The sequence below is a fragment of the Melospiza georgiana genome, chromosome Z, assembly GCF_028018845.1.
Source record: "Melospiza georgiana isolate bMelGeo1 chromosome Z, bMelGeo1.pri, whole genome shotgun sequence".
Lineage (NCBI taxonomy): Eukaryota > Metazoa > Chordata > Aves > Passeriformes > Passerellidae > Melospiza > Melospiza georgiana.
Genome location: NC_080465.1, coordinates 21,444,358 through 21,566,253, shown reverse-complemented (window position 1 = coordinate 21,566,253; position 121,896 = coordinate 21,444,358). Strand labels below are relative to the sequence as shown.

General features: G+C 42.0%; 6 protein-coding genes across 8 annotated transcripts in view; 2 read left to right on the top strand and 4 right to left on the bottom strand.

Moving 5' to 3' along the window:
• Positions 1-20,275: 20,275 nt before the first annotated feature.
• Positions 20,276-66,168, top strand: IDUA (alpha-L-iduronidase). The gene is made up of 14 exons (XM_058043595.1): positions 20,276-20,433; positions 23,552-23,692; positions 52,458-52,540; positions 53,136-53,243; positions 53,883-53,978; positions 54,535-54,737; positions 55,157-55,336; positions 56,981-57,197; positions 57,794-58,009; positions 58,613-58,734; positions 59,973-60,098; positions 60,691-60,767; positions 61,561-61,661; positions 63,230-66,168. Exons 1-14 carry the CDS (start codon positions 20,309-20,311, stop codon positions 63,328-63,330), a joined length of 1,896 nt encoding a protein of 631 aa, XP_057899578.1. The 5' UTR covers positions 20,276-20,308; the 3' UTR covers positions 63,331-66,168.
• On the bottom strand, positions 29,078-45,796 carry SLC26A1 (solute carrier family 26 member 1). Of its 2 annotated transcripts, XM_058043593.1 has the most exons (5): positions 45,602-45,796; positions 42,741-42,821; positions 39,525-39,604; positions 32,153-32,804; positions 29,078-30,815 (listed from the first exon to the last, which is right to left on the bottom strand). In XM_058043593.1, the coding sequence occupies exons 4-5, from the start codon at positions 32,771-32,773 to the stop codon at positions 29,295-29,297; spliced, it is 2,142 nt and encodes a 713-aa protein (XP_057899576.1). In that variant the 5' UTR covers positions 32,774-32,804; positions 39,525-39,604; positions 42,741-42,821; positions 45,602-45,796; the 3' UTR covers positions 29,078-29,294. The 2 variants fall into 2 exon arrangements, with proteins under 2 accessions (XP_057899576.1, XP_057899577.1); XM_058043594.1 differs by lacking the exon at positions 39,525-39,604.
• Positions 66,169-66,447: 279 nt separating the features above from the next.
• Positions 66,448-75,688, bottom strand: LOC131096281 (purpurin). 2 transcript variants are annotated; one of them, XM_058044605.1, is made up of 6 exons: positions 75,379-75,684; positions 74,343-74,460; positions 72,761-72,897; positions 71,286-71,398; positions 70,021-70,233; positions 66,448-68,866 (listed from the first exon to the last, which is right to left on the bottom strand). In XM_058044605.1, exons 2-6 carry the CDS (start codon positions 74,457-74,459, stop codon positions 68,856-68,858), a joined length of 591 nt encoding a protein of 196 aa, XP_057900588.1. In that variant the 5' UTR covers position 74,460; positions 75,379-75,684; the 3' UTR covers positions 66,448-68,855. The 2 variants fall into 2 exon arrangements, with proteins under 2 accessions (XP_057900588.1, XP_057900587.1); XM_058044604.1 differs by lacking the exon at positions 66,448-68,866 and having other exon boundaries at positions 70,007-70,233; positions 75,379-75,688.
• Positions 75,689-87,830: 12,142 nt separating this feature from the next.
• PDE6B (phosphodiesterase 6B) lies at positions 87,831-109,560 on the top strand. The gene is made up of 22 exons (XM_058043899.1): positions 87,831-88,572; positions 90,476-90,628; positions 90,962-91,051; positions 93,308-93,448; positions 94,600-94,674; positions 94,764-94,828; positions 95,793-95,859; positions 96,001-96,048; positions 96,277-96,426; positions 97,419-97,562; positions 98,125-98,190; positions 98,717-98,863; positions 100,363-100,470; positions 101,305-101,414; positions 102,444-102,531; positions 103,099-103,199; positions 104,606-104,713; positions 106,042-106,105; positions 106,861-106,935; positions 107,748-107,831; positions 108,112-108,268; positions 109,403-109,560. Exons 1-22 carry the CDS (start codon positions 88,162-88,164, stop codon positions 109,459-109,461), a joined length of 2,511 nt encoding a protein of 836 aa, XP_057899882.1. The 5' UTR covers positions 87,831-88,161; the 3' UTR covers positions 109,462-109,560.
• A 5,789-nt stretch (positions 109,561-115,349) lies between these two features.
• ATP5ME (ATP synthase membrane subunit e) lies at positions 115,350-117,678 on the bottom strand. Its single transcript, XM_058043857.1, has 4 exons — positions 117,567-117,678; positions 117,361-117,415; positions 116,993-117,091; positions 115,350-115,487 (listed from the first exon to the last, which is right to left on the bottom strand). Exons 1-4 carry the CDS (start codon positions 117,600-117,602, stop codon positions 115,462-115,464), a joined length of 216 nt encoding a protein of 71 aa, XP_057899840.1. The 5' UTR covers positions 117,603-117,678; the 3' UTR covers positions 115,350-115,461.
• A 1,296-nt stretch (positions 117,679-118,974) lies between these two features.
• Positions 118,975-121,896, bottom strand: part of TMEM175 (transmembrane protein 175) — a 12,888-nt gene continuing 9,966 nt past the window's right edge. Inside the window, exons 9-10 of the mRNA XM_058044242.1 lie at positions 121,849-121,896; positions 118,975-121,321 (exon numbers count right to left, since the gene is read on the bottom strand). The exon at positions 121,849-121,896 is cut by the window's right edge and continues 94 nt beyond it. Of these exons, the coding sequence (XP_057900225.1) occupies positions 120,658-121,321; positions 121,849-121,896 (712 nt within the window). The 3' untranslated portion in view covers positions 118,975-120,657. The remainder of the gene's footprint in view (positions 121,322-121,848) is intronic.

Genomic DNA, 121,896 nt, shown 5'->3' with positions numbered 1-121,896 from the left:
AGTCTGCAACTTACCGCTTTCACAAGCAGACAGCTTTTGGGGACTCAACCAACTCCTCTAGGGTTTGGTCCTCTTTGCATATTCACATACAGTGCTTCCTTGGGCATGGGACACCTACTGCTAGCAAAAAGGGATGCCAGCAGAAGGAAACTCTTATGGAAAAATGAAAGAATCAGTCAAGTCCTGCCATCTGACAGACAGTTCTGTAATCAGCCTTGGATATCTTATGCATTAGCTAAATTAAGGTAAATGGGAAACTCACTAAAGCTCACAGAGGGGAGATTTCTGAGAAAGGGAGGTACTTAAATTGAGCAGGCAATTGAAGGACTATCTCTAAAGGCTGGAACATGAAGCTTCTTAGGTTCTGAGTGATGAAGGAATTGTTTAGCCTGAAAAGTTTATATGGACTAGTGTTTTTTCCATGTCTGTACTGCATAGGCAATTCATCAGCATGTGAACACTGATATTTTACCTTAAAATGCTCTTTACCTTAAAATGTTGTGGCATTTGGATACCATGAAGAGGTATTTCCAGATCTTTTAAGACAGTTGACTATAGAAATAAAGCAGACTTTTCAACCATTCAAGGCTTTGCAGACATTAGGCAGGGAGGCAGAGGCCACCTGTGACAATACTCTGAGGAAAGTATTTGATCTCAGCAAGCACTGGGGTCAAAGTAGGACTCCCCATGAGACATTTTTCACAAGTACTTTGGCAAAAAGGATCACAAAGATTTACACCTGCTGGAGGGAAAACCAGAATTCTATTCTTTTGTGTTGTCAGACTTATCCTTCACTAATAAGCGTGCATCTATTACTAAGCCAGAGAAAATCATTGCTCTATCTATTCTCCCATCTGACATCACTCAGACACTTTCTCAGCTGTTTTTCTTGGTTACTCCTGCTCTATTTCTGAAATGCATTCTCCCAGCCCTATCCCTTCTACCCCACTTCAATAGACAATTGATTGTCTGGTGGGCTCTTGGTCTGTGTTCCACCTCTCACCTCTCTCACACAGTATAGTTTCCTACAGCTTCATAGAAGCAATACTGACAGCAGTTGTACCTGCCTTATATGTGACAACTCTAGTCTCATAGAGCTAAAAGATTAATAGTAATCTGTGTAAGCCCTGCGTGCTGTTGGGATCCACTGTTTTGTTTTAACTTCTGGTATTACTACAATAAACAGAATAATAAAGCATTTATCAGGAGAATATTAGGAATCCAACTTTCAGTGTCTTGTTGAAAGTCATTCGACTGTCAGAGAAGCCCTTTCAGGACACTAACCTCTGCTAAAGTGTTAGTCCATTTTGCCAAGGGTTACACCCTGAGCAATATATTCACACCCCCTGCAGCAAGGCCAGGATCTCACCCATGTGTAAGTCCTGCCCTTTGGCTTCTCTCATGCTCTAGAACCTCACATGACAACAGTGTTTTCTCTCTGATCCACCAGACACTGACCTGTGGCTTCCAGTGTGCATCCTTGTGTGCAGGAGATGTGAAGCATGAGTGAAGATGGAGCTTCAATGACTACTGTATGCAGAATAATGTGCTTATGCTTCAGGCATGATCTTTTATACTAAAGCCTTTTTTGTTTTTGTTAGTCAAATTTTAAATAATGTGTGGGAAGAGGCCTTGAAGCTTGCGTTGATTAGGGCATTTCCACAAACTTAGCACAGGATTTCTTCAGTTCAGTAGCTTGCTTGTGACAAAGTGTGGAGAGCCTGGTTCAAGCATGGCTTAAAGAAAGAGGCCATGAAGGTATACAGCTGATGGGAAAGTAAAAGGCAGCTGTAAAGCAGCAGTTCCCAGGCTTGATTTTGTAAATAACTAGGTTCTCAGACACCTTTTCTATAAACAGCAGGATTCTCAGACAGTCTTCTCATAACAGTCCTTGGCTGCTCTCTGGGAACAGATATGAAGGTTTTGAGAACTTTTCATATCACAGTAAGAACGCTGGTCCTGTTTTCAATAAACAAACCACAGGTATTGTAAAACAAAAGGAGGGGTTAGAGTTTTCTCTGTAACCTATCGTGAGCTCGAATTTTGCAAAATGCATGAAGTAAATTAACACTATTATAAAGGGTGACTGATTTGATCAATAAATCGGAGTCGATGCTGATCAACAAGAAGATGGGTTGGCTCCCTTCGCTTTCAACAATAAAGTCCTTTCTTAATTTCTCTTTTGTATTGAAGAGATTGAACCACAGCACCTCTATGAGTCTGCCCCTGCTGCCCCAGCTATGAACTGGGCAGTCAGTAAGTCAGGCAGTCAATATGCACTGAGTAGCCAAGACATGAATCCATGCCTATTCTCATGATCCTGTCCACTAAGGAGATGCAGTAACCAGAGTACAGCACGAAGATCCAAGCTAAAGTGTCACTGATGGCAACATTCCCAAAGCACCTTCCACTGTACTAACAGCATCACTTTTTTTTACCTTCACTGACCTTCAGCTTGGACCTACTCTTCTTGTAACTTGATGGAGATTATATATATATATATAGGCTGATAAAATCTGATCCATTTCAAGGAACTAAACATCAAACCAATCACCTCTGTTCAGCTTTTTAAGAATTCTCTACTAAAGCAACAGTTTATGGGAGTAGGTTTTCAACGTGTAATATAACGTTTCTACACTTCCCTTATGTAAATACCTTTCTTTGCTGCAAGCATACTTTGACTCTTATAGGGAGGGTGCATTGGATATTTCTACACCCACTTTTGAGCTCCTCACCAGGGATGCTATTTCTCCTCAATCCCAAAATGGAAATCACATAATGTTTTGAAGCAACTCTAAAGAGCTATAACAGAGAGAGGCCAGCAGAAATCACTAGCTTTATGCACACAGTTGTGATAGTTATTAGAAATAACATGCAGACCACACAAGTTTGAATAGGATCTTATGGAAGCAACCAAATTCCATATTGACATATGGATTGCCTCCAGGGATGCTAGTATAGCCAACATTTTATTTCTGAGAAATTTAGCATTTCTTAAGTAGGAAAAAAACCAAATCAAGCAGAAGTGTAAATGGGAATGCTCAAAGGGATGCTATGATGTAACTTCCTGAAAATGTTGGATTCAGGGACTGCTTGGTAGGGGCCTCCTCATGTTTTTTCCCTGCAGTAGGGATAATGGATATAGAAGCAATATTGTTAGGGAAAATACAATAGCAATGAGTGCGATGAGTGGAAAGGGTAGGGGTCTTTAACAAAAGGGCCAAATTGAGCTAGTGAATGATGGGAATATGACTGCAATAAAGAGTCCCAGACTGAATGTCTGAAATCACCTAGCCTCAAAGGGATTAAGATGCAAATGCCCAATTTTAGCCCACACAAATTCATGAAATACTAGACCATTGGAAAAAGCAAGTAACTCAAGCACCATGTAAACAGAGCACATCTAAGAGTGCTCTTGTTCATCCAGCAATTCATGGTTGTGGCCATATGCTGGCTGAATAACTACTCTGAGGCTATGGTATAGTGGATTTCACCCACTGAGATTTGTGGGTGTGTTCCAAAGAAATAATAAAATTCATGGAGAACTTGGTGGTTGGGGAAAGAAAAAAAAAAAGCAGAGGTGGGGTGGAAATAGTCTTTAAATTAATCAGTGGAAAAAAATCCCCAACAATTGAAAAAGAAGAACAAAGTTGGCATTAGGGAAATGGGCTACTCAATGAGCTGGAGGAGTGATGGAATCTTATTTTTTGTGTATGCATCTTTTCCCTCCAAACTTCCAGTATCTCAATAGCCATGACCACTCCTCTTGCTCACTGTTAGATCCCTGAGGGGTACAAAGCATCATGTGTAGAAGCTGTGTAGGAGCTGCATGTATGTATGGTGATTAGTGAACTACCATATACGTACTGACTAACCGTGTAACTTCTCCCAAATGAGATATATAGTCTGTCTGTTGTTTCTTCAGATGGAAAAAATCTCATTTGAGTTGTTCCCTTAATGCAGTTTTTGATTCACAACAAATTTACGAAAACTTAATTTTCTTTAAAATTCATTAAACATTTCTTTTTGGAAGGGTCAGTGAGTAGACAGAAAAATGTGTGATGAAAAAATATTGTTTGAGCAGGAAGCAGGAGTGAAATAAAGAACAGTTTTTTTCTTGTTTCAACCATTAGCAACATATATAGAAAACAAAACCATCAGATGGGAAATAAACTAAGTACTTGTCCTATTTTTCCTCCAAAATCTGGAGTAGAAAGAACATCAGCTTGAAGATGAAGGATAAATCTTCTCATACAAGGTTTATCTCCTGGATTATTTGAGCCCAAACATATCCAAGTGCAGCAGAAATAACAGATGTTTGACTGCATGGTGATGAACACTGCATCCATTTATATAATTAAATGTCAGATTCTACCTGGGATAAAAACCTCAGAAACACACCAGTCTAGACCAGACAACTTGACATTCCTCTGGCACTAATCTTCTGTCAGAGGACAGAACTTTGGAAAAGCTAGGTAAGGGAAAAAGTTTTGTCAGGTTGGATAATGAAGCAAATTTAAAAATTTACTTTGCTGATGCTGGAGGAATGGAGGAAAGCCTTAGCAATGTTCTGGTAATGTGAAAGTTGAGCTCAGAGCAAGTACCCCATCCAATTAAAAAAAAAAAAAAAGGTGCAATTTGAGAGAACTTGTAAATATATGAGGTAAATAATCCATGTCTGTAGGAACTCTGCCATTCACTTCTCAGATTTCCCCTGTAATGAAACTAATCAATGTTCCTTTGAAAATATCTATGGTACCTTGGCCTGAAATCTGAAACACTTTCCCAGGGGATGAAAAAGTTGAAGGACACAGCTTCTACACATATCAAAAAGAGACTGGCGAGCTTCGAAAGTTCTCAAGACTTCAGTCCTTATTCCTTATTTTGGAAATGGTCTATTAATGTTTCTCTTAAAAATTCTTCATGTCCTACTCTCCAACATTTCCCAGGATACTACAACATTTTATGGACACTGCAAAGATGTTTGGACATGGCAAACAGGGCTCAATATGTTCAAGACATGCTCAAAATTTTGTCTGGGAACTTGCCTTATTAAATGCAAATGAATGGAAAAAATCTGAACTGGAGCTGGAAGTTTAAGTAATCCTGGTTGTTTCAGAGTCTGTGAGATGCTTTTATTCTTATTGTCCTGTAGATTTTGAAGAAACAGTCTTGTTTGGCATTATCTGTGCTTGGTTTTGTTTTTTATTATCCATCCCTTGTGATAGGTGAGAATGTTACTCTTGCTAACTTAGCTTATTCCATTTTTGCTCCTAAAGACCATATCACCACTCTGGAACAACAAAAGTAGTAGTAAAAATGTTTCTGTCTGAGAGAATCCAGTATTTCCCTCTCTGCCTGTTTTCCCAACCCATCACTAAAGGTTTCTGGAGTTCCTTAATTCCAGTGGGAAATGAGAATGCAGTCATGTAATGCATAGGCAGTCGCATTTCAGTGTCAAACAGATTTACTTTGCAAGAGCTCTGCACAAACACACTGACAGGCAGACAATCTTCAGAGGTGTCAATTTGCACAGGAGGCAAGGCAAGGAGGAAAAGGAAGTGCTCATGGTCACATGAACAACTGGAACAGCCAAAGCGCTGAGCAATCAAGGGAGTCAGCCAAAACTGAATATGAAAATGTGGGCTTCAATGCATGAACCACTAAGACATACTTTCTGGAAAGTGAGACATATTCACAATCATAATTTCATCTGAAAATAGGCCTCTTTTTCTCTTTTTCATCAGACTTCACTGGAAATTGGTCAGGAGGAGTCCTTATGGCAAAAATTATAGATACAAGTTCTTGAAAAATTTTAGAGGAAAATCAACAACAGAAACAGGCAGGAACTTAGTCAGACCTCAATAGTCCTGTTATGATTCCATGCAGAACTGAGAAATTGTGTAAATGTTTTTCTATAGATTCCATGAAAACCAATCAAAACACAAAGATTTAGAGCAGCACTGATGTCCTTAACATGCAATAAAGCACATTAAATGTGTTCGGATTTCCCACCAGGTGAGATTTTTGTCAGTATTATTCAGAGAGACATTCTTCCACTCCAGAAGGAACTGGTGCAAGTGTCTGAAGAATTTTGATCTCTTTGAAAGAGAAACTTGTTATCTTAGTGCTAAAATTAAGTCCGCACTGTGCCATAGAACTTGCACTCAGATTGTGCTGACATGCTTAGTAGTGCTGTTTTAAATAGCCCAAACGATTAACCTACAGTTTACCAAAAAATCATGCAGATTCTCAGATAAAATTTTAATTTCCTTTTAGGCAAATTGCAAAGAATGAACTAAAGAAACATTTGGCCAAACCTAAACTTCCCTACCAGAGCTCCTGGCAAGGGGAAACGTGCTATGACTGCAGTGACATACAACACTCTCAGAAGAGCAAGCAGCCAAGTGACATCTCTCATGAAACCTCATCATGACATATCCTCTGCAAAATATTTCAGCTGCCAGTTGATTTATATGAGGGAGAGGGAGAGGACTCTTTTATCCTTAGAAAATGCTGCCATCCTTCTATAAGCAGAACCACTCAGACAAAAATCCATTTTCTTAGCAAAGAATACTTTTAATCCTTTTAAAAACTTATTTCTTTACTTAATTGATGGCTCTCAAATAAGGTGTGCTGAGAAAAAGAGTGCTGTGGGACTGACAGAATTTAAATTGGCAGCAGCATAAAGAACGAAGACACTGCAGTGTAAGTGACCGAAGCTACAGAGGTCCTGAGAGTTTTTAACCTTTTTGGTGCTAGCTTAAGTTTGCATCTGGAAGGAGAGCACTTCAAGTCTGCCAAAGGAGACTAGCAGCCCATTCCAGTTAAATGGATAATGAATTAAGATCCAAATCTCCTGGTAATTCAGAAAGAAAAAAGGTAACACCTATCCTCTGTTTTGTGAAGAGCAATCCTGCCAAGAAAACAGCCATTTTGTAACTGAAGGCACAAATGGAAGCATTTAGGTGAACAAGAACTAAGTGGCAAGATCCTGTTCTGGGTAGGTCAGTGGACTTGTCCCTCTCTCCTTATGGATAACTTTGTATTAGTCCAGGAGGCAGGAGGCCATCAGCGAAATTGACTGACTCTTCTTTATATAGCAAAGCTTTATTTTTGTTAAATTAATGTCTGACAGCTACAGAGTCCTGTACACTTCATTTAATGCATGGCTTTGTGAACCTCATGCATTCTGACGTTTCTAGGACAGGCTGAGCCATCAATACCTCTTGTGCCTCTGGGCAAAAATCTAAGAGAAAGCCTGATGTCATTATGGTCAGAAACCATCTTTTCTTTTGTGCTCTGTTTGAAAAAGCTTTTGGAAGGAATATCAGCAACCTCATAATTGGTGTTGTGACTGAGAGAGGGAGGAAGTGGAAACATTAATTTAAAACATCATCTGCTTTAGTTACAAAATTATTGCCACTGGCTGCTATTCTGAAAGGCCATGTCTAAAGGGGAAAGGCTTCAAGTTTTGTACATAGCCTTAGGATTAGACCAGGAGTATTTAGCGATCTGTTGCCAGTGCCACAGTCTTTTTGATGAAATTTTAGGTTTAGGCAGTGCTGAGATATTCCTGTCTTTGCTTCAGGCAGAAGCAGATAATCTGATTAATGGGGATTCATTCCATCTAGCTCTAGCTATACAGAAATAAGGCACCCCTTGCAAGGCTTTCTCTGCCATCAATAGAAGAATGGCCACTGCAGAGACTTCAGACAGAGACATCTCAGTGCTTGTTCTGCAGGGACTAACTAACTCTGCCTTCGGGGTGGTTTAGGTTGGGCTAGCTAGATCCCACCCTTTTACCTCCCATTGTTTCATCTGGCACAATAAGATAACAAAGTTCGCATCTCAGATCTTCTCTAGGCTCTGAGACTGGCACAGAATCCATTCACTGTATGCTTGTACCACCGAACATCCTCTAAAATTTGAAACAAAGACAGTAACAAGGAAGACATTCAGATGGATAATAATCAGGGTAGACTTACATGAATAATGAGAATAATTGCTTGTTTTCATGGACAAAATTGGGTGACAGAAGTGAGGGAAAAAAAGACAATTCCTTTGCAGGCTTCCAGAGGCTGTGTAGCAAGTCCTATATCAACTTTAGATGACAGACACCTTAAGGCATTGTACAAGTAATATTGTACATCTATGGTATTTGAGGACATAACTCATCTATACTAGTATCTAATGAAGTAAAAATTGGTGCAAAACATATGATGACAATCACCAATAGAGTTGGGCAGCTGAGAGCTGTAACTAAGTATTGTGCTCTGTTTTTTGTCAGAGCATTCAGTATTAAAAGCATCTTAAATTATTCTGCATTACCTGCTTAAGGAGGGATGTAAATATGAAGATATAATCGAAGTCAGAGCATGTGCTGGAGATGGAATGTGCATAAAAGGGCAAATTTCAACTGTCATTCATTTATACTACAGAAGACGCAGCAGTTTTGAATCAAAGGTGAAGAAGGTAAATTAAAATTGAATGGATACCCCCTGGATTCAGGGTGCAAATTCAGTTAAAATGTTCCAGGGCCACAAATGCAAACAGTAGGGGGAAGACATGACGAAGAGGAAAAACTGACACACAGTGTCAACTGGGCAACACAGTGTGTTGGTACCATGTCAAACATCAGCACCAAGACAAGCAAGAATGTGTCAGTGAATGTCTGACGTATTTTACATTGTCAATGAGCTGCAGCTTGACAAGGGAAAGCAGAAGGTGGAATTCCCTGAGCAGACCCATGAGAAGTGAGCAGCAATGAAGCAATGACAGCTAACATCTGCAGGAACTAAAGTGTTGCTGGCTCAGCCAACAGGATCCCCTTGATTAGAGATGGCTAGCAGACTTGTAATTCAGAAAAGGTCAAAGTTTGCAAGAAAGCAAAAAATTAAACGAAACATGTTTTTTGCAAAGAGCACCTCATTTTTCTTGGTCACCTCTGTGGCCAGCAGAAATTATTCAGGTAAAATAATTTGTGTTTAAATTCTAATTTGTGAAGTTTTTGAAGATAGATCTCTTGAAAAGAAAATGGTTAGTTTTAGGAAGGGTAAACTATTAAAATTCAAAGTCAGTCTCATAAACACCTCTAGATTTTACTGCCTTGCTATACCCACAGAACACTTTGTTACTTCTTACATAAGTAGCTATCAAAGATATTTGTCAGTTCCATTTTGTTTCTCTTGCTATTATAGTTTGTTTCATCCTTCCACCTTCAACCAAAAAAGTCCAACAACTGTAAAGAAATTTTTATCAGTATGATTGAAGTTTGCAAAATGCAAGCCAAAGAAAAAGATCTGGTTTGGAAAATACAAGATTTAGTCAGATGGAAATCTGGGAGCAGCAAAATATGCCCTATGAAGAAAAATTAAGCCACCAGGTAGAAAAAGGATAATTTTGGATGTCATCACTCTAAGGAGACCCATTTGCAGACAGTAACCACTGATTGACAAGAAACTGAGAGTTGACTCTCTTGGTAAGAGGAGTACCTATCTGTGTGTTTGTGTCTGTGCACGCATATACATTTTTACTAATCATGTCGATGGATAGGGAAGGATGAGTGCAAGGACTACTTGAAATGGATGCACTGTGTTAATCTCATCCCTCCAATAGTGCTGCTCTGCCCAGATTAGGCTGCACATCAGAATGTAATGGTACAGATGCACATATCCATAAAATCCCAAATGAGTGTGCAATGCTCATATCTGCTGAGCTGCTAAATGTGCTTTGGGCTCTAGAGGAAAGCAGTTATGCTCCAGTTCAATGACTTTAGTACTCCATTTTCAGAAGGAGGTAAAACTGGGAATTCTAACTTGTGCAGAAGTATTCACATGTTCTGTGTGGGAAGCAGCTGCAAACCCCTGAAGCAGAATGACCTTGTGGTCTCTTTTAATATGTTGTGTGATCTTCAAAACCAGCCCATTTTAACATGAATTATTTTTAGTGTTCTTTTCCCTGAAAAAGAGTACTTAGTTAACTTGAGCACACCCACTCCTCCACTGTGCAAATGAGAAAAACTTACATCACAAGATTTCCCATTCATTTCTATCCACAATTGTAACTGACACCTACTCTTTGAATGGAAACCCGTGGGCAAGCACAGCAACAATCTTTCAAGCTATGCAACAAGTCCATCTTACTTTAGCTTGGGTACCACTGTGCTCACATAATTTCAGGATTACTTGTTTTCTCACTGTGCATCAGGCTAAGCATGGCCATAAGCCTGAGGGGCAAACCCTGGTGTTTTCACATGACAGTGCTGTGCATTTTAGCAGATTCCTGCCATTACAAAAAGCCTGTAGAGAGCACTCTATCAAATGGTGAAGCAGCTGGGAAGAGGCTGTTTCCCTGAGATTGGTCATTGCTCCTGTGGAAGAATGGGCTTCATGGAGAAGCTGTATGAAAAGCTATCCATTAATATTCTGCACTATCATTTGTAATCACACTGAAATGGGAATGCTATCACAAACTGTCACCATTTATTAATGGCTCGTGTACACCTGTGACCACAGGAAATCTATCAAGACACAAGGTCTGTTATGAGTCTAAGACAGGTAGTGCAGGGGAGGATATATGTCTAAGACTTATATGTAAGTACCTAACACAGATGCACAGCCACATCACAGACAGCTTGCGAGTGCCCAGCTCTGGACGGCTTAAGGCATAGGTTTGTTCTGGTCCTGCAAGGCAATGCACCTGCAGAGTTTCCCAGCAGCTGAAGTTGTTGACATGTCTTCCTTCCTCCTTCTGTGCCTTATAAGATGATGCCCAAACACTGGGAGAGCACAGAAAGGTTTTCACCAGCCTTTCACAGCGCACTGCCAAGGCCATGCTAACACAGCAGAGGTATCTGTCACCCCTCCCCACAGCTTCAGAGAACTGACAATAAGTGTGACTTCTTGATGGAGAGAACTGTGTAAACCCATGAAACAAAAATATTGCAAGTCCTGCACTACTGAGAAGATGTCTCTGAAGCACAGCTCCTCTTCTAATGTACTAGCATTAAACCTTGCAAAACAACTAAAACAACATAATAAATTATTAGGCAAAGTATTTCCAGTGGCTTTTCTGAGCTTTATTCCTTCAGTTTCTAAGTATCACTCAGAGCCCGTTACTCTGCACTGTTCTGCAGTTCATTACTAAAATAGAAAGGCTGCAAAGCTACAGGGAAGATACTGATGGACAGCTCAGCAAATTTTTCCAGCTGAACCATAAAACTGTCAAACAAATGATACATGTTAGTTGTGATGGCCCTGTGCCTCCCAGAAATTAAGTGAATCTTTAATGGAAGACTTTGGCAAGGAATTAAACATTTATTAGGACTTATATGAGATAGCCATAAAAGGGATTAGAGACAAACCATAGGTTTGCTGTAGCACGAGTAGAATGAAAGAGCATTTCTTTTTTAACTTTGGTTAACTGGTTAAAAGCGATGAAGCTGAGAAAGCAGAGGAAAACATCTTTATTCCTTGTTTTGAAAGCAGTAGTGGCTCAGTGCCTTTAGCTTTCTTTACTTGCTTCACAAGCACAGTGCTGTGAGAGTACTTATGTTCTCAGTTATTGGCATGGTTAATAACTGGAAAAGCTTCTAATGGGTTGACTCACAAGCTCACGTGATAGCGACAGGAATCTAACACAGAAATTACGGCTACACTTGGTGTCGAGGTAGCAAATAGCTTTGTAAAGGAGATATATTTTTAACTGAGTACATCTGGGTTGACTTGTTTAGACAAAAGTGCCAGTGTAAGCTTTTCAGAGGACTCGCAGAGTGGGTATTCTGATTTTTCTAGAGGACTCTTTGATTTGTTATTATTTTTGCCTCTGCCTCTCCACAGCCCACACAAAACATCAGTTACAATCCATGTCCTGTGGAACAAACAAGTGAGGATGTGTATATCCTTGCCTTTCCATTTTGGGGGCAGACTTCCAAATATGTATTTATTAATTGTTGACTTCATCTAACATGAACCTGAAGTTCCATCAGTAAGTCATCTTTTGTACTAGCACAACCAGCATCACAGATTTCCAAAACTTGCTATCACACTTTATTGGAAAAAAGGCTCCCAATATTACCAGTTAGATTGTGCCTGGGCCAGTCTGACCCTTGCTGCCGGGCCAAAGGCAGCAACTGCTGTGTATCACCCCAGAGATACCTCGGCTTGCTGGTGGTTGCAGCTGGGCACCGAACAAGTCCAGGCTTGTTAGGAACCCCGTTTACCTCAGGAGGATAGCTTCAGGCGATGGTGAAGAGAAAAAGGAGAGGATTCTGCTGGAGGGTTTAATGTCCAGAGGTTTATTCCGTGGTTACAGAGGTCTGAACGTGAGGAACTGCTCCAACAGAACTACTGGCCGCATGGTCTCATTCACCTTTTAAGCTCAGGGACAGGGGGAGGGGAGGTACAGGTGAGCCACCAACCAGGTGAGAGGGGCAGGGTCTCAGGGGAAGATGACACCCAGAAAGGCCAATGACCTCTGGGCATAGGGGCATCCTTTGAACTTGACCAACCACTCCACGCCTTGCTGGAATGTTAAGCCTGATTGACAGGACTCACTCAGCATGGGGGCAAGGAGGAAGGGAGAGAGTATAGGCACACCTGGGAAAGTGACCTGGAAGGCCAAAATGGGACAATACAGCACACCACAACAACACTTAATACACAGGATTTTAATTCTAATTCACAAAAAAAAAAAAAAAAAAGTTTCTTGGATTCTGTTTACAGAGCAGTATGGCAAATGGTAAGTTAACTGATTAATTAAAACTAGCTATATAAATAATAAATATTCCATCTCGATCAGCTGCAAAATAAAAGCTGCATGACTTGTAGCATTTGGGAGTACCTGGAAACTGTAACCATAGATGCCCAGCCACCACTTGTTTAGTACTGTGAAGTGTAATCCAGTGCTGAGAAAGGTCCACTTGTTAATGTTCTTTGCATGGTAGCACACGGCACTGCCGCTGCTGAACAACAGAATTTGAAACTTTCCCTTTTGGTCTTCAGCTATCCCGAAACATGCAGCAGAAAAGTGCTGACAGTGGATAAAATATCAACCACCCCTTCTCATCCAGACCCAATGCATAAGGTATCAAAGAGTTGCAGTGTGATCTTCTCCTACAACTATACCCTATATCTTTGAGAAGCCACAGTGGTCAGGAGAGTTGCCTGAGGACAGAAAATCGCACCCAGTCTTCAAAAAGAGCAAGAATAAGGACCCAGGGAACTACTAGCCAGTCAGCCTTACCTCAGTCTCTGGAAAGGTGATGGAACACCTCATTCTGAAATAAGGCCATCCACATGGATGACAAGAGGGTGGTCAGGAGCAGTCAGCCTGGATTCACTGAAGGGAAGCCATGCTTGACCAACCTGACCGCCTTCAACAATGAAACAAAGACCTGGATAAACAAGGGAAGAACAGTTGATGTTGTCTACCCTGATTTATTTTCAAATGATCTTGGCAGAACAAGCTGTGGAAATCAACTCCTCATGCTCTGTCCCCTCTGTGTACTGATGGCAGTTCTAGGAGCAAAGACAGTATCAAAGACTGTTAGGGTTTGAGGGTTAAATCTGTTCTTTCCTCCACACTCAGCCTCCCTTCCTCAAAGCAAGTGGTGGAAAATGCTCTGGCCATAGGTAAATATATGTAAATCCTCATTCCACCAAGGGGCCCTAAAGGAGTTGTAAAAGAAATGTGGGGTGCCACACAAATACATGGTTAATTTTTACCCTGAGGAGCTGCTGCAGCCAAAAAGGGAACTGAGGAGAAAAGGCGGCTTGTTAGAAGGATGCCAGGCAGTTTATCATCCTCAGCTAACCAACATAGTGCTGCTTCTCTTCTATCTGACTCCAGCCATAACAGATGTGACTGCCATTAAAATCAATGCCAGTCTCTCTGGTAGCTCTACAACACTCTTCCTACATTCTAAAATAAATTTTGGTATGGGCAAAAGGGAATACAGGTGGAGCTCAGAATTTATTGTTAGTCTAATTAGGGTCTCCACAGTCTAACTAAAATACAGAAGGTCAATAGCTTCGGTTCAGTTATGGTAAAATCAACACTCTGAAAATAAGAGTGAGACTGATACATATTCAATTCCTACTATCTATCCCTTGTCTCTAAGTTTAGCCTGCCATTGCCCTTCCAAGTCCTAAGGGTCAGGGAGGACACAAGCTCTCCCCAGGCAGTAAGTAAGTGGGTATCACACTGAGTCCTTGGCATGCCAATTTCTTCATCAAATGTAGGCTCTTGGTCACTGTAGTGTGCTTGCCATTTGGGGCTATTTTGGATCATTTGTTAATAAAATCTGTTTTGCTTTCAGTAGTTCCCATCTAAACTTTGACACTCAGCCATAGTGTTCCTCTTTCCTCAGGGACAGTGGAGCAAATCCAGAATTTTATAACTGGCAGTAAAATATTTCAGATTTATTTCTGCACCAAGTTAAGTGCAGATGGAATACATACTAGCCTCAGGCCCAACACCCCAATCCTCCTGAAGTGGAGGAACTGGTACTTAACCCAGCAGAAGAAGAGCATCTTTACAGCAGTCCCTTCTATCTATGAGAACTAAATAATGTCACTGTTTCCAACACAACTTTCTCCTTTCAGCCCAGGAGCCCCATTTCAGAGGGGCTTCGACTTACCCAAGCTATCTTGCATGAGTGTTGATCTCAGCACTGCCTACATCTGGCCAGAGTGTAGATCAAAGATCTACACTCTGATTCAAAGTCTGACTTCCCAGTTTGGCCCCAGAGTTGTCCTGTCATGATACTTGCCTGGTACAATTTAGTGACCTGGACTCTAGGCTGACCACATTTGTCGCTCAGCACCCACCTTGCTCCTCTGAACTGAGGAGCACTGCTAAGTGAACAGGGCTGGTGATGAGGTGCTGGTTTCCTCAGGAATAAGCTGGCCCTTGCTGATGCCTGTCACATTTTACCCTGGATGCTATTCACAGAGCTAAGCTAAAAAAAATGTAGGAAGCAGCCACACAACTATCAAACTGCTGCTACCACAGCTAAAACAATCTCAGGCCAAGACAAGCCCTGAGACAACCCACTGTCAGGCTGATGTGAAGCCCTCAGCCTAAGAGTCATAATGAAAGAATTAGATGTACCAGGTTTCATCTGATGACATAATAGTTGTACAGTAGTGAACTGCAGCAAAACAATCCCCTTGAGTCACATTCAATCATGGTGGAATGGAAGCTGACATCTGGATGATAAGGTCCATGTCCTTGGAAAAATGAGAGAGCATTTAAGAAATAACCCTAGGCTATATGCACTGAATGAAATATACTGAGGTATCACAAAGGCAGGAAGATGTCAAATCCTGGCCTTGAATGTAGTCAGCTTTGGGATATTAAGAGATATGCACATGGATAGAATTTCAAGCATTCACATAATACTTGTTAAATTTGTTGTAATAAGCAGAGGTGATATCAAGCCTTCCTACCCACCTCTTGGGTAAACTACATAATGATGAGAAAAGCACTTGTAAAGGGCTGAGAAGTATTTCCATCACTCTGAGTATGTTTGCATCAACCGAGACATTGTATAGGAGCAGTTGGTCCCCTAAGGGCACAGAACAACTCCACCTTAGCCATGAAGTCCAGAAACTCCACTGGAAAAGCCACAAAACACTTCTGAAACTTGTCAGAATTGTATCTAGACCAAAAGTGGGAGATGGAAAAAAAATTATAGCATCCCACCAGGAAATAAGCAGAAACTGAAAATGTGAAGCCCTTGGAAGGAAACAGCACATTACACCCTACAGCAGAGTAATGCACCCTCTTCTCTCCTATACAAATCACCCACCCTCAAAATCCCGTACAACTCTAGCATGATATGTTCCAGGCACCTTCCAGCTTCCAGGCTCCCTCAGGAATGCATGCATGTTTCTGCATCATGCGCAGCTTGTCTGGGGCTGATCACTGCAAGAAAAGCAAGTTCAGCACAGGCAATCACCACCAGGCAGCAGGTATTACAACTGTCTGCAACCTGCACATCCTGTGGCAGAAACTTAGTGCTACAGGTACTGTACGTCTGGAGGCAGCATAGAACTGTCCCACTGAGAGAAAAGACCACAGCTGCAGGCCACATCCAATTCAACTACAACTATGCATCCCAAAAGCTGGAGATAAATTGAGGAAGAAAGAAAGCTGGGGCTCACAAAACCCACCAGGACACGGGTAAAAGCTGCAACATTGTCAGAGCTGAGCTTTGTAAACAAGCCGCCCACAAGAAAAGCAGAACTAAGATCCATCCTGTGCTGCTGATAAGACTTCTGATGTGAGATATGGATTTCTGATACCTTTAGTGTGTTGCAGAGATATTAGGAGTGCAGTGGCAGTTTGGTGATTGACATGGGCATATAGAGTTGCCACAGTCCTGTAAGAAACAGAATCAGTTCAGAGTTGGATTTTACAAGGCTGACCATGTGTTGGAAGCCATGAAGATGCACGAGCTGGAGCACAATTTCATGCTATGCCTTCTCCAGTCTACCAGCAGGCAGTTCAGTCAGGGCCAGTCTCATTCCCTTCTACCTCTGTCCCTGTCCTTCTTCTGTTGTGTACTACCATGCTACACAGTGTCATGTCTGCAAAAGAAAACAAGCTGAATCAAAAAAAGGAGATGCTTCCCAGGCAGTCAGCTAGATGAATTATCCCCCTTTTACCTACCTTGATGTTGGACCTGACACATGGGAAACAGCAGCAACAGGCAAACAGTGGCAGGGAAGAAGAGCAGGACAGAAGTCTTGGTTAGAATGGATTAGATATAATATGAAACTTGAGACTATTCAGCCAAGTCTCTCTGTCTAAACACCAGCTGCCACCATGTGGGAATGTGAAGTTATCCAAGAAGCAAAGGCTGTCATAAACCTTGGAAAGCCTCACCAAGAATTAGTGAATTACAACAGTAGTTAGTTATTACAAAAATATCCAGATAACTCCAGATGATTTTCTAGGCTTCCAGTTCCATATGCTACAGCAAAAGTTTTTTTCCTGCCATGTGGCATGAGATGGCTGTGTGACAAAGCCATCTTGACATTTCCATGGATGCTCTTTGAAGCCAAGTTTATAATTCAATTAAGTACTAAATTAGCTGGAGGCATCTGAACAGAAAAGCACACACATTCACAGCTCACACAGACACACACACACACACACACCCCCTCAACACATACAACCAAATTTCCCATGCATTGTGCAGGTACCTCTTCACAAAGAAAGAAAATGCAGCAGGAAGTTACCAGCTCTTTCATGTGTCTGAAGGAGCCCAGGATGTCTCTGCTCTCAGAACATCTGCAGGGATGCTGCCGGGAGAGCTGTTGGGGTTAAATGCCTTAAGCACTCTTTCTCAGAAGAATGATTCAGTTTAGGAGTAAGAGGTTGTACATCTCTCATCTCCCCAGTCTGAGACACTGGAGGATTTTAAGCTGGCCAGACAGCTGGGAAGGGTCAGCCTCAATATACTGGAAAGGGCCAGTGAACAGTGCTGCTCTCCATTCCTCATGCCTTTGTGCCTCCTCAGGGATGCCTCAGCACAGGAAGAGCTCTCACTCAGTCTTTGCAGGGAGATGGGAGAAGGCTGTGGTAAAGTCCCCACAAGTGTACTTTGGATGGGATTGACAGCTGTGGGGAATCTCACTGGTAAAATGCTACATAGAAAACTGCTGCTGGGTATTTCCCAGCCCTCGGAGGAGCAGAAAGTCAAAGCAAAAAGGGGAACCTTTTTCACTTGGTCACCTTGACCAAGGTTTTTATCATGGCTCTGCCTGATCGTCTCTAGAACCATGCTCACAGAAACCTAAGCATATGGGTTTAGCTATGAATCAGATTTTTAAACCTGGCAAACTGTGTGTTGGAGGTAATCTGAGGTAATCTTGGCATTTGTGCTGCCCCTGGAAGAGGACTGGAAGGATTGCAGAGCAGGCAAGGGAGTTTCACAGTGTAACCTGGCATCTGACCTGCAAATGCTGCCAGAACATGTTGATTCAGTCGACTACTGTGATTGGGAAAACACAAACCATATGCTCCCAGATGCTCTCCCTGTAGCAGCCCTCATATGTTTTAGGAACAGAGGTGGGGCTCCTTCACAGGGTGCAGATAATTCTGATGGATTTTCTTTCCCTGGCAGGAGGCACCAGAGCAGCTGTGGTGAGCAGAAAAGATTTCCTGTGGGCAACTACAGTTCTTCAAAAGTACCTTACAAAATCTTATTAGCTGCTTTGTTGGACATGGAAGAGAAACCTGTGGGTGATGGGGCCTTTAGCAGGGGTTTTACTTCGCTTCTGTCACCCAAATTCAGGCCTGGTGTGGCCAGTGCGCTACATGTAGCACTTGCCCATGCCTTGGGATAAGTTGTAGAAAACAAGGGGGAAATTCTCTTTGGCCCCTACCCCAATCTCTGGGAAGGACCTTCCTGGAATGCTCTGGTGGTCATGTTCTTGTCAGACTCCCAGGGAACAGACTTTCCTGGAGCTGTGAGAGAGACTTCTCTAAAAGGTCAACACAGCACCATTTTACATGCATGGCTTTGTGGTGTTTCAGGACTTTATACAACATGCCTGAGGACAGCCAAAGTTTCCTGGCCAAAAAGAGCATAGCATTGGTTTGACACCTTGTCTTCCAGATTGGACTTTGAAATCAGCCAAACTGAATGCAACAGTTCTGTTTTAGCAGTCTCTGAGGAAAAGTCAGCTTGGTCTCCAAGGGTCAAGCCTTCCTTATGTCAAAAGGAATGGTCTGTGGTAGAACCTATGGGTTTCAGGGCATTTCTCCCTTGAAAATGACTTTTTGCTAAAATTTTTGTCAAAGTCTTTGACTGGGGATGGAGCTGTTGGTTCCTTGCCATGTCCATCACAACTAGATGCTCAAACTGCTGGCATCTTGTGCTGGCCCCACAATGAACCTTCTCCACTTTCAGAGAGAGAGGGGCAGGGTTGGTGTTAATAAGCAAAAAATCACTGTATGGTGTTTGGTTGTAAGGTGTTAATCTCCAATCTATCCCTCTGAAGGGAAGGCTAACCACAGAGCCAGCTTGGGTGTGTGCAAGGCCCTCCTCTCATGGATCACCCTCTCTGGCAGGCAAAATGCCACCAGCCCTCACTGAAGCCCAGACAGCAGCACTCACCCAAAGGCAGCTGTTGTCTCAGCTCGGGGCGCAGCTAGCGGCATAGAGCTGGATTCCTTGCCTGGAAGGCTTGGTAAGATTCCTGAAGGCACAACAGGTAAACGAGAATGATCCTAAAGACAAGAGTACCACCTCATGGAAAACTCCTCAGGTATACATGGTAGCCAACAAGCATTTTGAGAATCAAGCTGCAGGCTGTGCATGACAAATCACACTTAAAGCTCTTCATAGAATCATGGAATCATAGAATGTTAAGGGTTGGAAGTGACCTTCAGCATCATCTAGTCCAAACATCCCCCTGCCATGGGCAGGGACACATCCCACTAGACTGGTTTGCTCAAGACCTTGTCCAGCCTGGCTTTGAACAGTGCCAGGGGGCATCCACAACGCCCCTGGGCAACCTGTTCCAGCATCTCACCACCTCCACAGTGAAGAATTTCTTCCTAATAACTGAGCTACACTTCTCGTCTTTCAGTTTGTATCTGATATTCTCTACGACTGAACAGCCACGACTTTTGCAGCCTGTCTGTGTACGGGAAGTTCTTCAGTCTCCTTGAAAACTTCACGGCCCTTTTCTGGACTTGCTCCAACAACTCCACGTCCTTCCTGTAGTGCATCCCAGAGCCGGATACAGGGTTCCGGGGGAGGGGGGGGGGGGGGTCTCACCAGAGGGGAGCAAAGGGGCAGAATCCCCCCTCTAGCTCTGCTGCCCACGCTGCTTTGGATGCAGCCCAGATGCAGCTGGCTTTCTGGGCTGAGAGCGCAAGCTGCTCTTCGAAATACCGAGATCAATAAATCGGTTTACACGTAGCCAGCGGACACAGCTCCCACCCTGCCCCTACGCTTTTCCGGGGAAGGAGGGCGGTTCCGCTCCCGTCACCGCGGCCTTCCCGGGCCTGGCACAGGGAGCGCGGGCGTGGCGGTGCGCACCGCCCCCGTGTGGGGCGCGGGTGAGCCGCAGCCGCCCCGCGGCGCTGCCCGCGGGAGAGCCCCGGGAACCAGCGGCGCCGCGATTGCTGCCACAGCGCTGCAGCTCGGGAGCGGCGCGGCCGGCAGGAGCCCCCCGGCCGCGGGGCTCGGAGGGCGGGGGCCGCGGGGCCCCTGGGCGTGCCCTGGCGCGTCGGCGGCGGGCGGCGGTGGGGCCCCGCTCCCCGGCCCCGCGGCCCTCGCGGCGCCATGGGGCCGCTGCTGTGGCTGCTGCTGCTGCCGCTGGGCGCGGGCTCCACGGCGTACGAGGTGTACGTGGATGCCCGGCGAGCCGAGCGGCCCCTGCAGCACTTTTGGAGGAGCACTGGCTTCTGGTAAGAGCGCGCCGCCCGGCTCCGGGCCCCAGCCCCGAGCCGCTGGGTAGAGGCTCCTCGGCCCTCGCCCCGGCCGCATCCCGCCCTCTCGGTCCCCAGGGCGTGCGGACGCTGCCTTCCAGGAGGAAACGAGGCTCTCCCGGGCTTACTGCTGTGGGATTAGAGGGCCCTTGCTGCTCCTTATCGCTTATCCTGGTGCTGGACCAGGTCCAGAGTGTAGGGCGGGACGTGGGATGTGGCAGTTAGTGTGAACTGGCCATAAATAGGCCTTGTCTCTGCTTCTCTGACTTTCTTCCATGTCCCCTCGAGCATGTAAAGTCCATCTTCTTCCCCAGCACAGTACATGTGTTGATACTCAGAACTCATTTCCCTTTACTTTTCAGTGTTTCCATTGCCAAGGGCCCCTAAAGGGCCCCAGGAAAAACTTCGGAGAGTTCTAGTACTGCCAAACAAAAGACTGATAGTTCTAGGAGTTTGTTCTTCTTGACAGACGTTTTCCAGATGCACCGCCAGATGCAGCCAGTGGGTCAAGTTGACCCAAGTTAGGGGGAAGGCGGTGACCATGCAGAAATTCCTGTATTCTGGTCGTGCTTAGCTTCTGGTCTTGTGCTTAGTATTCTGGTCTTGCTCAGCTAACTAGGATTGGAACAGCCTTTAAGTTTAGTGAGACTACCAAAAGCTTCTAGCAGGCGTGAAAGTAAGAGATAGTATATTCCACTGCTGTGCTTGTATTTTGCTCTAAAGTGATTATGATCTACTTCATTTAGGCATGCAGTGGGTTAAATAACGCTTATGTGGAAAAGAGTTGCAATGGAGATGGAATGAGTATGTACTTTGGAAAAAGGACTTCGTGCACTTTTTTTGTATAATGAATAAAGGTTCCTTAAGAAAAAACTTAAAAGATTTTTCTTTAGGTTTCCAAGGGGGAGTGGAACAGAACTGGACCTAAAATACATTCTGATAAAGAGAAACGTTTGGGCTTTCAAGATTTTTTCTTCTTTCATTGTTTCTTTTCTTGTTTCTTTTCTTTTTTTTTTTTTTTTTTTAGGAAACATTAATGAAAATCTGCCTTTAAAATAGTATGTTTAGCCCATTTAAACTGCAGCCTGTTAAAACACTCATGGTTTTAATTGTGTGAAAAACTTTGGAAAGCTGCAAACATGAAAGACATGTGAAGGAAAGACAGAGTAACAGTAGCAGAGGCAGAGGCTATCCATGGGTCAGCAGTTACTCTTTTATAATATCTGGCCAACGCTAGTATTTCTGCAAATCCCTTGAAAGCTCATGCAGTGGCACAAGTGAGTTCCAGCTGCTAAAGCTTATTTTCTGGGCGAGTGCCCAGCTGTGGATCAACAGCTGAGAAAACCTGGGAGCAAGGCTCGAAGTTCTTTTAGATGGGTACTTTGCACTCAGAACAGGAAAGGACAGATGCTGAAAGTACCACTAACAGAACTCACCGTTCTGCCAGCTTTCTTTTGTATTCCATCACAGTTTCTGCAAAATTTCTCTCTTACGGGGTGTGAATTTCAGAATGTTTATTCAACACAGTCTAAGCAAAAATAATTGTCTTTGCCACTATTGATTGGAAGCCAGTTTGAATTTCAGAGTAGTAGTAAAGCGTTCCATCAGAATCTGATAGTTAATGTTGTCCGTGTTTACTGGAACAATTAAAAAGATCCAAATGGCTGATACATTTTTAGTAAGAATGGAACTGGTAATTTCTCAGTATCACTTGTGTGACTTCAAACTATCTTATGGAGATGGTTTTTAAGTGCCTTTTATGCTGGTGAGACTGCAGAGAGGGGCTCACGTATACTGGCTGATTTGTAATAAGCATTATAAATGGATGTGGTTTGTGTAAAGACTTGAACTTTCAGGTAAGTTTGCAGGAGATGGGGTAATAGATTGGCAGTATCTCTGTTGTGTCAAGTTCTTGTCCAGGTGGGGTCAGGTGTTTCTTCCTTTGTACGCAGACAGTTAGGCAGTAGGAGATTGATTCAGCAGAGCCCTTGGTGGCAGGATGATTATATGGATGGGTACAGAGTAGGCAGGGATGACTTAAATGACTCTTCCCAGCAGAGTTACAGTCAGCACAAGTCTGGTAAATATCGTGGGAGATAGACTACAACAGTTTTTGACTTAAACAGTTCGTATATAGTGTGTAGTTAGAGCACAGGTCATCTCTTCCTGCATTGTGAAGACGCATGGATGTATTTTACCAAGCCTGAGGGAAAGTGTTGTTTTATCCTTCTTGTCATAAAAATGCTTTATCATTCAGAATGTGCACAGTATGAGGAGGCTTGATGAAAGTCCCTAAGGATGCCCAGACCTAGTGAACCATGCAGCATTCTGAGTTGCTGATTTGTGAAGGGTGGGGTTGAGATCTCCATCTTGCAGTATTTATCTGTGGAGATTGGAATAACAGATATTTGCCACAGTGTAATGTTAATTTCAGTGGAATAAGTAGATATCTAAGTCAAGTTGATATGTTTGTTGCTGTATAGCCCTGAGCCTGTTAAACTGCTTGCAGAATCAAACATAGAAGCCTCAAACTGCACACTCCTGCACTTCCTAATGCTTAAGGGTTAGCTGAACGTGGCTGAAGAATATGAAGGCTCTGAGCATCTAATTCTGCTTCAAAGAAGTGTAGTAGCATCCACATCAGAGAAAGAATTGATGTCGTTGCATGAGCTTCATCAAGAAGGTCAAGCCCATATTTTTCTTGCATCAGACATCAGCCTGTCTGACTTCCACTGTAAAGCCTTAAAGACAGTGAGCTCCTTTATGGTTAGTTCCTCAGAGACAAGGCAACTGTTACTGTATGGTTTCCTCTGGCCATGTTGCCTGAGATCACTGTCTGTGCAGCCGTGACTGCTGGTGGTTTTCCTTTCAGCATGGCGCTGAGATGCACCCAGGTTGTGTTCTTTGCCAAACAATGTGTATAGCCAGTTGGCCCCAAATAACCTGCAACTCCGTTTTGCTTTCGTCTCATTTTAGGCAGTGCTCCTCATGCCATGTAGGAACATGGAGGTGGTGTAGGAATGTAGCATAGGAATCTTTGCATGCCCAGTGGAGCTGCTATTTAATATTTCAGTGTGTTTCTTTTCTTTTTCTGAAGCCCTCCTTTACCTCACAGCAGTGCTGACCTGTTTGACCTGAGCAACGACCAAGAGCTGAACCTTGCCTACATTTCTTCTGTTCCACATGGTGGCATTGAACAAGTTCGGATCCACTGGTTACTGGAATTAGTTGCTCTTAGGTAAGTATACACCTTAAGTCGAAGTCTAGGAAAATGTGACACATTAAAGGGTCCAACAGGCACTCACTTTGATGTTTATCTTAGCCGAATTGCAAGCTGGGCATATCTTTGCTTCTGTGGAAGTCAGCTAAGTTCCAACAGATGGGAATAATTCTGGAATTTTAAGAAATGAAGAAAGACACAGTTTGTAGAAAACTTGAGAAGTTGAGGGATTAGAAAGATGGTTTACTTTTTAGTCCTTTAATATAGGAAGTGTGATACAGTTAAAAAGTCCAGCAAAGGTTGATACAAGCCTAACTTACTGAGAGGTCCAGATGAAAGCTGCCACTAACCCTTCTGCCTGTTTTAGAAGTTGCTTTTTGCCTCCTGAAGCCATGTGTGCACTGCATTAATTGACAGGTAGCGAGAATTAAAACAAGCTGGATTTGGGTAATAACAGTTAATACCCTGTCCAAAAGGTTTTATATACAAAATGGCATTTTTAGTTTTAGGGAAGTATATGTCAGACTTTAGGAGAACACTTGGAATTCATTTCAAGTCCCTTTTAACTCAGCTTGAGCAAATTCATATCAAGATGCCTAGTGAGAACAGCCGAATAGCCAGATGCCTAGAGCAGGAGCAATTGGTCTATGAAGAAAGACAAACCATAAAAACCCCATGAAAAATTGTAATAGCTCTTAAAAGTTCCGCCTGGCCCAGACTCTTGCTGAGCTGAGCACATTTACAGTCCACATTATTGTTGCATCTACTGTCCCAGACACAGAAGAATGGGAATTTACTGCTTTGGGGAAGCAACAGGGAAGGAGAGCTCAGATGCTGAAAATGGCATGTGAGCAGAGGAGTAGGGAGTTTCAAAGTGTGCATTAGGAGCAGAATTTTTCTTTCTCAATATTAGAGTGTGCTTGTGTATGTCTGCTTTTTATGAAGGTGGTCATAAGTCCTGCACACAGGTAAGCATTGCATCAGTACCCCAGAGTGGCCTCTGTTTTTTAATTCATCGGTGAACATAGCGGGTAACAGTGCTCCTCGCTCTCTTCTTTCCCTCTTGAAGTTTCCACTAAACACCTTTTCCTGTGTGTGTCTCTCTCTCTCACTGGACTGTGGAATATGTACAATATGTACTCTTGGAGTGAGCCAGTGTAAAGGACAACCATCCCTGCTCACTGCTTAAGGAGTCCCTGTTTTAGAGATTTCTCCTGGGAGGTGGATTGAGTCTTTCAGGTTTCTGTAACCAATTCACGTAAGAAAAATCAATGAGTACCTTTGGAAAGAAAGTAGCCACATTTGCACTTGGAGCTCAGAATCCCTTCTGGCAGGCTTTCTTAGCTATGCCATTGTGTTGAATTGGGTGTTCCACATGACTGAGGGAGAGGAATGCATCTGTCATGGACTCTGCTCAGCCTTTGTGGGGACTGAACCACTGAGCCTTTTAAAAAAAGTAGGATACAATCCTTGACACAATTGAAATTCTAGGACTGTGGAAACATAGCAATCAATCAAGAAGTCCCCAAAAAGGCTTCAGTGTCTCAAAGGTAGGATTCTACCCTACCAGTATCAATCTTTAGCCCACCTTTGACATGTAGAATCTAGAAACTGCTACTGTTTAGAGCCAAGATAAAACGTCTCATTTTACAGAAAAATGTTCATTTGTCAAGGACAAGAAGACATGTAAGTTGTGGGAGGACAACCAGTGGACTAAATGTCAGTACTTTTGGAGGGGGAAGGGGCATAGAGCCTGTGACAAACATTGGGACTCAAAAAACCAACAGGAGCAGAAATGCAATTCTGAGCAGAGAAGTTCAGTGCTGATGCCTAATTTTGTGCATGTGTAAATCTTTTCCTGAGCCAGTGATTTCCAGAAGGATGGAAAGAGGCTTTGAGTGCAACCATCTGAGTGCAGAATTGTCTTATGTCATGGGGTTGATGAGTAGAGAACACTCCTTGGAAAGTAGATGGGAACTTGACTGAAGAAGAGCCCTTAGGAAAAACAGAGTACCTCTGTGGAACTCTAGCAGATAGAGACTTTGCTTTTCTTCACAGCTGCCACCATCTGTAAAAAAGGTGCCATAAATGTTTCTGCCAAGGAATAGATGTACTTAAATAAAAGACTGCCACGTTCCCTTTCTCACTTCTGTAATGGTCTTTCTCATTATGTTTTTTACTCCCCCAATGCCAAGTGCATCCCTTTATTTTAATTTTTTCTCGTACAGCAAGCTCTCCCTCTTCATATTTGTCTTTATTGGGAGTCAGCCCATTATTTTGTCACTTGTGAAAAAGTACCACAAGGCAAACTGTTTTCAAATAACTCCTAGTTTTATTTTCCAGCCAGTAGCACACATTTGTCTCTTGGTCTTGGTCTTGTGACACAGGAATATTCATGATTGTGGGGAAATCCAGGATGTCTTTGATGGACTGGACAGTTCCCAGGTTGTTCGTTACCAGTGCCAGTAAATAGAGCTATTTTGACACATTCTGGCCATGCTTCACTAGTCAACAAGACAGGACACTTTGAGCTGAAGATTCCGTCTCTTTGCCCAGTTCCAAGGGACACACACACAGTCCACAATAAGAATCCATTTTTATGTAGCAGTACTACAGTCTGTTAGATACATGATATGTAGTAAATCACAAGGCATCACAGTGAACAAAAATACAGTCAACCTACATGAAGCATATAACATTTCTTAAAAGGCATATAACGGTTTTTATTTCAATATTAGTATTAACCTAGTTGGAATTACCAGCCTATCCCCAGCTCCTCTCCAAGACATGATAGCTAATTTCTGGTAAATTAGGAGAGAAGAGAATCAGTAGTTTTTGTTAATTTTCAATCTTCATATCTTTAATCTTAGTATAACTCAGTATAGCAAACATAGATGTACCAGAAAAAGGCTTGCTTTTTTAGTTACCTTTTACATACTCCTTAGAAATAATTCACAGTCTGCCAGAATCCCTACAACATAGCACTGAAGCTGTTTCCATGTTTTGTTTGTCCAACACAGTTGATTGTGAGCCAGCTCTGCCAGTAAAACCAAAACAGGAAATTGTTCTTACAGTTTCTTCTGACCAATAGTTTCTTTCTTCATATATAAATTCTAAAGTTTACCTTTCCTCTTATGTGTAGTGAAGTTTCTTTACTTATGTATCCTTTGGTACCAACTTAAATGTGAAAAAGAGACTTCCCACTCTTACTTTCTTATCCTCATCATTATTCTCCAGAGACTCTTGCAAGGTTACGCCTTTCACTGGAATTTTTTTTTTTTTTCATCTTTTAAAATGAGGTTAATCTAGAGTTAAGGGTATATTTGCATTTTTTTTGTGTGTGTTCTATGTTGGTAGCTGGATCCAGAGAGCTAGAAAAAGTGTAGATTGGTAGGATGTTTTATTTGAATTCCAATGACAGCTTGTTTTAGTGCAGTGTCCTATGAGTGTCTATATTGATACTGTCTGGTAGTAATTCTTATCAACCCATTTGCCCTTTAAGGTCCAAACAGGACCTTAAAAGAGGTATTCCCCGATCAAAGAATGGTTACAAACAAGAGCAGGTACTAAGCAGTTTTTTGTCCTTGGGCCCTGCTCACTTCCTTTTAGAACAGAAAGAAGCTAATCATACCAAGTCAGCTATTTAAATAATAGTGTGGATTGTTTTGTGACAGGAAAATATTGCTAATTGCCAGTCCTTTAATCTCATGTCAGATGTTTCTGTCAGGTTTTGCAGCTTTAGCAGTACTAACAGTGTGCAGCTAATAGGCTTCCTACACAATGAGTGTGTGAAAAAGCCAGCATTGAACAACTTGATACTGTGCTAGTCATAGTCCCTGTGAAGATATTTTTGGTCTTTTGGAAGTGCACTGCTTTTCCTCTAAGAAAATACTTGTTTCTGAGGGCCAGACAGGCTCTGGAGCACCTAGAGAACCTCAGTTTGACTGTTCTTTCATTCAGTGATCTAAACAATTGAAATAAGTCATATGATGTATTGACTTGACTTTTTTTTTTCAAATGGGATGGCAAAGAAATGGCTTCTGTATATATGGAACCTATTTCTATAGTCTGTTAGTTTTGAGAGGCACAGCTGTGATAGAATTTCCTTCCATGCTTGGTGGTGTGTGAAGCTGACATGAAAAAGGAGAGAGAGTGAGCACAGCTGTCTTACCTCTTGTGCAGGTAATTATAAACTTGAGTATGAAACAGAATATTCTGCCCGTGCCATGAACCAGAACACTGCATACTGTCTTACAATCAAAATCCAAAACTATTCTTATTTTTGAAGAGAGAGCATACATATACAACAATACAACTGATGACTAAAGCATAATGAACAACAGTTAATGCAAATTATTATAGAAAGTAACCAGCCTCAGAAAACATGATCTAGTAGACCTCAAATCAAAGATTAATATGATAGGAAAAAAACACCAAGCAAACAAAACCCCCACAATGTCTGTAGTATGTACAAACAGTGGTGAAAGTTTTTCAACATAGAGGGATACACAAGTTACAAAGCATTGCTCCGTTTACTTGACCCATATATGTTACTTGTAATACTTCATTAGCATTGCATCAGAGACCAGCCAGGCAGTTCTGACTGATCCATCAATCCCCTTCAAGAAAACTCACAGATTTACCTTCCCACCCTACCCTTATTTCCTCCTGTTTTTCTTTGAACCCAGGCAGGCATTTGTAGGAAGATAGGGATGTGCTGCATCACAGCTCTGAGGTTTTATGTTTGATGGTCCTTTTGTGTCCCTGAATTATAGTTGCGTCTGCCCACCAGAGGCAACTTATTTTACAGGATGGTACAACTAGCTGGGTAGCTGCCAGTTAAAGCCATTCATTTTTCTTAACTCTGTTTATCCTTTTACAAGTTACAAATTTGCACATTGGAGTCATATTTCTTCCAGCATGATTAGGGGTATCACAGCCTTCAGTAACTAATTATGACAGATTTAATCCAATAGAACAGATGACTTCTGTAACTCCAAAGCCAGCAGTTTTTGAAAATGGTCATTTTGAGAGGAACCTGTGATGGATCATAGTTTCTTCTCCTGTGGCAGATTATGCTGTTAAGGTGTGTTTGATCAAGGAGGAGAGATATTCTACATTCCACAATATTTTATGCATTTTATTTTTATGCAAACAGTGGGGACTTGTCTAGGAGTACACCTGGAGTGACTGGAAGGAGTAGGGCCTTGCAAGTCACTGTTTAAACAATGATGTATCCAGAATGCTGTATTGATCGCTTTTTGATGGAAGTGGCTTTGCCTTCTTAACACAAACCGGCCATTTAATCACTGGGAGAACAGCACTGGGTAGGCCTTCCACCACAGTAGTCCCCTGACATCCATGTTGGGTCACAAAGGATCATGGTAAGATGCAAGTCAATCTCAAACAGCCATTGCCTGGATTTTAAAGTGAAGGTGGTGGTCTAACCTTTCCATGCTTGTCCTGGACTGCGTCCCCAGTGGCTGCCCTTTGTAGCATATGACATAAAGTGGAACTCTTTGGGGGGAATGGCTTTACGCAGCCAACTGTGTGTCTGATAGTTGCAAACTACCCCTCTCTGTCTGTCACTTTGTGGCGAATCATCAAGGAGGACACAGGGTTAAACTGGGCAGTCTGCTGGAAGCTTTTGGTCTTTTGCAAACAGTACAGCATTATGTATACTGTAGAACAGCATTTCCTGCATGCATCCAAAATCCTTTCCGAAGTAACCCCCTCTTTTCAGAGAGTCTATCACTGAGGGATTGCAGCAAGCCAGAAGAACAGAAATGTTTAAATTCTTGTAGTCTTTCAGGATTTCCTTCAAAGTATTAACTCCAGTGGTGTCCAAAAATGAGATGGAAGAGCAATCGACAACGAGGGCTTGGAAATCAATTTGCTTAGGAACTAGTTGCAAAGTGGTTTCTCCAATGCCCAGTCCATTAGCAGTTTTGTGATTTCCCTTTTTCAGATGCTGCTTTTCCTTCTTCTCATATTTCTTTCTTCGAGCAGCTTCTAGGTTAGGATCTAAATTGGTCAATCTGTACAGAGATTTTAGGAAGTAGTTTCTATTTGCATAGTAAAGTGGGGCCTCAAAGCGAAATATTTTGACCTTTGGAACAGGAGAGAGATTTTCATATTCTAAGTCATCCTCATAAAAGCTTGTGTCTTGAATCTGACCAAGCAGGGCTGTCTGTGGCCGCTGGGTCCGAACAATGATGCATAACATGGAGAAAACAATGCCAACCAACAGCCCTATTTCTGTGCTGACCAAGGCAGAGGCAGACATGGTAACTACCCAAACAAGTGTGTCCACCTTATTCACACAGTATCTTGCTGGCACATCTCGGAACTTCCTCAGGGCTCCCCGAAGGCTCACAATGATAATACAAGCCAGGACACACTTCTGCAAGGAGTAGAAGAGAGGTGCCAGGAAGAGCAGCACCAGCAAAACCACCATTGCACTAATTACTCCAGAGATTTGGGTTTGGCAGCCTGTAGATGTTTTGACAAGTGTTTTTGCCAAAGCTGCACTGGTTGCAAAAGAGTGGAAGAAGGAAGGAATGATGTTGCAGAACCCCACAGCGAACATTTCCTGATTGGCTCGGATGGTGTAAGCATATTTCTTTGCAAACATTTCGGAAAGGGATACAGTGAAGACAAAGCTGACTATGGCAAGAGGCAAAGCATCTAGAGCAACTCTGAGCATTAAGTTGAACTCTGGTACCTTTGGAGGGATAAATCCTGTTGGAATAGCTCCAGAAACACTGGATGCATACACTTCATTTAACTTACCATAGTGTGACACCAGTGTTGCCACAACAATAACTACCAGCTCCGTGGGAAGAGGAAATTTCAGTTTATGCTTATACCGATCTCCAATTTCCTTAGCAGTGACCAGCACCACAATACAAATGGCACTTGTGATGACATCACAAATGTTGGCCTGAGAAATGTTCCGGAAAATGTTAATCCAGGTAATAACCAGCATCCCGTGCCCTTGGCTGCGTGGAATTTTTATTCCAATAAGATACTTCACTTGAGCTGTTAAAATGGTTAAGGAAGCACCAGTTGCAAAGCCATCTAGTACGGATTCAGATAGGTACATAGATACGAAACCTAGACGGAAGATCCCCATTAGAACCTGAGGAGACAGAATAAGAAGAAAAAACAAACCATGAGCTGTAACCATTGCTGCAAATAATTAGGTACAGATGGGGGAGAGCTAGCTGGAGGCCAATAGTATTTGGCTATTTCATTCTTGAAAGTGGAATTAACCTTTTTTGTTTCCAGTCTGCTTTTAAAATGTGATTCCTTTTACTGTTGTGGAGTGCTGCAAACACAAGAGATGAATGAGGAGTTTGAGAAAGGCTGGTCAATCAAGCATTTGTCTGAAATGACTCCACTGAAGTGGCTTGCCTGATTTTTATTCCCCATGCAAAAGAACAGTGGGTCCAAAATACTTCTGTTATACCAAAGTCAATTTTCCTTTTTTCTGTCTTAAAGCAAATAAAGTTAATATGTATGGCCTTTTCCTTGTAAAAAAAGCTTGATGATTGACAACAAATCAGATCCCTACTTTAGCTTTTTCATTAAACAGCTTTTAATTTTAGCCCTGTGGACAGAAGGGAACATGGAGTGCAGATGGCCCTTGTTGCATGCCTAAGATCAAAGTGTCAGAACAGATCACCAACTCCATGATTCTGTCCTTAACTAGTTGATTCTTCTTAGATGGTTTTGGAAAGTACAACTTCACAAGGGCATTTTTTTGTTCATATATGTGACCTGAAATTTCTTACTACAACCAGAAGATAGCTGGTTCTTTCTGCAATCATATATATACACAGATACATACATACACACACAGAGTTAATTGTGAAGTATGTTCATGATGCTTCCTTCTGTGCTCTCTTGATATCCTTGTTGACAAGTGTCAAGGAGTCCTGCACAGCCATTGTCTGAAAAGTGGGTTAGTCAGTGTATTTCTCCTCTTGTTCTTTCTTTGAATTATCTTTTGGGCACCAGTTTGGTGGAACACAGCACGCCCTACCAAAAAACTGAGCTGCTCATTCTGATCCTGCAGAAGTAGTTTAATAGAGGTATACACCTCTATTAAAATATCTAGGGAAAAAGTGATTTCATCATTTTTAAGTACGCAGCTCTCTGGAAATTTCCTATATCTGTACTGGGCCTCACTGTCCCATGAAAGCAACAGGGCCAAGAAGCAGAAGAGTATCAAAACAATGTTGATGGTCTTCCAGAAGACTCTTGTTTTGCCTGTGTTTACTAGCAACTAAGAAAACTGCCTCCCTCATGCTATCTCTGAGTTGCCTACCATTAGGCTTCCTGGAGAAAACAGCCCAAGGTACATTTGAATGAACTGATGATGTATCTCATTGAAAGACAGTCAAGCCAAAGCTTAGGTCATGAAAAAACTTTAGGAAATTCATACCTTGCCTCTGGGTGTCAGCAGCCACTTACCTGATACACTCCAGCCATGAATGTCAAGGCTGTAGCAATGCCAATAGCGTAGCACTCTTTCCCACACTCGGCGTTTATCCCCGCAATGGTAAGGTTGAAGGCAGTTGTGTTGGACAGATTATCATTCTGCAGAGAGCCGTCACCTGAGGCTGGTGGGGCATCATCATTCAAGTCAAACCCAGCCAAGAGAAGTTCTCGGTCCACAACTTGTCCCACCATTAAGCTTATCAAGCTGAAAATGCCAACAGAGACGTGACGGGATGTGCCCATTAAGAAGTAGATGATGTTGGCAAAGAAAGATGTGTAAAGGCTATAAATGGGCTTCAGACCTGCCAGCAGTGAGTATGCAATTGCTTGAGGCACCAAAATGATTCCAATCACTAACCCAGACATAATATCTCCCCAAATGTACTCTTTGCATCGGTACTTGGGAAGCCATCGCAAAACAGGAAAGAAGTCCATAAGAAAGTTCTTCAGCTTCTGTGGTGTGCAGGAGCAGCTCTTTCTCAGCTTAGCTACCATGATTGCTTTCCTGTTAATCTTGACACGAGTCTTTCTTTCCATGAGAAAGCAGGATGAGGTGTTGTTTTCCATTCTGGTAGCCTCAGGTGGTCTTTCCATTTTCCCAGTGCTTACTTCATCTAACGTGTTCCTGCAAAGTGAAGAAAACCTCTGTAAGGTTGCAATTCGTGAAAGTTTTTTTAACACAGTCACTTAACACTAAAAGTTTGTCCCCGATTTTGCTTTTAAGGAGGCATCATCCCAAAAAAAACACTCTCACAGGGCTCCAATGACACATAAGGCTAAGAAATAAATCTGCCCTTTCTTCCACACATTAAGGAGTACTTTGAATTGAATCCAGTTTGTTCTAATAAAGAAAAATGGGGTTGAATTAGCCATTTTTTGTTATGACAAAGATTTCCATCATATGTACTAAATGTTCTATCATAAAGGTCTTTGTGACCAGAAGTAGGACTTGATGGTGTGAAATAAACGTGTGCTAGTGAGGTGGGTCATAGTGTTTCTCTACAATGAGTACATCTTGTAATCATTGATTAGTAACTCTCATGGGGTATGATCTGTCACTGCAGTTGTCGTTGGTGCAGAAGAGAAAAACATTCTTGGTAGGACCTGTAAAACAAAGTTTTCTGGAGAACAGAGCAGCAGTTTAGTCTAACACCAAAGATATGTACATAAACAATTGACAGACTCTTTGTGGCTGCTACCTAACATTAACTTGTTGCATTGTAGATTGTTTCGATGTGCAGCTTCTGGTAATAAATGCCTCCTCACAAATACCATCACATTGGTAACATACAGACTAAGCACCATGACATTACCACATTGGAAGAGTGCTACATGTTATTATTTTCAGGTTTAAACCCATAGTTACCCAACTTTGGTAACTTTGCCAGTAATGAGATACAACAAATAATTATGTGTACAGCAGAACACAGCAGTGTTACCTATGGTTCTCCTGATTGTTTTCTAGTATGTGACGGCTGGAATGATTTGTATTCCCCTTATGGGGGGTTTTGTTGTCTCTTGCCTCAATGGACACAACTGTTTTCACCAATCTTGACTTCTGCATTTTTACTCAATTGTCAAATTAAATTGAAATTAGCTTTGTGCATTGATAAGTAATTTTGGGGTGGGTGGGAACATGGCTAAGAGGCAAAACATGCAAGTGTCCTAACTTGCATAGCTAGAAAAATGAAATAGGAACACACAGATAGAAAATGTTAAACAGGCTATGCCAAGTGGCAAATCTTTTCTGGTTAGCAGTAGAGGGAAAGAAGAGACTTCCATGTGAGGATGCCCATGTAAGAGTAGTAGGAAGTAAAGAGTGCCTCGTACTGATCTAGATGAAGATAGTATGTCCCAATACAACAGTATGCAGAACTTTGAGGAAAGCAGACCTCTAGGCTCAGCCTCTCCCAGTGTCATTAACAGCCAGGATCGCTGCATCAGAGCTATTTGGTGCCAGAAGTGACATTACCATAGTGTCAAATCTTGTCTTCACTTACAAGTGAAAGCTGTTTCTTTCCTCTTTTACTGTTTAGAGACAGACTCTGTACCCATCAGTTTTATAAAACTTGAAGTAAACTTACTGGCACAGTATTCTGTTGGTAGATTTTAGTGGTTCAAACAATTAATACATAGTTTAGATGCTACTGACAGAATTCTCAGTAAATTTAATGGGATTTTTTGCTGTTAACAAGAACATTATTATTTGTTGATGTTAGGTAATAGCCTGTTAAGGTGTAGAATTCTGAATTTAGAAAAAGCATTAATGAGTCTAACTGGAAACATAATAGCAAAAGAACAGATTAGCAATAGCCTGTAAGCCTTTGTCTAGAGCAGTCCAAACTGAGAGTGGCTTATTAAAAAGTCTTTTGTCTATCCTGCTTAGAAATAGTTTTCAAGATTTTAATAATTATGTTTTGCCATCAGATTGAAAATAATAAGATTATTATATATCTGTAACTAGAGCAGAAATTTTAAACAAGTTCCCAGGTGTTATGATACAGCATAGAGATAAATGATGCAGCATGATTTCCAAGGCTATGCAAAGTTTAACCACAATTCAAACAGGATCTTCAGGTATTATAGATAATTTATAACTTGGTAAAAGGCAGAGTAGAGATTCTTGCTCGAAATGTGTGGACTGATTGTCCAAGTTGAAAAGAACCTGCATAGCAGTCTAAACGTATGTTTAAAAATTAGTAGAGTTTTATCCATCCCAATTACATAAACCTATTTTAGCTCCCATTGTATACATTTCTTTGTAAGTTTATTTCCATCATAAGGGAACACTAATTACAATTTAATATAATTATTTATAAAGATCCATGTCCATTCTTTATCAATGCTAAGTTTACTTTAGACCCAAATGTACTGCACAGTTATGCTAGCCAAGATCTGCTTGGACAGGAAAATAGGTTGGATCTAGTCTTTGTTAGAATGCAAAGGTGACAGAAAAGATAAATGAAGTTGCAACACCAGGTGAAGTACTTCAGAGCATATGAACAAAGTTTACCAAATACAGAATGCTAGCAAGTGTAATAAAGATGCTGATTTTTAAAAGGCAAAATCCCAATACTTCCTTCCAGTCTTACCTAAATTATTTTGGAGAATGACACGCTTGTGCACCAGGACAGCAAGTCCTTATTTAAATGCCACTCACTTCTTACAGCCAAGTGAGTTCAGCCAGCCAGGAAATAAGTATTGTGCCCTTGCTTGACATACTTAAAAGCTAGTGGCCAGTTCAATATCCAATGAGTGCTTTTTATAGGCTACATAAAAAAGATTGCATCAGCTTCTGTACACTAGGCTCGTATATTTAATTGCATAGTTGCTGTCTGCCTTTCTCTAATCTCATACAATTTACCTGGAAGTAATGTCATATTTATAAAAAAACCCCATTACAATTCAAAGGTGTGTATTGTTTGAGCAGCTTCCTGAGGGATAGTAGTGATTTTTATTACATAAGATGATTTCAACACAATTTCTTTGGAAATCTATTAAGAGATCTTGCGTTTGAATGATAGTTTACTAATATATATATTAACTTTACTGTTGTACTGGATAATCGGAATAATAGCTTTTTGTAAAAAACAACCAAGCCTCCCCCACCTGCAAAAAAAAAAAAAAAAAAAAAGAGGTGGTACAGTAAACTATGTATCTTCTGTTTTCAAGCTGACAGTAAGTAATTTTCTTCATTTTTTTTTTTCTGAAAATAAAGGCTTCTTTCCTTCCTGTAAGGCTTCCTTCCTTCCTGTTATATATGCTTTCAGATTCCATCTCAAATGAATGCAGTAGCTGTTAAGCAGTCAGCTCTCAACCTAGATTGGTATCCAGAAACGGTTAATGTTTAAAGTTTCCTTGTTGCTTTTAGAATGCAGTAAAGCCACACCAAATAAGGTCAGGGGCATTGTTATCAGCAATCCATTTTTCAGCTGTGTAATCCAATAATTGTCAGGCTATGATACCTATAACTCATTGCTTCACCTGAAGGAAGTGTGATTCCACCACAGATGGGTGCTATACCCTGTACACTTATGCAGCCTAGCAGAGCTTGCAGCTTCCAATGCTCTGGCCCTCTCCAAAGACAGAATGGAGAAGAGGAAATCTGTCTGCTGTTGTGCACATGAGCAGACTCCAGCCTTCTGATTCTGGCACTGAGATCCAACACCATTCTTCCAAAGTGTTAATACTTGAGCAGTGTGCCGGAGCCCTAGGGGGGCAGTAGGTGGATTCCTTTACTGGTTCACCAAATGACCCATTTTCATCTTAGTCCGCACAAAGAAATGGAAACCCGGTATTCCTCCCTTCCTTCCTCCAGAGCTCCACAGAACATAATGTTTGCATTTTATTCAAGTCATGATTTGCTGGAAAAGCCATTCTTAACAGGGCTGCACAGATGAAGCAGCATGTAGCATGAAACATGTTAGTTCCTTGCGCTTGACTTCGGTGTTGGAACAACTGTTTAAACAAGTGAAAGTTGACTTGTGTGCACATTCATGTATATGTGCAACATTCATATAATTACAACAGAAAGTAGTCTTGGTCATTTTTAGTTGTACTTTATGTTTGGAATCTTCACAGTGAAGTTTTTTCAAGTTTCCCTTGACCATATGAGCAAAAAGCAATTGAACAGAGCCTTTTCTGACCCACTCATTCTTTCAGGTTTTAACCTGACTCAATGCATTGACTGAATTTATTTTGTGAAAAATAAAAACAAGAGAAAGAACCATTTAAGCCAAACAAACTGCTAACTTTCCAACTGGCCTTAGTCCCACCTTTCTTCCTGTCTTTTCATCATGCCTGTGACCTGACAAAATCTCTCTGCAGGGGAAGAAACAATCGTCACAGTATGTTCATGTGGGATTTCTATTTGCAGCTTCTTTGGCAGGCAGTTTCTCCTGCTACATGTATAACCATTCTAAACGGATAAGTTCTTTGTGAAACAGCAAAACCCCTAAAAACTTAATTATTTTGCATCCTTTTGCCTCCCCATCTTGGATTGTCCACCAAAAAATCTGAAGCTGTATCTCTGTAAAGCTAGGAAGGAGTAGCGACAGTGAGCCTGTCTCCCTATGCTGAGATACTTTAAATGCTTTATTTGGAACAGAAGTCAGATGGTATCACAGCTCTATATTATAATTGCTCACTTGCTGAAATAGTGATTTCAAGTGTAAGTTAGGATAGAGCCATTTAAGGAGTTTAAGCCAAGTGATGTTTGTTGTTTTCTCCATGTTTGAACTATGAAAAATACACTGAAAACTAATGTGGTTAGGGTGGGTTTTGTATTTATTTGTTGCGTAACTCACTGAAAAACATGAGAGACATCAGTCTAGTTAAACATTTGATTGGAAACACGGGTGTTAAGTTGTTAATGTTCATCTTTCATATCAGAAATATTTTCTGTCTCATAGAAACCTTTCTTGGCTCTAGTGGCTATGATTGCATTACTGTTGTGGTTTTGAGCAATGACATGATATTGAAAAGGCTCCTTGGTTATGCTCATTTATGGTGCATAGATTTAATGTACAGGGGTGTGTTATTCTTGCAGACTGGATTTTTTTTCAGAGGACGGCACCTAGAAACTATGCCCCAGTGCACTTTGACACTTTATGGTGGCATAAAAACCTAAGCCAGCAATTGATGCTTTGGACATACTTGAACAGATGTGAGGAATACATTTAGTTTGTGAGAACTGACTAGTCTGAAATAAAGTCCCCTGAGCTGCATATAATGGAAGACAATACTGCTTTAGCACCTATTGCTTTGATTTATTAATGTTTTGTTTTACAGGGTTGCTTAGATAGGTCAACATAACCCTAAAGTTTTAGAAGTCATCAGGTACTAAAACAGAACAAGTGAGAGGAATGTTTCTCTCTGTCTTACATTAGCTATTATATTTTCATCTTTAGAACTAAGATGTACTTGGAAGCAGACTTAAGCAAATTTAAGGTGCCAGCAGTGAAAAATAAATTTATTTCTACTCTGACCCAGCAAGCTGTCAGACTACAGGCACAGAACATGGCAATGCCTTGTAGGAAAATCTTATGAAGCTTGTTAGATTTAGTTAGTTTTTTCACTATATAGGGGAAAAATGTTACTGCTTCAAAGCATTTTGTCTTGAGTTTCAATGTTACACTAATTTAAACATGAAAGATGAAATAGCATTCCAGTTTAGTGGTCTTTACAAGTCAGGAAAGCCAGATCATGTCCTCTACAAATTAAACTGCTATACTAAAGGGAGGTTTATTCTGAGAGTCTTTCAGATTTGTGTATTTCTAAATAAAATCTCCAATTCACAATTTCTGTTTTCAACTGTAAATTGATTTTGTTAAGTGTCTGCATTGACCAGCAGCTGTGATTCAAGTCTTGTTTTCCCAAGAATTCTCAGTTCCATATCCCAGTGAGTAAGGTGACAGCTGCTGACAGGTAACAATCCCAGAGCTCATGAGAAGGCTGCAGTGGAACTCATGCAGTTGGCCAGCACCTGTTGTTATGGCTGGCCCATCAAGATCATCTCTGGGAATAATCATTCATGCAGATACATGGTCAAGTAGTTTCACTTGTTCTGCAGAGACACTTTTTGTGCAAGAATTCCAGAAATTGCTGATCTAACTATTAACATGCTCTTGAAGGCAAGACAGCATTTTTCTTCTGGAATGACCACTAAAAAGGCATTTCCTGTGGATTCAAAAAAACATTCCTAAAAATCAGATTTCTTACTTTTGGGAAAGTAGCTGTTTCAAAGTCAAAGTCTGTTATTTAAAATAAAAGAAGTCTTTCAAGATAGCTTTTCAAGACCCTGGTCATCATTCATGAAGTTAAATATTAAGCTCTGTGTTCTGCCCTGTGGTTTTGCTGGATATTGTTTAGCTGTACTAAGCTGTCACAGAGAAAACCAAATTGATAGTCCATTCTCATGGTTTTTCCTGTTGTTTTTGGTGACATCTTGTGTTTACTACAGGCAATAAGCACATTATTTTGGAAACACTTATTGTACTGAAGCACTAAGAAAATGCTCTCAGTTTCAATATCAATGTACTACTTTGAGAAACAAAGATAAGCCTAGTATATGCCATTTTCTTAAATAGAAATAAAAACTAACCAATTGGTTGAACTCTTGGATGAAGGTTGCAGGAAAGATAATTGCTGTGCCATTTATAGCTGACTATATGATTTACAAACTTTTGTCCAGTGTCTACCTTATAAGCAATATTAATAATAAACAAAACAAAATCCAACAGCACAAGCAAAGTAAGTGAAAAGAGGCAGTTTTTCATCTTTGAAAACAGGCAAAGAACAAATTAACCTGAATTCAGAGGCACAGGAAGGGAGACAAATCTCTTACCTGGATAACTTTTTGACAGGAATGTACCAGCTCTGTTTTTGCGCGTTGGAATGAATGGAAGTCTTCAGCCAGGTATCGCTCTATTTGCATAAAGGATAATTATTACCTAAATATTCCTCAGGGTAGGAATGGGTATTTATGGAATCTTGAGCTTGGTGTTTGGTAGTGTGTTGTCACTTGTATCACTTTGTAAAGCTGGATATATATGTATCGCTAGCTGAGGATTTGAGTTTAAATAATGCATAAGATTATTAATTAACTAGCACTGATCCAAAAATTGTGCTGAGTTCAAGCTAGCACATCTCTGACCTTTGAAGCTGCTTCCCTTCTGAGATTTAATCTGGTTTATGCATCCTCATGTAGCATTAGCTTTTGATTTTACATGTTCAAGGTATATGAATAGAACTTCTGTCTTGATTGAGATTTGTGTCTTTTGCAGGCTGGAGTAGATCCTGTTCTGCTCAATTCATAGGATGGGAGAACTGGAGGTCAGAGTTCTTTTTTTACATGTCAGCACATTCAGATCACAATACTTTTTGCTTCTGTGTAAACCAAAAACTTCATAATGTAGGCAGATCAGAAGGACAAAGATAGACTTCATTCTTGTGCGGTATATAAATGACCAAGTTCCCTGTCAGTTATCTTAAATCTTTGTATAAGTGCAGGCCTATCCAAGTGATAAATAAACATCCATCTCCCCCCCCTTGACAAAGGTGATAGGTAATGTTTAATGGTTACTAGCAGTGCAGATTAACAGGTTGGGCACAAGGCCATGACCTGTAGGGACTGTATTCAGCTAGCCTACAAGCTGAGGGAAGAGCAGATGTGTCTATTTCTCAGCCAAGGAAGAACATGAGCTGGCATGCAGTAAGTATCTGAGATAGAAGTTGAAAGGTCACAAAAGACTGTGTTGTTGGCACCCAATCATGACTAGAGAGGGCTGAGTTTCAACATTGTCTTTTATCCCTCTGCAAAAAGTTGCTTGCTGCTCTTTAGAAGTAAGAAGGAAACATAAAAATTATGTAAATGAAAAGTCAAAACTTTAGCAAGGGAGGAGTAGAAATAGAACTTCTGTGATGTTAAACTGGTCATGGATTCTTAAAATTACTGGCTACTACCAGGAGCTTAGACTTGGTGATAGTAGTTGTGGTGTTCTAAATCCAAAATTTTAAGAAGGTAATTTCACTCTTAGCAAAATCGTGTTGCTTGCTTCTTTGTTATGGAAGGTCTTGTCAACCACTCCTATCATTTTCCCCTTTGCTAAAGTACTTCCTAGAAAAAAGGAGATGCAGTAGTACACCTTATCTGCATAACAAATTTTGCACACTGGTCACAAAGATAGTGTGGTTCTTTGGTTTTGTGCTCTACAGAATAGAAGATTTCACTGCTTCTATTAATTCAGTTTTAGCCTTGAGGTATTTGTTCATTAAAAATAAAGTGACTTAAACTAAAGTCTCTCATATTCATCCTTTCATCCATTTTATTATCTAATTCTTAGAATCAAGAGTTATCTTGTCTAGTCTGATCTCCTAAAACACGTGTGCCATCTGCTTCAGTACCTAAGTAAACTTTTTCTCCTTTTCAACTCCTGTCCAATATTTAGAATCTCTGTTACTTCTGGTATTTGCAATCTTGGAATTCAGAATAATTGGGGTTTGCCCATTTCACAATTTTTTTGACAGAGACCCGTCTGCATTTTTCTCCAACAGCACTTTTCCCAATATCAGGCTCCTAAGAGAAAAGAGGATATTATTCTATCATTATCACTTGACCCCTTCCATATAAAGTTGGCTATGACTTTGTTTTGCCTCAAGCTAGCCTAAAAATAGCTCTTTTTGAAATATAAAAGAAAGAAACTTCAAATAATAATTCTGAACTTTTTTTTGGTATAGCACAGTGCCAGTGAGGCTAAATGTATTTGGACAGGACAGTTCCACGTGAGAAAAAACTGACAAAATGAAGCAATTTTTCATTCTGTCTGTAGAAATTTAGAAAATTATAGTTTTGACAGAACAGTGTTTTATAATGAACAATTTTGCCTACCATACAAAAGTATTGACAGCAGAACGTTCATTAATGGATTATGGAGATGAGAGTTCATACTCCATTACATGAAGTCAATTATCAGGGTTTCAGTCCAGGAATAATTCTGAGTGAGCTGCTCCTGGCATCCTGGTTGAATTCTACTGACACTAACACTGAGTTCTAAAAGTGCTGTCTTTCCTTGTGAGCTGCTGAGTAGTGAAACTGTGGTAACTGTGGTAACAGTGGCAAAAACAGCCAAAAGAGGTACTACAGTGAGACACATATTGCTAAGTGTAGAGACTACAGTAGAAAAGAGTGATGATCACTGAGCATTAATTTTGAGGTGATTTTTGTTTGTATGACTTACTATTTATCTTTATGAGCAGATGCACAGTTCAATTGGTTTAAAAATGGTAAAGGGTTAAAAGCAGAATTGAACAAAAGTATTTATGAAATAAATGATGGAAAAACAAAATATATTTGACATTTTGGACACATTTACTTGAGGATTATCAGATGATCTCAGAAAAATTCTTGGCATTGCTACGTACAATTCATATCTAGTAACCTAATGGTTAAAAAAATTAATGCTAAATGAGTCACATATGGACAGTTAATCTCAGAATCATAGTTAAAAGTGTTTGTTTACTGGGTCACGGTCAATAATATAAAATCTTCAAAAGTACATAGTCCAAATGTAATAGCCATGTTTTCCTTCTGTGCAAGTGTTGGAAGTTCAGAAATTCAGTGAATTAAAAAAACTATTAAGCCTAATGCCTGCATTGTTTAAAATGCTCTCAAGCCTCAATTACTCTGTAATTTACCTTTATATCATAGCAAGCCGGTGATGTGCCTAAAAACCACACGTTTGGTTGCCTTTTAATAGGAAAGATGGGCACACTGAAAGTAAGCATCCAGTCACTTCCAATCCACGATGCACTGCACTCTACATTCCTTCTCTAGCTGTGGCAAGTGCCTGGTGCAGCTGAAAATGGTGTATATATGCGGAGAGTTGTGCTATTGATTTTTTTGTAATGAAAAAATCTGTAGTTCCTGTTGTACAGTTTCCAGGAGAAACTGAGATCTGCCAGATTCAGTGCAGGTTTGTATATTCAGAATTGAGGAAGCCTGTCATTCAGTATGCAGGCCCCTTTCCCACTACAAACACACAGCAAATGAATTAGCACTTACCAAAGGCACAAAGTAGCTACAGTAGTTCTACAAACGTTCTTATCAGCACCCAGTAGCACCGTACCTCAGGATCACAGCTTTCTGTAAGAATAGATTAGAAATTGTATGATGATATAGTGCAGGCCTTTCCAATTGGGTATTGTTGTCATAGTGCTTGCAGTGAGATAATATAAATAAACACTAGCACTTGAAAAATCTTTGTCCTGTAGAGTGTAATCAAGATAAAAGATAAACTTTAAGTCATTACATTACAGAAGCTAGTAACCTCTGACTTCTTACTCATCTCTGCTATTCTGCTGTAATACAGCTGGTTACACTGTGTGGAGTTCAAATAGAATTGCAGTCCTGATAAAGCTTTTTACAGTCTTTTTAACTGGGGTTTTCAGGAGTTTTATATACGAACTTCAATTGGACAAAAAAATACTTTTAATGTGTTAAATGAGATTACAAAGTATGTGGAACTGTCCTTACACTTAGTGCTTAGTTGTCAATGGTCACTAATCGAGATTTGTCCTTTGAAAAAGCATTTTTATTGAAATAAATCACGAAGGGGGTCTAGCTGATAAATCTTGTCTATATATAGGAGGAATTTACATCAGCTGACATTGAGTGTAAAATGTCTGGACTTTCCTGCCTTCTAAGAAAAACTCCTGTTGTTTCATCTCCAGATAGCCAGAACTGTAGCACTAGAGCCTGCCTATTGATGAAGATGAATGTTACTACTGATATTTGTATATCATAGACGCAGATTTAATGTAGCAAGGATTGTCTGGACTTTTGAAGCTTGTTCACCCATTCCTTGAAATTGTATGTAATCTTAACTGGATATTGAAAACCAATTTCTGGGTGCAAAGAAAACAGATGATTTATTACTTCATTGTGAAGTAAATTTTCATGTTTCATAAACACAGAATGTAATGCATCTTTATATTGAAAGGGGAGATATTTTTTGTATTAGTGGAAGTTTTTCAGGATGGGGAGGAATGGAGGAAAAAGGGTAATACATTAACGTGAAGATCATAGAATGTAAGACCTATCCATACTGTATTTAATAATACACCCCTAATCTAAATTGTAATGCCAAATCCAGGTTCAAAATAGAGTTGTCAGATCTGTAGAGGCTTAGAGACTTTTAAGTGTGTATCTCATATAAAACTATCTGTAAATGCAACTAGCTAGTTTTACCTCCTTAATTGTAAGAGGTTTAATATATTCAGGAATGAGGAACAGCCACTGGCATGCCATTTGAAAAGCTGCACTCTCCAGATTGTCTTACAGTGGTCGTTTGTCAGTTCTGAAGTACTCAGAAACCACTCATCACAAAAATTCTTCAGGATTAAGAATGAGACATGGAAGGCATATTCATTGTGCCTTCTCACCATCAGAAGTTATTAAACACTAGTAAGTTAAAAAATAAACTTGGTATCACTTTGCAAACAAGTGATCTGTTCTAGTTAGATATAAAGTGGCCCATGGGAAATCAAGGATTGATAGAGAAAGACACGCCTGAAACTACATCTGATAAGCAAAATAGATCCAGCAGCTGCAGGACTTCATCAGACACTATGTGCTGTCTGTATTTTAGATTGTAAAAGAAGTACATCAGCTGAGAAATCTAGCTGCAAATCTTCACACCTTCAGTATTTACCTCCATGTTTTTCTTTTCTTAGACTGTTTGTTTGTCCATTTATGTGCTCCTTGGTACACATCTTGACAAGTGGAAAAAAGTTTTCAGAATGGAAAATGCTAAAATATTGGGTAAAAGTAGTACATTGTGCATTAATGCAAAATTTCAGGTCCAGTTACAGTATGTACATGACCAAGCAAAGTGCTTGCAAGAGCACACTAAGTAAAACACTACTGAATTTGGTTCTTGTTGCATATTTGGCAGGAGGGAGGGCAATAATTCCCTCTCAATGTTATGATTTACACAACAGTAAATAAGCTATTTTCCATGATATAATTGAAGTCACATACTTTTGGACTGTATTTTCTTGTCCAGCTAGCAGGCAAAATAATAGATGGAGCATAAACAGCAAATAAAGATGTGATGATGAAGAGATGATAATAGCAGAGCTGTGAAAGGAAAATAGGAAGTCAAATATGTGCCATGGAGGCTTATTTCAGAAGGTGCAGTATTGTATGTACTTGAATTAGAATGCTGGATGCATACAGAGAACTATTCTGTCACTGCTTGGGAAGAAAAGTTCAGTGACAACTTTCCCAAGCAGTGCCAAAAGAAGTTATTTGCTTAAAGTAAGCTAGTTTTAGCATTTGATCATGTTTTCTCCTCCTCGTGCATCTTCAGGTTTCAATATTGATTTAGTCTCCCTGTCACCTCATTTCAAAACTTTTGCTTACAGGTGACTTTATTTGGAGTTTGATCATCAAGGGTAGTATCAAACCATAGTGAACATTTTACTGATTAATCAGTTTCATACATCATACTCAATCAGAAAGGTATCCTCTAGAAGTCAGCTCACATACAGTGACTGAACCTCTGAACCTTTCAGTCACTTGCAAACCCTTTAAATTTGTAGTGAAGAATCAGCTGAAAAGCATTTTCTGCTATTTCACCTCATTATTTAATAGCTCCCTTTGCAAATGAAAGTGAATATAGCAAACCTGAACATGGCATCACAAGGTCTCACGACATGGAATTGTCCATGCCTAGGTGATCTGATAGGCTGTGTTCACACATGTAGAGAGGTCAGATACTAAAACAGCATATACCTGTGCCTAAATTGTTTCTACGGCCTGTTTTCCCTTTTACATCTGGAATTTGGTTTAAAGGGGAAGAGGGGTGTGGGGGGGGAGAAGAGACACAACAGTCTTAACAATATTTTCCGAGGCTAACTCACCTCGGCACAGGAAGCTCTTGGTGCTTTGTCTGCCTCTCTCTTCCCCCCACACACAGCACGCTGACTGCTGAAAGAAGGCTGAGACTATGCTCACAAAAGCAGGCTGAGTAAGAAATGGAAAATCATAGGCTGTGATTAGCATCAGCTTGAAAACATCCATTGTTTGCTTGCAATTCTGTGCCTGTGAATTTCAGCCAGATCACAGCAAGGATTTTTTGAGTTGCTTTGCAAGGTGAAGCTCAAACACTGCTGATTTCAAAGAGCAGAGATGCTTATTAAGATGCTGTATAAATCAAAGTAAATTCTATTTTTATGTTTTTAAAAAAATAGATTCAGCTGAATGCACAGCTTCATGGCTGGCTTGTAGAAGAGGCAGTGATTTCCAGTAAATAACAGCTGATGAATTCTCCATTTTTGAAGGGGTTTGTTCCTAAGCTACAGGGATTCATACCCATCCTTCTTTTTGCGCATGTACCACGCTGGTTGGTTGTGTGGATGGATTAACTGTGACAAGCTGTGACATCAGCAAAGGCTGGATGCTGCCTGGCTCTGTGATTTTGTAATGCATCCTCCCGTTCCTGCTGGGCTGAGTCATTCCCGTTATAGGAATGTGTGCGAAGCGTGGGCCAGCACCGACTGAAGTGTTGGGCATTGTGCTTCTGTGCAGAGGCTGTGCCTTAATTGTAAAGCAGGCAGATTTTCCAACCCTGCTTACACAAATCATAGAGCTGAGAAGCAAATGCAGAAAAATATTAATGCTTATAAATAGACACAGAAGTGGTAAAATATATGGGTTATATTTACTGTGGGTGTGGTAGTCTTTGAACTTTGAAGAAGCCTCTGATTTAGGTTTTTAGTCAGCAAGGTGTGTGAAAAGAACAGGCTGTGTTTTGCTTGGGGACCACCAGGGAGGGAGAATCAGTGTTCATCAGCCTGAATACTATCAAGTTATCGTGGTTATTTTGGATTATGGAGATTTTGTGAACAGGAGCCAATTTACTTTACCTGTAATGATCATAGGACGCGAGAGCAAGTTGAGCAAGAGCAGGGTAGAACCAGTTTTAGTGTGAATGAGTACTATATTGTTAGCTTCCACTCAATTCAGGAGTGGGAAGTGTTTTTAATAATCCAGGAGTGTACTGATTTCTTAGTTATTAACGATCTTGTACTTAAACCTGAAATTCCAGACTAGTAGGGTTTTTGGTTGACACTGACTAGACCTGAGGAAAACTGCTGTGAATTCAGCCTCTGGAAAGGTGAATGTTAATGAGGGCTATTCAGCCCTTTGTATAGTCTGAGGTAACATTTCAGTAGTTCTCACAGTCCCTTAGGATCTGCTTTTAAGGTCCAGAGGTTTCTTAAGTACTCAGCAGAACAAGAAGCTGATGATGACTGTTGGTGGGTTTGGAGCAAACAAAGTCTTTATAGAAACCTGACCTTTATATTGGCTTCATTTCATTCCTCATAGCTGCAAAAGTAATTAGCAAAACTAAGGAGGCAGGATCCTTTTGTGTTGTAAGAGGCATTTTGGAGGGCAACAAGTTTCCCCTCCAAAAAAAAAAATAAACTTGCTGACATTTTCTGTCCAGAGCTTTTGACCTTCATCTTGTAGATGCTCTCCCCTTCAGCTTACATGCTTCCTTGACCATTTAACAGCCTGTTCTGGCTAAAAGCAAAACAGGTACTTCTGAAGACCATTCCTTCTGGAATACCTTGTAGCAGCAAGAATTTGAAATGGCATAGATTACTGTTGTTCGTTCCCCCAACAGTTACTGTTGTGGAAACCCTTAGAAGTTTATTGTTTGCTTGCAGTGAACAGCTTGACTTTTGACACTAATGTCCTTTCCAGGGTAGATGGACTCTTGTGTGTGTTCTGGAGTTTTACGATCCCTAAAATGGCATCATGGATTCTAGGAAGGTGGTAAGCAATTGCTTGGGACACTATCTACAGACACATCTTATAGTAGTCACTTACTTCAAGAGTTGTTTTCACTTCATTTAGTCTTGAGAGGGGGAATTTAATTATCATGCATATTTACACTCATCAAGAACAACGGTTATGGTGTTACCATTGGTCCACATCCTGGACCTGGGCGGACAAGAGTGTATGATTGCAGGAACCCCCTTACAAGGGTGGGCAAAGGTGGTCTGGCACACAGCTAAGGATCTTTATCAGATGAATATGTGGTATGTAATATGATCATTATCTCAGCAGAGGTACTAGATACTGCCATAGCAGGGCGGTTTCTTAGACTGCACTGTTGCTTTTCTACAATTGTAACACAGAAAACCTTCAGTGGAGAAAGGGGTTTTTTAGGTGACTCCTTCATGGAGTCCACTTTCCAGGTGTGAGGTTGGCCAATAGCCTGCTGAGAAATTTTACAGGTGTGAGTTGCATCTTTCCTCTGCTAACACCTTGTGCCAGTTTTCTGCTTCTTGACTACATTTACAACTGAGCAGTCTTTCCAAGTAGAAGCCCCCAATGAGGATGTCAGCAGGCCATGCTGCTGTGGGAGTTGTGTTAGCCAGCCACTATGGCCAGTCTGCCCAAAGGGAGGCTGTTCTCAGATGCTTATGAAAGTAAGTCAGATTATGTCAGCTTTTGGTGTGTGTGGTAGCTGTGTTTGCCAGAAACACAAAAGGGAGACCACACTTAGCTGAATGAGAATGTCAGGGCGAGGATGAGTGCTATTCTAGTATACTGGCATTTCCCAGCCATCCTTAATCCTAGGCTCTCTTTAACAGAGTATCTCTGTTGATGGTTACCCTACATGGTACATTTTTATTCCTAAATGGGCTGTGACCTTCTGACAGGAGTCAGCCACAGGGCTTCCTATCCCAGGAGATTTAATTCAGTACATTAAAATAAAGTCTGATAAAGTTAGCTTGACGTGTTATCAGAGATTCAGTACTTGACTGAAGATCACCTGGAATGGAAACACTCCCTGCCTGTGGTTTTTGTTCTCTCTTTTCTGTAGATAAGATATTTGGTCCAATGTCTGTGTGTGCACATATTTTCCAGGGCATGCAGCTATATTCCTGGACAGGATCAATGCAGGCCAGAAGAGAAGCAACAGATGCTAGACACGGAAGGGAAGCAATAGCTGTAGGCTAAAGAGTGGTATCTGAAGCTGTGCTAGCTGTAGCAGATCTGACTTTAATGCAAGGTGTCGACAGCTAGAGCTGTCTTACCTCTGCCTTCCCAAGAGATTAAGTTTGTGAATGAGAGTAGGCTAAAAGTGGCATGGATAAGAAGCGCAACGTGAGTATCTTAAAACACTTGCAAGCTGTCCAGTGCTACCTATGCATCTGAAAAGAATTTCCCTCCATATTTGAAAAAACATTTTAGTAATAAGATGTAGTGGAAAGATGTTAAGATAGGCCTGCAGCCTTTCATTCAGCAAAGAATTGCCCATGAAGCAGACCTTTCCAAGGAAGGGAGCAACCAGATTTTGTGACAGCCAGCAGACACCCCTCTGTACTCATCACTGCTCTTCATATTCACAGCATGATTGTTGCTCCCAAGAGACAGCATGTGGGTCTGGAATGGAGACCATGATACAGACTGGAAAGGTTCCTCACCAGCAGGACACTATATTCCAGTCTCTGGAATATAGAAGCCTCAGGCCTGGTGCTTCTATGGGCGTTGGTACCAGGATGCCAGTAAATGTGCTTTAGTGTAGTTGTTTATGATGACTGAAGATGAAGAAGGTCTATCTGGCAAGCTTCCTGGAAAAATCCCAGCTGAGAAACAGTTGAAAGCCAGGCACAGACAGGACAGTGATTGCTGCTTGACATTGAAAATACCTGACAGCAGACAATGAACAATCACAATCTTGAAGCACTCAGAAGAGATGATGAGTACATGACCTTCTGAGTGCTTGTAAATGAAGGCAGTTGTGTCTAGAGACCATGACAGAAAGATTGGAAGAGAAGGCAAGAAATAGATCGTGAAATTCTGTGAGCTTGCAACCAAGAGCCCAATCACAGGTACATGATGTTCCACCAACAGTTTAGATGTAGAAAGATGCTTTGAACAGCTTTGGCCATGGATTTATCCTCCGCCACGGATTAATTCTCGACCACAGATTTACCTTGTCATGTGCCTGTAAACAGTTTTGATCTGTTCTTCAGTGTCCTAAAATTGTCTTCAGAGCACTCCTGGCAAGGGCCTGGCAGCTGAGCCAATCTTGTCCATGCAGAACATTTGTAAATAGTACCAGTTTCTGTGCTTCCAAGTGCAACAGTCAGCATGGCTTCCAGTCACTACATGCAGGCAACCCTGCAAGCCAGATTCTAGTAGTACTGTATGTGCTGTAAAAAAATGCATCGATCTCACATCAGGAATGTAGTACAAGTAAGGGTAAGGTCAAAATCTGAGCAAGTGTCAATCCTGTCAGTCAAGTAATCATTAATGAGATCATATTGTCTGGTTCACTTGGTAGGAAGAAGAGATCCTTATAAAGATCAGCCAAAGAACCTAAGAGGTGCCTCTACACCTACATGCATAACAAAAGATCTTGTGTACCATCTCTCAGTCATGTTTGGCAATGGCATTCTGTTTTAAATGGTGCACTTGGAAAACTGTAAATGTCCTGGGATCTTAAGTGTACAGGCATCAAATAGAAGGTTTTATTTATGGTTATATTTTATATGCTTATTTATGATTATATTTTCAAATAGTATTGTGTAGACCTTAGACTGAAGCCAGGAAGACCCTATTTTATTTGCTTTTATCTGTATGGCATTATTAACTTTTTACAAGACAGTGTAGTTAATAATTGTTATGCATACTGACTGTAAGTGTGCATGTAAGCAAATTATTCAATAGAACACAGGGTACAACTAGAAATAGTTAATGGATCTGAGGGAGCAGAGCTAGTTTTAGCAAAAAAAAAAGTCTTTGAACTTTGGAAGAGGACTTTTTTTTAAAACTTCTGTTTAAGCAAAAAAACCCCAGGTTCCAAATGGCCGTTCTTTAGTTCAACAGTGACTTTTAAAATACTTCAAAGAATGCTAAAGCAAATAAATTTCTTTCTACTATTTGCTTCTTTTACAGCTGTGCCATTTGACTTGGGCAGGAACCCTAAGACCATCAGTGACTGCCTACATGGCAGTTTTTGTCATGGGGGTGGGACATACTTTTAAAAGAAAAAATCTGCTTCAGATCTTTGGTGAAAGAGTGTGACCAGGCTGGGGCTAAGATTTTGTGCCATGTTACATAACATGTGGAGCTGGCTTAGTGGATATGGTCTCTGTTACACTTACTTTCTCTGCTTTGTCTTCCTCTTCTAGATCCTGGTCAGAGATTTGTCTTCATATTGCGCAGTTCCCTTAATTATCCACTAGGCAATTCTGTCAGCCCTTCTTAATTCTCTGAGAATTTGGAACTGCATTTACGTATTCACTAAAACCTTTCCTCGACAAGAAAGCACAGAGAAAGAGCCTCCATCAAAGAGGCTCAGGAGAAGTACAGAAAGCATGGAGAAGTACAGAAAGAAGCAAGTAGTCACTGAGCACAGAGCCCAGCACTGATTTAAGAGCTCTGCTGATGGCCTTCTTCTCATGTGTAATCCCATTTGCTTGTCATGCTATGCTAGCACTGATCACTTGCAAGAAATGTGATTGTCTCTCCCCCTTCCATCATACCAGCAGCATTGCATCTATAGTTCACTTGTATAGCTTTCCACCCAAGCAAAGGCAAAGTGCCTAGGAAAGAGCAGGAAAGAGGTGGTTAGGCTGCACTGTCCCAGAGAAATTAGTTGTAGTGCCTTGGCATGGTTGGAGAAAACACCTTTGAGAGGGGTTGCCAAGGCTTCACTAAAAAGCATTTTGCTCAGGTTATACTGAGGCCAGAATTTGGCCACCAGGCCAAGGCTGTTTCTTAGGCCAGACAGCAGTAAGTCACACTAACAGAATGTTCTCAACAGAAGTTCATTGTTAATTCTTATTTGGCACTTCATACTGGCAAAAATTCTCCATTCCTTTCAGATTTCAATTAAATCAGGCCATAAGTTCAGAAATTGTGGAAAATTGACCTGCATAGTACCTTGTATTTGTTTCTACTGGATGCCAGGCAAGAAAAGCCCTTCAGGAATTTAAAGCAAATCTTCTAGTTTATCACATATAAATTGCAAATGCCATTTTTCATCTCCTGGTCCAGTGTTCCCGTCCATGTGCATGTCCACATTTTGGTACCTGTGTTCCTGCAAGATTCCTTGACACAAAGGAGTGCATCATAGGGTGCTGAGTCTTTGAATGCAATTATTCAAAGCTGGATGAAAGATTTGCAGCCCAAGATCCTGGGAGTACAGGAGAAATATTAAGCAAATGCTTACAATGAGGTAAAAATTACAGACATCTTGTGCATAAATTCAGCATTCTTTGAAAGATGCAAAGTTATTTTTCATCTGGACCTAAATCCATAAGGAGTGCTACTAAGTAATCTATATTATATACTGCATATTAGGAGTACCTTAAGACAGACTGCATATGAGGCTGTGTGAAAAGAGCCGGCCTAGCAGTGGGTAATCCAATGGAAACTGATGTAAAATTTGCTTCAGCAGAGAGTTAAAAATCTATTATTCTTTGAAAAAACATAATTCAGCAAGCAGACCCGTATATTATATTGTTTCTATTGCTGCTGAAATAGGTAAAGGGCATGGATAAGTCAAGAGACATGCTTTTGGTGAACACCTGTGATCACTTTAGAGGAAGGAAGTTTGTGTACAATTCCAAGAACCCCAGTCTTACGCAGATTTTGAGAAGAAAGCCATCTGACTCATTATCTACTTATCTAAGTCCTATCTTTGCTATAATATTTACACTTGTGTTTTTTATTGCCTTTTTTCTTCAGAGTGGTGAATGGCAAACTTAACTACGATTTTACTGCCTTGGATAAACTTATGGACCGGCTGTGGGAAAATAAGCTGATTCCAGGTAAGGGCAGTTCCCTGCCTGCACAGTTTGGTATATCTGTTCATCCACATTGTACAAGCATTAGAATATTCTTAGAAAGCTTTTCCAAAGCTGGTTTTGATAAAAGATTTCATTGTTTACCTATTTGCCTTTACATCATGTCCCAGTGTGAGCAAAATGATATTATAGCATTAAAACAACAAAATTGGTTTTACATTGCCTTTGAAGGCAGTTTCAGATGGTTGTACTTGTAAATGAGATCTCATGAAGAGAATATTGTACCCATTGACATATACCTAAAAGGGCCAGAGAAGCAGATACTCCAGGTATAACTTCCAATAAATCTATGCAAACATCCACTGTTTTAAGTTTCCTCTGAGCCCTGCATTTATGTTGACAGCTAATAGCTTTGACTACTATAGTCACTGACAAGTTACAAGTAAAGAACCTCAAATCTGAAATATTTCTGGTGGGAATATGTGGAAACAAAAGAGAAACTATTTAATGATGCTTCTTCATTAACAAGTTTGTTTCAGATGATGTGATAACCCTTCATTAATAAAAATGAGATAGCATTCACAAAAAAAAAGAGACCTATTTCTTATGTCTCTTTTAGGATTTGAATTGATGGGAAATCCATCAGGATATTTTTTAGATTTTGAAGATAAAGAACATGTGGTACAGTGGAGAAACTTAATTACTGTTCTGGCAAGGAGATACATAGGTAAGTTAAAGAAAGAAAAGCGTTGTTATTTGTTTTGTTGTAGTCCTTTCTAGCTACTGCAGAAAGTTCTGTGTGTTGTGATCAATTTCAAGACCCAGAATTTCAACACAAAACCGGAAAACAAACATGCCAAAACAGACCATGGAGACCATGGAATAATAGTCTCTCTTTTTACTGATCCTTGGCCAACATCCGGAATGAATAGAGTGTTCTGGGTAGCACATTTGGCCTGCCTCAAAGGACTGATCTTTAACCTTGTTATATTGTTGTGATTGTAAAATACCAGCTTTCACTGGAGCATGATAACCTAAACACTTCTCATATGCCAGCTTCAAATATTTCTAAGAAGGCAGAAGGCTCAACCTGAATTAAGGGGAGGTGGGTGCCCTAATCACAAAGCTGTAAGTCTCCCTCTCACCTTGCATCTTTTTCAAATATTGCTGCATTTAATCAAAAATGAGAGATTATTTTGAAACTCACAAATTACATTTACCTCATTAGTAAAAATAATGAGGGAAATGATCTACTGGGTCCTGAGCCTCACCTGCAGCCTGAACTAATAGTATTGTCTTTGTAAGTCACTTATTGATAGTATTGTCTGGATATGCAGCTCACTGATAAATGAGGCCTCTCCTACAGATAGGTATGGATTGGAGCATGTTGCTAAATGGAATTTTGAGACCTGGAATGAACCAGACCACCATGACTTTGACAATGTGTCTATGACAGTAAAAGGTGAGCATGTTTTGGAGCATTTCTGAGTGTGGTGAAGTGAAACAGGTGTATGGGGTGAGCAGAGGGGTGACAGTGAGATGTAAGGTATACTGACAAAGAAGTAAGGCAGACAGCAGTGATAAGGAATGTGACAGATACATCAAATCTGTTTTGCTAAGGTCATATTACTGGTCACACTTTATTCCCTACTTGGGTATCAAGGGTTGTGACACAGAAAAAACAAAACAGGAGTTACATTAAGAAGAAGCAGTTCATTAGTTGTATATAAAGTACAGTTAGTAGCACTAAGGGGGAGAAGGGTGGAATAAGAGGAAAACTCCTCACTGAAGCTGCATGCTTTGGGAACATGCTCCTATGAGACCTTTAGAAGAACGTTGTGGAGGCAGGTGAAGTTTTGATGTCTTCTTGTGTTATCAGTGCATAGGAAATGGTAGTCCCAATTTGTGAAGCCTTGCAAATAAATAAAATAACAAGGTTATAACATCTCCTTATAGTTTTAGATCCAATTTCTGTTTTGAGTTATCATCTTTGATATATTCATCTGCTTGGACTTCAGGGTTTCTCAACTATTATGATGCTTGTTCAGAAGGATTAAGAGCAGCCAGTCCTTTACTAAAATTTGGAGGGCCTGGGGATTCCTTCCATCCCTTACCGAAGTCACCCATGTGCTGGAGTCTTCTGTGTCATTGCTACAATGGGACCAACTTCTTCACAGGGGAGACTGGTGTAAGGCTGGATTACATCTCTCTCCATAAGAAGGTTAGTCCAAGATTTCAGTTTAAAGCCATTTTTTCAATCAGTTCAATCAAAGTTATGTTTTATTCTGATTTACAAAGTTGATGACAATGATGAGTGTCCAGCCTATAGCAGGAAGCACAGCTACCTATTCTTGCAAAATTTTGAAGATGTTCAGTTACAAGACTTTAACTCAAAGCAAATTTGTCTTTGCCCAATTCCCAAAGGGAAACAATTCCTCTACTTCTTTTCCATTTTATATTCTAGGAGGAGCTCATGCAAGTAGCATGTGCTGTAGTAGATGAAGGAAAAATACTAGTTTTGTTGGTCCACAGCAGCTTGGTGACCAAGAAATATGTTTTATGTTTATGACTTTAGGTTATGTCTGTATGTTTACCACCTTTTTCTCATTACCACTAAGTACATATGAAATATTGTTGCAGGGAGGTGGGAATTCTCTCTACATCTTGCAACAAGAAGTAGAAGCAGTTCAACAAATTCAGAAGCTGTTTCCAGGTTTTTCTTCTGTTGCAATATATAATGATGAAGCAGATCCAATGGTTGGATGGTCCATTCCACAGCTCTGGCGAGCTGATGTGACGTACGCAGCGATGGTTGTAAAGGTAACAGTTCATTGGTAGTTTTGGCACAGTAGTGTCCCCTGATGTGTTTTTGCAGTTGAAAAAGTAGGCTTAACAATTAATTTTTAAGCAGTTACTCAGACTAATAGATCCTAAAAAAAGAAATCTCCCTACTGGTACAGTGGGGGTTTCCCTGAGTAGTCTACTTTTAGTAGCTTGATTTAATTTGTAAATTTAATTTAACTTTAGTTTTCTTCATCTTTCTTAAAAAAAAAAAAAAAAAAAGTCCAACCCAGAACCAAACTGAGAACTTCACAGAGAAGTGCTAGAGAACTGAGAATGTATACAGTCTCCCAGTTAGATCCATCTGATAAGATCACTCCCACACATGCCCTCTCCATGTAATACTGCTGCTGTGGTGGCTGTCACCTCTATATGTAAGAATTATTTCCCAGCTCCTTCAGAATTTTATCTCATCAAGAGAAATCAGGTATAATAAAGAAGTGCCTTGAGCTCTTAGCATAGTCCATTCTTTGGTTTGGGATACTGGCTGTACACATGATCTTATTAATTACTGCTAATAATTACTGATGTTGGCCAGAAAAGCAGAAGAAGAGAGTGGTCAACATTCCCAGCTCTGCAGTAATTGCACCTTGGCCCCAGAGCAAGCTCAGTCCTTCCCCTGCAAAGCAATAATTTCTACTGCAGACCGAGTGCTTTGTGAGCCACTACCTTAAACAGCACATAGAGTCCAAGTGCTCCTGTGCAAAGGAATAATTCCCAAATGCGAGAGTATGTATGTCACCCAGAAAAAAGATGCATCTTATCAGCTGGTCCTGAGGAGACAAAGGCTCCCAGTTCCCTGAGACTGCATATACAAGCTGTCTTTGCTAAGGCAACAAGTCAGTGACTGCATCGCAGACAGTTTGCAGGACAAAGTAGCAGTGTTTATAATGATGTGGTGATATGAAGGGCGAGAGAAAGACACATCCAGTGGAAAATTAACACTTGGTTGTATAGAAAATGGAAGCACTGTGTTTCTTCAGAGACACAATTGTGAGACTGTCCAGTTGCCAGCCTTCTGACTTAATTCTTAAGTTCTGCTTAATTCTTATATTCAGGCACAATCTAATATGCTGAGAACTTGGGAACTTGAATGTTTTTTGGGAGAGCAGCACAGCAACCACTGAAATACCAGGAGAATTAATTCCAAGTTAGCACCAAGTGGGAAAAATGGCTAATTGAGAAACAGAATCCAGGACCAGCTCACAGACACTGATGTAGTGGGTACAAAGTAACTCCAGATTTGGAGAACCATTTAGATTTAATTCAGATGGTAAATCCTGATTGCTAATTAAGTATTCAAGACAGAGGGGCATAATTTGTAGTGCAATAGACAAGGAGATGTGTTCATTATCTGTGAAGAGTTCTATTATTAATTATTTCAGAGACTTACTACTTGTAAAACTATGCAGGTGCTTCATATTTTACAGTGATTAATATAGTACCTAAAGTGCAGGTTTTCCAAGACTTATGATAAACAGTTATTTTCTTCAGTCTTTTCTAAAAGGCAGAGGGACAGTTCTTTACAGAATTCTGTAAAGATTTTTAAAAAAATACAAGGACTACTGCATGTTTATTAGTTTTTCTCCAAGGTGAAGGTTCGTTTTCTCTATGACTTTGCAGGTAATCATCCAGCACCAAAACCTGCTCATTTCCAAAGCCAACAACACCATCAACTACTCGTTGCTGAGTAATGACAATGCCTTCTTGAGCTACTACCCTCATCACTTCACCCAGCGGACTCTGACAGCACGTTTTCAGATGAACAACACAAAGCCACCTCATGTCCAGATGGTGCGGAAACCAGTGCTGACTGCCATGGGCTTGCTGGCACTGCTAGGTATAGTAAAGAGCATGTCAATAACCCCTCCCACCTAGAAGTCTCCAGCCTAAGAAAGATAGTTCCAGCCGTCTTGCTATTCATAAAAGCAGGAGCTTCCCTCACTGTTTACTAGCTGTGTTAAGAAAATGAAACTTCATTTCCTCAGACAGATTGATAGCTCAGAAAATATTTCTGAGAGTCTGTTATCTGTTTGATTTAACTTACTGCTTTGTTTATATCCTCTGTGTGCCAACCACTCACTTTTTGTTGACTGGTACTTCCCTCTTGTGATGCAAGGGGTACACACCATCAGGCTGCAACTGTCTTTAAGAAATCCCTGTAGCTGGAAGATTCATGCAGCATGTTACAGGGAGAACTTCATTCACTGTCACCTGTTTGCATGTTGTTAGCTAAAATGCTAAGCATAAGAACTGCTGTAATATGTATTTCACAACACTCTACTGTTGTGAAATAAATCTGACTGAAGACTGTAACTGGTAAAATAAGGCAGAACATAGCTCACTTATGCTCAGTCTATTTGCATGCTTTGACCCTGCAGCTTCTGACACAGGACTGACTAACAATGATGCTAACAGTTGTCATGTTTTTTAAAGGAGAAAAGCAGATTTTTGCTGAAGTGAAGATCAGTGGAGATGAAGGCGCTCAAAATAGCACAGTTGGAGTGCTGGCATCTGTGCACACCCCAAGTGAGACGCAGCCCTCAGATAGCTGGCAAGCTACAGTACTGATGTATTCAAGTGAGGATAACAGGACTTCATCTAACATCAGCACGGTCACAGTGAATGCCACCCACTTCCCCAAACATAGAGGTAAACAAATACCATGTAGACAGCTCATATTGAGTGATCTTTAACAGGCAATATCAGCTGGAAAACTTCTACTGAACTGCCTTTCATTGGAAGAGTGAATTTAATTTTCTAGCTTCCTCTGTCATCTTTTGTGCACTCCTAGATTTTCTGAGATATAATGGTGTCCTTCTTTGAAAGGTTCCTAATGCCTACACTTTAATCCCACCTTTAATAGCAACTGCCAAGTGCTACCTTTCTGGAAAACTACTGATCTCAGTGTACTTGGCTGGATATTGCCAAGTAACAATTCCCTTTATGAGATGCCTCCAAGACAGCCAACACGAACACACAATTGCACAGCTGACTGAGTTACCCAACAAATGCATGCAAAAAGAGAATTTTGGTTCTGGTTGTGGAAGTAATAGTTTGAAAGGTAAACTTGGCAAATGTAACTTGTACAGCCTCATGAGAGTCCTAGCTGTGGGACTTTCCAGTGGAAGTTAGGCTCCAAAGTGCTGAAATCAGTTTTGAAAAGGTAGACTTACACACCTGCTAAATTTATTCTTGTTAATCTTTAAATCCAAGTAAAGAGTTTACTACTTTTGTTTGTCTCACCTCCTACAGAGATGGTGTATGTGACATATTACATGGATAACAACGAAACCAATCCCTATCTGAAGTGGAAGAACCTAGGAAGCCCTGACTTTCCTTCTCCAGAGCAGTTCCAGCAAATAAGGGATGCTGAGGTACGATTATGTGTTTGCTTGAAGTGTTGTACGAGTAAAGTGCTTGTGAAAAATACAACAAATCAGACCTCTAACAAAAATTTCCTTAGCCCACAGTCATTCACTTTTTATATCCACACAAAAATTCACTTGCAGTCCTGCAGAAAAGTGTAGCTCACACACAGCTTATGCCTTGGTGTTTGTGTTATACAACCTCTTCACTCTGGGCCTACCCATAAAATAAGGAGGCAGTTGCTCCTGGGGAAGTTCTGCCTTCTCTCTGAATATTCAGTGGGCTTTGAGGCTCTTTCTGTTCCATCTGCTAAGGTAAGTCACATGGCCCTGTGTATATGACAGAATGGCCAAATTGCTGCATTAGAAGGTTGAAATGAACCCCATTAATAGTAGAAAACAAACACCTCCCTGAGGTGAAAACTGCCCAGTGCAAGTTCAGAAAACTGAGGGGCTCACATGGAGATTGACAATTTTCCCTCATCCTCACTAGTGCTGAATGCACCATAGAGATAATTAAGGAGTCAGTCTTCTCTGAGAAGTCCTCTCCTCCCTATGGATGAAAGCTATGCAGAGATTACTTACTGTATGTGAGCATATGAGAGCAGCCTGTCGCTTCAGCTCCCCCTCCCATAGTTTCCCCAATGCATTCAGACTCCCAGGTTAAAAACAGAGGTCATCTTCATCCCCTTCAGGGCCCACAGACAGTACTCACTTTCTGACTTCAGTACAGAGTACTGTGTCTTCTCTTCCCAGTCACCACAACTGACTATTGCTAAGGCCTGTGGGACATTGTAGGAGACATCAGCTCTTCCTTAAAAAGGGCAGCAGCAAGATTGTACATGCTCTTGGCTGTCTGGTACAGCCTCATCCCCAGAGACCAGCCATGTAGCTGTTGTAGCTAGCAATAGCTTGTTCTGCACACTGGGAAGAGATGGGGCCATGGTTTGTAAAGACCTCTAGCCTGAAAGGCGTCTGTGGGAGGTTACAGAAGTGACAGAATGTGCCTAAGGGCATTTGTGGTCAACCCAACTTGTGAGCTGGGCCAACCCTCTTTTTCCTGAGGAGCTGGAAAACAAGTTCTCCGAGTGTGGAGAACTTTGATGCCTGTAAGCATTAACAGTACCAACTCTATTGGAAATTTAGAGTCCTAAAGTTAATACACAAGCACTTTACACTGGTTTAACAGTTGGTCTTTAGGTGCTGTAATGAAAGACTTTTCACAACACTACTCTTTGGCTCTGCAGGACCCACTGGTAACAGGTCCATTTCCATTTCCTGAAGCTGGCATCCTGACACTGAAGCAAGACTTTCCCGTACCCTCAGTCTTTCTTATCCACATCTGTGCAAGACCCAGATCAGCTCCTGATCAAGTATGTGTTGTATTCTACCATTAGACACATCAAAACTGAAACTGCTTCCTGCCTTAAATCTTAGAAGAAGATCATCGAATTAATTTATTGTTAAAAGTGTAAGAATTAGTAAATAAACAATTCTTCTCTCTTTTGATGAGAAGGCTCTCAAAGATGTAATTCAAGACAAAGTACTACATAGCAAGTGATAGGAGCCATCACTAAGATGAATGAAAATTCCCATGGTGAGAAATTAGTAAAACAGTACTGAAAAGTGCAGTATCTCTTTAAAAATCACATAGTATGCTACAAGGATTGACAAGTTAATTGAGAGCTAAAGCAAAAAATGGAATAGCCTCCATATTAGACATCTGTTTCTGCTCATTCAGTCTCACCCATGTTCATAGTGGTGCCCAGAGCCTCTGACGGTCCTCTGCAGGGTTGATGAGTGGGAGACATGGACTGCAAAAAGCTACAGAGCGAAGAATTTTGTTTCTTGATCTCAATGGAAAAAAATCAAAGCAAATAATTAGTATGGAAGGATGAACACGGAAATTTGACCTGGCTGATTAGTTTGTACAGTTTTTTTACATGGGCTTGTGTCTTTGGACAGGTGACTGGTGTTCATTTGATCCCTCTAACAAAGGGGCAGGTCATTGTGCTGTGGGATGACGACTGTGTTAAGTCAAAGTAAGTGGCTTTAAAATAAAATTGATACAAATGAGTTACCAACATACTAGTCCCTAACTTTCCACAAGCTCTACAGAGTAAAACAAGGTCAAAAATTAATGAATTGTTGCTCCTTGATAGATGATACAGTGCATTTGTCTGAAAAGTGAACTGTAGGACCTGTGTGCACAAACTGTGAAAAGCAACCCTGCCTAATCTGTGGCCTGATCAAAGGAATCTGCCTGTTGGTCACCAGCATTCAGTGGCTTTTCTGAGGGGATTCTATTCAGCATAGCAGACAGGAAGATTCATGGTAGAGGTTACATTATCAGCAGATGCCTAAGTGGGATCTTAGACATCTCTGTAAGGGATATGAACTGGAAGAGAAAACCTCCAGTTGCTTTCTTCAGCAAGCTCAACTCAACTTGAAACCCTCTATATGTGAACTATGAAAGGTGATCCAGTTACAAATAGATTACCTCAGGAAGGTAAAAGGACTTAGGTCCTTTTCAAGCCAGTATCCCTAGATTCTTCATTCTTGATAATCCTGGTGTCTGAGTGAAAGATGCGTGACATTTTGTGATGCTGCGTATACCCAAAGCAGCAAGTCAGTCTAGATGTTTTTCTGAGGCTGTTGGAGCCCTGGTTCTTCCTAATAGTGCCAATTAATTCCATCCTACATTTGGCAGGAATGAATCAACTGAACATTTCTTATTTTTGTCCTACTTGTTGATATAGCCCTGATTTTTCATAGTATTTGAGAGTTCATGTATTGTCAGTTGTAATTACAAACCTCTCTGGTTCTCTTTTCTAGGTGTATAAAGACATTTGAAGTGGAATTCTCATCAGATGGAAAAGTGTACCAGCGGATTAATACCAAAGACACAATATTCACTCTCTGGGTCTACAGTCCAGGTATGGCAAGAATACTCACATTAGGTAATCTGTCATGTGATATTGCCATAATGAGTTTGTGAGCCATTGTTTAGTAACTACTGAAGGTAGGTAACTTGCAAGTAACACACAGTCCCTCACAGATAAGAGCGCATCCCCTCCTTTAGGATTGTATTCTCAGTAAGAGACTTATTTTCAAGGACAAACAGAGATCAACAAGTAGTCATGAGGACATTATTAGTGATATGTCATGGGTAATTCCTTATCACAAAAGCCAGTCACTGAGCTGCAGGCCTGGCAAGGTCCCTGAGAAGTTAAGTAACAATTTGTAGCTGATGTAAAAATATGCAAAATTATAACAAAGCACCCCACAAAAACCCATGACCAGACCTTGCAATAGAAGTTTACTCAGATGAAACATCCAAGTAAAGGAAGATACTGATGTTTTATTTGGGTGTTTTTTTGTTTATCTGTAGGTGGAGGGTGGTGGTTGTTGGTTTTTTGTTTGTTTTTTTTTTTCTTTTTTAAGCAAATGCTGTCTAGTCTGCAACATGACCATCCAACAAATATTGATGATAAGCACTGATGAGAGCTGAGTGAACCACAGACAAACCTTGCCTTATAGTGATACTATTAAAAAGCAGTTGAGAGATGTTTTTACCAGAAACAAGGGCTTATCTTACCCTGAGAAAGCCTTAACATCAGCAGTGATGGCATAATAAAAGTTCAGAGCTATTTATGCAATGTTAGCAAGCAAAGACTTTAAATCTTGGCTATGACAAATCTCTGAAGTTATTATTCATTATTATACTATAATATTATATACCAGTTTTAATAGTTTGTTTCAAAACAAACAGCAACAAAAAAGACTAATTGAAAAAATATCATGTCTCAGTTAGTCCTTATTGCTAGGAACTTCCTCCTCACCCATTATTTCTGGCATTCTTTTTTTCCTAAAATTAAAACACTAAAACATATATAAAAATCAATTAATTAGATAAAATACCCCCAAATTTATATTACTTGTGTGTTCAAAGATTCTGCTGGGGAAAGCTGTATTCTTTGAACTGGATCGAGGATAAAAAGCAGCAAAACAGAAGATCAGTTCACATACCTTTAAAGTAAGTGGTGCTGCTTCCTGAGTAGAGCAGAGGGTTTTCAGTCAGCCGGTGTGTTTCTTGTTCTTCTTCTTTTTTGAAACTGTCCCCACATAACCTGTTCCAAAGGCAAAATTCAGGCAGAAAAGTAAGTTGGAAAAAAAGGAAATTAGTAATTGTGTGTTGCAGATGTCACAGCCTTCTTCCAAAGGAGCTGCTGGGATAGCAGTGCTGTAGCTGTACTTGCTAATCCAAGTAAGTAGAGAGGACTTCCTTGGTGAAACAAGATAAAAAAGTCAGTACTTGGCCACAAGGAATTTGTTATCATTTTTAATCAGACAGAAACAGACACACTTACGTAGGATGCAGAACTGATTTCCCCAGCCTGTTCCACGAACTTACATTTTACAGGAGTAGTGCCTGCTTCACATCCTCCCAGTCCCACAGGTGCCAGCGTTTCCCAGTGACCATTTCTAACCTTTTCATTTGCAGGAAGCTCAGTCTCCGGCTTTTACAGAGTGCGTGCCGTTGACTACTGGGGGAAGGCAGGCCTGCCCTCTCTTCCCGTGGGGTACATTGAAGCTTTCAAGTGATGCTGAAGAGTGGTGCCTGGCTTGGTGTCAGAGTGGTGTATGTTCCTTGCTAATGACAACTTCCCAGAAAAATAAACTCCTCCCAGGCTGAGGAGGGTGTATGGTAACGACCTGATGAAGTTAGGAACGCAAGTTAGAAGCAACTGCCCCTGTTAACTCTTCACAGCACAAAAGACAGCATTATCAAACAGCTACAACTGCAACTGGTAAGAGGCTACCGTAGGACAGGGATTCCGCCTGGATAACTAGGAATTATGGGAATACACATTTATTATTCCCCCCTTTTTCACTTTTTAACAGCCAGGGCAAGCTAAGATTTTTAGAGGTCACAAACTGTAGCAGGAACAGAACCCTGGCTTCACTGTGTGGGTGAGGATGGTAGCAAAGGCACATGGAGGACCTGTCTGAGAGTGAACTGGCTGCCTGAGCTGCTAGCCAGTCTTGACTTAATGGTTTGATGGAAAAGTGCACAGTGACAAGACACATTCAGAACATGAAGTAAAGGATCCCTTAGTTCCTTTGGCTGGTTAGTCACAGTGGGTTATTTCAGAATGCTTGCCACGTCTTCAGGTGTATGAGGTTTTTCACTCTCTCACAAAGGTGTTTCCACCCAGCTCTCTCTGTATTTGTGACCATTACATGGGTGCTAGAGCTGTTTCCTATAGGCAGAGGCAGGGGTATCAGCTCATTCTCAGAGGGGAGAAGGCACAGAAAGCCCTAGCCTCCTGCCTTTTCTCTTTTGTGCTTTTCTCCAAGTCACCTGTTTGCACTTTGGCCACCAGCTGCTGCCCGTTTGTGGTAGAGGCTCTGAGCCTGAAAGTCCCTCTTTCTCTCCATTGCTGTCACCTAGCCTGGTGTCCTTCAGCCCTTACAGCTAACACCTCCCCTCAGTAAGTGGTCACTCAGCTCTGCATAGCCAGGAGAAAGCTGAAACACTAGTTAGAGCCTTTGTGTCTTCGTATGACGGGACAGCACACACTTGAATGTAGCAGGGCTACTACTTAGGACACTTAGGAAATTAACAAAGAACAGTTTGAGCTCCCGTGCTTTGCAAAGCATGTACGTGAGCGTGTGATAGCCCAAGATCACGGGCTACAGATCACCACTGGCTGTGCTTGCAGGTGCCAAACACTTTATGTAAACAGCAAAGTTCCCTGAAATTGCAGGGGTGCTGCTTTATTCTTCTCTTTTCACAACTGGCACAGTTTGAGCTGTGCCTTTAACAGGCTTGCAGAGAGAAGGATAATGCCAGTGAAAACAGCTGGAGTGTTTTCCATAAGAGGAGTGCCTTTGTCACACAAACAAATCCCCTACTGCTCTCTTTGCTGACATCAGCCACCTCACCAACATAACAACAAAAACTGCATATTTGATGAAACATTCAGGTCTCAGAAAAAGAGAAGTGCCCAGTAGGAGAGAGCTGAACTACCTCAAATACCCTCAACTCTTACAGCACAGAAAAGAAACATGCAAAAAGTCAGTGCATGTGAAAGTGGCCTTGTATCTCCTTACTTGCTGATTATTTGTTCAAGTGCTTTTACTGAAAATTAGCTTTAAAAGACTTATTCTGTCACAGAATTCAGATGAAATATTTCTTGCCTCATTTGAGTTTTAATAAGGGGCACTTAGCGCATCCTAGTCCTCCAATTCCTTGTCTGTACAGGCAGAACAGGAAACGGCCATGGATCCTACTGAATTGAATCCTCTAAATTTAAGAAAAGTTATTGAGACATTCTACTTGCATAGAGATAGTAAAAATACATTTTAAACTTGTGATAATTGCCCCTGAGTGAAGAACCATTGTACAGAGTTAAGTAAAATCTAGCGGTTAACACATGTTGTTTTGCTAGCATGAGGTGGAACAACAAATGAAATTATTTAGAGAAATACTAAGTATAGGGTCTTGAGAGATTTTAGTGTGTCTGGAGCAGAGGAAGATGTAGGAGCTTGAGTGGACAGTTTAGTGTGTTAAGATGTCCTACCTGAGTAGCCCTTCTGCTTTAAAATTTTCCCACCCTGGCAATCAGAATATAGCAGTCTTTATCAAACCAAGGACTATGTACTAGTTACAGGTGTATTAAAAAAAAAAAAAAAAAAACGGAAAAAAAAAAAAAAGAAGAAACATAGCTGTAGTGAATAGTATTGATTTTGTTATGCAGGGATGAAAATATATAGATGTGCAAACCATGAAAAATAGAAGATTTCTTCTGAAAATCTTCTTTGCTGCTATGATATAAACTCATTCCTTTAAGAAAAGAGCATGTATTAACAAGAGAGAGAAGAGAAGCTGGTATTTCCAGGTATGAGTTTATTTCTAACAAATTATAAAAGTTTTTGAAATGGCGTTTTCTTTTTTCATCGTTTAATGTCTACAGAAAAACGCTATTTAGTACTTGAAACTTAAGATTTCTGTAACCATCTGTTGCTGACTCTGATAGTGTTTCCAAAATTGCATGTTTAACTAATCTCCTCTGTTATATGTAGTGATCAGCCCCCCATTACTGTGTGAGTTTTCAGAAGTGCCAAGTATCTATAGCACCAGGTGTGAATAGCAGGTGCTTAGTAGTTCTGTAGTATCATAACCAAAGCAAGGCTGCAGAGCGCTCATGTATGTCTTTTGCTGTTCATTAATCCAAATAAGAATATGTAACTGCAACATGGAATTATTTGCCTGTGCTTGAAACAAAAGCTTGTGAGGCTATATAACCATTTGCAACTGAAAGAACCTTTCAGCTGAGTATTTTACATTGTCTAATTGTGTATATGCTACATTTGTTACCATCTTTTGTGAGAGCAAATAAAACTGGTTATTAATCTTTCACATGAACCATGTAAAAACAAGATCTGATCATTGTGTTGTAGAAACTGCTTACAACTCTACTTTCAACTTAATCTTTAAAGTAAAGACTATTCTCAAGGACTGTCATATTTGAACTCCAGCCAGCGACCAAGTACCATGCAGCTGCTCACTGTGACTACCAGCACAAGGGGTAAAATAGCTCGACTTGGGGAAATTCCAACATTACATGTCATTGAAACATAAAAAATGTCGAGGCATAGATTGTCTCAGTTTTGTCTCATATGATTGTCTCATAGATTGTCTCAGATTGTCACAGCCCAGGGAAAACTGGTCTAACTCAAGATGGTATCATAGTCTCTGATCTCAGCATTCACAGTGTCCTTGCTGGAGGAGGTTCACTGGTGTTTGAAGGACAATATCCTTGCAGAGTCCCTCCTGCTGTTGCGCAGTCATAGTCTTTCTGCCAGCACTAAAGGACCTTCTGAGGACAAAACAACAGTCCTTTTCATGTATAAACAATTTTTTTATTTTGTCTTGTTAGTGGAAAGTTTGTGCAGGATAGAGATTATGACTTGGGACCTATACACGCACTTAAAACCCAGGAATAATAGATTGCTTTTCATCAACCAGCTCAAACAGCGGACAGATGTCTGCCTGTAGATGTACCTGAGGTGTTTCATGTTGAACTCAACAGAATTTCAAGAGTACTGTAAGTCTCTTCACATTTCCTGCAGTTATTAGAGACAAATGGATATGATGTAGCTCCCATCTGTTCATTAACTTACCACATCATACATTGAGGACTTGCTTGTGGTCCTGATGGAGACATACTCCCCCCTAAGTACAATTATTGGGGCACGTGAACTCAACCATGGTGTATTCAACCAGAATCACCTCTATATTTCTGTGATCCTGCAGGCTTTGCCTCGTGTGGCTAAAGAGGAATTGCACTACCTATCTTGTCTGGACAGACTACACCAAGCAGATGCACTGGGTCCTGCATATTGTTTGTATCTTGTTGCTACAACTCTCATCTGCTCTGGTCATACAATTAGTATAACCATAGACATTAAAAAATCCCACTTCTCTAAGACTGGTAGTGTTGGTCTGACAGTTTTGGCCAAAGGCCATGCTTCTTCAGCTAAGGGTTAGTGCTGTCTAATCAGTTGTTATACAAGTCCTAAGGTCACAGATTCCACTCCAATACTTCCTGCTGGGAGAAAGGTGGAAGTGGAGAACATTCAATCAATGCACTGACCTTGCACTTAGTCCAGCAGAAAAGGCTGATATTTTTTCAACACTGAGTAGTTCTCTGTCTGTATGGGGTTTTGTTAGCTAGTGCTCCTGCTAGTGCTCCTCTGTTTCTGTCCTTAGCCTTAGGTGGTAGCTCCCAATCTTGTTCTCTGTCAGGGTAACTTTCCCTAGACCTGAGGAGCAAGGACATGTTTGTTCAAGCGGGTTGAGAGCCTTACGAGTATTGCCAGGAAATCCTGGGAAATACAAGTTTGAGAGACTTCACTGCATCCCTGGGATAATGTCTGTGGTCCTGGAGAGTGTCTCTACTTTCCATACTCTTTCTGGTTACTGTGGATAAGATTGTGCAAGCATCTTGCAGCTGTTTAACACTGTAGTGCTCTGAGGGTCTTCAGTCAATATCAGCCTTGTTCCACACACCTTTTTGAAGCCTCAGGGGCAGGGGCTGTTCAGCTTGGTCTTACCTCAGTGCTTGGTAATTATAACTTGTAAAAATTTGTGTAGTTGATAAACTGCAGGATACTGGGGTGTTCTAGACTGGATTTTTATTATTAGGAAACACAAGGTGAATGTGGTTTTACTAAAAGCAGTGGAAAATGCATGTCAATGACACTGACTCAGGTTACCCTTTTTCTACGTGGAGATTTCCAGGTGCTCTTCTTTGGCTTTCTCTATCTGTGAAATTCTTTGCCATAAACCCAGTCCATGCTATATCTTTCAGTTCTATACCTTTCAGATACTGAAAATTGGATAATCAAGGCAGAGAGGAGCAAATTACTGTTAATGCCATTAGAAATGCAAGCACCTGCTCATTTAAAGCATTGTCCACTGTCATTGAAAGTAGCATCTGTTTTATTGCATTTGTGGTTCTCCCCTTGGGAACTTTGCTGCAGGTAGCTCTGCCTCAGATGTGCTCTTAAGTCCTGTTTTTGGCTGGAGCTGTCTCTGTGATGTGCCTGCATACTGCCCTGTGCCTTGCTGCCCTCACTGGCTGCACTTTCTAGGTGAATCCTAGAGTTTACCCTGTCACCATGCTGGTGTCCGACAATCAGCCCAGTCAGGGGACGTGCCCCTCTCACCATCCTTGCCCTGCCTGCCCTGTTCAGAGCTGGGGAGTGACACTGCCCCACCTGTGCTGGGAGCACCCTTGCTGCTGTCTCACTGCTCCTCAGTGAGCATCCTCAGTGCTTCTGCTCCCCAACAGACAGGACAACAGGCAATAAAAACCAGTTTCAGACGTGCCTTTTTTTCCAAAACATTTATTGACAAATGCCACATTAGGTATTCCCTTGAAAATTCAAATATCACTATTATATTGCACACTGTTTAAAGATCCCCCAATATTTTCATGTGTTTTTCAGGAAAAACACACTATTCCATACTATGATTTTTTAAAATTATTAGTTGAGTGGCAACTTCAAGACCAAGAGGTCTGGTTTCTGTGCTTAAGGATAGGATCAGAAGCGTACTTTTAGCAGGCCCCTGGAAAGAAAGAAAAGTAAACTTTAGTCTGTGTAAGTAAATTTGCAAAGGGCTTTAATAGCCATTAAATCTCCACTGAAACTGTAACTACAACCCTCCTGGGGTACTTCTGAATCACAGTACAAGACTAGGAGGCAGGGTACAAAAGTTTGCATTTCTCTCTGTCTATTGGCACAGACACAGGCAGCCTTTCCTAGCTAGCCATGGGCTTTTAGCTTTCCTGAGGACCAATCCATGACCCTGCAAACCAGCTGCCTTCCCTCTGCTACAGGGAGCAGTACAGAGCGCTGTGGGGCAGGGATGCCCAGGCCATGGCCTTGGGTGATGCCAGTACCTGCTCTGTAGTGGAGGACTGGCTGACACAACAATGTGCTGTTCAGGAGGTTTTAGCTGCCATTCCTTGTGCCACAGTGCAGAGCACATGTGCTATGTGGCTTGGTAAAGGGTCAACTTCCAGGCCAGGTAGGTGAGGTTGTGAAGAGTGTGAGTGCTCAACGGCCAGCAAAGAAGAATTTCTGCCTTCTGCAGAGCCCTAAAAATGTGTCCGCCTATTTCATGGGCAGCATTTGAACTAGAAGATCAATTCCTGTACCTCCAGAAAAATGTTCCCAAAATGGGCTTTAAACATGGTCTGTTTACATGTATGTGGAGCAGCTGCTGACTCCCACTGCCAGCTGACGCAGTCAGAAATGCTGCTCAGAGCCCCTCATCCCTGCTACTCAGACCACACAGGACACAAGTCATGATGGAACTGAGGGCGAGAATGGTCCTTCCTGGAGGCACCTTTTCATCTTTTCCTGGAGGACACTGCATGGACCCATGGTAAGATGCTATTATGCAAGTGGCCAGGACAAGGATTTCCAGGTGCAGAAACCCCGGCTTGTTGCATCCATTCCTGTACTGTCTACTACAGTAACAAGGCTGATCTTCATCTGGTAGTGTACCAGGTTCAACACACAGGATTCCGGTAAGTAGCAATCTTAAGGCAATCTTGTTCTTTTATGGATTTCCCTTTGTAGCTCTTTTCCTACTAGATCTAACATGAGGAAAAGGTTACTAAAAAAGAACAGCTGTGTTTGCTGTAGTTCTGTCACATTAACAGAAAATGCAATCACGTGTGCAACTCAGTGAGTTTGCTAATTAGGCTGAAGTACCTGACTGGAGCACAGGCTGGAACTGGCCAGACATGCAGATTTCCTCCTGCTTTTGGCGCACAATGCGCTGGATGGCTGGGGGGAGGCCACGGGGGTTGCGCGAGAAGATCAGGGAGTAGCCATCGTCACAGGAGCCGTCCTCCTTCAGGCTGCGGCAGGCATAGGTGATGGCATAGTTATCATAGTCAGTGTCAATCACCCAGTAGTTGTCCCCTGAAACAACACACAGCTTTGTCACAGTGGGCACAACAGAGCAGAGGTGGATCCTTCAGCAGGGAGGTGGCAAACTCGTGTTAGGGATAGCTTTCCAAAGGATCTATAATCACGTCACACATCCAGCTTATCTCCACGCCATGAGGGGAAGAACTGGGACAAGCACAGGGCATCTTGAGACCATGATTTTCCCCACGATGCTTGGTGCATTTTCACCTTTTGTTTCTTAGGCTAAAGGTATTAGGAGGACTAGGATTTTCTAGGTTTTCAATGAAAACATACCTCTTTATGTTGCTTGATCAAGCATGGTGGAAGGAAGGACATACATTTCCTATGCAGGAGGCCTCAGTAAAACATTCCTCCTGTTTCCTAGCCTTTCTCTACTTAGTTCTTTTCGGTGTGGCTTATCTGCCAGTACTAAGGTAATGTACTTCTTTCTTACACCTTAGAAGTCCTCCCCAACTTCCACAGCTGAGGAACTGCAGCTGTGGGAGGCTTGGGCATGAAAGATGGACTTTGAAGGGCATGTAACGTTCAGCATGAGCGGTTTTAAAGGTACACTTGAGTTAACAGCTCCATTTCTTTGAGTCCAGCTGTGTCTCTCTGAAATGAGTCCTGGGGGTTGCTGGGGTGCAGCTGTGGGTCTACGTGTCTCCTCTGTTTAGCTATGGGGAGTACAGGGGCAACTGACCTCAGCACTTCCAAAATGCCCACAGTGGGCCCCAGGAAGAATGGCTTCCCTAGGTTGAACACCACAATTGGCTGTACAGAACCCATTGTGTGTGGCCCAAAGCCTGTAAGCCTCCTTGTTAACATATATAGTGTATGAGAAGGATGTGTGGGGAGCCTCTGGATGCTGCCCGTTCTGTGGAGATAAAATGCACTGCTTGGATAAAGCATGCTCTCCCTAAAAGGATGTTTCAGGGGAGCTTGGAGCAATCCCAGCTGAACTGTTTTTCCTGCTTATATGTGGAAATGCACATCTGGACAGCTGTAATTGACAAAATCCTCAGCAACTGAAAAGTGTCAGGGGGCTGGAGAATTTAACTTACCACCACTGGAGAGGTAGCTGGCCAGTCCCTGGTAGGTCATATACATTTTTGCTGGAGTGGTTGGGTCAGGTACTGTGTACTGAGCAGCCATGTCAGCGCAGATCACCCAGAAACTGCAACGAGATCCATAACATTCAAGATAAAACCTGGCAGCATGAGAACTTCAAATGGGTGTCCTCTCAGGGCTTGGGTACAAGTCCCTCAGGCATGGGGCATGGCCTTTCTAAATGCAAAGTCACTAATTAATGTCATTAAGTGATGAAAATCTGTGACACCCCCCAAACACACATCAATCCACAGCCAGTGATTGCTGCTGCCCTCTGGTCCCCAGCTGCTGTAAGGCTATGCTGTGGCTGGAGCAGTATCCTCCTTCAGTTCAGTAAGATTTTTGCCACCCATTTCTGTACAAGCAGACAGACACCAAGCACAATAATGAACGTTGTTTCTTGGCTTCCTGCTAGCAGTCTGCAGGGTGAGCTCACCTGCATTTGGGATCTTTTGGGCTCAGTAGATGTGCCCCAGGAAGAGGCAGGGACTTGGCTCTGCCCTGTCTATCCCTTCCTGGCAGTATGGGCACAGGAATGTCTGTTACAAGCACAGTAATAGTTACAGCTCCTCTGCCAAGCTGGTGAAAAGCTGTCACAGAGCCTTTGAGAACCCTGTGGGTGTCCATTGTTACAATGCCCTTCTCTGTTTGGTATCTCTTTGCTTTGAATGCCATCCGCATTTCAACATTCTTTGTCAAGCATTACCTGGATTAGTGAAACAGTGGAAGGGTCTTCGTTCCCTTCCTTGCTCAGGCTGGGCTTTCTCTTATCCTACCTTTACAGAAATAAAATTTGCAGCAGCCTTGAGACCCCATTTGTTTTTTGAAGAGTCCTTTCATGCATCTTCCCCCTTGCACAGTATGGCATGCCTGCAAAACCTCATTTGCCCATTCCCAAAATATCTTGGAGCGCTGCACTGTTAAGATGTACAAGGTTCATAGCCACCTGCTAGTGCTAGCATATTGGAAGCCACAGATTTTCTCTTTTGCACTCAGAAAGCTATTTAATCTCTTTACATGCCGTAATTCCTTGTAGTAATCATGACCAACAGGCAAAACTCTAAGCTTCCTGCCATCTGTCCATTCAGGCATTGCAATTACATTTAAGAGTTAACCACAAGTTTTTCTCAGAAATCTTGCATCTTGACAGCCTTCATTAGGTCCTTTACTTGATTGCAATTTATTTATCTAACCATTCCATCAATCAAGATTTGACTTAATAATTAACTTTATGCAGTAGTTTTGTGACAGGCTGTGAACAATCTCAAAAGTGTCTAACCTCTATCTTCTAATCTGATACTTTAGCTAAACTTCCCATTTTGATGATGAAAACTCAGCCATGTTGTGTGCTCAGGGTTGATCATCATCCATGTTCCCCTCATCCAGTGCCTCATGCCAGCAGCTAGAGTTGAAAGTCAGGAGAGCTCACCCAAAAAGCTTCACTCGGCCTTTGGAGGACGCCGTCATTGTGCCGTCTTCCTCCACAGTGTATTCAGCAGAGATGTTGTCCTGAAGGAAAAGGCCTTCTGGATCCTTCTTGGCCAGGGCATACCATTTCCCTGCATACTGTCATGAAAGTGCATTAATATCTGCAATAGCCACCATGGCAAGATTAGCACAAAAACAATTTTGTGAATCAAAGTGCCTTTCTAACTCCCCACTGCATGATAAAAGCCAGTCTGAGTCAGGAGGGAATGTAGCACACAGATGCTGCCGTGCTGCCTGATGAACCCTTGCCTCTGTGCCAGAAGAAGTGGGTCTGGCAGCTCTGCACTGCTCTGTGTGTGTAGTCCTTGTGAAGTGAGACATTCCTGTCACAGTGACCCCACACCAAAAGCATCTCCCATCCGAACACATCTTCTGAGAGTCAGACTGGTTCTTCCCTGTTCAAGCCCCTTCTCTTCCATGGAATACCATACCAAGTTCAACAATATCAAATTGCAGGTACAAGGACTGTAGCAAGCTGGCAAGAGACAACCTCTGTGGCTGCCACGGGCCACAGTTGATCTCTGATGGGGAAAAGGGCCTACCCAGCAAAGCAGAAAATGATTACTATATGCTCAGAACATGGAGAGGGTGTTTTGGGGAGAGTAATGGCAGAGACAAATGGACTCAGATTAAGAGAAAGAATATGTTCATGCAAAAAATGGGTCCTGAAAATGTATAAGAAGTATCTAGTTAAAAGAAAACAAGATCTTAACAGGTGACTGACAGAGAGGGAGACCCTTAAAAGTTAACATTATCAGTAGAAATGCTGAGAAGAGCAGGAGCTGGCTAGGTGTTAAAACTGATTCTGCAGTGAAGCTAATGACATCTGTTAGGCAAGTTATGTGCTTAAGCCTGCAAGGCCGTGATTCCTAATACAGGAGCCCGAGCAAAAACTTTGACTTTTTAAACTGGGATATTCCCAAAGCTCTCCCTGGACATGATTTGTTACCAAAGCAAAGCCAATCTTGTATAGACAAAGGGCTTGCCACATCCCAGATGCCCCTACAGCTGTGGTGTTTGCTGACCATTAATTAACATAGGTACTGACACATGTCTGGACTTTTCCAACAGCAGATTAGCCATCATTTTCTCCTCAGAAGCACAAATGATGTGTTTAAACAGGAGTCACTGCTCAGCATAGCAGACTAGGTAAGATTTCCATTTGCTGTGACTCCCAAGAATGACTAATGATGGGTGCAAGTACCCTAGGGCTTGTGCTCGAGCTTCCTCTCTGATGTAGATCTAAATTGTTCCTTTCACGGAACTGCCTGAAGCTCAAAATTGTGCCAAGTTAACAGAATATAAGTTCTAGTAACATCCCTAGCTTTCAAGGCCAGTTTTACTGTAGTGTTCAGAAGGTTAAACAGTACTGAGATAACTACAGGAACAGCATTGGCAACACGGAATATGAAAGAAGTTAGCTTTTTGGTGAAGAACCCCTTTAGATGAACAAAGCTTATAATCTGGAAAAGCAGTGTATATGTAAAGCTTCTGCACATGTACTATGAAGTAACCATAATTACCCTTTTTGGATCAAAATTGTCTTTCACAGAGAAAGAATCCACTGCACAGGTCTGAGCTAGGCTATATTCAACAGTGTAGAAGACCGAGGCCAGGAAAACATACTGTGCATATTTCATTCTGCAAGACAAAAGCAAACATGGGGGTTTATTTCATGCAGTAGATGGAGGTAGATAGTGCTACAGATGCATTTCCACCATTTAAGACTAGTTTTTTTCCATACTACTATCCATTGATACTGACAACCAGCTCTTCCATTCATACCGAGTAATTGTGGTGCCTAAATTCAGCCAAAACTGAACATTGATGGCAATTACTTTGGAGAAGTATTTTGCTTGCCAGAAGTAGTAATGCAATTCATTGTATTTTTGCATTATAAATCAAGCCAGACTATGGATAAGGTCAGTAAGATTTGGTAAAAAATTGAAATGTTTTGAATTTTGTTTTCACAGCAAGAAAAATGTTCTGATGAGCTCTGGTAAAGCACTGTACATTGTAAAGATGTTGTTTCTAATTATTTCACAGTGAGTGTCCACTTTGCTTTCAAGCCAGCAAAGCCATGTTCTTTATCTCCAGTTCTGCTCACCAAAACAGGCCTCTCCTGGGTGCCCACACTAATGGCATAACACACCTTGGTATTGGCTGCCCTCTGACCATTCCTTCAACAAACATGACAAATAATATTAATTTTCTAGAGGCTTGATCTGTCATTGCACCACAACCACTAGGTGATCATGGCTGTTTTTCTCCTGGGGTATCCCACCTCATCCATATGCTAGCATATTTGTTTCTCAGACTTCAGAAAGAGAGAACCTTCATTACACATTCTTGCAGAGTATTTGACACTGAATACCTGTCCTAATGCCAAGATAAAACAGTTATCTAACACTTGTCAGCACCATTCAAGCTGAGCTCCCAACCCAGAGCCCAAACACCCATGCAGAAACACTAGGCTGTTCCTAGCTGCTGCCATGCAAGCTGCATTTCCCTGCTGCAAGATATGCCAGTCTCATCCACCTCTGCTGAAGAGAGACCTACCTGCCGAGTGGAGATGTTGGAGATCCTTGAGACTACTCTGCTTCAGTCTTTGGACTGCAGGTAGCAGGAGGGTTTTGTGTCAATTGCCCTCCAGCTCCCTTTAAATAAGGAATCTACAAAGTCACTAATTGGTTATTTTTGCTCGTGTGCCTGAATAAAACACTTAATCTTGGATAATCCATTATGTAAAAACCAACTGTAATCCTCACACTGGTGGGTCTGACTGCTATACTAATACAAACACAGCTTTTACATAATGGGAAAAGCTGCCCAGAAAGCTAATAAATCTCATGATTTGATTGTGCCACTGCTTTGTCTCATTGAAGTCTTTCTGTCTCTAACACATGTTAGGAGAATAAGAACAGAGCATTAATTAGAGAAACACTTGGCCGACACACATGCATCTGCATAGGCACGTGTTTTAACAGCTTGCATGGAGCAGGTACATAATTAGCTTTTCTCATACCTGCATCATCAAATTAAGGTGATCCTTTCAAGAGTAGGAAGACATTATGCATTACCTACATGGGGGAGGGGACAAAAAAGTGCAAAAATACAGTTTAGCCTTCAGGTTCATATCAGAATCTTGAGACTACTCAGTTGTCCTGTGCAGTGAAACATTTTTATGTAAATTCTTCCTAGCTAATTTTGTCAACATTTCCAGTTACAGAAATATTACAGCTCTCTCCTTCCCAAAATGTTCCTTCTAGTAGCCTCTCATGGGAATACAATACATCAGAAAAAGACAAGAAGGCAGAGATCACTAGAAGAGTACTTTTGACAGCAAACCATGCCTACCATTCTCAAGTGCCCACATAACTTCTTTAACTGCAAAGGTTGCTCCTGAATTCTTTCTCCCAGGCTCACCTGGGAGGTCTAAGACTTCAGACATTCAAGTAGGAGTTGATGGTACTAGCAGCTATTCCTCACACTGGGTGCTAAGTGCTGGGGAGCCTTGGGCATAACCACTAGGGACAACCCTATAATTCCTATGGAGTCAGCCCAGGAAGTCCTGAAGCTTTTGATTCTGATCCAACAGCCTGGACTTCTAGAGTGAGACCAAAGCCTGCTGGATGTTTTGGGCTTGCTCCAGTGACCACTTACTGCCTCTTGCCCAGGACTTCTTGAGCAGAAGTGCACAACTTTGCCCTGTAGCTTATGTGAACTCTGTTGCTTTCCAGGCAGCTTGTCTAGGGCTGCCCATTGCCTGGAAAAAGCTGTCCTTGCTTGCTGCCAGGGGCAACTTTGATTTGGCCTCTGTGCAGCTTCCATTTACACTTCAGAGGGAGGCAGTGGTACTTTGCATGTAGAGCAGTGACTGAACCTATCCTGTTCACTGTCCTCAGAGGCAGCCTGGGCAAGCCCACACAGGAATGAGCTCATGGCAACTGGGACTGCTTGGCCACTTAAAGAGTCGCATAAAAAGTAACTTCTTAAACTGCACCTCAGGGCTAGATGCCCGGTAGGTTTTAAAGGGACTGACACTGAATATAAAATACACTCTTTCACCCTGACATGGGGATTTGACAGAGAACAAACTGCAGTGTTTTCTGTAAATTAGGAGGCTTCCAAATACTTACCAGTTCATCTGTTTCCAACAAAAGAGATTAGTTTATGTCCATGTGAGACATAGGTGACACCTGAAGCCATGCTTAGATGAACCACTTAATCCCCTGGGGATTAGACACATGCTAATAATAGCTAATCACAGCACAAGATTTTGGTTGGTGAGCATAACATCTGTCACTACATTACTTGCTGTTTAGAGCAAGAAGAAAACAAAATGAAATTTACCTTAATTTCTGCAGTATTATGGCCATTTGTACTGGGCATAGGGGAAAAAAAAGGAGGAATCAAAATATTGAAACATATTCCTGAGTTTGTTGAATTTGATGTAACATGAAACAGATTTTATAAAACAAAGATGTGTTTGGCTGTCAAAGAAGATACCCAAGAGCCTGTTACAGACTTGCTCACCAAAACTGGCTGGTTTTTAGTAGAAGAGATGGCCTGACTGTTCAGTGTACTGAACTCAGCAAAGGATAGCTTTTAATGGTAGTTTTAATGACATGTAGCAAAACAGGTATGCAAATGAGATGATTAATCTTATCTTCTTCCCTATCCTGTGAAATACATCACCAGCAGTTTCAGATTTCCTGCACCTAGCAGATCCTCCTTTTGCCTTATTATTGGAATAAGCATTGGGTAAACTGCTCTGGGAATTGCTGCAATTGCACTGCAATCTCATATTTAGTAATTTGTGCTGCTAGCTCAGCAGCCGATGCCACAGGATGAGAGCTCTGAACATGCTCCTGCATCAGGCGCTAAGTTCCCTGCTGTCCAGCAGGTGATCAAATTGTGGATTTGTTTGCCAAGGCACTGGAGAACAGCAGGTGCATTCTGAGTTGCCCCTGACAGCTTCTGCAGTGGTTATTGCCCCATGACCTGTGGGAACTTCATCCTCCTGTTTTCCATTTAATTAATGCTGCTGATGCCGGGCTTTTTTTCAGGGGGGTCGCATGGCAGTGCCTGCATTGCTGAGAACACACATCCCAGTCCCAGGTTTTCCAGGGGCTGGGAGGGCAGTGGTAGTCTGCTCCACTCTTTCGTTGGGGCAGGACACAGGAGAAATAAGGCTTCCCTGCAGTGGGACACCACGTCAAGGCTGCGGACACAGAGGTTTTCAGTTTCTGTGACTTCTGCTCAGAAATGTGGACCTTTTCCAAGGAGGTGAGTGGTGCAATAAAGGTGAAGAGGAAATTGTTTGAAGTTTGTTCTTCTATGGTTCAAGGGTAAGATTTGTGGGTGTGTTATATAATTAGGTTAAAAAGGCATCATAAATCACTGCATTAGGACTTTCAAGTCAATATTCAAATACCTCACAGTTTTAAATGACAGGAACTGAGATACACATTTCCCTTCTGAAAAATGATAGTGTAATTCTTGCTGAATGTATTGACTGACAATTGGCAGAGCAGGGCCTCACATGCACCTGTGCACACAACACATCTCAGAAAAAGGCACACACTTTTCACTCTGTTTATAAGTGAAACAGGGGGGCTGCTCAAAACAAGAGAAGTCAAGAAGCCTCACCTTCTCTGCCATGATGGGCAGTCAGCCTGGAGGGAATGGTTTTCTCAGAGCCTTGACAAGAGCCTGCAAGAAAAATTAAGTTCCAGACTCTCTTGCTGCCATATCTCCTTTCATATCTTGCTGCCTTGGTAGAACAGGGTGAATGCAGAGCTGGCTAAAATCTCTCCTTCGTGGATTTTAAAAAAAATCTCCTGCGTGGATTTTACCATGCCGTGATCTGCTGGCCAAAGAAGCAATTTAAGGTTTTGTGCCATCTGCTGGTTTCTGCACAACTGTGCAGATGGTGGTTGCAGCTTGATCAGTGAGCTGCCGGATTTCCTCCCAAGCCGTGGCAGTTCCCCAAATGGCCTGCTGCTAATCTCCACCAAAAGACAGCTCAGGCCTAAGGCAACCTCATGAAAAAGAGTCTATTTGGGGCCCTCAGATAAAAATATGAACTTTTTGTTTGTAATTTTCTAGTACTTACTATGAGGCATACTGTTGACATATCTCTATACCTATCTAATATTTACTACTGCTGAACTGATCCATTTCCAGACATTGGCAGGTTTATTCTCTTTAATTGCAGCATTTGTTTAAAGATACAATGTTTGCCTTTTTCATGCCTGGCTGCCAGGCCCTGGAGGGTAAAGACCAGCTTTTTCAGCCCAAGAGGACTGGCGAGCTTGCCATTTCATCGTGGACAAGGAGGCAGGTGTGGTCATCACAGGGAGGCATCTGCAAAGAGGAAAGGAGCTCAGTTCTCTGGAGATAAGGTCTTTACACTTGAAAAGATCTCTGATATACCTCTATGGCCTGATCCTATTCTTCTCTTGGGGGAAGGCAAGGGGAAGGCGAGAGGAAGGAGATTGTTTCCTTCAGGCAGGACTAGCCTCTCCCACATTTCAAAATGAGCTAACAGACCCGAGTTAATTTAATTCCTGGTGTTATTCCCAGGATGCCTGCCAAAAAGAAGGAGAAACAGAGGTCATGTGAATATCCCTGAAGGTATAAACCATGTGTGTAGTATTTTCTTTCCTTTTCTGTTCCTGCAACAGAAACAGTTTAACACAAAAAAAATGCAGGAATAAATCTGTAGGCTCTAACTGGTTGCAAAGCAGGATGTAACAAGAGACCACGTGTCCACATGTTTCAGACAGTAAATTCTGCCTTCAGATTATTGCATCAGATTACTTCAATGAGATATGTACAGCTCTTTCGCAGCACGCACCTCAAGGTGCGTTACAAAAGTGATACTCCTGGCACAGAGCTTGAGTAGTTATGGGTAAGCCAGGATGTCCATGCCAGCCCTGATGATGGATTTAAAAGCTAAAACCAGAAGCACAAATTACAAAAGCCAAGGAAATCTGTATGGGCATGCAGTCAAAAGCCATTGGCCGGGCACCTGGCCTTAGTGGGTGTTAGAGGACACAGTTTCCTTGTGCCACAGAAGGTGCAAGGAGGGAAAGTTTAGGTCAGAGCACCTTTCTGCACTCCAAAGGGAGGGCAGCTGTGAACACAAGGCTGATTAGTGAGGCACAGAGCAAAGAGAATAAGAAAAGGCTTTCACATACAACTGCACTTCAGATTTCTACATCTGCTTCTTCTGCAGGAGAAACGGATGGAAATATGGAGCAAGGGGAAAGAGAGGAGTTCTCTAAACTGTCAAAAATGATAGAATGACTTTTTTCAAGGAGGATTTGTTTGCTTTATGCTTTCAGCAGCTGATCTTTAAAACTGAAAGATCTCAGAGAGCCTAAGCCTTCCATGGACATGTTTTCACCACGGCACACTTCTCATCACTTGCACACAAAAAATATTTATTTTACAGACAAGCCCAGAAGTTCCAGTCAAATCTCAGAGTCCCACAGTCCCACCTCTGTAAATTTGCAACTGGAGGACTCAGCCTGAAGACCAAGCTTACATCTGCTTCAGACAGGGTGGTGGTGTTCACAGGGCTCCCAGGAAGAGATGAGAATGTTGACTTCATGTTTCAGAAGTCTTGATTTATTATTTTATGATATATATTATATTAAAACTATACTAAAAGAATAGAAGGAAGGATTTCATCAGAAGGCTAGCTAAGAATAGAAAAGGAATGATAACAAAAGCTTGTGAATGACTGAGACAGTCTGGACAGCTGGACTGCAATTGGCCATTAATTAGAAACAACCACATGAGACCAATCACAGATCCTCCTGTTGCATTCCACAGCAGCAGATAATCGTTGTTTACATTTTGCTTCTGAGGCCTCTCAGCTTCTCAGGAGAAAAAATCCTAAGGAAAGGATTTTTCATAAAACATGTCTGTGACAAGACAGAGCAACAAACTGGAAACACTGAAAATTTCAGGGCTGCCTCAAAGAGAGAGGCCTATTAAAAATACCACCACAGCAGCCGCCTCTGCCATAGTGACTGGACACTAAGCATCCCTCTGCCCACAAGAAGAGAAGGAAGAGGGGGCAGACCACAGTGTGGCCCAACATCGCCAAAATCTCTGCAGGACTCCCTGCAATCCTGTGCCTGGCAGCCTAGCATGGGGAGCCATGGCTGCTCCTGTGAGGGCCATTGAAGCTCCTGTAGGACCATTCCTGCTGCTGGTCACTGGAATGCGAGCACTTGCTTCCTCTCTGCTGCAGCCTTGTGTCTGCCAGTGCTGAAAACCTCTTTATACTGTTCTGACAGGTGCACGGATATTACACAGACTCTTCCAGCTTCTTCTTGTGATTTTTTGGTTTGAATTCTTCTTACTCATGGTGGCCATGCTTGTTCCCACCCTTCTGGTTTCACAGCTTTTTATAAACTCAGTAGCCTTTTTAAATTCCTCATTACTTGCTCTTCCATTACTCTTGAAGTTAGAGTAATTTTCTGCACTTCCTTCCTTTTCTCCTGACCATCGTGCTGTCTGTCTTTTCCTCCCAGTTGTGGCCTTGTTTCCCACAAATAATTTCTCTCATCTGTCATGCTGTCTTCTTGTTCTGCAAACTTCTGCAAATCTTTCCTTAGAGTGTCTTCTCCTTTTTTCATTGCTTCCTCATGAGACTGCATAAGCAAACTTACTTCTGGGTACATCTGAGCACATATTTTGTGTCATTTGTGTTCCTCATAAGAGTTTTCATATGTCCTACACCACTGTGCTTTCCTTAATTCCATGCCCAGATCATTTTGGGAAGAAACTTAAGAAGGAAGTATTTTGTGCACATGGCTTAGTTTGACAAGGGTTTAAAGATGATTTTAGTCCTTCATCTTCATAGTACATTTGATGAATGAAGTAATCTTCTTATTCAAGGTCCAGCGATTTGTGCTAAGAGCTTTGGATACAATCTGTCAATAGAAACACAATAAACTCATGTACACTTAGGGCAGAAATTGCCACTGCTACGGTATTGTTATATTTTTTTAACAGAGCCACCTCTCCATCAAATTAAGAATAAGATAATCTGTGCATATTTACAGCATGTAGAAGGAAGAGGAAGGCATGAAGGCACATGCAGGCTGTGGTGACTTACAGGCTCAGTAACATTTCCAGTCTTCTGGCAGAGATACATTTCCTCATAAATATCTCTCACAATAGTAACAATCAGACTTGACAAACACCAAACTGACCTGTGGGCTCTCCTGTCCCTTCTACAAGAACCTCCAGATGGAAATCCCTAATTCCTGCAATCCACCAATGTAATACAAAAAGTTGTATGCCACTTTTAAGAGAATTCTCCAAAGGAATTAATAAATTGAGGGCTGATGTTCTTTTGTCATGACAAGGTGGAGTCAACATTATTGCAAACATTTCATGCTCTGGCTACAACTCAACTGTCCACTGTCCTGCAAGCAGGGAAATACAGCTCTAGCAAAACCAGCTACTGCTGAACTGCATTTTCTACAGAGCTAGGGTCTGCTGCTGTGCTCCTGTGTGTGAGTCAGGCTGCCGTGTTTCTGTGTGATAGTCAGATTGCACTACAACAAGTACATCTCAAGCTGTGCTCATGCATGTGCCCCAGCTGACACTTGTTCCCATGGCTGGCAACCTGCACCTCTGGCGGGCTCCAAGCGGCTCCGGGGGCAGCACTTGGTGCCTGCCCAGGCTGGAGGAGATTCCTGTGATGAAGAGTGGCCCCAATCTCTGCACCCCAGCCTGGTGCCATCCCCAGCCTGGTGCCACCCCCACGGCCCAGGTGCACTCCGTCCCGGTCTGGCCCCAGCCAGCTTGGCCATGTGTGTGGGCAGGGAAGCTGAGGCAGTAACCCACCCGCTGGTGGCTGCACTGCTGGGGCCACAGACCAGGACTGGGGCCCAGCAGAGTCCAGGGTGAGATCCCAGATGGCAAGGTTGGGCTGTTGTGGCATCTAAAGGTCCCTGGAGAGCCACAGGGGAGAAGGACAGGGGGAGGATGATGAGCAAGAGCCATAAGGTTTTGCATGCCAGTCTTCCATGTGACGAGTGACAATCCATGTGCGGCTGAAGCAGGGGGTCAGACTTTGGGGGACAGAAGAAGACCCTGGCCCAGGAGGGGCAAGGGAAATGGCTCTGATCCTCACTGGGCTCCCATGGTTGCAGGCAGGAAAGCTTATTCTTGTACAGAAACAGGTGGCTTGAGAATATTATGTGGTAAATCAGATAAGCTGCAATCTCGTTATGCCAACAGATGAGTGAGTCAGAAAGGTTTGAGTATAGCTGTCAATAGAGCATCCTGTAAGGATAATGTTTAATCAAATTAGATTAGACACTTGCAGCTCCCATCCCCTCAGCTCCTTGTTTAGGGGGAAAAACACTGTTCCCATGTAGAAGGAACACAAAGCGTCTCAGCAGCCTGAGCACCCTCAGCATGTCCCATGCCTCTTGTTGCTTTCCAGGCAGTGTTTGCCCCCACTGCTTTGGACACAGTCCCATAAATGGCCCTAACCTTGCTGCTTTTCCTGGGCAGTATGTTTTGCAGCACATCAGCCAGATGATTTTACTCCACGAATTTTGAGTAGTTTTCATGCTAGGGAGAGACTGTCATATGATTGTTGGGAGGGGAGGAATTTTAGTCCCAGAAACTCCACATTGTTTTCTGAGCTATCAGGCAAGCCTTTGGGACAGCTTAAATACTCGATATTTCTAATTGGAACACTGTTTCAATGACATCTACCAGCATGTGACAGAGCAGGGGTTTTATGCCAATTTTGCAACTTGTGTTTAAAGCTATTGGAAAAAAGTCTGTGCAACCACACGTGTTCAGATGTTGTTATGCTGTGTGACAGTCTAGTGCAGGTTTCCTAAAATAGCAGCCTCATCCTCCTCCAAAATCCTCCATTGTCTACCTAAGGCTATTCAAAGAACATTATCCTATTGCAAGCTTAGACTGTATCTACTTCAGTTATCATTGTTGTGCCAGCAATGGCTGTCATGGTGTTCCTTGAATATCCCTAAAAGCCTAGGGAACATTTATACCTGTTTGAGTCATGCTTTTAATTCTGAGTACATGAGCCCACCACAGGGTTGCCCTGGCCCTGCTGGCTCCATTTGCAAAGCTCATTTAGATTTCCACCTGCCATTCCTCAATGGTTTCAATTGCATAGCAATTACATGGCCCTGGCTTGTCTCAAGAAGTCCTGCCTCAGTTTCTCCAACTCTGCAGCTATGAATATCAGTATGTTAGGACCTTCATTCTTCCTCCTTGTTAAGAAGAATTTTCTTGCTAAATTTCAAACCCTGGGTGCAGAAGCAGGAACTGATCTTGGATCTTTCATATTTGGAGGCCAGAGTATCACTGTTGGACACTGTTTTTCTTATGAATGTTTTGAAACAAAAGCACTTATCTTGAACTGAACATAAACTTTCATACCAAATGAAGTATGAATATCTGGAAGGTTTGGATCCAAAAGAGTGCCAATTTTGATTCAATATGAATAGTTCATGCTTTTGCAATTTTTCAGCTCCCAAATCACAGCCAAAAAGCACATACAACAATTTTCATAACCCTTAGTGCATCCACAAAACCCTTTTTTTTTGTCAGGAAAACACCACATATTACCAAGCACAAAGGACCTTCTGTTCAGACACAGGGCATCCTGAGTACATCCTCTTACTGCATAGCTCTGTCCTGTGATATCCACTTCATATCATCCTTGGACATTTGATCATTCCTATGGTTCCTGGACTTCTAATAATTTCTGAGAAAGGAGACTATGAGCTCCCAGGAGACTTTCTCTCCTTTGACAAATTTGACCTGGCACAAGGAGGATCCAACAGATCATAAAAACTGTCAGGCAACAGTATGCTGGACTTTAAGAAGAGCTAAACTTCACTTCAGACTTCCATCAAAGACCTGCTGAGAGGAAACTTCATTTCTTTGGGATCCAAAATATGTTAGTTCCCTTGAAAGATATTAAATTGGTTTTACTTCAACCTTTTTCCTCCCTGACACTGTGGGATGAAACAAGTCTTGTATTTTACCAAGTATTGGAAGGGCCCAGATTGCTACTACAGGAGAGACATTGAAAGGCAGAATGCAGCCTCCAGCTTTCCTTTGTTAGTCATAAATAAAATTACTCCCAAATGGGAGGTTTGCACCACTGCAAATGTGCAAATGAGTTTTTACTGGTGTACAAACAATGGTTTCCTTACATATAACTGGCCTGACAGGCCATGGGCAGGAAGGCTGGACAGAAAAATATGTTTCCCTCCAGCTCTAAGAAGTTGTTTGTCTACATCAGTTCCAGCTGGCTGGCCTGCATCTCTTCTGACTAGAAACGCTTCTTGAGAAAAAGGATGATACTCCTGTTTCTAAGGGTATCTTGCACAAGGTGAGAACAATCTCTTCCAACTGTTTTGGAAGGCTGTTCTCTGCAGGTCTAAAATCTACTGTCCTATAAAATTGTGGAGAACCGACTGTTCCTTTTTTCTTAGCTGTAGCCTTTTATACAATTGGGGACTGTTTGGTTAGAAAAGAGATGACTCAAAAATAGACATGAGAAACCTGTCTTTCCTCAAAGGTCACATTTTCCCAGTGTATTTCAGGTGAGACATCTGTTAGAACACCATGGCATAATCTGTTATGCAAGAGAGGGCTCATCCTAATGGATGTACACCTCCTTCTGCCTGGAAGTCTCGACATATTGTGCAGCCTTTGTTAAGCTGAGGTAGTGGCTCATCCCCAGGAATTCACCAGGTGTCTGCTCTCTATGTAAGTAGGAGTTTCCATGCCTCCTTGCTGAATTCTAGTCCTCTCATCCTGAATACAAATGCCTTTAGTTTTGAGATGGTGCTCGAACACATTTACAGACACCTGACCAGGGCTTACTCACTGGCTTAATATTTTTACACCCATCAGTGGAAATACTGATGTGTTCTACATCTGTTAAAGCCTCCACAGAGCACCCTCCCCAAGAAATTATACATTTCATTAGTGAGCTTCTAAAACAAACTATTTGTCTTTCAGATTCATTTGCCACCCCTTTCTCACTGTCTTGTCTAAGCCCTCACTGTAAGACATAAAATATCTATTATGTTATTTCCACATCAGTCAAGAGTTGTGACAGCCATTACTTTCCTTCTGTCCAGACACTCCTGACACTGCCACAGAGGAAACTATGCTGTATGACACAGTTTGCTCTTGACAAAGTCACACTGGCTGTTATTTGTCTCCTCTAGTTATGTAGATAAACAGGTTTGCTTTTGTATTTTCTTAGAAATCAAACTTTCAAAATTATCTATTGTAAAATTCTCCAGTTCTTTATTTTTTCCTATTTTGCTGAAAGCATCATTGCATCTACTTTTCCCCAGACTTCCAAAACCTCAGAAGATCCTCCATTAGTTGTCAGAAAAAGTCATCAGGAGTTTAGACACAATCCTCTAAAAACTCCATTTCTTCAGTACTTTTCTTGATAGTCTTGCCCTTCCTTATATAATAAACCAGAAAATATCCATTGCTTTTTGTGTTCCTAAATTTAACCTCGTGTTTGATCTTGAGTTTTCTGACTTTTTATTTTTACTTGTTCATGGTATTTTTATACACATCTTCAATAATTTCACCACACACATTTTCTGTGTGTTTTTCTCTTGTTTAAGATTAACAGGAAGACATAATTTACAAAATGGCCTGATTTTCCAGTTTGAAACTTTCATTTCATGGTCTCATTTACCTGAGCTGTCTTCCACCTTCATTTCTCTGCTAGTTCTTGCTGTTGTCTCCAGTCAAAATCAAAGAAAATTGCCTCTTGCTCTTTCTGCCACTCAGTACACAGAAAACTGCTGCCACATGTGAAACCTTGCTGAGCTGCCTGAAACCTGAAGTGCTGCCGTCCCTGCTGAAATTCCCCATTGCCACCAAGCCCTGTGCTTGAGAGAGTCCTGCCTGTCCCAAAAAGGCTCCATGCACCCCATGCTGGAGGCCTGGAGCAGGCCCCACCACGCCAGGCCTGAGCAGGCCCTTGTTCCTCTGCTGGAACATTGCTGGGGAAGGCAGTGTGGCCACATCACCTCCTCCGAGCCTTCTTGAGCAAGAATTCTGTTCTAATATCCTGGCTGAGAATTACCACAACAAGCCACCTTTCCCCAGGCTGGATTGGGCCACTCCTGGGAGAAGTGACAATATTCACAGACACAGGCAGCCTGGGCCCTTAGACCCTCACTCCTTGAGCAGGTGAGGGTTGCTTATTTTCCAGCAATGTAGTAGATGGGATTCATCCCTGTTCTCCAGTAATGAAACCTCCTGTGTGTTGTTGAATTCTTCTAAATTCCCAGCATCACACTGATACAAACTGCTGTTTGCAGTGTTGTGGCTTCATTGATGTGAAACAACTCCTTCTCCTCACAATCATAATTCTCCCCCTTTCTCCGCAGATAATAATGAGGGAAATTTTTCTACCTTCCCAGATTGCTTGGGTTTTGTTTGGTGTTTGGTTTTCATTTTGTCTGCAGGGCTGCTCACATTTCCTCAGAGTGCTTCAATTCAGCAACCCCAAACAGAAGCTCTCCAGGTTCCTTCCCACATGGATGCCATGCATGTTCCCTGTCATGGCTCTCACTAGCAAGAAGCAAAGACCATAGACCTTGCAAGTTCAGTATAAACGCTGGACTAAAGCATTCAGGATTGGTGCTTCCCTTAGAGAACAACCTTACAGGAGCTGCTATAGAGCTAGGCAATAGTAGAGAGAGTCCTAAAAAAGCAGTGTTAATTTACTATTTTTATTTTGGCCACTGACTTTTGTGAAGAATGCACTTCCTACTATTGCTGGGAGCTGGGAGAGCAGAAATAATAAGATGGTCACCTTGTTAGTCAAGGATTAGGCCCAAGCAGTATATATTTAATTAGACTTTAAAGAGCTTATTTCAATGTTAGGAGATGCACTCCTTCCCTGTTGCTGCTGCCTCAACGGAATTGTTTCAGTAAGTCTTCTGTTTATCAAGAGACAGGAGAGTGTTTTCAGACACTGTGAGCACTCAGTTTTTGTTTGTAGTTAGATTAAGAAGAGGAAAGTTGACCCAAAGCTCTTGAAGAGCTCATCTAATCTCTTTGGTTGAGAAGATCTGTCCTCCCACAGACTCACCTTCAGCATTATAAAGGAATACATCTTCCTGATGACAAGCTCTCTTTGCAGGGATACCTCAAACTTGGTTAATCCAGAAGCAGCATCTTCAGTTACAAAATTTTAAGAGACAGATGAGAAATTAGAGCGCGGCTTGCACATCTTTTGATTTCCACCTACCCACAAGGTCTAGGGCATTCACAATGAGCATTAGTGAAGACGATGTGGAGAAGTTCCTTGATGGCAACCCTGCTTTTGCCAAGCAGTATTTTGAGAAGAAACTAAAAATGGAGTCCTGGGATAACAATGAGAGTGAAATACTTTTTGAGTTGATCCAAGACATGCAAGAAAGCATCAACATGGAGAAAGTGGTTTTCAAGACCCTGAGAAGAATCAGGTCCCTTATTCACGCTGACCGCTGTAGTCTCTTCATGTACAGGCAGAGAAATGGCACTCCTGAACTGGCAACACGGCTTTTCAACATCCAGGAGGGAAGTACTCTGGAGGAATGCCTGGTGGCCCCAGACTGTGAGATTGTCTATCCACTGGACATTGGCATTGTGGGCCACGTTGCTCAGACCAAGAAAACCATGAACATCAAGGATGTCCGTGAGGTATGTTTGATTTATTTGTTATCTGGGGAGAAGAGAGGCTTGCAAGGGGTCAAGAGGCAGTAGCACACCACAGTGCTTGGTGAAAGCCCTTGTGATGTAACTGGAAACGAGCAACAAGTCTGAAAGTTCCTTACAATTTCATTTATGGGGTGAGGTGAAACTAAGAACATTGATTACACTAGGTCTTAATGCTTGCAAACAGTGCACTGCTGCAAAAAAAAAAAAAAAAAAAAAAAAAAAAAAAAAAATCAGATCTAGTCCAGCAGAGGAGAGTGAAGTTGTCAGATCTGAAATGAATGCACACAGAATTTTCCATGCAATTTTATATTCTATGAGTAAGCGGCAGAGACAGAAATTCTTTACAGTGAATCCAAAGAGGGTTTTCCATGACAAAAGAACTTGGAAGATATTTGCTGTGATGAAGGTTCAGCTGAGGGCATTTAGAGGCACCACTATCAAACAGAGGGAGTGGACCCCAGAGCAGTTAACTGCAAGCTGTGTATGGGTGATCTTCATCAGAAGCAGCAAGAGACAATCTTAGACTAAAAAAACTTTTCCAGCAAAAATTGCAATCTGCAATATCAAGAAGGACCTGAGGGATTTTAATCTTTTGTGTTTATGCTTTCATGACAGTATTTATTCCCCATACTTCTGGTTCAATCATGTAAACCTGGATGGCAGGAATAACAATCTGCTTGCTCTAATCATAGGTATAAAACTAAAATCCATGTGACCCAAATATGGCATTTGGGATTACTCCATCTATTGTTTGCTAGTTACAAAGAGACCATCTGTTTTTTCATTCGCTTGTTGCTCAGTGCAGGCATATCTCAGCCCTTCAGCAAATCTTTCCTTGTCTTCCACAGAACACACTGAGACACTGTTTTGGTTCTGAGCCTGGGTTCTTTTTTGCTGGGCATACTGTTGATGTTGGGGGAAGCATCAGAATGTGACTTAAATCTTAAAGTTTTTAAATTTCTGACATTTCTCCAAATACAGGGGAGGATTTCAGATCTGTGAGCCAAATGCTGTGCTCCAATTCTGGTGCTTTTAGACATTGTCATAATACAATTCCTTTGAAGAAGATCCAGAGACTAAATGTTTGGTCTAGCCCATTTGGCAGAAAAGGCCAACAATGGGGAATGTATGGGGAGAAGATTCATTAGGGAGTGATAATTTTTTCTGGTGCAACCTTCTGAATATGATCAGAGTTGTGTGGCTTTTTCTAACCCAAACAGAATGACTTACAGATGACAATTTATTCACCTGAGCTGGGAGAATATCTTTGGTAGCAAGGCCATCCCTGCACTCCCCCATGGCAGGTGATGATGGTACCAATGAGGCCCTGTGTAGGCAAAGTGATTGGCCATCTGCTTGCCCTGGACTACTCTTTCTCCACTTTTAAGGAGAAACTAGGGGTAGATGCTGCAGGCTGACAACAAGCTTCATGGTAAAAGTAGAAGAAAAATGAGAGTGTGTGAACTTGCCATTGAGTGCACTAGTTTATACCCTGTTGCTATGCAGTGATACCTGGCTCTACCCACTCCGCAGTGCCAGCAAGAAGTCAGAGGAAAGAATGGAGGGGGCACCATGAAGAATGCCATTGATCTGAGAATGACCAGTGGAGAGCCCCCTTGTTCTGAGAGAGTTTGACATGTTAAAGCTTATGACTGGCAAGATCTTCGCAGAAAGTTAAAGTGCATGTGTTGCAGTTAAAAGCCACATCCTCTGCTCTTGGTATTAGCTTTATGATCTGTATGTGGTTTTCTGCTAACTCGTTTCTTTTCCTCAGTAATTTTTAAGCAAAACTTTCTTTAGGCAGCTTACTTTAAGGGGCTGCGCTTGGACTTGGTTTCAAGACGCATTGTGAAAAATGCTTATTTGTAAATTCTCTATTAAACAGTGTGCCCAGTTCAGCCCATTTGTTGATGAGCTCACCGACTACACCACAAAAAACATCCTTGCGACACCCATCTTGAATGGCAAAGACTTGGTTGCTGTCATCGTGGCTATAAATAAGCTGAATGGCCCACACTTCACCAGCTCTGATGAAACAGTAAGTGGTCAGTAGCTGAATTCCTATCAAAAAGTTTTACTTTTGTCATGTGATAGAAATCCTTTTACCCTAGTGATGCCTGCTTTAGTGAAGCTCCACTGGTGTGAGTTTCCCTTAAGGGCACTCACACACTCATAGAAGAGGCTTATATTGAGAATGTTTATCTCAGATCTTTCAGGGAAGGTACAGTGGGATAAGTCTCATGTCATGGCAGTGCAAAGCAAAGCATTTATCCTGAGAAATTACCCTGATGCTTGTAAAGCAGTGCTATGAAATACAGTACACATGAAGTTGCCACTGCATTCAATTCAATCTCACAATTTGCCTTTTCAGCTTTTTCTGAAGTATCTGAATTTTGCATCCTTGAACTTGAAAATTTATCACTTGAGTTATCTTCACAACTGTGAGACTCGAAGAGGCCAGGTAAGAGTGAAAATGCAGTTTGGCTATCTCAAAATCAAATTATTTCATTCTTCTGATTTAAAGGGTGAATCTGATTTTCTTCAGAGATTTATCCCTGATGAGCAGAAATAAAGAGATGCCCTCAACTACTTTCAGACACTGCTTCTTTCCCAGAGTCCTGCATTACTCTCTCTCTCTTCTGCTATTGGCAAAACTGCAGGACCTCAGGCAGTGGCACCAGCTTCAGCAAGACTGACCTCAAGGTGTTTTGTTTATTTGAGCCTGTGAAGCACTCTTGGATCATTGCAGAGAGCAGCAACAAGGGACTTTCTGAAACACTTAAGAGTGTGGTATTTTTCCCCCCATCTGCTCATTAAAAGTGCCACTGAATTTCCTCTTAGAACCAGTAAAATTATTGTCATATCCATGTTGTATTGGCCTCCGTCAGTAGAAAAAAACATATATTAGGGGTTTAGGACATTCTGGATTGAAATTCTGGCACCATACTTTCCTATTAGTTGGGTTACAGTAGGACTGTTGGATTTATTGGCATGGATGTGAATCCTTGCAATAACTTTCTGCAGCAGGCCGTAGATGTCACTCAGGAGAATGTGGAATTGCATCTGTGCTTCATGGCAGCCACGCTCTATTCTCCAATGAGATTGCCATGGAGAGAGAATAAATGCCTATCTCAGCAAAATGGATGCAGAATGAATGATTTTGGAGCTTTGGGTGGCACTTATACTTTCTAATTAATTTATTATGCTTTGCCTAATTTTTTCATTTATCAAAAACAAGAATGATGGCCCAGTAATACCAGCAATGAAGAACCATTAACTAAGGTAGACCTAGCAAAGGCTTTTTCTCTGGACAGCTTTAGCAGTAGGACTAGTCAGGGTAAGAAATGGGCTAGAAGAGAAAGTGGAGGCCCATAAGGTGAAAGCCTAGTGCTTCTGATCTGGGACTGGACCCAGGAGTCCTGTGTTCATATATTACTGCTGTCTGAGGGACAAAGGGAGGAAAGCAAGAAGGAGATGCAGGACACACTGCTTTAGTTCTGCCAATAGCTCAATTGTCCAGCCTCTGACTAATACAGTCCTTCAGGGCTGTGTGAAATTATTATAGTTCATTGTGCTAGATTTTAAAGTACTGAAGTACAGAGTGAGCAAATTACATTCTCAAAAGTGGTCTAGGATTTTAATATTGTAAATCCCAACAGCAAAGACTGGGTGATACTGTGGGTAAAATGGCTTTTGCAAAGACAGGTCAGTCTGCTTGTGCTCAGATACTGTGCAAAAGTCCTATTAGAACACCATATAATAATTTTTTACCAACTTCTTTATATCAGTCAGATATATTTCAGCTGTTTCTCTCAGACCTTCTTATGGGGCTTGTGGCTTTCAGTACTTATTGCATGCTGTAAAGTGCCAAAAGGCTAAACTGCTGCTCATGTTTATCCAATGGTTGGCATGACAACACGACTCTCCTGTTTGAGGGATACTGACACTGAACTCAGACTTCATACAAGTGGCAGAGTTGTCCCAGTTTATGGACCAGTGCAGCTCAGAATTGTTAAAAAAAAAATCTACTAGTGCCCAGTGAAGAGGTGAGATGCACTTTTTCCAGTTGTGGCCATGTAACAGTATTTCTTGTTCAAAGCCCGGTCTGCTTCAGGTTGCAGCTTCAGTGCTTCAGAAGCATGGCTCCTCATATGTCCTGGGATCAGAGAGCCAGACACACATCTGGGATACAGGCACACATGCATTAACTAAGCTAAGCAAGAGTGTAAATTACTTCCTTACCATTTCAGAGCAGTATTTGTGTAACCTCTGCTTTTACAAATGAAAAAGCCTAATAATAATAGCAACAGCTTTCTTGAGGTTGTTACATTCTGTAGAATGTACCAGAAGATGGGGAAAAGCATCATAGGCTGTTGCACACATGAAACAGCTGCTCAAACACTTCCAGGGAAGTGTTAACTCAGATATTTCAAACATCAGCCTCTGGAATTTGCAATGGGTTTTGGATGCAACATTTTATTAATGGATATAAAATTTAAGTGGGGACAGCTCTTTGCCTGACACTGCTACTTTTTTTATGCTGTATTGGTAACATTTGACTCCTACACAACTCAACACTGTGGTGACCTGACTCTTTCTCCCTAGTAATTCCCAGTGGGAACAAGTGGGTAGGTTTCCTGCACCTTTCAGAAACCATAACCCAATAAGCCCATCTCTCCAAGAAAGGCTGTGCTTACATTTTCATTATATCCTGCAGGTGTTGTTGTGGTCAGCCAACAAGGTTTTTGAGGAGCTGACAGACATAGAGAGGCAGTTCCACAAGGCTTTTTACACGGTGAGGGCATACCTGAACTGTGACCGATACTCAGTCGGTCTCCTGGACATGACCAAGCAGAAGGTGAGTGTTCACATGTGTGCTGTGCATCCTTCTGCTTGCTGCTATCCATTGAGGGGTGATGCAGGCAGATAAGATTTACTGAGGCAGTAAAAGTGCTAGCTAACCTTCAGCCACTGTTCCTACTTTGCTTGGCACTTTTTTACTGTGCAAAGATTAAGATAATGGGTTAACGAAATCAGAGGAAAGGGGAAGAGCTTATCACTGAAATGGGAGAGTTGGAGGCTGAGAAGACAGAGGAGGGGAAGAGGTGTCTGACTTTGGCAATCCTGGTCAAAGTCTGCAGCACAAACAAAACCTCACGAAGTCCATGGGTATCAGAAGTATAGTGAGACACCCGTGGAACCATCAGCAAACAAGAGCCTATTTATACACAGTACACCCTTGCCTGGAGTGGCATGAGATCTGGAGAAATCTGAAGTTCCAATATTAGCAGAGAAAAGAGCTAGGCCATATCACAAGGTGACTTGTGACCAAACAGCCACCTTCCTCAAGGACTCATTCATGCTCATGATATCCAGGTTTTCAGATGAAATTTGGCTTCATGAAAACAAGCTGACGGAATTGAAGTTACCTCTGATTTGGTCTGATGGTTTGCACCTTTGGCAAACTTTATGTGGGGGTTACACAGCATCCTTGCCAGTGGAACCCTCCTTGTCCCATGGCCAGGCTGTCTTGTTGACAGAGCTCTTGCAGCACATTGTCTTGTGAAGAGGTATGTTAAAAGATCCCGTGTAAGCTAAAGGCTCTTTGATCAATATTATAATGTAGCATAAGAAAAAAACCCAAAATAAGTATTTATCTTCTTCAAACTGGCAAGTAGTAGGTCAGGCAATAGTCACACTTTGGAAAATTAAGAACACAAAAACATGGTTGAAGCTGTTTGCTCTGAGTACAGTGCTCACTGTTCACTGAATGAATCAGCACTCTATGTATAGGCAGTATATGGTAATATGCAGCCATAGAAATGCACCTGACACGTCCAGATTTGGATATCTGGCTATCATTCTGCTGCCTAGTATTGAATGAGTTTTATTATTTCATGCCTTGTTTACACAACACCAAAACCAGCATGGTAGAGCGATGCTTGCATTGAAGCTCAAGACAAAATGCAGTTTTCTACTCTAAACATACGTTTTTAATTTTAAAAACAGGAGTTTTTTGACCTGTGGCCAGTCCTGTTGGGAGAAGTACCTCCCTACTCAGGACCTCGAACCCCGGATGGCAGGGTACGTGAAGACAAGATTTCTTTTACTCTCCCTTCTCCAGATGGATTGCCTCACCGCTCATTTTAACACCACTCTTTTCTCACTTGTAGGAAATAGTCTTTTACAAGGTCATCGATTACATATTACATGGAAAAGAAGACATTAAAGTCATCCCGTAAGTGCCCAGTCCCTGAATGCTAGGTACTGACACGGGGTGTAGCTGAAAACAAGGTTCCCCATGTTTTAAAGACATCCATGAGGAGAAATCTAAAGGACCGATAGAGGATCGAGAGTCAGAATGTAAGTTGGTGCCTCAACTCACATTTCTGCAGGATAAAGATTTCCTCAAGGACATCGGGATCCTGACTTGGAAGTTAGGCTCCAAAATTCACTACAACCAGTGATTCTTTTCAGGTGGAGAAATGAGCTGCCTTGATTGCCTGCAGTTTTCTGCTGTCCTTGCCAGGTAGAGGCATCACTCTCCTCCATGCCTTTCCTGTGTCTGGGATTTATCCAGGATGCTCTTGTGCTGAGGTTTCCTTGCTTTTCTCCACTCCTTATATCACTGACCTCATCTTAAGGCTACCTCTGGCCTTTTCTCCCATCCTGACACATTGGGACTCCCTCTTTCTAAAAACTGCTCTCTCTTCTTGCCACTGAATATTTCAGTGGAGCCTTGGGCAGCTTAGGCAAATCTGACATAAGAGAGGTTTTCCGAGTTCTGTTAACACCACTTTACTCTCGGGTTTGTGCTGCAGAAAAGGTCCCCATTTCTTGGGTACAGCAGTGTTCAAAGTTCAGGCTGGCAGGCATCCTTAGCCAGGAATCTCCTTTTATCCTTCTTTGTGTTGAAGGTCTGAGGCACGGCCTTCACTTCTAGGAATGAATTTTTATAAAATATCTGCAAACCGATATTTTATCAGTTGTTTCGTTTTGAATCCTTGAAGCGAAAGTATTTACTTATGTGGAAAATTTTTGCTTGTGCATGTGGATCCTTTGAAAGTAACAGAACAAGTTATGAACTGGGTGTTCCAGGTCTAAACCTGGATTATACAATCAATGGAACCCACTTCAGCTCCATGATATGTTTTCAGTAAATATATACCTTTAATTTCCCTTATACATTTTTCTTTCATTAGAAATCCTACCCCGGATCACTGGGCACTAGTTACTGGACTGCCAACCTATGTGGCTGAAAGTGGATTTGTAAGTACTTAATCTGGGATTCCTCAAGTCTTTCTGACACGAATAATACTCATGCAGCTTTCTCAGCAATTCAGTGCTTTGTTTTGGCAGTTAAACTTCTCATTGCCCATACTGTAATACCTTTTCTTTGTGATCCCCTAGATTTGCAACATTATGAATGCTGCTGCAGATGAGATGTTTAACTTTCAGGTATTGTGAAAACTTCCAATTCTATCAAGGATTCAACTTTATTTTTTTGCAAAAAGTGTAATGTAGAGTCAATTTTGGGCATATAAATACTTCTTTTGCTTGTAGTCTGAATGTAAAATTGGAGTGCTCGTGTATTTACATACATACATAATAAGCATGATACATAATGAGCATAATACGTAAAACATATTAAGTTCATGATGTCTCTCTGCTTGCTCTTGCTTCAAGGAAGGTCCTCTAGATGAATCAGGATGGACTATCAAAAACGTTCTCTCCATGCCAATTGTGAATAAAAGGGAAGAAATTGTTGGTGTTGTCACATTTTATAACAGAAAAGATGGGAAACCATTTGATGAACAGGATGAAACCCTCATGGAGGTATAGTTTCTTGATGAAAGAAATTAGTATAATTGAAGAGGTCACTATTTTTCCATGTACATCTGCAAAGCATCCTGAGTGTTATGCAGCTAAATGTATATCTTTCTTGCTTAGAGGGGTGTTATACATCAGCTTGAACATTGTGAAGGCAACGGTTTGACATACTGGGGAAGTTTGGTATGAGAAACCCAACTATATTCTTGTGATTTTTTTCAGCATTCTTGGATTGTACTCCTAGCCATGAGCATCTACTGTGTGCCAAAACAACCCTTCTGACCTGTATTCACATAATTACCAGCTGGCTCTCACTGGCTGGGCAAGTCCCACGAAAAATGACACAGAAATTGTCTATACAGCTAGGACAAAAAGAGAGGCCAGCTATTAAATCTACCAACAGTGGCTGTGATTAAAGACCTTGCTCCTTAGAAATGTTCCTATGCTAGTTTCAATGAAATATAAATATTTAGCTCTTGGCACCTGTTATCAATCAGGACATTTCCTGAAATTGACTTTTCTTATCAAACAAAAAGACCACGGGGAAAAAAATCAGTTTGAATTGGCCACTGGACAGCAAACAAGTTGAAAGCGAGCACAGTATGTGAGTAAATACATGTGAAAGGTGATGAGGGCCCTTTGCTCTCCTTTGATGTGAGAGCTCCTGATCTGCTATCACCACTGTGACAGAAACATTTCCACAGACACCTGCAGAAACACAGAAATAATTTTCTGTACTCTGAACTGGACAGAGGGTCCTTCAGCCTGCACAGAATCGATGCTGTCAAGGCCTGGGCAGATTTAACATGAGGGGAACTGCTTTGCTGAGGAGCATGTCACAATTGGAAGCAAAGATGTGGTTGCTCATTGCTAGAATTTTGGACAAAGTCCAGCTTGTGTTTCTTTAAAAAGGTATCACACAATGTCATACTTCTGTGTTTCTTTGAGGAGCAGATGTTATGGCTATATCTCTGTTTCCTTCTCTTCCCCTTACCAAGTCCTTGACACAGTTCCTGGGCTGGTCTGTACTCAACACAGACACGTATGATAAGATGAACAAGTTGGAGAACCGTAAGGACATTGCTCAGGACATGGTGCTCTACCACGTGAAATGTGACAAGGATGAAATCCAGGAAATTCTGGTAATGCCTCATGATGTGGAGCTCACACCCAAGTGTACTGGCCTGGCCCATGACCTGTGGCACAGACACAGGTCTCCCATTTCACAGAGACACTTCAGCCACCACGATGTGGGGGCAGCACCTGGGCCCTAAAAACTGCACAGGGACAGAATGAGTCTTTCTTTTTGTTCTGTGGTCTGCCCTCCTCCTTGGCACACTGTGCCACTGTGCTCTTTCTAACTTCCTCAACAAAGCCAGCCCTGGAGGTGCTACTCAGGGCAGGGCTGTAGGAGTGGAACAGAAACTGATTTATTCCTCAAAACCTCCTCTGTGCTGAGGATGTGAAGTCAGAGGACCCAGCTGTGACATTGGCTCTAGGGGGACATTTGCAAGTGAGGGAAACACAAAACAAAATCTAGGAGGGGGAGAACACTACCAGGAAAAATGTGTTGAAAGACAAGAAATAGAAGAAGGAAAGAAGCACAATTTGGATATGAGAGTTGCCCTAGATTGCCCCAAAGCTGCCCAGTGAGAAATCCAGGGGGGTTCAGTTGCCTCCTTAACACACCCATGCTTTTTGCAGCCAACACGAGAAAAGCTGGGGAAGGAGCCATGTGAGTGTGACGAAGAGGAGCTGGCAAGCATTCTGGTAAGAACAATGCACTGCTGGAAAGAACAGCGCTGGCAAGCAAATTCTGCCTGCCTAGATGTAGGGAAGAGTTCCCAGTGTTGGCATGCTGTTACCTGGCAAAGGGTGAAGGCACAGCATACCCTGCCCTCCTTTGCTGCCTGAGTTTGAGATTATCATCAGTATGTGTCAGCACGTGCCTCCCACAGCTCCTGGGGCGTCCCTGCTCTCTGCCTCTTTATCTCAAGGACTTCAAAGTCCATCTGGCTTGTTTTTCAGAGTAATTAAGGAGGGCTGTAATTCTTCCGCCATTTTGAGTCTTCAAACTATATAAAATCAAATGCTTAACAGGAAACAAGCAATGTTTGCTGCACAAAAGTGCCCTCCCTCTTCCTCCACTAAGGGGTTATCATGAAAAGCTTCATTTCGGTCTATTTATGTGCTGTATTCCAAAAGAAAAGCAATGTCAGACTGATACATTTTTATTCAGCAAAGCTTAGGAATGACATAAGCAGCACAGCAATAAACCAGCCCATCTCTCTTACAGAAAGAAGAACTCCCGGGGCCCACTAAGTTCGAAATCTATGAGTTCAGGTTCTCTGATTTTGACTGCACCGAGCTGGAGCTGGTGAAGTGTGGCATTCAGATGTACTACGAGCTTGGCGTGGTGAAAAAGTTCCAGATCCCGCAGGAGGTATGAGATGGCAGAAGCCAGCACATCTCCCGTCTCGGATGTGCTCGCCCATGCCGCGGCTGGCACTGCGGGCCCCGTGGTGCCCGGCACGGAGCAGCACAGGCCCGGGCTCACGGGCCTCGCAGGGAGGGATCGGCCTCCTGAGCCCCTCACCCCGCCGAGGGCAGGGAACAGCCTCTCACATGGCATTGGAGCATATCTTCTGCTCTCTTCTGCTCCTCACTGCCTGCCACAGATGTGGTTTGCCATGAGTGGCGGACTCTGCAAAACTCTTCTTGCACGTTGTGTATCCAATGCCGCTCACAGCCGCAGTGTGGAAACACAGCTCCCGGGCACGACACGGGAGTGCCTTCCTGTCCGCCCCTTTCCTCTGACAGAGCATGCAATCTGCAGCTTTCGGCCAAGACACGCTGAAACACACTCTGGCAAGCCCCTTTGTTTCTCATCCCCATGCAAACACGGATGTGCCTTCATTTGGCGCAGCTGGCACCAACCTGTCGACAGGAATGGTGTGACCCCCTGGAAATAAGGACCTCACAAACCCTGACTTGCCAGCTCACGACTTTTGCAGTTCAAAACCCTGTAGGAATTGCGAAACCGGCATTTCAGCAGCCCTGCTGCTCCCGAAGGGATTTCTCTGCTCATCGTGCGAAGTCGATTTCCCTCTACTGGGATCTGGGGGTAACTGCAGGAAGAGTTTTCACCCTGGAAAGGCAGGATGACGGTCGGGAGGGAAGTAAATGGGAATTACCTCTGTTCTTCTTACACGCAGAATGTCAGCGTCAAAAATATTAAACTACCTACTCTGGAACAACTAACCTCTGGAAGAGGTGTGAATAGCAGTGATTCTTATATTTGAGATTTTAAGAAATGAATACTCATTAATAAATAATTGGCTCTTTAATAAGAAAACTGCATAACTACAAGAGAGAGTACACATGGAGAAGTAGACTGCAGCGGAAAGAACAGTTTTATATTTAATGCCCTATATTGTAGTTCTTTAGGTGATATAAATGTAATTCTCCTCTACATCTATGGATCCATATCTGTTGAAGAGAGACATGAATATTAATAAATCACAAGAAAAAGGGACAAATCTTATAGGTGATAACCTAGATAAACAGAATAAAATCAATACATTCACAAAGAGTAAGATGAAATCTCTTTTCCTCCGGGTGGTGCTGATTCTTGTTTACCCCAGAGGCATGTCTGTGAGATTAAATTAAAAAAAAAAAAAAAAAAAAAAAAAAGAAAGAGAGAGAGGGGGAAATATTAGAAACCAGCTACATTTTAGTGTCCACTTTTGCTCTCTACTAGGCTTTACTCTATCAGCATTGCCAGGGTAGCCTGATGATATATGAACCTTCTGATGCCTTTCTGGGCCTACCTCTGCAGAGCAGGTTTGAACTTCATCCATGATTTCTGTACATGACACGTAATCCAAGATGGGCGGGCAGCAGCTTCATTACCCACACTAACATCCTCTTCCCCACCGGCAGGTTCTGGTAAGGTTTGTGTACTCTGTCAGCAAAGGCTACCGGAAGATAACTTACCACAACTGGCGTCATGGCTTCAATGTGGCACAGACCATGTTCACACTCCTGATGGTAAGGTAGCACCACCCTGGTTAGTTCTGCAGCACAGCTTCATTTACAGCAGGTCTTCTGTCACACCTGAGAAATATGCAGGGCTCCCTTCGAACTCTGGTGCAGGAAAATGTTTTGTCGCTCCTGGCACAGGTCCTGCTAAATGAGGTCTCCATTAGCCTGAAGGGTCAGTCACTGCATGGCACATGAAGGAAGCTTTGGTCAATATTGGGCAATGAATGGAGAGCTTTAATTCTCAGAGATACAGATATGCATGGTGTTGAATAGATTCCAGATTAAATCCTTCTGCGGAGTAGAGGAGAGAGCCTACAGGACTTCCACTCTTCCAGTAGATTCTGACCGTAAGAGCCAGACTGAAGTCAGCTGGTTGGGATGGACACAAACTCATGCTTTCCATTTCCATCCAGAACAAACACAGGTGTGGACAATCTTTTGGATGGTTCAGCTTGACAACCACATTGCACAGAAAGATGCAGAGCCCTTTCACAGAGTACTTTGTGTCCAGTGACTGGGAGGGACGCTTCTGAAAGCCTGGGTGAATCCTGGGGCCAAGGCTTCTATAGCAGTGGGTAGCCAACCCACTGTATGGGTAGCCAACCCTGCACATATGCATCAAACACACAAACAGCACAGATGCACCTGCCTGGTCTGAAATATTTTGTTTCCAGCTGATTCCCCATTTTAGCCTAAGTCAGCTGTGTACTGTGTTTGAGTTCACAAATATTTTCAGTTCTCCTGGACTGTCCCAGGACATCCCCAGCACAGAGCAGTCATTGCTCAGTACCTTTTCCTGTCAGAGATGTTAACATATGGAATATAAATTCTCTCCCTCAGACTGGCAAACTGAAGCGTTACTACACCGACCTCGAAGCCCTTGCAATGGTAACTGCGGCTCTGTGCCATGATATTGATCACAGGGGAACCAACAACCTCTACCAAATGAAGTAAGCATTTTCTTACCACTTCAAACCATTTTTTTTTGCTCCTGCTTGGAGTGGAATCAGGCTGTGATCACACCCAACTCCAGTGCAGCTCTGTTTGACACACAAGGGTGACAACCTTCTTGTACAAGAAAAAAGCCTTGCTTTTCAGCTTGCTGCAGTGTTTGGGCTTATGCTTTGGCCAGTGGGGACAATTTGCCATGCTCTCTGGGGCTTTCTTTACCTCCTAGCAAACTTCCCTGAGTTAAAGCAGAACTCTACATTACCATTACAGTGTGAGCAGGTGCAGAGCAGGCACTCAGTATCCTGAGCATTACAGGAGACTTAGGATGCCAACAGAACCATCCTGGACATAAGATGATGAATTTTTACTGTATCTATGGAGAAAGCACCATGTTTGGCATTGCCCTCACTACCTACAGAAACAAAGCACCTATGAGAATATTGCTCTCAGTAGGTAGTCATTAGCTACAGATAAACAATTGCATAATTTTGTTTCCTTGTCAAGGCTCTGTTGCTCACTTAAAGGAGACAGATCATGGCTCTTCTGCAATGCTTGCTGCCTAAATCTTCTTATATATCCTGGAGCTTTGGAAAAACATTAAATAAAGTTTTTGATAGAAGAGGGCCTTGCTTTTCAGCAAGGTGTCCAAGGATTGCAGATGTCCTTGCTTTTTAGAAGGTGTCCAAGGATTGCAGTTTTTTCTGTTCCTATTACCAGATATCAATATGTAGTTATTCAGGACTTAAACAAACTTACTAAGCTGAGTAATTACACTGCAGTCATAAACAATATTTGGAGTGAAATTTGTAGTTGGAATACTATTTTTTCACAGTGTCTAAAGAGTTATAAGCAATGTCACAACTGTCTTTTATTAGACTGAAGTCATTACTTATTAAAAAGTTCAACTCATAAGCCTTTTTAAAGAAATGGAACTTATATGTGTGACAGAAATTAAATACAAAATTAGACATTTCTTTTCATTTTTAATTGCTGCACTAATGTCTTTAATTTTTCCTTTATGCAAACAGATCTCAAAATCCTTTAGCTAAACTTCATGGATCCTCTATTTTAGAGAGACATCACTTGGAATTCGGAAAATTCTTGCTCTCTGAGGAGGTTGGTAATGAACTGCAGTATAAGGGCACGAATAATTTCCTTTGACTGAAGTTTTTCGTTAACAACAGAGTTGTCAGTACAAGACCTTTCTCTGGATTGGATGCCAAGAAACTGCATCCTTTCCATCCTTGGATGCCTCATTTCCAAAAGGCTCTAAGCCCACCCAGGACTAAAGCACATAGGCTTCCTAAATGCATGTCTTGGTTTCTTCAGCGGCCACATTTTTATCCCTATAGGAACAGGTTAAATACAGCGTTGCTCTCCTGTAGCCCCTCTGATAGGGCCAAGGCTGAAATATTCCCACAGCTAACTTTTCATTTCAGGCAAATTTGCATTTGAGTCAGGAGATGGGGTTTGGATAGGCACTGTGTAACAACCTTCCCCTGCTCAGTGAATTAAAGGGGAAACAGCACTAAATGTGGTGTATGGGCTCACACCCCTTGGACACCAGAGGAGCAAACTGAACTACTGAAATAAAAAAAAGTGACCATATTTGGGAAAGGGAGGTGGCCAGGAACTCATAACATAGAGCTTGGATTTTTCAATGCCTTGTCCTTTGCTTTTCAGTCACTGAATATATGTCAGAACCTCAACCGCAGGCAGCATGAGCATGTGATTCACCTGATGGAAATTGCCATTATAGCCACAGACCTGGCACTCTACTTCAAGTAAGTCAGTCACACACACCTTGTGTGAAAGGCAGAAAGCAGCTGGCACTTTACAAAGGCCAGATGTGATGCTTTACTCTGAAAGCCCCCACCAGTGCAGCTGTTCTCTTCACAAGTACTGGCTCTGGGAGGCTGCCTTTAATACTCACCTCAGACCTGAGGGGAGAACTCAAATAATTCAAAAGAATTTTGAACTTCTACTCAATTAAATCACATACATTACTTTTTAACCCTCTATTGCCAACAAGGCAGGGCTATTTGATCCCCTATAGGAAGAAACGTCAGGATTTGGTTTGGTTTACTTACCTAGCATTTCAGATCTGAAAATACTCATAAATGACAAATGGACTGGCCAGGACTGTACTAACTTCTCTGTGACAGCAGAATGACACAAGTAACAAGTAGTTCATTGTAGGTGAATGTTCAGCTCATAGTCTATTCCATACACAAGGGCCTAAAAAGCCAAAATCTTGGAGCAGTGCTTGCTTTCTGGGACATGAGGCTGAAAGTCAACGACATATAACTTCCTAATTAGCAAGGAGCTTTCAAAATGTGCTTTCAAAATACAGTGTCAAGACCAGAGACTGCTTCTGTGTTTTGCACTGCAGTATAATTACACAAAATTTAAACATTCCAAAAAAGAAGAATTTGAGGGAAGCTAGAATACCCAGAACACTTACTGTGGAGATCCAATATCTGTATGGTACCATCATCTGTCTATACATCACCTCTTCCTCACCACTTGGGAACAAACTGGTCCTTGCCCTCCTTGGTCCATGAACTGCAAGCAGAGGCTTGGCTGAGCTAAGACACAGGATTACTGATGATAGGACGCACACACAAGTCACTTTGTGGTATGGCCTAACTCTTTTCTCTGCTAATATTGAAACCTCAGATTTCTCCAGATCTCATGCCACTCCAGACAAGGGTGTATTGTGTATAAACCATTACTCAGAATTCCCTATATACATTTAGATTATATAAATAAGGTTAACAATGCCTCACTAAGTACATAAAGCCAGGTAGCTTTAAAAATACTCCAGCTAGCTCTAGGCTTCTGCAGTTTGCTTCACATGTAAGGAAAAAGATTTCTTTTACTGCAAACAAAGGTGTAAGCATTTCTCAGCTGACATAACTTGCAGTAGCTCGTACTTTCAAAGACCTGCTCATACCTCACCACTATACTCATCCTAAAGGCATTTACAACAGTTAAGGGAGCAGATGATGGTGCTTGGTTTTGTTAGGACATAAGAGTCAGGACAGCAACTAATGGGAACCTTCTGGTGGAGTTAGCAATACCAGGATCAGCCACCTGTTTTTGACATATTTGTTTCCTTGTTTCATAGATTTTCATAGATTTTTCTTCTCCTCTTTTTTTTTTAACCCTTCCTCCCTACCCCCTGAAGAAAGCGAACGATGTTTCAAAAGATCGTTGATGAGTCTAAGACGTACGACAGTGTGACTGCCTGGACTGAGTATCTGTCTCTGGAGACAACAAAGAAAGAGGTTGTCATGTGAGTAACTAACTCTGGGGAAAGGTTAGTGATGTGGACACCAGGTGAGAGCTCCAGGATATGCTTTGTGCTGCAAAGTCAGCAAGTGATACATTACTGGCTACTCAGATTTGATCTTCTGGAGAAGCAGGGAAAAATACAGGGGAAAAAAAGCTTAAAGTGGTTCTTCATCCAAGTAAGTGTCCTGTTGGTCATATACTCCCATGGAGACGCAGGATCCCTTCTGGCTATACACTCCTACCACATCACCCTGTAGGCCACAAACAGGGGCATCCAATTCATTAGCTGTTCTTCCCAGTGGCAACTAGCCTGAGTTGCATGATGCTGCTGCTGTAACCAGACAGAAACTTTGCAGGATGCCCTGCACTGGTGGTGAAGTGCTCTCACCACCTCACTGCAGACTGTGCTGCTACACACCCATGGGGGAGCCAAAGGTGTTACTCCAAAGTCAAGGAATTCAGCCCAGCAATCACTAAAGCAGCAAACATTTTAGCTCCAGAAGCAAGCAGTTCTCCATCATAATTCCATTTTAATCAAGAGAGCAGCCTTTGATGAGTGTCCCAATCAGAACCAAGGCTGTTACAGCAACACATCTATCAGTTTGGAAGGGGCCATGGGATACCTGATACAGTACTGGTCTCCATTCTTGGCCTGTTGTTTCTGCCTGGTTAGGCTTAGGATGGCCTTGAGGCAGCCCACGCTCCAAAGGACGAAAGCACTCCTCAGATTTTTCGGTCTTCAACATTGTTTATTAATTCTTATCTACAAAGTTTTTTGCCAGCCTGACAGAGGTCTGCCCAGCAAGGCAGCCATGGGCACACTGACCTCCCACTGGGCGGTCATCTATTTTTATACTAAAAACTACGCATAAGATATTTACCTTTATCTTCCAGTACCTTTTACTCTTATTAACAAGTGCAGATTTAATGTGAACCAATCCCAAAGTGCCAGCATCACCACCAAAGATGGATGACAAGAAGAAGAGGAGAAGGACAGGGCACGCCCTAATTCCTCCATCTTGTCTCCAAAGAACCCCCCGGTACCAAGATCCCAAAACCTGTGTTTTCACCCTGTAAATAATCCATTCCTCCACCACTTATTCCCAAGTGATCCTCTCGTCCTCATTTAAGTGGCACAACCTGTGCAGGGTCAAAATCCAACCACCAAGCACTTCTGGCAACATTCCAGGATTTCTGAGCCCCCCCCCACAAGGGTTACCTCGGCAACTCTGGACATCAGGAGTGATGTGCTGAGTTCCCACATACTGGGGTATGAGGGTCCTGAACCTGAAAAAATAGGGAATAAATTAATTTCTTTCCTGTTTTTAGGGCCATGATGATGACTGCCTGTGACTTGTCAGCTATCACAAAGCCTTGGGAAGTCCAGAGTAAGGTAAGGTGCTTGATATCCTTATGGATTTCTGTAGCTTACACTTCAAAGTAATGCAATTTCTAAGCTGCCTAGAAGATAAATCAAAATCTCCTGCCAAAAAAGGAATAGCTGTGGTTTTGACGTATTAACCAATCTTTCAGACTGTAGTTGTGAATTCTGTACAAAATTCATGTTTACAAAAAAAATCCCAACAAAACAACAAACAAAACAAGACCCTCAGTTACATAGATTTTTAGGTCACAGTAAGACTTTTTACATGTAACATATGCATTGGCTTTATTATAGCAATACCTACCTGCAGTTTGCTCAGCTGTTTGATTTCCTTTAGGAGTTCATTCCTGAACTGTACTTGAGCCATTGCTAAATAATAAACACTAGATTTTGAAGGAGGGTAAAAGAAATAAAACCTACGTCCTGTTCAGCATGAAGAAAGGACAACAGGAAAAAAAGAAAAATAGACACCCACAATGTGACCAGTAGGCAAATCCTCACGGGGAATACATTGGAAATATTTCTCAATAGATGAGCAGTGGCCTAATGAGATGCAGTGCAATATGACTGTTGAGCTGTCACTAGACAGGTGAAATCCTGCTGCCACAGCTGCCCTTCCCAGGAAGAGGAATGAGGCTATGATTGCACAAGAAGTAACAGAAGGATAAGAAGTGAGATTTGATTCAGAATGGAGAAATGAAGTGCATCAAGTTATGGGGCTGAAGTTGGTACTAACTTTTCTTTTTCCCTCTGTGTCAATGTAGGTAGCTCTCCTGGTAGCAGCTGAGTTCTGGGAGCAAGGAGATTTGGAAATAAGCGTCCTTCAGCAACAGCCCATTGTAAGTAACATGTAAGAACCAGGCAGTTCAGTTCAGACAGCAAGTCTCAGCACAAGCAGTGCTGCCCTGAGTGCTCTGTGTCTGCCTGAAATCACAGTGCTTGCCAAAATCCTTTAGAAAATATGTTTTGAGATAGTGAAGAGCATCCCTGACAAGTGACAAGTGCCTCTTGTCCAGCTGTCCAAATAGTTAAGTGGGTTCAGTGGCTGTGAAGCATCAAGGGGTGATTCACCCTGGAGATTTTTGTGTAGGTCCCCTACAGAAAAAATTAATAACTAAATAGACAAGTCACAGAAGAAAGAAGAGTTTCTAATAAGGAGGAAAACTGCAAACACAGACTTCACGAAGTCATAGAATTATTGATAAATGGAAGGGCATTTCTAACATTTTTTTAAATGAATCAATTCAACCTTGAAAGAGGCAGGAGTCATTCCTGTAAGTGTCCTCCACCTGTGTGGTTTGGGGATTTTTAAAGTAGACTTTCATGCACCCCCTCTACCCACAGTGGCATCACAAATTATATAGTAATTAACAAGATCTTGTAAAAATATAATTTCCACAAGGGAAAAACTTGTTCTCCTCCCCATCCATGGACACTTGAATTGCAGTCTAAAATTTCTGCTAAAATGGCTATGGAAATGAGCCCTCTTTCTTCCTCTGCAGTTGAGGAGGAGGGCTGTGATGGGTGGTCTTTAGGACAGCATGACAGAACTGCCAGGCTGACACAAGAGGGCAGTTTTGGGGAGAAAATAGAGTTGTGTTTTTCAATTAAGTGTTCTCATAAACCACGATGAATTTGTGTCCTCCCACAGCCGATGATGGACCGAAGGAAAGCTGCTGAGCTTCCGAAGCTTCAAGTGGGTTTCATTGACTTTGTGTGTACATTTGTCTACAAGGTAAGCAAAGTGCAGCCTCACACACCCCACCCTTATCAACAGGGGTTCAAATCCCAGCTGACTGAGTCCTGGGACCACTCTTGGGGAGAGGGACAGGCACACAAGTGAAAATCTGCCCTTTTCTGAGGCATTGCAACGGGCTGCCTGTTTCTGCCATTGATGCTTTCTGCAAAGCATCAGCTTTGGATGCGAGGTGTCAGGGTCTATCTTGGGGTATGATGGACATGCATTCCCTCTGCACGGCATTGCACTGAAAGATGTGCAATTAATTTTTGATTAGGAGTTTTCCCGTTTCCATGAGGAAATTCAGCCTATGCTTGATGGGCTGCTGAACAACAGAAATGAGTGGAAGACCCGTGCTGATGAGTATGATGCAAAAGTTAAAGCACTGGAGGAAGAGAAGAAAAAAGAGGAAGAGAGAATGGCTGCAAAGAGAGGTCAGAAAAAGTAATTAGCTTTTCCTTCCTAACTCAAAAACATGCTTATGAAACACTCACAGATTACAGCAAGTTTTGCTGACACAGCAGAGTAAGATTGGCTCCACTGGCAAGGCTGAAGGCAACTTGCCTTCAAACTTGACATGATGACAGGTTGTCAAGAAGGCCACCAGTTTAAAATCCCAAACACTATTATCTGAGAAACTACTGAGAACACGTTCAGCATGAATTCCCATGCAGCTGGGGAAAGCAAAATGTCATGTACTGTCCCTGGAAAATAGCAGGTAAACAGCCCTTTGGCTGACCTATTGTCCCACAGGTTATAAAGCAGAAGCTGAGAAAAGCTTTATGAAAAGTTAAAAAAAGTTAAAAAGGTCCTAAATATTCCTAGAAGAACATTTAAGAAATAATTGTTCATCACATCACATTTCTAGCCCAGATTGCCCAGGTACTACCTCGTTGCAAAGAGTAGTGGCAGTGCCCAGTAGCATTTTATTTTGGTTGAACATGGTTTTCTTCTTCTGTGGGCCCAGCCTGGGCAGTACTGAAGACCACCAGCAGTGGTGGGTACTGGTTGAAAGTTTTTCTGAAAGCCTGAGGATTTGTTTGACTCTCAAAAGGGCAGAAGCAGAAGGTTCTCCTGGCCTATTCCAAATGTCTGATCAAATACCTGCCACAACTGGGTGCCTTCACTCCATAGAGACTGTGTCTGAACTCTTCTTTTGTTCTAAACTGGACCAAAATTCTAGCAGCCTATGATGTGGACATTGCTCAAATGACACAATTTAGAAATTATTAGAGCTGTCTAGATGTTTTATCTCAGTTTGATTCACAGTAGTTAACTTAAAATAGCAAAAGGAAGTGTTTTAACTATGATCTAGGAAATCTCTGAAGAATTATTTACTGAATAAGTAATTGATATTCAAGCAAGGAAAATTTCCACTAACTCTGCAATGCTCTTTCCAAGCAGCCTTACATGTACAATCACTTTGCGCAGCAGACAGCTCTATATAGGGTGCTAAGGTATATGACCTAAGCTGATCATTGGAGAAAAGTTCTAAAAAACTTCTGCAAATGTCTGAGAAGGAAATTTATGACTGTGTGTCTAATTCTATGTTTCTTTTTATATGACAGGTGAAATAACCTGTAATGGAGGAACAGCTCCAGCTTCCAAAACCTGTAGCATACTTTAGACCTATTCTCACTGAAATATACGCCACACAAAAGGAGAACACCCTATAAAAACAACAACAACAAACCAAAACTAAACAGCAACAACAACAAAAATTAAAACCCAAAACCCCCCAAACCCCCCAAAAGCAAAAAAAAAAAAAACAAAACCAAAAACCAAAAAACAACAACAACAACAACAACAAAAAGAAAAAAAAAAAACAACCTAAAAAAAATGTACAAATACATTCCTGATTGGACTATTCTGATAATTTATTAGGCTTGTGACCAACCAGGGAAGGGCTAGATCTTGTTTGCCTTAATTGCAACTCTTCCTGATGGTAGGGAGCCAGTTCTGTCCTGTCTCCTGTCCTCCATTTAATGTATCTGATGTCAGATGGCATGTGACAAGTCAAGACAACATTTGGCCCAATAAATCAGGTTGTAATATTATGGAACAGCATTTTTCCTGCACTGAAAAACTTCTTATCCCAAAGCTGATGGGGATAATCCTGCTCCGTACAACCTCCTGAGACTGACAGTGAATGCAACTATAGCCTTCACAGTGGGAAAAATGAAAAAGAGAGAAAGTTATCGTATCTAAGTCTGTATCTGTCTGGACATCAGAAGGATGCCTGAGGGTAAGGATAAAGCATGAAAACTGACCACAGTAAACCTTTGAACTGCTCTAAAAGATTATGATTCCACTTAAATGCAAGAAACGCTCTGATAGATAATACATCTGCATTCACTTCAAGAATCTGGATAGGTTGCTATCCCAAAGCATGGAGCTATTCATGCAACACACAGTAGCTGCCTTCTCTAGGAGCAGGACCCACATTGTATACCAATTGAAGCTTTATTCCTTCATTAATAATTTTAAGAAGACAGTGTTATCATTACCCATCACAGTTCCTCTTACAATTAACTAAGCAACCTGAGTTGTGAGATCTCATAAATTTGTTCTGTTTTGCCTCATAATGCTGTTACTTAACACAATGGATCAGAACTAACAGTCCTTCCTTTCCGCCTCTTGCTCTGTCTTGTTTTTAGATAACATGCCAGACTTGTAACTCTTATTTCAGATGAAAGTAACTTTTCACGTTTATTCATGCAAAAATAGAACATTCGATTACACTCTTGTAGTAATAGACACAACCCCATGTCCTGCTCCCTCCTCCCACCCCCCCTTCTTTCTTTTTTAAAATTGTTTGCAGATCTGTTTTGCTGGGGATTTTCTTCTTCTATTACTCCTGTTACCTTCAGGATTCTTACCCTTCAGTATATTGTTTTGCATTACAAAAATACTGCAAGTAAAAGAAAAACTAGAGCTGCGGTGGTACCTGTGATCATTTACCTGTCTCAATGTAGTTAGCAAGATGTAATCCTCAATCATTATGCAGCAATTCTGTGAGAAGCTATGTGTCTTTCAGGAAAATACACAAACTTGTCCACTTGCATGAAAGTTGAAACACAACAGGTAGTGACTCCATGTTGTATGTCTCATTTTATTAAGAATCATAGAATGTCAAAGGCTGGGAGGGACCTTCAGCATCATCTAGCCCCAGCCTCACTCCATGGGGAGGGACAACTCTCACTAGACCAGATTTCTCAAGGCCTTATCCAGCTTGGCTTTGAACAATGCCAGGGTCAGGGCACCCACTGCTCCCTGGGCAACCTGTTCCAGTGTCTCACTAACCCCACAGGAAAGACATTTGATGTAAACTTCCCTTCTTTCAGTTTGTACCCGTTACACCTTGTCCTTTCACTACAGTTGCTGATGAAGAGTCCCTCTCCAGCTTCCCTGCAGGACCTTTCAGATACTGCAGGATTGCCAGTAGGTTCCCACATAGCCTTCTCTTTTCCAGGCTGAATAGCCCCAGCTCTCTCAGCTTGTCTGGAGGAGGTGCTCCAGCCCTCTTATCAGTGTTGTGGTCTCCTCTGCACTTGATCCAACTGTTCCATATTTATTGCTTATGTTTGGGGCACTGGAAATAGTCTCAGACTCCAGGTGGGGTCTCACAAGAGCAGAGGACCATGTGGGAGGTTTTATCATACAGCAGAAGTCGTCAAATAAATTCTGTTCTTTCTTTTCTTTTGTAAGTGGGAAAAATGCCACAGGTTATTGTAATGCACAGTGGTAAGTAGTGGGATTTTGATGATCACCACAAGACACCGTACACTTAAATACACATAAGGAGAAAAACTCCTTATGTTCTCAAATGTTTTCTGGGAAATAAAACCTGGAGGCTGACCTTCCTGCTCCCCGTAACCAGCGTGAGGCACTCAGAGCACTGCAGGGTGCTCCAGCAGGGCTGCTCACACAAGGAGCATGGTGTGCCTGCCCATCGCACCCTGTGGGCTGTGGGGGACTGTGCCCTGGCTGCCCACGTACACTTGGGAGCACAGCTGGTCCTCACAGCCTCAGGGTGGGCGTGCTGCCAGGTATTTCCAAATGGGAATATGCATGCATGCATGCAGGGGACGTCCATGGACACTCAAGTGTGGGGTGCCAGTGGAGGAGGCTGTTTCTTAGGGGTGGACCTTTGCCATGGGAGCAGTGAGTGAGGGCCAAGAAACAGATTTGTCCACTGTTTTCTCAGGTGTGGTGGACTGAACTTTGCTTGGGTGGGCTGGTTGAGCCAGTTTCCACGATAACCTGGGATTGATGTCTTAAACAAAGTGTTTTCACATCAGATAGGGAAAAAAGGCACATCAGAAGCAGATCCTGCAGAGGTAGGGTAATACTTTTTATCATGCCAATCTCCTTCCTTCTGGTGAGGCACAACTGTATCTAACAATGCAAAACTCTCCCTCCAGGGCAAATCTGGGAGCAAACCTCTAAAGGGGTTCCTCTAGAAAGCAGATTCAAGTGGCCCCTCCCCCAGCTGGTTCAGGAAAATATTTACTTGGGGAAAAGTGGAAAAAACTGTTTATTTAACAGGCAAAGTATTCACCAGCACAAAAACAAACAAACAAACAAACAAACAATTATTTAAAAAAATCCCGTATTAAGCAATAAAACCCCTTGCCACTCTGAAGAGATGACAAACTCAGAAAGTCCCCTTGGTGGGCTGTAGCTCAGCTCACTCAGTCTCTGATCAGTCCCTCAGGCACCGGAAATGCCGCGGCCCAGGCCCGGCCCGGTGGGCCACAGGTGCAGCTGCCGGTGCTCCCCTGGGTGTTCAGTCCAGAGCAGGTTTGAACAGGTCCAAGAAAAAGGGAAAAAAAACACAGGCCAGGGAACTTCTCTGCCTCAGCTAGCTAAAACTAACTAAAAGCAAAAGAGAGCTCTGTCCCGCTGTCTGTGCTGCAGACAGCACAGTCTAGGAAAAGGACCTGGGGGAGCAAGTGCAGTTTCTGGTAACAAACTGTGCACTTCTTCTCTCCCCCTTCACTCTCAGAACCAATCTTAAAGGTGCAAAACTTATTTCTGGGCTAAACACATGAATGGGGATACAAGCATTATAAAGTCACCCCCAAGACAACAGGGGAGTGTTGACACATACGCCTGAGGGTATACCTTCTTTCTGATAAGGCACAACTGGCAGAACTATGCAGCTGCCAGAGCAGGGCCAAACAGCAGTTGTGCCATTAGAAGGCAACGTAAGCCATCAAAGAGAAGTGGGGGCACATACAAGGCCTCTGCGGCTGTCAGAGCTGTGAAGGTCGCAGTTCTGGTGGAAAGGGAGGGAAAAACTGACAGGGAGATTGGAAAATGCCTTCAGCCACCTCCAGCATTACTGAAAGAAATGCTTACTGTTGTCTTTTCTGAGCTGGCCACAGCCTGACTTGAACTAAGCTTGGGAAGTGCTCCTCTTCCCTCAGGCAGGAGGAACAGGAAAAACTCAACATTCAATCAGTTCTTCAAATAAAGAGATGGTATTGAACACCACAGGGAGGGTATGGATCCCAGCTCCATCTTTCAGGCAAATGGATTGCATGTCTTGGTGCTCCGTAAAGGGGCTTTGTCCCACCAGCATATCCAGATCCTGTACAAAGAAAGCTCAGAGAGTACTAGATCCAAGATTTTAGATTCACTCAGTCTAGGTTGAGTTGTTTCCATCCTCTATCATAAAACTTGCAAGAGGAAGATCTTTTGTCTCTGTACCTCTTCCTCTACTCCTTCCACAAAACTATAGGAGTAGAAAAAACATTCATTAGATTCAGTAGGAAACCATTCCACTCCCTTTCACAAAGCAGCAGAGTACTCAGGAGTCACACAAATGTAGTTCCAGCAGAACATGTGGATGTAGTGTTTTCCAGAATACAGAATAAACATGAAAGGTCTTCCCCCTCAAACCCTTTGAGAGGAAAGACTTATTTTCATTGCTTCTTTCCCTTTCTTGGCCTTTTTTTTTTTTTTTTTTTTTTTTTTCTTGCTTGAACCTAGACAGTCATCTATTGTCTAGCCAGAATGGGGTGGCAGAGAACTAATTTGGTCCCTCTGGAATGGCTGTAAAGAGATACATGGTACCTTTCCCACCCCACTTCAGAATTCTTCCCAATCTAAGAGGAATTACAAGGACAGCTTTCTTGCCCAAAGCCAGTTCATGGAAAGTGTGTGGAAAGCGTGGCAGACCTCTCTTGCATAATTAAGATGTGTAGCAGGTCACTCCTTATGAATGAGATACATTACAATTTGTCTGTAACTTAGTTTTGAGGAACATCTGTCCATCTGTACTGTTTAGAATATCTGACTAATGAGTAAGCACCAATTCCTCAGGTCCCAACATAGCTTGACAAGCCAGAATCAAACCTGACTGCCACATGAAAGAATTGAGCAATAATTGAGCACTGTGATAACAAAACTGAAAAAAAGATGACATAAATGCAGAATTGTGATTCACTGCTCATTGTCCATGCAGATCGGTGGCAGGTGATATCCCTCTGGGGTCAGTACAGGGGCCAAGACTCTTCAACACTTTTGTCAGCAGCATGTACAGTGGGATCAAGGGCACCCTCTGAATGTTTGGCACCAACACCAAGCGGTGAGGAGCACCATGAGCACTCATAGCCCAGGAAGGCAATGGGACCCTGGGCTGCATCTAGAGCAGCGTGGGCAGCAGGGCCAGGGAGGGGATTCTGCCCCTCTGCTCTGGTGAGACCCACCTGGAGTACTGAGAACAGCTCTGGTGCCTCTAGCAATAAACATGGAACTGTTGGATCAAGTGCAGAGGAGGTCACAACACTGATAAGAGGGCTGGAGCACCTCCTCCAGACAAGCTGAGAGAGCTGGGGCTATTCAGCCTGGAAAAGAGAAGGCTATGTGGGAACCTACTGGCAATCCTGCAGTATCTGAAGGGTCCTGCAGGGAAGCTGGAGAGGGACTCTTCATCAGCAACTGTAGTGAAAGGACAAGGTGTAACGGGTACAAACTGAAAGAAGGGAAATTTGTATCAAATATTGGGAAGAAATTCTTTTCTGGGAGGGTGGCAAGATACTGGAACAGGTTGCCCAGGGAGCTGTGGGTGCTTGCCTTTCTGGGCTGTGAGTGCTCACGGCTGGCACTGTTCAAAGCCAGGTTGGATAAGGTCTCGAGCAACTTTATGTAGTGAGAGGTGTCTCTGCCCGTGGCAGTGAGGTTGGGACTAGATGATGCTGAAGGCTCCTTCCAACCCTTGACATTCTATGACTCTATGAAACTCCCCAGTCAAACCATTGAAGTAACAGATTCAGGCAGTCAGTGCCTTGCCAGTCTCCTCCACCTGCCCATATATATAAAATTTTATGTATTTTCTGATCACCATCATTACCTGTGGATAACGGGGGGAGCAACTGGCTACTGCTGGGGGAATACAATGGCATATTTCAGTTGCAACAATACCTACATTGTGACAGCTGCTTCCTGTCACATTCTGTACCTATATTTGCTGCTGTTCTGGGCAATTCACTCAAAAAATACCAACTGAAGTGTAGTAAGTACTTTATTGATAGAGTATCACACAGAATTCAAAAACCATTGGACAGCTCAGAGCCTAGCCATGTACTTCCATGAGCGAAATTCAGATGAAATCTGTTGTTTACTTCAGGATGGTATCTTGACTTGCTAAAAGGGAAGAAAACACAAAGATGATTAAAGCTATTAGCCACGCAGAACAAAAACATGCAAAGCATTAAAAAAACCCCAAACATAGAGCCTATCCTTATGTAATTTCCTTCTGGCCAGTATTTATGATTCCCACTTCTGTTTATTCAACAGAATTGTAATTAACAGCTCTGGAGTGATGGCAAACTTTTAAGTTTACTCAGCGGTGAAAGACAGTTTTCTGAACTAACAAGTGAAATGAACTCAGAAAAAGCTACCACTGCAGGTATGTCCATTTTAAGGAATAATCTTGAGCAACTGCACTGCACATAGAGTTTAACAACTGCTTTTCTGAAAAAAAACAGATCAAACCTATTGTTGAGAACAACAGACCTGTCAACCACGTGCCACTTTTAAACAGATTAAATATTCTAAAGCAATAATCATGAAAATTTCCTTACTAAGTGGCCTGGCAACATTACAGCACAGCCTCCACCTCCAAAAATACAGACAGTTTAATCTACCTAGAGAACATCTTAAAGATCCGTTTTTTTTTTAGTCCATGACCAATAGAGATGATGTATTTAAGAAGGCAAAAAGCTTTCTCTCCAGTAAGTCATAGACAAAACATATTTTAATTTCTGTATGTGTAGTTAATTATAGTGTTTTGTTCAACAATAATTTTGTTTAGAACAATGCAAATGTTCTTATGCATGGAAAGAGTTACAGAGCGTGTATCTGCACCAAGAACAGTCTGAGTTGTTAATCAATTTTCTTAAAATTCTTAGTTTTAAGTCTACCTAAAAACCCTAGGTGAAACAAAGCTAGAGAGTACGTTTCTCTGTATGGGAGAGGGGAAGGAATCCTCTGTTAGACCCACACAAGGAACAGAAGAAATAATCCTAAGGACAAGGGAAACAATGCTGCAGCAGGAATACTGCAGCTGGAATACTACAGTGGAAGGGAATGAGAACAAAAGCAGCAGTATTAGCTGCAAATGACGCCCTCCAGCACACCCTCTGCATGTGAGATACAACAAAAGCAGCTCTAACACTGCAAAATACAAAAAGACCAAGCTGATCTCTAGCAATACATGTGTGATGCCACTTAAAAGTCTCAAGTTGCAATTACGTACCATTGCCTATACCCTATATTTAGTCATATTTGTGAGCTTCCTACACTTCATGGAGCAAAGGGCTTGCACATCCAGATGAAGAGACAAGCCAGTATAGTTGACATATAGATTCAGTTTTCCTCACAGAACAACGAGCATCTTTTAGCAGTTTGTTTTCTTGGTGGAAATTCAGCCATTTAGCCAAAGTGTTACGTTTTGCTCTGACAAGCTTTCCAAAATGCAGGCATAATGAGACAGCAATACTATTTACTCCTCACACGGCCCTAATCCTCGCCTCCAGGGATTAGCTGCAGACCCCAGTTTCTCTTAAGAACACTGCGGTGGCACACCAGTCCTGCAGCATAGCGCCTGCAACACAGTGTGGGATGAATACACTAAACCGAGGAAATACCTTCTGCAAGCTCTTTTGCAATTCGCTCCAGTTCTTCACGTTTCTTCTTCTCCTCCGCCTCTACTCTCCTCTCTTCTTCAGCAATCGGCTTCAGGTAGTCTGCCATCAACACAAGCCCTTTAAAACACAACTTCCCGAACCCCCGGCGGAAAGCTCCGCTTTTGCGGGCTCGGTCAAAAAGGAGCAGAAGCCAGTTTTGCTGGCAGAAAAGCACATTTCATAGGGATCTCTCCCTTCACACCAGCAGGGCCGCCCGGCAGGGCCGCGGCCGGGCCGAGGGAGGCAAATGGCGGCCGGGACATTTGAAGGTGCCCTTGCGGGGCGGGAACGGGGAAGCGGGCAGCGGCCGCCCGGGACGCCGCACTCACCGTATCGCTTCTTGCCGTAGATCATCCCCACGAGCAGCGCCGAGTACCGGGTGAACTGCGGGAACAGAGACAAGGACGCGCCCTTCGCTCAGCCCACAAGCACGGCCGGCCCCCGCAGCCCCGCGCCCCGGCCCGCCAGCCCAGGCGGCCCTCCCCGCGCCCCCGCGCCCCCGGCACAGCCCGGGCGATCCTCCCAGCGCTCTCACCTTGATGAGCGGGGACACCTGCACCGGCGGGACCATCCTGGCGGCGGCGGCGGCGGCGGCGGCGGCCGGAACTGAGCGCGGCTGCAGGAAGGGTGGGAACAGCCGTGACCGGGAAGCCAAATGCGGCACCGCCCTCTGCTTCCTGAGCGTCGGCGGGTCCCTCCCTCAAAGAGCTCCGGCGGCGGAGGGACCGCAGCGTCTCCGCCACAAGCAGGGGCTGAGGGAGCTGCTGTGATGCAGCCTGTGAGAAGAATCGAGGGGATCTCATCCATGTTTTTCAATGACAAATGCACACAGACTGAACGGCAGGAAATTCCTTTTAAATGGAACAAAAGATAACCACTCTTTTATTTTTCAATTTTAATTTTTTTTTAACTCATTGGGGTAATTGTACATTAAAACCTGTTGAGCACTTTGAAAACATATACTAGAAATATTTTTTCATTGTCAGGGTAGTCAGGTATTGGTGTAGGTTGGCCAGGGAGGTGGTGCAGTCACCATCCCTGGAGGTGTGCAAGAGGCATGAGGATCGGGTGCAGGTGATGTGGTTTAGTGGTCTAGGGGTCAGTGGCACTGCTGGGTGAACAGCTGGACTGGATGATCTTAAGGTCTCTTACAACCTTAATGATTCTGTCATTAAATGGTTGTGGTGTCTCTGTGCAGATGCTCAGTCCGACTGGACAAAGACCTCTGCAACCAACCCATCTGGCCCATCCTGCTTCAAACTGGAGGGTTGGACTAGATGGTCCTCAGAGGCCCCTTCCAATGACATCCATTCTGTGGTTCTGGGATTGTAATTACTGCATTTCAGTTTAATTTTCATAGATACAAAACCCTGTGGTCATTAGCAATTCTATCAAGAACAACTAGTTACAGTTATATTTAGGAATGATCTCCTACTTGAAAATGACAGAATTCAAATTGATGAAGTTTGTTTCTAAAGAACCCGAAATGATGCTAAATGACCTCTCTTTATATAAAGTCTCATATCATGTTTGTCCTTAGGTTTAAGTTCTGACATATTACCAAATTTGGGTTGAATAATGCGATTTTGACTGCAAGCAAAAATAAAACTCTTCTTTCTGCAGAAGTGCAGAACAAATTACTTATTTCTAAGTGGAGTAAACAAAAAAATCAGAAACAAACCAACCCAGAAAAACCAAACCAACCAAAATGATGCATACACGCCCCCCCCCCCCCCCCAAAAAAAACATTATTGAGCGAGTACAGTGCCTTGTAATATTTATACATGGCTTTATACAAAGCATCCTTATAGACACTGAAATGAAACTCCTTGGCTAGTTTTTGGGTTTCATTCTCTTCAGGTACCAGGAGAAGTAGAATCAACATTTCTTTACATCACATTAAAAACATTTTGGTATTTTGTAAAAAAAAATCACACAACTGCTGAGGTTGGAAGGGACCTTGGTGACCTTGTGGGAAAAACCCACCTAACGTAATTTTAATTACAGACATTGGCCTTAAAGTTCACTTACAGAGAAGAAAAGAAATAAATGGCTTGAAGTTTTGTTTCTTCACTGATTGCAATTTATTACAAATACACATATTCACTACTATGTGTCTGCTCACATTAGAAACAAAACCATACAGAACCAAAAGTGCTTTTATTAAGTATCAGAAAAACTGCAATACACAACACAATGGAAGTAATTTAACCACAACTAGGTATAAATCCCCTTGAATAGCTGAACATACTCGTCATGAGAAGTATGTAATATTCACAATGACATATTCGGTATCAAGGTGCTTCAAAACAAAAGCACAAGTGCTTTCAAGACTGATCTCAACTGAAACGAGATATTTGTTTTTCACCTGTAATTTCTTCAGGCATATTTTGCCACTTTTGTTTTTTTCATGATGAATAACAAAATTCCCCAAATGCCTTTAATTATGGCATTAAAGTTGTCAGGCACTAAGATAATTCAAGATACAAATTAATCACTCTGCCAGAAAGAAATGTAATGGCTTCTAAGGCAGCCAGAGTTTAGATGATTTGAAAAGCACAATACTTATCCAGCTCCATGTAAGTGTAAAAAAAAAAAATTCAACATTATCATGGACAGGAACTTCTAGGGGTTAGTTTCTTCTGCTGTCTTCCTGAGACTCAGAAATCTGTGGGACCCCTTACTTGTCCACAACTCAGGAGAAAGCTTAACTCCTTTATCTGATGTGGAACTCTCACATATTGCAGTCTCATACTCTCCTTGAATATGACACCATGCCTTCTGAGTAACAGAAGAATGTTCCATTGCCAGACAAAAAACAGACACAAAAAGCCTGAGAAATTAAAACACTTCAGACAAGAAGCTTCTGCAGAACAGAAAAAAACTTACATCTAATCACAGAGCTCTTTTCCCTCAGAAAATATCAAAGCTAGTTGAAACTTGGATGCAAAGCCAGATGATTCCTCATTTGTTACACACTTTTAAAGAAAGAATAGATATGGCCAAAGAAGTTGTGTTCAGATGGCTTGGAAGACTGCTATCACAATTGCAACCTCCATCTAAACTCACACAGAGGCACTCAAACAGTTAGATTTCCAACTGCTATCCCCTGTTTGTGACTACGCAGGACAGACCATTGAAAAAAAACATTAAAAAATTTAACATTGAAAAAAATAAAAAAATTTAAAAAAAAAATCAGTAACTTGTATGCACACATGTTCTCCTATGATGTACCATCCAGAAATCCAGATGCCTCTGTGTTTTCCATGCCTCACATTCTCTTACATAGAAACTCAACCAACTTCTGTGTTTGGCTGCCATTTTCCTGGGTATCTGTGCACTTCTTAATTGATCATTGCTGCAGTTATATGTCAAGCAGCATTTTTTTCTATAAGGCAATACTAAAAGAAGGGGAACATGCTTTTCTTTGCATCCCCTCTTTATCCAATATTTTCAATGGCAGATTTTGGAGAAAGGGTCTTGAGCATGGTCAGCTTAAACATAAATATGCCCCAGTTATGGTCAATACAGGCTTTGGTTTACATCAATATAATCCACACACAAATATAATGCAAGTCAGAGGAGCTGAAGCTGATCTCTTAACTTCACATGCATTGCGCAGAAATTTAGGACAGTGTTTCGTTTGGAGACAAACATGCCTCCTCCTCTTCTAACAATACAACCTTCCGTCTGGAGAGAGACATCACAAACTTTATGGCAGTTAAAGAAATTCTAACAAAAATGCGCAAGGCAAGAAAAGCAAACGGGATTACAATCTGCATAAGATGGAAAATTGCAGTGCTAAATTCACTTAACAAGCAAGTTAGAAAGAAGGCCCCCAGGCTTACACAAGGGTAAAGAGCCAGCTTGGCAAACATGAAGGCATGCTCCTTGCCACCGTATCTAGCAAAGGCATGCAAAGTTTCCTCTTCATTGAGAAGGGCTGTAGTCCATATTGCAAACTGAAATATGCTGGCAAAGAAAGTGATCACACAGCTGACCTGAATGGCTTCTATTTCATTATGAGACTTTTCTGCAAATTCACTGGTCAGCTGGTAAGCTAGTGGAAGCCCACCAATGAAAGCCAATGAAAGTATGTTGAGCAGTCCCATTAACCGGGTAGCTTTTGTTACATAAAGGAAAAGAGAGTGATGGACAAACCACAGGAGACCAATTGTAACAAATGAGCCAAAGTAAGCAAGGTAGTTTGGCCCATATTCACTTAAAGCTTCAAGAAGACTGCCATGGAACTTCTCCTCAACTTCTCTGGGGTCAGGAACATTGTCTTCACTGTGGAGAGAAAAATTAATTTACTTCGCATATTCCTGTTATAAAAACACACCTGGAGCAAGACTGAATTATGCTGCTTTACTTTGAGAAAGTAGTGAACAACAGGAATCCACCCTGTACTTCGCTAGTAATTTAGATACAGTGTTTCAAATAATATATATATAAGGAAATCTGAATGCAGGTTGGCATTCCTTTGGGTTAATAAAGTTTATACAGAGACTAAACAGCTTTTATTCACAAAAAGCTTTCATCTGAAAACATAACTAAGCAAAAAAAGGAAGCTTTGTTCTTCAAGACTCTACATCCCAACATTATGCACACTGATCATCATTACTGGAATGTGGATGTTAAAAGTATCTTTGGTTTGTGCTCTGAGTCCTTCCAGAAAATCATACTTTAAAGTAACCACTGCAGATTTTGGAAGTTAAACACAATGTTTGATTAATTTTATTTCCTCAAATGTTACACACGAACAGAAGTTTATATATTTTACAAAACAAAGTGTAAGAACCAGCACAAAGCCTTACCATATATCCAAAATGAGCAGGGTTGCTACAATGGCATAGACTCCATCA

Coding starts and splice junctions, on each gene's coding strand:
- IDUA (XM_058043595.1), top strand. CDS start 20,309: ATGGGGCCGCTGCTGTGGCTGCTGCTGCTGCCGCTGGGCGCGGGCTCC. Junction 52,541..53,135: donor GGAAAATAAGCTGATTCCAG/GTAAGGGCAGTT, acceptor TGTCTCTTTTAG/GATTTGAATTGATGGGAAAT. Junction 61,662..63,229: donor TCTCTGGGTCTACAGTCCAG/GTATGGCAAGAA, acceptor TTTCATTTGCAG/GAAGCTCAGTCTCCGGCTTT.
- SLC26A1 (XM_058043593.1), bottom strand. CDS start 32,773: ATGGAAAGACCACCTGAGGCTACCAGAATGGAAAACAACACCTCATCC. Junction 30,816..32,152: donor TCATGGCTGGAGTGTATCAG/GTAAGTGGCTGC, acceptor CTGTCTCCTCAG/GTTCTAATGGGGATCTTCCG.
- LOC131096281 (XM_058044604.1), bottom strand. CDS start 74,459: ATGAAATATGCACAGTATGTTTTCCTGGCCTCGGTCTTCTACACTGTT. Junction 71,399..72,760: donor GGCCGAGTGAAGCTTTTTGG/GTGAGCTCTCCT, acceptor ATCTCGTTGCAG/TTTCTGGGTGATCTGCGCTG. Junction 70,234..71,285: donor CAGCTACCTCTCCAGTGGTG/GTAAGTTAAATT, acceptor GTGTTGTTTCAG/GGGACAACTACTGGGTGATT.
- PDE6B (XM_058043899.1), top strand. CDS start 88,162: ATGAGCATTAGTGAAGACGATGTGGAGAAGTTCCTTGATGGCAACCCT. Junction 97,563..98,124: donor ATGAAATCCAGGAAATTCTG/GTAATGCCTCAT, acceptor TGCTTTTTGCAG/CCAACACGAGAAAAGCTGGG. Junction 108,269..109,402: donor GAGAATGGCTGCAAAGAGAG/GTCAGAAAAAGT, acceptor TTTATATGACAG/GTGAAATAACCTGTAATGGA.
- ATP5ME (XM_058043857.1), bottom strand. CDS start 117,602: ATGGTCCCGCCGGTGCAGGTGTCCCCGCTCATCAAG. Junction 117,416..117,566: donor AGGTGTCCCCGCTCATCAAG/GTGAGAGCGCTG, acceptor CTGTTCCCGCAG/TTCACCCGGTACTCGGCGCT. Junction 117,092..117,360: donor CTACGGCAAGAAGCGATACG/GTGAGTGCGGCG, acceptor TGTTGATGGCAG/ACTACCTGAAGCCGATTGCT.